General features: G+C 45.2%; 1 protein-coding gene and 1 long non-coding RNA gene across 2 annotated transcripts; both read left to right on the top strand.

The window, feature by feature from the left end:
* The first annotated feature begins 24434 nt into the window (after positions 1 to 24434).
* LOC140363035 (protein kinase C zeta type-like) lies at positions 24435 to 136223 on the top strand. The gene is made up of 13 exons (XM_072449349.1): positions 24435 to 24552; positions 42821 to 42902; positions 52687 to 52742; positions 54135 to 54449; positions 64247 to 64344; positions 73602 to 73688; positions 83711 to 83846; positions 94717 to 94804; positions 101828 to 101947; positions 104988 to 105067; positions 110405 to 110518; positions 130478 to 130593; positions 136037 to 136223. The coding sequence occupies exons 1-13, from the start codon at positions 24550 to 24552 to the stop codon at positions 136122 to 136124; spliced, it is 1383 nt and encodes a 460-aa protein (XP_072305450.1). The 5' UTR covers positions 24435 to 24549; the 3' UTR covers positions 136125 to 136223.
* On the top strand, positions 30935 to 37174 carry LOC140363042 (uncharacterized). Its single transcript, XR_011927130.1, has 4 exons — positions 30935 to 31234; positions 32327 to 32454; positions 36293 to 36454; positions 36565 to 37174. It is a non-coding gene; the product is annotated as an uncharacterized lncRNA (long non-coding RNA).
* Positions 136224 to 144179: the final 7956 nt, after the last annotated feature.

Here is a 144179-nt window from a genome sequence, read left to right as displayed (position 1 = left end):
AAGTTAAATATCATACAGATCTATTAACCACTGGAGGGCCACAGTGTATTTGTTAATACTAATAACTAATGTTCTTATTAGAAATTAAAGCAATAACCACTTAACATGAAGGTCAAGTACACAACATAACACAAGGTCAAGTACAAAGTGACCAAACATCAGCAGAACTACATATATGACAGTGATATAAGTTAACCTGTTACCACCCACCTGTCCGCCGGCGAACATTTTCTATATCTCAAATATTCTCTTACATCATCACTTTTATTTCCGTGGTCAATACCAGCAAGCCATACATCATTTTAAAGCTTATTTTCTCAACAAAACGAATATGTCATTGATTTACATTGAATAATATGCCCCAAGAAGCAATTGCCAATAGTTTGTGAGAAAGTCTCAACTTTTACAAACGCATGTCCTGTTTGCTGTTAATGACGGACGAAACGGCTTTAATTCTGTACATCCTTGTACTCAGTCTGTCCGTAAGGAATCATTGAAAAACAATATCCACTTGTATTTTTCCTGAAGTTATCCGATTTCGAGATATTGTCAAGTAAACAAACTTTTCTTCGTTTCTCGCCGGACGAGAATGCGCTTGTCCGGCGCATTTCTCCGTCCATAACAAATTACCTGTTTGACTTATACGATAGTGTTTGACATCGATCTCTTCCTTATACTGTTACCTACAGATTTTTCTGTCACCGGGTTTGTTTGCTACAGCCTCCGGAGGAAAAAAATTCGGCGCTCCCGAAGCGCGCGTCCATCTTTGTTTTTAGCCCTTAGCTTCTGCTAACAGGCACGCAGGAGACTTTGAGTGACATATTATTGTAGCCAATGAGGAGACCTTTCTCCTGGTAGGTGGGACAAAGGGCTTATTGACACAGAATCTTCTGTATTCTCGTGCGTAAGGCTCCGGGAAGGCTGTAAAGAGCCAGATTTCTCGGCAGGATTTTGCGCATAACGTTTTCTGAGTTTATTAGCCTTTTGGACGTGCATTTTGTTAGATATATGTATTATTATACCAATACAAAAATAAAATAAAAAAAATATATATATATTTTTTTTAACCTCTATATGGGAAATTCATGGGTAAACTCATATTTACACATTTTCACATATATTGTTTTTAGCAGTTATAATTGCTATTAGTGGCCTACAAAACATCAAAATGTATGTTTTATGATCATAGAGGAGCTAAAATAAAGCTAAAAATAAAACAGTTTGGCACAGTTGGCACATATTTGGATCACTTGTTCCGAATATACTTTTTGATACAAAAAGGTCAACAGCACTAAAATGCCTGTTCCTAGAGATCTGAAACTTTACACAGTTGTTGTCAACAAGATAAACATCATGTACAGTGAACAGCATATGCACACAATGAAGTATGTCATGCTCAGGACCATTACAAATTGACAATATTCAGGCGAGACTAAAAAAGGATGTTTTGTTTATGTTTGGGCCTCTGTAGTGTAAGTTCTGAAGCCCTGACAGTGTTCATGTGCACATCTGCAGAAACTAGAAGGCCTAAGCTTTCTAATGATGCATCACACTTGCATGTGGAACATAAGATCCTCTTTTAATAAGCAATGCCATTTGGGTATATCCAACCATTGTGCACAGGGCGAAAATAGGTGGGTGGTAACAGGCTAAAATGTACATTCTCTATTTAACTGAAAATGTAAAGGTAATAGTTATCCTTACTAATTTATCTTTTACTGCTCCCAACTGTTCCTTCTTGCCAAAGTGACAAAACAAGTTATATTAAATTAAACAAATGACATAAGCATTGCTTGATTAACAATTAACACTGATAAAACTACTCAGTGCAAAAATGTTATTCCCAGAGAATGAAGAGAACAAGAAGTGAAGATCCAAACCTAGCTGTAGTGAAGAGACTGCGTTTCTGCAACTTTGCCACTTTTATATAAAAATATATAGTGTTCTGCCCATTCTCAAGGTTTTAGTTGTTAAAAGGGTTGTACATTAGCCTACACCGCCCTCTTGTGTTCGCCCAGTGCTATTGTTTGTTTTCGTCTAAAAACCCAAGATGGCCGCACGCCATGCCGAGTTTGTCATGTGTTGAGCTCGTGTTTCCCACATACGTGTTGTTGCTTTGGACAATATTTGTCTGTAAGTATCGTGATGTAAAAGTATAAGTTTGTTATTGATTTTGGGTGATTTCTGCATTGTTTTGAGCAGGTTTGAACCAAAATTAATGTGTTAGCCTAGCATTTCATTTGCATGTCAGCAGCTAATTACATATTTTGTATTCCAGTTTTACGGTTGGTCTAAGAGGACAACAGCTGTATGCTGTTCTTCAATAAATGAACAAAACACCAAGACGTCTGTTTATTGGAGCGCCGTCATCTGGCAGTCTAGACTTGCAAAGAGAGTAACTTGGGGTGAGGACAGCATATATAGTATTATCCTATAACAGACATAATTATAATAATGTCTGGTTATTTTTCAGTATCAATTTATTATAATTTATAACAAATAGTCTAATGATGCTTTTTAAATAAATTGCTATGTTTCATTGCTCTAGTAAAAGTTAATTACAATACAAATGTTTGTTCTGATCAGAACATCACACACTGGACTCCTGCATGAAACAATGCTGCGATGTGATTGGCTGATGGACCTTACACGCATAAACCTTTACGTTCCTCTCATTGCACTTATTTCTTAAGAAGTCAAAGTAAAACAGACATCATGAGTCACGATTGATCTCACACATGTTGATGTACGGGCAGCGTGTGAGAGAGGGACGCAAACTCAAACCTGCTCATCTCTGTTGTTGATGATGGATCGATGATGGACTCAGGATGGGCGGCTACGTCTCCAGCATGGATCTATTATATTATCTGGAGAGGGTATGGCTTGCTGCAGCATGTCGCAACCGCAGAGGGAAAGAAACTGTTCTTGTGGTGGGAGGTTCTGGTCCGTATGGACTGTAGCCTCCTGCCTGAGGGGAGTGGCCTCCTACCTGAGGGGAGTGGCCTGATGGACTTTTTTTCATCCATAACCTGTTACCATCCACCTATTTCGCCCTGTGCACAATGGTTGGACATACCCAAATTACATTGCTTATTAAAAGAGGATCTTACAGCCCACATGCAAGTGTGATGCATCATTAGAACGCTTAGGCCTTCTAGTTTCTGCAGATGTGCACATGAACACTGTCAGGGCTTCAGAACTCACACTACAGAGGCCCAAACATAAACAAATCATCCTTTTTTTAGTCTCGCCTGAATATTGTCAATTTGTAAATGCTGTTCACTCTACATGCTGTTTATCTTGTTGACAACAACTGTGTAAAGTTTCAGATCTCTAGGAACAGGCATTTTGGGGTGCGCGTAAAATCGCCGCAATGACAGCGCAAATATTTTTTACGGAGGCTGTAGGAATTGATGGATTGGTGGATGGTCTCATTCTGCAGCTAACAGTGTGAGGAAAACATCGATATCAAACACTATCTTACACCCTAACTCAACTCTAAATCAAGCAGGTCATTTGTTATGGACAGAGAAATGCACCGGACGAGCGTTAGTTGTGAATTTTTTCACAGAAGAAAATGCTATTTACTGGACAATTTTGTCAAAGTGGATTACTTTGTGTTTTATTCAATCAATGACATATTCGTTTTGTTGAGAATATAATATTTTAAATGATGTATTGCTTGCTGTGATTTCTAATGAAAATTAATGATTATGCAATAGAACTTCTAAAGTCCTGTTTTCGCCCGTGCGCGTGCAGGTGGGCGTGAACAAGATAAATCCTAAAAACTGTAATTACTATCAATTGTCTGAATGCAAATGGATCACTGTAAAGTATTTTGTGACTATATGTCTGGCATGGGCAGAGCCAGGCTTGAGCCCCGGATCTTTTTCCAAAAGCCCCTTTTTCCAAGATCTTTTAAAAATATGTCACAACATTACAGAGTGGTTAGCGTAACAGGTGGAGCGTTGGGTTGGGATGCAGGTGTCGAGGGTTCGAATCCAGCATCGGCTGCAATTCTCTTCACCCGTTTCATGGGCTATTTTCGTTGAACTGATGTATGATTGGCTGCATGTAGAAAGTGGGCGGGAGCGTAGAAAGTGCGCGGTGTTTACAGCATGTCATGCAATCTGACCAATTTGGCCTTTTCTACATCATTTAACTGAGGTTTTGCAAAAAGTGAAGGACACAAGAGCAGATCGACTGGAAAAAAGAGACATTCAGAACATGTGCTGAAAAACAAAGTTTATCTAACGTAGAATAGACAACAACAGCACATGATCGTTCAAACCATGAATTCATTGTAGTTGTCGGTGTAGCAGTGGCTCAGGTTTTATTCATCTACAAAGCTAAAGCAGAGAAACTACAGGACAAACAGCTCACTGAGGCAGGTGTCTGCTAAATAAAAGGTAAGACTGACTTTTACTTTCTACAAAAATGAGAATAATTCTAAAACAGTTATTCGAATGAATAACTAGCCCAGTCAGCAGAGCATTAGACCATTGACTATACGGGTGTGAGTTCAAGCCCGGACAGGAGTATTTGTTTTGTCACTGATTGTTTTGAATCAGAACACCACGATGTACAATTTCTTGAAAAAGTAAATGCAACTAAATGTCACCTCTGCTGTTCTGTTCAACGTTTTTTTGGAGGGAGGAGCTCTCTCAGAAGGCAAAAAGTCTGTCTTTGCCTTTGGCGGGTTACTGTCTGTAACTGCACTAAAACCACATCCTATTGGCCCGAATGAACCCCTCCCTTTCTTTTTGGGCTAAGCCCCGGATGTTTAGAATGTCTGGCTCCGCCTCTGATGTCTGGGTTTAATTAAGTAAATAGGTCTGGGGCAGTGGCAGAGGTTAAGTGACACTATGTGCCCAAAGAATGAGATCAGCTGACTATCTGAACATCCCCGGAATATTTTAGGTTTACAATTACTACAAAATTCAGCAGCAAGTGCCCTGACAAAGACCAGGGGCCACATTACACCAGTTCACATTACTAATGTCAAAAGGCCTCTCCTTGTCATGTCTACAGTTCTAAACAGGACGTCAGTGGACTTGTTTATATTAGTACGCCATTTTGGATGAATATTGCAGTTTACAATTAAGAAACTATATAATGATATCTACTTATTTTATAGTTCCTGGAAAAAGCCATACCATACTTTTTGGACTTTAAGCCGCTACTTTTTCTGCACACTTTGAACCTTGTGGTCATTTCAACGGTAAGTATAATTTATAGATTTTACTGGCTAAAGTCCACCGGGGGGCACTCTAGCAAGAAATACAAGCGTTTAACACACTGTAGAAGAAGACATCAGTGGACAGTGCTCACTGTCCAGGGGAAACATTGTGTTCTCTATAGTTTAAGCTTCAAAGCACTGTGTTTTCCAATAAGACTCATATTCACAGAAAAATGAGTCTAATGAGGAAGTGAATCTAGACGTGGCAGAATACAAAGACACACGGAGCATATGTGATATATGGTGGTCTGCACTTTAGAACCTGCTGCATTCAAATGAGAGTTTCTTGGCCCGACCTGTCTCACGGGTCAAAAGACACATATGCATCACCACATGGACCAAATTCTGTGCTAATATCTCATGTTACAATGCAACACTCACAAGCTCAGGAGCAGATGAACCAGATGTGAAGACACAGACACAGGTAAAGCTCACAGAGTCATCAATGACAGAGGGGACAGTAGAGACAGAGGGGACAGTAGAGACAGAGGGGACAGTAGCGACAGAGGGGACAGTAGAGACAGAGGGGACAGTAGAAACAGAGGGGACAGTAGAGACAGAGGGGACAGTAGAGACAGAGGGGACAGTAGAGACAAAGGGGACAGTAGAAACAGAGGGGACAGTAGAGACAGAGGGGACAGTAGAGACAAAGGGGACAGTAGAGACAAAGGGGACAGTAGAGACAGAGGGGACAGTAGAGACAAAGGGGACAGTAGAGACAGAGGGAACAGTAGAGACAAAGGGGACAGTAGAGACAAAGGGGACAGTAGAGACTAGATTCCCGATCAGGTTTTTTTGGCCCCGATCCAATAATGTGCTTTTCAGAACTGCACTCTTAAAACTCTTCTGGTGACAAATAATAAAATGTATGTTTTTCTTGATGAAATCCATCTGAATGTCTTTGAGTCGAGAGTAAGTCAGGGACGAGTGTTCTTATCCTCGCGGTCGCCACGGTGTCTACCACGCCGCACAGCCCGCACTCCGCACCCCCGTGTCCGTGCTCCGCCCAAACCACACCCCCGTGTCTGTGCTCTGCCCAAACCACACCCCCGTGTCTGTGCTCCGCCCAAACCACACCCCCGTGTCTGTGCTCCGCCCAAACCACACCCCCGTGTCTGTGCTCCGGAATGGTGACGACGCCCTCGCCCAAACCGCACGTTGTCTCATCCATGGCTTTCCTCATATTAGTAGCGTTTGTCGCGCAAAATTACATCAACCCGTTGCTTGTCAATGTTATTGAGCATTTTTCCTTAATCTGTGTGACGTGCTCTGCTGTGTGGGATCCGCGAAATTCCCTGGACCTGCAGGATCGCACGGCGTAAAACAAAACTAGAGTTAACTGCCGTAAAGTGTGGGCTTTACGGCAGTAAAATGTCGTGATCTATTCATGCGTTATACAGAGGTGAGAGACTAATAATAATCTAGAAATGTATAGCGCTGATCAAACTAATAAGATGTATATCCGATCACTGATCGGGGGCGACGTCCGATTTCAATCAAGTCTGAAACCACGTGATCGGATCGGCACAGCCCTAGTAAGGACAGAGAGGACAGTTGTCATTTGTTTGTTAAGCTTCAAAATGCTGTGTGTTTTATTACAATCCAACTCATATTCCCTGAGAAAGTAGACTAATTAGACGCCCGGTTCAAAAGACAACCGGCGTAAATATCTCATGTTACAACATGGGCACCTGCGGTTTATTGACAGGTATGTTGAGGTACGCTGAGGGGATTCATTTTTTAATTTTCTTTGTAAATTTTGTGTGCATGGCTTTTATTCAGAAGCGCTGTATAGCCCGAAATGTACGGTAATATGTCTCCTTTAAATTACAAAAAACAATGGCAAACTTATCCAAATGCATAACCTTAACTGTTGCTTCAAGTACAGAACAGCTTTGTGTAAATAAAAGTTCAATCATGGGACATTTTGAGCCAATATCAGCCAGTAATTAGTCTTATTACAACAATTAAATTAAATTATATTTTTGTAACGCCCAACATCACAACAGCAGTTGTCTTGGAGGGCGACAATCAATATAAGTGTTATGACCCAAATCAAGCCAAACATAATTAAAAGAACACAAGAGACCAGAAGTTTTTTTTTAAAACATTTTTTATTCAATCTTTTAGTTATTAAAGGGAAGGAAGAACTCAAAAAGAAAGAAATATCAACTTAAAGATAGACCTGGTCCTTAACAGGGCCATAGAAGGTGCAGAATATCACCAGTAATCCGTATTCTGGTATTTGTTATATCTTTTATTTGTGTCATGAGCCATCTTCCCCTTCACCACCAGGCACCAGCTCTGCTAGGCCCCTCCTCCACCCCCTCTCTCCTCCACCCTCCTCCCACCACCCTCCTCCCTCATCTGTGTCTCTCCAGGGTGGAGCCTGCTCTGCTCAGCTGCATCAGGCACGGCGCTGCTCCTCTCAATACAGCTTTTTGTGTTTGCTTTAGAATAAAAAAATGTGAGCAGGCTTCATGAGACAGCCATGGCAGACGGGCCTTGAGAGAACGGGCTGTGACTGAGCAAAGAAAGGGCTAAAGTGGGGAGCGCTAGCTAGCTACGACCTACTAAATAAAAGCGGGATCAGGCGTCAGAGAGGAGGAGGCTGAGCGAGGGGCAGAGGAGGGATGTAGCACTCGCACCGGCTCCACGTCCACATCTACAGTCCGCTGCGAGCCCGGATCATGTGCTTAGGGAGGAGGACCAGAGCCTGCAGCCTGCACTGGTGAGCCCCACACGCCCCTCATCCACCCATCCTCCATCCCCTGTCCGCTTGCACCGTCTCCTGTCTGTCAGGAGGCGTGTGGGTGCCGCGTCACCCTCTGCAGGGCTGCTAGCATGGAGGTGTGCAGTGAAGCTGCCTATAGGCCAGACTCCGGGCATGAGCGCAGTGCTGGAGACTGTCTGGTGGTGCTGCTGTCAGTTGGGCAGGCTAACTCTGTCTGGGGCTGTGTGGAGCCGTGCAGTGATACAATGATGACAGGTTGACCTTCAGTACCTGAAATACAGATGAGATGGAAGACAGCGGTAATGACAAGCTCCACAGTCACTGACATTGATATTGTCAATAAGAGCAATGTCCGATTAGAATGTTTACAGGGGAGCCATGTTTAAGAGATCCATTTGAATGGTTGGGAATCTGAAGCACCTAGAGGAAACCTAGCAACAAGAAGGTCTCAGGTTGGAGTTCCACATTGAATGGGATTCAGGAGTTTGTATATGTAAGTTTCTTGTGGGTGCTCCAGTTTCTCCTGTGTCCAGAACAAGCAGCTCAGCTTGGTCCATATTGGCGCTGTGGACGGTCACACTTTTGTTTTTATTTATTCAATATTTCTGTCCCAAAGGTTAGCTCATGTTAGCTGAAAAGTGATGAGGGGTTAAAGAAATTAAGCAAGTGGTCCAAAACACCACACGCACAGTGTTGTTCTAAAAATATTATTACTATTTGAATCTTTTAAGATTATTAAGACAGGCCATGATCAGAAAGAAATCTCATGAGACTGTGTCAAATATGGCCGCTTGAACTGAGAAGTTTTGAATCATTAAGATGCATCATTTGACTTTTCAAACAGGTTTCAATTTATTACTTTATCACTTTGAAAATTGTCTTTAGTCTTATTGAAACCTTATGGATCATACCTGGATGATATAGATTAAACAGTCACTTCTTTACAGAAAATGTGTCTGCCAGAAATATCTGATATCAGGGTAAATGCAACGAGCTGGTAGAGGACTTCCAGGAGGACGGGTGCATGTCGTGTCTGTTGGGCTGCGATTGAACCTGTTGGTTTTATCCATCTATATGTTACGACAGTGGTCCCCAAAGTACGGCCCGCGGGCCACATCCGGCCCGTTGGGCCTTTCAAGCCGGCCCGCCAAGCTTGTCCAACTTATATTTAAAAAAATTAAAAAATAAATGTTTTTTTTTTTTTGCCGTAGGCTTTATTAGACAGTAGATGGAATGAGAAAGAAAGGAAGGGGAATGATGAGAGGGAAAGGAGGACATGCAGCAAATGTCGGAGTCGGGATTCAAACTCTCAATACTGTGGCTGGCCGTTCATTTTACCTTTCACCTGTAATGCCCACATTTCCCCAAGAGATGGCACTGTTCCCTCTAAGCTGAGCCTGCGCAGCTGCGCACTGCTCGCACATAGTGCGCGCACACAAAAATCTATGGCGCGCAGAAAATAAAATTTACCACAAATGGCCACCGGGCAAATCAAGCAGGAAGCGCAAGTGTTTGACACTGAAGAAGACTCTTGTGGACAGTCGAAGACTTGTGGACAGAAGAAGACTCTTGTGGACTGTAGAAGACTTGTGGACAGAAGAAGACTCTTGTGGACAGTCGAAGACTTGTGGACAGAAGAAGACTCTTGTGGACTGTAGAAGACTTGTGGACAGAAGAAGACTCTTGTGGACAGTCGAAGACTTGTGGACAGAAGAAGACTCTTGTGGACTGTAGAAGACTTGTGGACAGAAGAAGACTCTTGTGGACAGTAGAAGACTTGTGGACAGAAGAAGACTCTTGTGGACAGTAGAAGACTTGTGGACAGAAGAAGACTCTTGTGGACAGTAAAAGACTCTTGTGGACAGTAGAAGACTTTTGTGGACAGTAGAAGACTTGTGGACAGTAGAAGACAGTAGATAATTAATCATTATTTAATGCATTTGGAAAATAATTTGTACATTGAGCCTTGTATTTGTTGCTTTGTTACAAGTTACAGGTCAAATCTTGTGTGTAATTTATAGTAATTCATTAGTACACAAAAAACACACCATATTTTCCTGGCCCGGCCCCTCGGCCAAATTTAGGACCCAATGTGTCCCTCGAGTCAAAAAGTTTGGGGACCACTGTGTTACAAATTCGGGAACATGTCTAAGAATCCTACGAAGAGCAATGGCACTGAGAACTTGGCTAGCCATGCTACACCTAAGCTAGCTAGCGCAGAGCTGCCCCCCAGATCGTCTCGCTCCAGCTTTGGGCCGGGCTCAGCTTCAGAGGGGACCAGGAGCCAGAAAGACCCGGTGATTATGGCGGATTTGCAGGAAATAACTGATAAGATTACAAAGGTACAAGATGCAAAGATCAGAATCAGAAAAGGTTTTTTGCCATTGCCAATGAGCAAAATTATTAACATAGGAATTTGCTTTGGTGATTCGGTGCAACATAAAACAATGAACAATGATAAAGCAACATATATCAAATCAAAAAGTGCTTGAATTAAAGAAAAACTATCCAGCCGTGTCACCTCCCTCCTATAGATCAATCAATCAACCTTTGTATAGAGCCTTTTACAACACTCCTCGTGACCAAAGAGCTTCACAATGAAAATCAAGGCAGTACAAAACATAAAACTAAGTAAAAACAAAAAATAAAGAGTCATTATATCACAGTGTTAAAGTCAGTCTGAATAAATAAGTTTCATGCCTGGATTTAAAAAGGCTAAAGTCTGTGATGGGGCTCATGTCGGGGGGGCTCATGTCGGGGGGGCTCATGTCGGGGGGGGCTCATGTCGGGGGGGGCTCATGTCGGGTGGTTCATGTCGGGGGGGCTCATGTCGGGGGGCTCATTTCGGGGGGGCTCATGTCAGGGGGGTTCATGTCAGGGGGGCTCATGTCGGGGGGCTCATGTCGGGGGGCTCATTTCGGGGGGGCTCATGTCAGGGGGCTCATGTCGGGGGCTCATGTCGGGTGCTCATGTCGGGGGGGTTCATGTCGGGGGCTCATGTCGGGTGCTCATGTCGGGGGGCTCATGTCGTGGGCTCATGTCGGGGGCTCATGTCGGGGGGGCTCATGTCGGAGGGCTCATGTCGGGGGGCTCATGTCGGGGGCTCATGTCAGGGGGGTTCATGTCAGGGGGGCTCATGTCGGGGGGCTCATGTCGGGGGGCTCATTTCGGGGGGGCTCATGTCGGGGGGCTCATGTCGGGGGCTCATGTCGGGTGCTCATGTCGGGGGGGTTCATGTCGGGGGCTCATGTCGGGTGCTCATGTCGGGGGGCTCATGTCGTGGGCTCATGTCGGGGGCTCATGTCGGGTGGTTCATGTCGGGGGGCTCATGTCGGGGGGGCTCATGTCGGGGGGCTCATGTCGGGGGGGCTCATGTCGGGGGGCTCATGTCGGGGGGCGCATGTCGGGGGGCTCATGTCGGGGCTCATGTCTGGGGGTTCATGTCGGGTGGTTCATGTCGGAGGGGCTCATGTCGGGGAGCTCATGTTGGGGGGCTCATGTCGGGGGGCTCATTTTGGGGGGGCTCATGTCGGGGGCTCATGTCGGGGGGGCTCATGTCGTGGGCTCATGTCGGGACATTTTAAAACCAATTCTATAAGAAACATGAAGCCAGTGAAAAGTAAAAGGAACCGGGTGATGTGCTGACGTCTGGTGTGTTGGTTAGAAAAGGCGCCGCAGCGTTCTGTACGAGCTGAAGGACCCTGAAGGTGACTGAGGGCGACTGAAGGTGACTGAAGGCGACTGAGGGCGGCTGAGGGCGACTGAGGGTGGCTGAAGGCGACTGAGGGCGACTGAGGGCGACTGAAGGTGACTGAAGGCGACTGAGGGCGACTGAAGGCGACTGAAGGCGACTGAAGGCGACTGAGGGCGACTGAGGGTGACTGAAGGTGACTGAAGGCGGCTGAGGGCGACTGAGGGCGATTGAGGGCGGCTGAAGGCGACTGAGGGCGACTGAAGGCGACTGAGGGTGACTGAGGGCGACTGAAGGTGACTGAGGGCGACTGAAGGCAACTGAAGGCGACTGAAGGGCGATTGAGGGCAGCTGAAGGCGACTCAGTGAAATTCGTTTTATGCCTGGATTCAAAAAGGCTAAAGTCTGTGATGGGGTTCATGTCAGGGGGGCTCATGTCAGGGGCTTATGTCGGGGGGCTCATGTCGGGGGGGCTCATGTTGGGGGCTCATGTCGGGGGCTCATTTCGGGTGGTTCATGTCGGGGGGCTCATGTCAGGGGCTCATGTCGGGGGGCTCATGTCGGGGGGGCTCATGTTGGGGGCTCATGTCGGGGGCTCATTTCGGGTGGTTCATGTCGGGGGGCTCATGTCGGGGGGCTCATGTCGGAGGGCTCATGTCGGGGGGCTCATGTCGGGGGAGCTCATGTCGGGGGGCTCATGTCGGGGGGCGCATGTCAGGGGGCTCATGTCGGGGCTCATGTCTGGGGGTTCATGTCGGGGGCTCACGTCGGGGGCTCATGTCGGGGGGGCTCATGTCGGGGGCTCATGTCGGGGGGCTCATGTCGGGGGCTCATGTCGGGTGGTTCATGTCGGGGGGCTCATGCCGGGGGGCTCATGTCGGGGGCTCATGTCGGGTGTGGCTCATGTCGGGGGCTCATGTCGGGGGGGCAGTTTGTTGCAGAGTCTGGGACCAGCAACAGAGAAGGCTCGATCCCCCAGTGTTCAAATCAGACTCTGGGAACGTCCAGCAGAAGCTGACTTGTCGACCTTAGAGCCCGGCTTGGGTTTCTGGCAGACAGAAGCTCAGCCCAATAAGGAGGTGCCAGGCCATTTAGAGCTTTAAAAACAAAAACTAACATTTTAAAACCAATTCTATAAGAAACATGAAGCCAGTGAAGAGTAAAAAGAACCGGGTGATGTGCTGACGTCTGGTGTGTTGGTTAGAAAAGGCGCCGCAGCGTTCTGTACGAGCTGAAGGACGTTGAAGGTGACTGAAGGCGACTGAGGGCGGCTGAGGGTGACTGAGGGCGACTGAGGGCGGCTGAAGGCGACTGAGGGCGACTGAAGGTGACTGAAGGCGACTGAGGGCGGCTGAGGGCGACTGAGGGCGGCTGAAGGCGACTGAGGGCGACTGAAGGTGACTGAAGGCGACTGAGGGCGACTGAAGGCGACTGAAGGCGACTGAGGGCGACTGAGGGCGGCTGAGGGCAACTGAGGGCGACTGAGGGCGACTGAGGGCGACTGAGGGCGACAGAGGGCGACTGAGGGCGCCTGAGGGCGACTGAAGGCGACTGAAGGCGACTGAGGGTGACTGAGGGCGACTGAAGGCGACTGAAGGCGACTGAGGGCGACTGAGGGCGACTAGGAGACACAGATAAAAAGTGCAATAGTCTATTCTTGAGCTGATGAAAGCATGAATAGTCCTTTCAAGGTCGGTGCGATTTAAACAAGGCTTGACTTTAGCTAAAACAAATAAACAACCCCAAGATTATTTACAGTCGGTTTCATCATGTACGACAAGTTATCGAAATTAGACGGCACAGAATCACCAAATAAAATGTACTCTTCTTTTCATTTAAATAAAGGAAATTCTTCCCTAACCTCGTCTTTATGTCTGTAATACAATCAGTCAAAGATTGAGCATCTCTTTTGTCAGGAAACACTGGTGAGTTAATCTGCAGATCGTCTGAAGTGAAATGCTAAACGACCTGGCTATAATTGACCCCAGTTGCAACATTTACAGAGAAAACAACATGGGACTCTGGGGCACTCCACAGAGCAGCGAGGCAGCAGAGGAGGACAGGTCCCCAATCATGACAGAAAATCTTCAGTTGGTCCAATAAGACTTAAACCATGTTAGTGCATTGCTACAGATACAACAGAGTTTTTAAGGTGAGACGACAGAATTGAATGGTCGTTTGAATTAAAAGCCGCCGTTAGATCTAACAGAACTAGGACAACAGGGCTCTTGGCATCCAAAGACCGGGCAAAGTCATGATGCATTTTCAGCAGTGCAGATTCGTGATCTGAACCCGGACTGGAATTTTTCTAAAATAAAGTTGTTTTCTAAAAACTGTTGCAATTGCATAAAAAAACACTTTCTCAAGAACTTTAGAAACAAAAGACAAGTTAGAAACAGGTCTAAAATTTGACATGACATTAATATCAAGTTGTGGTTTCTTAAGAAGATGTCTCACATCAGCATGTTCAAGAGGATCAGGGACACATCCTGAGCTGAGACAAGTGTTAATTCAAACCATGAGGACCTACTGTGGTGAGCACCTCCTTAAGCAACTTTGTGGGGAAAGTTCCAAAGGACAGTTTGTTGCTCTCATTTGTGTAACTATTTGTGTGAGGGCGGAGAGTGAGACAGGTTCATATTGGTTGAACACTGCAGTATGTACAGCAGTATGTACAGCAGTAGCGGTAAGACTGGACACATGATGGAACTGCTCCATTGTCTCACAGACAGAACATTGTCAACAAAAAAGCGTAAAAAGTCCTCACATGTGGAAACAGAAGCATCAATCATCGATATGTGTTGGATTCACAACAGAATTTAAGGTTTTTGAACAACATACGGGGGCAGTGTCCATTACTGCAAATAATATCAGACAGATATTTAAATTGTTCCTCTTTCATAGCCCTTTGGTAGAGAGTAAAGCTGACACGTGTAATTTGTCCTTTTTCCACCGCCTGTCTCCAGCGCTGTCTGAGGGCCCGGGTAGAGTCATTTATACAGGGATCGGGCCTAGGCTTGGAGGACCTGGGCCTAAAAGGAGCAATAGAGCAGAGGAGAAAGTACACAGCCCTGTGGAGCTCCTGTGCTGATAGTCCAAGTCTCTGAGACATTCTTCCCCACTGCCTCCGATCTGCAGGAAGTCAGTGCTCCCCCTGCAGGTGGAGTCAGTGCTCCCCCTGCAGGTGGAGTCAGTGCACCCCCTGCAGGTGGAGTCAGTGGGAGTCAGTGCTCCCCCTGCAGGTGGAGTCAGTGCTCCCCCTGCAGGTGGAGTCAGGCCTGTTGAGTTGGGAGAGCTTGTCCTGGAGCAGAGCAGGAGGATGGTGTCGAATGCAGAGCTGAAGTCCACAAACAGGATCCTGGCATAGGTTCCCGGGGAGTCCAGATGCTGCAAGATGAAGTGGAGAGCCAGGTTGATGGCGTTGTCTACAGACCTGTTGGCTCTGTAGGGGAACTGCAGGGGGTCCAACAGGGGGTCCATCAGGGGGTCCAGCAGGGGGGAGGTGAAGGACTTGTGGGGCAAGACCAGGCGCTCAAACTTTATGACTTCATAACTTCATGACTACAGACATCAGTCCACATTAAACAATGTCCGTGGGGATGAGGGACGATATTCCAGAGTCCCCTGTCCTTAGACCCTCCTCGGCCAGGAAGAACTACAAAAAGTAGAAACCTGGAGGAGTTCCACAGTGAAGGAGAGATCTGACTCTCACAGAAGGACACGAGAGAGACAGTTGAGCTGGCGCCACTCAGGAGGAGAACCAGTTCTTCAGGAGGAGAACCAGTTCTTCAGGAGGAGAACCAGTTCTTCAGGAGGAGAACCAGTTCTTCCAGTCAGATGAAGATTGTTCATATGGAGTAGAGACCCACTCCCCCCGGAGTGGCAGGGAGTGGAAAAAGAAAAAGAAAAGGCAACGAGCAGATTGCAAGTGAAATTAAATATGAAATATTTAGATAGAATAAGTAGTCTTTATCAGAGGATAGTGCTCTAGCTGCCATACTTCCCCCATAGTTGCTCCTAGGGCAGCGTAGCTGAAACTGTAGCTTTATATTTCTGTTCCTAACTGGTCTGACCATAAGCGATTTCAAAGAGGAACGTTTTAAGCTTGGTCTTAAATGAAGAGACTGTGTCAGCCTCTTTAACATGGACAGGAGCTGATTCCATAACACAGGAGCTCTACCTCCTACTGTGCTTTTAGAGACTCTTGGGACCACCAGAAGGCTCTACCTCCTATTGTGCTTTTAGAGACTCTTGGGAAAAAAACTGTTTTTGTGAACTTTCAGGGGATCAAAACAATAGTTTGTGAAAAAAAAAAAAAAGTAAGGCCCTCGTCCCCATTGCGACTGCAGGGTAAGAGCACACCTCTAATCCCCCCGCCTACATCACCCCTCCCCCACAAACAGTACCAACTTTATACTAATCAATTCAACACTTTCACGACCGCACGGTTCGAGACAGAGTTATGTCCGTATTGGCTTTTATGTTCAGTGTGATGTGGAGAATAAGTGTGCCTAATTTTAACTGTTAATGGCAAAGTACATGTTTTAATCCCATTAAAAATGCCTATAAATCAAAACGCATGGAAGTCTATGGCAGTATTTGCCCTCGTAACATGCTTGCAGCTAGAGGTATGCAGTAATTTTTTGTTTAGAATTGCAAGAAATGGAGATAAGTTTGTTATCATAAGTTTAGGAGAAGGACCACACCCTTTTCATGCCCCTTCCGGCAGCTACACTATTTAGTTATCCAGGTCATACACATCTGCATTTGTGACTTCGTGCATCGCCCTCCGACCTTCTTCCCATTATTATTCTAATGTATCTCCTAGATGGGGGTATCGAGGCCCGGGAGCCTTCAGCCCTCATCGCCAGAAGCCCCAAAACTGCATCAATTTCTGTAGAATCGTGTTGTTCATGTCAATAAACACTGCATCTTAGCTGGGGTTGTGGTCCTTGCTAGTGAAGGATGTCTGTGCCAAATTTGTCTACGTCAAAGTATTTTTTTTTTACTTAATTCAAATGTTCACTAGCAAGGACCACGCCACAACAATGAAATACAAAAGAATGTTTATTGATAAGTCATGATGGGCCGATGAGAGATCGATGAGAGATCGATGAGAGATCGATATGAGAGGGATCGATATGAGAGAGATCGATATGAGAGAGATCGATACGAGGGAGATCGATACGAGGGAGATCGATACGAGGGAGATCGATGCGGGAGATCGATACGAGGGAGATCGATACGAGGGAGATCGATGAGGGAGATCGATGAGGGAGATCGATGAGAGAGCTCGATGAGATGAGAGAGAGATCGATGAGATGAGAGAGAGATCGATGAGATGAGAGAGAGATCGATGAGATGAGAGAGAGATCGATGAGATGAGAGAGAGATCGATGAGATGAGAGAGAGAGAGATCGATGAGATGGCTGGGTAGAGACTCAGGATGGGGGCTCTGTCTCGGGTAATCAGCCCAGCCGATTCAGAACCCCCCCTCCATGGATGATTATGTGTTAAGGTGACGATGATAGAGACATGGGGTGGGAGGGCGGGGTCGAGAGAGCAGAGACAACAAGAGATGCTGGGATTGGCCTTTGCATATATAGGCCTTCTGGGTAATAAGAGGCGTGGTTAAAGAGTGGAGGTGTGGTTGCTGGGGAGGTAAGAGGTTGAGGCGTGGTCCTGCTCCCGAATCCAAGTTAGCGATTACATCTCCAACTACACTTCACTAGCAAGGACCACGCCACAACAATGAAATACGAAAGAATGTTTATTGATAAGTCATGATGGGTCGATGAGAGATCGATGAGAGATCGATGAGAGATCGATATGAGAGATCGATATGAGAGAGATCGATATGAGAGAGATCGATATGAGAGAGATCGATACGAGGGAGATCGATACGAGGGAGATCGATACGAGGGAGATCGATACGAGGGAGATCGATCAGGGAGATCGATACGAGGGAGTTCGATACGAGGGAGATCGATGAGGGAGATCGATGAGGGAGATCGATGAGGGAGATGAGAGAGCTCGATGAGAGAGCTTGATGAGAGAGCTCGACGAGATGAGAGAGAGATCGATGAGATGAGAGAGAGATCGATGAGATGAGAGAGATCGATGAGATGAGAGAGAGATCGATGAGATGAGAGAGAGATCGATGAGATGAGAGAGAGATCGATGAGATGGCTGGGTAGAAACTCAGGATGGAGGCTCTGTCTCGGGTAATCAGCCCAGCCGATTCAGAACCCCCAAAATGATTTAAAATAAAGGAAGTTGATCTGGATCTTAACGTAAGCCTGGCTGAAAATAATGTTACGAGTGGCACGGGGGAAGAGGAGCTGGAAAGCCAAGCACTCTTGAAGAGTAGCTGGATGAAATCGAAAGCAGTCCGTCCGTTACTGAGACGAGGGTTAATTCTGGTACATTTGAATAGTGTTTTAGCGTTTGTGGTCGTCGACGGAAGTAGATGGAGAATAAGATGCAAGAGTGATAGGATTGGACAAGCAGTCGATAGAACTGGATTTATGGTGGAGTCTCCTTGCTCTGGAGTGGAGAACGAAATGTTTGCATGGATTTAGGAGTTAACGAGCTGCGGGTAGCAAAGAAGTCAATGTGAGCGATGAATGAGGGAATTTAGTTGAGCTGAATGAGATTGAGAATGAGAGGAATGAAAGATATGAGGGTAGTAGTATTGAGGAGTAGGAATTGAAGCGATCGTAGAGCGTCGGATTTGGGACGGTGAATCGAGAGTAGGAGTTGGTCAATTACGGTGACTTGAGTATGAGCAATGCAGGAGACGGATTGATAGAGGGGAATAGACTGAGTATTATGAGTTGCGCATAGTAAGATATCCCTTATTGATCTACTAGAGAGGTGTTGAATAAGCCTTCCGACTGATCAAACCCCCAAAATGTCCAGAACGATAGTGGGGTATAATTCTGGGATTATGTGAATGCCTGGTAGAGGAGACTAAGCGCCTGAGGACTGTCCAGTGCGCACGGCAGCTGGAATGGGTTGGAAGGGGCCGGAGAGCTCCGAGCGGTCTCCGATGCACCAACCGATGCGCGGTGGATGAGGTGCACGTTGAGAGATGTTTCTTCTGAAAAGAAGGAGGGAATGTGAGATGGATGAGCATCCCGGTGCCCGGTGACTGTTTCGGAGAGAGACTGCATCCCGGTGCCCGATGAGACCCTGGTGAGGACGCAGAAAAGCTTGAGTGGGATGTGGGATGAATGGGGAAGGGGTCGAATGGTTTGGATGAATGGGGAAGGGGAGGGGGGGGGAATAGAGCGGGATGGGTGATTAAGGGAGGGATGAATGAAGAGTCGAAAGATCGAGTGGAGAACGGACTCTGTGCGAGAAGAGGGTCGAATGAGAGACTGTTGAGAACCAGAGGGGCGTATCCCGGTGGCTCTGTGGTAAACGTCCCTGTGCCTGGTGGCTCAGAGAGAGGCTCTGGGAAATGAATACGTGGATTGGGGGCAAGCGCGTGGGCACGGCTGCTGGTCAGATTCGTGCTTGGAGTGAACATGTTACCGGCGGGGCTCTGAGAGAGCGTGTGGCTGCCGCGGGGCTCCGTGCGAGCGTGTGGCTGTGGGCGGGGCTCTGAGCGAGCGTGTGGCTGCAGGCGGGGCTCTGAGCGAGCGTGTGGCTGCGGGCGGGGCTTTGAGGACGCGGAAAAGCTTGAGTGGGATGTGGGATAAATGGGGAAGGGGTCGAATGGTTTGGATGAATGGGGAAGGGGAGGGGGGGAATAGAGTGGGATGAGTGATGAAGGGAGGGATGAATGGCTGCTCTGGGGCGAGCGAGGCTGCTCTGGGGCAAACGTGGATGCTCTGGGGTGAGCGTGGCTGCTCTGGGGCGAGCGTGGCTGCTCTGGGGCGAGCGTGGCTGCTCTGGGGCAAGCGTGGCTGCCGGCGGGTTATGAGTGAGCTGTAGTTGTAACTGAGCTGTAAGTTATGACATGTGGGTTGGCTGAGGGCTGTAGCTGAGAGTAGTAGCTCAGAGCTGTGACTGAGCTGTGAGCCGTAGCTGTAAGTTGAGCTGTGAGCCGTAGCTGTAAGTTGAGCTGTGAGCCGTAGCTGTAATTTGAGCTGTGAGCCGTAGCTGTAAGTTGAGCTATTGAGTCGTAGCTGTAAGTTGAGCTATTGAGCTGTAGCTGTGAGTTGAGCTTATCGAGCTGTAGCTGTGAGTTGAGTTTATTGAGCTGTGAGCTGTAGCTGTGAGTCAAGCTATTGAGCTGTGAACTGTAGCTGTAAGTTGAGCTATTGAGCTGTGAGCTGTAAGTTGAGCTGTTGAGCTGTGAGCTGTAAGTTGAGCTACTGAGCTGTAGCTGTGAGTTGAGCTATTGAGCTTTGAGCTGTAACTGAGTTGAGCTATTGAGCTGTGAGCTGTAACTGAGTTAAGCTATTGAGCTGTGAGTTGAGCTATTGAGCTGTAAGCTGAGCTATTGAGATGTGAGCTGTAGCTGTGCGTTGAGCTGAGGATGCGAGTTGCATTGAGCTGTGCGTTGAACTGCGCAACGCGTTGAGCTGCGCGTTGAGCTGCAAGGCAAACATGGTAATATGAGGTAGCGTGAAAAGCAAGAGCTGGGAAAATTAGACTTACGGTAATATGCGGATGAGAAGATGAAAACCTGCTGGAATGCTAGAAACAGAATCTTAGAAGATACCTGTGGCTAACATGTGGCGACGAAGCCAGACAGCTGAATGTGACATGAAAGTAATTTAGTGGAAGCATGAATTGTGAGCCTACGAGGTGTGAAGGTTGCATGAGAAAAGAAAAGGAAGATTGAGAGTTCACGTAAGAAGAGTAGGAACGATGAACAGCATGAACAGAGGGCTAAAGAAAGGTTAGCTTAAGCCAGAATGATAGTGGATGGTAAAGAGCCAGCGCGTAGAAGATGGTACGTTGATGGTACGTTGATGGTACGTTGATGGTACGTTGATGGTACATGCAGTAGAATGTAGGTACAGAGGAGGGATAGAGGAAAGCATGTTGAGGGAGTCGAGTGCAGCTGCAGCAAAGGTGATGAGAATTGATGAAAGATTGAGAAAAGAGGGAGCGTTTGAACTCAACATTGTTAAGACAAGCTGGGACATTGCCGAGTCCCTATGAACGTTGTTTAATCTTGCTTTAAATTGAGTTGTGCAACCTGGCTCCCGCCACCAGGGGGAGCTGAGAGGTCGAGCTGCGGCCCGTGGAGCAATGGTGACGTCATCGACTGCGCGCCTCCGGACGGACGTGGAACCAGGAAGTGAGGCTGACGAAAACATGGATATTTATTGACGTAGCGTCTGAAAGAAATGTCTGCCGGCTTCGGCCCGGTGCGCCCGCTGCGGTACGGTCTCTGGTGTCCACCTGAGTGGAGACGCGCGCTAGGGCGCAGTACACGGAGCGACGCACGGAGCGACGCACGGAGCGCGCCGGCCGGCGCGGGAGCCGTGCCCCGCTCCGGAAGCTCGGATAGCGCTCGGTTAAAATGAGGGGCAGAGAGCGAGAAGGAGAGCGCGTGGGTCCAGGCCGTTGCTGTGGAGTGGAGGTCGGTGTTCTGTGTGTGTGGACGCCCGGAGGTGACATGGAGTGTCCCGGAGGTGGGGTCCTTGAGAGACGCAGGTGCGGAGGAGCTGATGATGTTTGGAGCTGTGGAATCACGCTGGGTGAGTCCTGGGGAACTGACCGACTGAATGTTTCAGACTGAATTGTTCGGATTGGGAACGGATCAGAATCTGAGGAAATGGCTCATGGTTGGTTTGAATGAACGCGCTGTACTGAGTGTCTCTCTGTCGAGAGAGCAGAGACAACAAGAGATGCTGGGATTGGCCTTTGCATATATAGGCCTTCTGGGTAATAAGAGGCGTGGTTAAAGAGTGGAGGTGTGGTTGCTGGGGAGGTAACAGGTTGAGGCGTGGTCCTGCTCCCGAATCCAAGTTAGCGATTACATCTCCAACTACACTTCAAGGGGGCGCTGTAGAGCCTTTGTAAAATAAAGGTATATACAGAGGGGGGGGAAGTATTTAGTCAGTCACCAATTATGCAAGTTCTCCCACTTAAAACGATGAGAGAGGCCTGTAATTGACATCAGAGGTACTCTTCAACTATGAGAGAAAAAAAGAGAGAAAAAAAAATCTGAAAACCACATTATCTGATTTTTAAAGAATTTATTTGCAAATATGGTGGAAAATAAGTATTTGGTCAATAGCAAAAGTTCATCTCAATACTTTGTTATATATCCTTTGTTGGCAATGACAGAGGTCAAAGGTTTTCTGTCTCCACGAGGTTGGCACACACCGTTGCTGGTATGTTGGCCCATTCCTCTGGCAGATCTCCTCTAGAGCTATGATGTTTTGGGGCTGTCGCTGGGCAACACGGACTTTCAACTCCCCCCAAAGGTTTTCTATGGGGTTGAAATCTGGAGACTGGCTAGGCCACTCCAGGACCTTGAACTGGTTCTTACAAAGTCACGTCTTTGTTGCCGTGGCAGTGTGTTTGTGATCATCGTCATGCTGAAAGACCCAGCCATGTTTTATCTTCGAGGCCCTCGCTGATGGAAGGAGGTTTTCCCTCAAAATCTCACAATACCAGGCCCCATTCATTCTTTATGTACACGGACCAGGTCCTGGTCCCTTTGCAGAGAAACAGCCCCAAAGCATGATGTTGCCATGCCCATGCTTCACAGTTGCTATGGTGTTCTTTGGATGCAACTCAGCATTCATTCTCCTCCAAACACCACGAGTTCTACTTTGGTTTCATCTGACCATATGACATTCTCCCAATACTCCTCGGGAACATCCAAATGCTCTCTAGCAAACTTCAGACGCGCCTGGATATGTCCTGGCTGAAGCAGGGGGACAAGTCTGGCACTGCAAGATCTGAGTCCCTGTGGGCGTAGTGTGTTACTGACCATAGCCTTTGTAACGTTGGTCCCAGCTTTCTGCAGGTCATGCACTAGGTCCCTCCATGTGGTCCTCACCGTTCTTGTGATCATATTGACCCCACGGCTGAGATCTTGCGTGGAGCCCCTGATTGAGGGAGATTGGCAGTGGTCTTATAAGTCTTCCATTTTCTTGTTATTGCTCCCACAGTAGATTTCTTCACACAAGCTGCTTGCCTATTGCAGATTCAGTCTTCCCAGCCTGGTGCAGGTCTACAATTTTGTTTCTGGTGTCCTTGGACAGCTCTTTGGTCTTCACCATAGAGGAGTTTGGAGTGTGACAGTTTGAGGTTGTGGAGAGGTGTCTTTTATACTGTTAAAGAGTTCAAACAGGTTCCATTAATACAGGGAATGAGTGAAGGACAGAGGAGCCTCTTAAAGAAGAAGTTACAGGTCTATGACAGCCAGAAATCGTGCTTGTTTGCAGGAGACTAAATACTTATTTCCCACCATTATTTGTAAATAAATTATTTAAAAATCAGACAAAATGAGAAAAAAACATCTGAAAATCACATTGTCTCTCATAGTTGAGGTCTACCTCTGATGTCCATTACAGGCCTCTCATCTTTGGTGGGAGAACTTGCACAATTAGGGACTGACTAAATACTTGTTTTCCCCACTGTATACTGTATATCATTGCGTTCAACTCATTATTTTGCACAAAACATATATTTGTGCCGGGAAATAGGACATCTCATACCAGAGATACGCAGGTTTTAACACTTAAAATGGCAATTTTTGTTAACAAGCTTACCACGCCCACATTTGGAATTGTATCAAAAACAAAATAATTACTAATAATTATGAATTACTAATCGCACATGGGTGTAGTTCATTTTGACACATTTTCAAGCCTTTTGACTGAAAATCCAAGGTGGAACAAAATAAAGTATGAGGTGTAAAAAAAAAAAAAAATTGGGTTCCACCCATAATTTTTTACTTGTCCTAACATGAGGTACAATTCTACCACTTTTCATAAGTCTAAGGTATTTTGACATTTTAGGTGGCGCTAGTGAGTCATTTTACACCATACAGTTTTTATAAAAACAAAAAAACTAAATTTTCACCAATCCTACATTTTGGGTCGAATTTTTTTGTTTATGATGATAAGAATGGAAACTCTAGAGTCACATGATTTTGTCATATTGTGCCTGGTCAGAAATTAACCCGTTTTAAATATTTTCAGTTGTCTATGACATAATGATAATTTATTGAATATCAAGGTTGGAATGGGCGCTTAAGAGACATTTTAATAGCTAGCCACTACATTTGCATATCATTGCGTTCAGTTTGGAAATCTTCACAAACGCTCCATTAACATTTTCAAGAAAAGTTTTTTTAAAGGGTTTTCTGTCTTATGGCCAAATTTTGTGTTTCCAATGAAAACTGTAGAAGAAGATGCCAAATGTACAACGCGGTGCACTTTTGTCTGTGGCGTGTTTGATCCAATACGGATGCCTTGTCTAAAAAATACATCTTTTATTATCTTTGCAGTATCAAAATTGGTATTGAGTCTCCAGTCTTTTACTTCATATCAAATTTTATCTTGAAATGTTTGTATGGTGACAACACGCAAGACCCAAGCTCCTGCCCTCTGTGCCCTTTGTGCCCTCTATGACCTCTGTGTCCTCTGTGACCTTTGTGCCCTCTATGACCTCTGTGTCCTCTGTGCCCTTTGTGCCCTCTATGACCTCTATGACCTCTGTGTCCTCTGTCCTCTGTGCCCTTTGTGCCCTCTATGACCTCTATGACCTCTGTGTCCTCTGTGCCCTTTGTGCCCTCTATGACCTCTATGACCTCTGTGTCCTCTGTGTGCTTCCAGAAGGCTGTGTGCCCATTGCGCTAAGAGGATATGGAGTCTGACCAATCAGGGCTACAAGTGTATCAGCTGCAGACTGCTGCTGCATAAACGCTGCCACCAACTCTACTCCCAGACCTGCCCCGGGCGCATGGTGAGTACCCGCCTTGAGGAGTGCACTGCTGGAAGCCCTGTGAGCATTGCACTGACCAGAATGCCAGAATGAGAATCCTATAACAAAGGGTGCCCTGGAGCCCGATTTCAGTCCTAATCAGAATCTTTTTTTTTTTCCATGAGCACTTAGAGCCTCTGACTGAAACACACATGCAGAATATTTTGGAGCCCATGCAATAAAGTGATTAACACATTTGTACATAGACAATTATACATGAATATGCTGTATTAATGTTAGAATGTCATGTAAACACTTAAGGTGTGTAAAGCAGACTGATGTATTGAAGAGAGTACATAAATGAATATGAATAAATGCATAGGCGGTTTTGCACATCACATCACATCACAGCACCAACAACCAAGTCCCTATTTCCCCCTTTTCCCTATTTAGCCCTCTTTGATCACGGTCACGTGACATTTGGTCACAATTGACAGTGACTGAACGAAGGTCTAACTGACCATAACATTAGAACATTTAGGATTTCCAAAGTATTTTTTTACATTCATTTGTCTCCTTTTGGGTACTGTAAACCTGTGTGTAAAACAATAATGCACAAATTCATAGTCAAAGAGAAATTAGTCTAATAAGGAAGTGAATGTAGACGCAGCTGAACGCAACAACACACGTGGAGCGCAGACATGCGATATACTGCGGTCTGTACTTTAGAACCTGCTGCATTGAAATGAGACTTTCTTGGCCTAAACCAGGTCCAAACCAGGTCTAAACCAGGTCCAAACCAGTTCTAAAGCAGGACTAAAGCAGGACTAAAACAGGACTAAAGCAGGACTAAAGCAGGTCTAAAGCAGGTCTAAAGCAGGACTAAAGCAGGACTAAAACAGGACTAAAGCAGGACTAAAGCAGGTCTAAAGCAGGTCTAAAGCAGGACTAAAGCATGTCTAAAGCAGGTCTAAAGCAGGTCTAAAGCAGGTCTAAACCAGGTCTAAAGCAGGTCTAAATCAGGTCTAAAGCAGGACTAAAGCAGGACTAAAGCAGGTCTAAAGCAGGTCCAAACCAGGTCTAAAGCAGGACTAAAGCAGGTCTAAACCAGGTCTAAAGCAGGTCTAAAGCAGGACTAAAGCAGGACTAAAGCAGGACTAAAGCAGGTCTAAACCAGGTCTAAAGCAGGTCTAAAGCAGGTCCAAACCAGTTCTAAAGCAGGACTAAAGCAAGACTAAAGCAGGAGCGTGAGGACGCTGCCGTGGATCGGGGCGAGCGTGAGGACGCTGCTGTGGATCGGGGCGAGCGTGAGGCCGCTGCCGTGGATCTGGAAGAGCGTGAGGCCGCTGCCGTGGATCGGGGCAAGCGTGAGGCCGCTGCTGTGGATCTGGGAGAGCGTGAGGCCGCTGCCGAATTTCGTGCTCAGAGCGAACGCGGCGTTGGTAAGTTCGTGCTCGGAGCGAGCGTGTGGCCACTGCCGGGGGTCAGGGCGAGCGCGTGGACGCTGCAGTGGGTTGGGACGAGCGCGTGGACGCTGCCGTGGGGTTGGGCAAGGTTCTTGCTTGGAGCAAACGTGGCTGCCGGCGGGGCTCTGAGTGAGCGAGTGGAGTGGAGCAGCGGGGCGTGGCATGGGTCAGAGTAATGGCAAGGCAAGGCAAGTTTATTTGTAGAGCACATTTCATACACAAGGCAATTCAAAGTGCTTCACACAACAGGAAAAATGCATTCAAATAACAAAGAAATTACAGAAACAGAAATACAATAAAATTAACTAAATAAAAATAAAAAAACAACTAGCCACAGAGTGTAACGTGTTTTCGGCGTCCAACTCCTTTTTAAATCAGTCCAGCTGATTGTCTAAACTAATGAAATCGCAAAACAATTTAAGACATAAAAGAGAAGAGTGCAAAAAAATATATTTTCAGTCACATGCACAGCTAAACAAAACAGTTTTATCTTAGATTTTAACATTGTCTGAGTAGAACCTGTCTCACATCTTCAGGAAGAATGTTCCAGATTTTAGCTGCATAAAACTGAAACACACCAGCAGGAGGTCGGTCCATGTTTAGTCCTGACTCTGGCACCAGCAGGAGGCCGGTCCATGTTTAGTCCTCACTCTGGCACCAGCAGGAGGCTGGTCCATGTTTAGTCCTGACTCTGGCACCAGCAGGAGGCCGGTCCATGTTTAGTCCTGACTCTGGCACCAGCAGGAGGCCGGTCCATGTTTAGTCCTGACTCTGGCACCAGCAGGAGGCCGGTCCATGTTTGGTTCTGACTCTGGCACCAGCAGGAGGCCGGTCCATGTTTAGTCCTGACTCTGGCACCAGCAGGAGGACGGTCCCTGAGGCCCTCAGAGTCTGAGATGGTTCATATGGCACTATCATTTCGGAGATGTACTTTGGTGCTAGGCCATGGAGAGACTTGTGCACAAGCAAAGCTGCTTTAAAGTCTCTTCTCTGAGCCACAGGAGCCAGTGCAGAGACCTGAGAACAGGACTAATATAATGGTACTTCCTGGTTCTAGTCAGGACCCGAGCAGCAGCGTTCTGGATGTACTGCAGCTGTTTTACAGCTCGTTTGGAGAGGCCAGTGAGCAGGCCGTTACAGTAGTCTAATCTACTGGAGACAAACGCATGGATAAGTCTCTCTAAATCTGGTTTTGACACTACATTTTTTAGATGGTAAAAAGCTGCTGATGTTATTGATTTTATGTGGCTGTTAAAGTTCAAGTCTGAGTCCATTTTTACCCCCAGATTTCTAACTTGATTTGTAGGTTTTAGAGAGAGACTCTGGAGGTGACGCCAACACTTTCTCTTTGTTTCTGTGACAAAGACGATGATTTCAGTCTTGTCTGAGTTCAGCTGGAGAAAGTTGTTTTGCCTCCACACACTGACACATTTTTGCTGCATATCAACTGACCTAACGGCAGCATGTAGAGGTTGAACAGAAGGGGTCCCATGTGGTCTGAGACACAAAGTCCTTCCTGTCTTCCAGATAGGACCTTAACCAGTTTAGGGCGGGGCCAGTGATGCCCACCCAGTCCTCTAGTCTCTGTAAGAGGGTCCCATGATCGACAGTGTCAAACGCAGCACTCAGATCTAACAGAATTAAGACTGAGGCTTTGCCCGTGTCAGTGTTCAGGCAAATGTCATTTGTCACCTTGACAAGAGCAGTCTCAGTGCTGTGATGAGGTCTAAAACCTGACTGAAAAACATCAAATGAGTTGTTTATTAAGAGGAAATCTGTGAGCTGTTGGTAAACAACCTTTTCAAGGACTTCGGCCCAAAATGTCAGATTAGAGATGTTGTTGTTGTTGTTGTTGTTGTTGTTGTTGTTGTTTTATGGCGGTTGGCATCCAATTGTTGCATTACCGCCAGACTTTATTCCTCAGACTTTTCGTAGTCCTCAGACTGTCGTACTCAACTTGAGTTGAAATGGGCCGGTCATGACTCAGTACTGCAGCATCAAGACTGCTCTTCTTTAGGCTTTATGACCACTCCCCCTGACCCCTCCCCTTGCTCTTCTTAAGGAGAGGCTTTATGACCGCAGTTTTCAAAGACATTGGGAATGTTCCAGATTGAAGCGACATGTTAACTATGTGAGTGATGGTGCTAACAAACTGTTCAGCACAGACTTGTCTGAGGAATAAAGTCTGGCGGTAATGCAACACTCGGATGCCAACCGCCATAAAACAACAACAACAGACTTTAGAAATCTGGAGGGTCACACATGGAGGCAGCTGTAGATGAACTCAGACTGGTGACGATCTGGACAGTTTTGTCAGTTACAGGTGCAAAGTGAGTCAACTCTAAGTGTTTAAGTGTTTAGGTGGTTTTAGGGTAATATTTTGGATTGTGGGATTTATATAATTTTTAATGCCCTGAACTTTGTCATTGAAGAATAATGCAAACTCATTACACTTGGATGTGGAAATGAGTTCTAACGGCAGCTGAGCTGGAGGGTTTGTTCATCTGTTACTGTGGCAACAGGACACGCCAGTTGTTACTGCAGCTTCCAATTATTTCAGAGAAAAATCTTTCACTAGTTCTACATAAAATGAGGTTATACATGTTCAGCTTCTCTTTGTAAATCTCTTTTTGAACCTGGAGCTTTGACTTGCGCCATTTCCGTTCGGCACGGCGGCACTCCCTTTTCTGTGCCCTGAGCGAATCATCATTTCTCCTGGCAACTTCTGCTTATTTTTAACCATTTTAGCCTTCAGAGGGGCAATGGTGTCCAGAACATTCAAATCACTCGATGTAACAGAGTTCAACAAATCATTTACATTAGAACATGAGACATTTTCAAAGTTTATCATTTCCATAAACAGTGCACCTGTGCCATCATTTATGTGTCTCCTCTGAACAACTGCAGGACCAGCCTCTGAACAGCTGCAGAAACAGCCTCTGAACAACTGCAGGACCAGCCTCTGAACAGCTGCAGGACCAGCCGGTGGTTTGGGAAAAACAGACAGGTCAAAGAAGACACAGAAATGATCAGACAGAGCAGCATCGACCACATTGACATTTGAAATATTTACCCCCTTTGTAATTATGAGATCTTGAGTGTGCCCTCTACTGTGGGTGGGGCCACTCTGCTGTGGGTGGGGCCTCTCACATGCTGAGTAAGACGGAAGGTTTCAAGGACAGCTTCAAGCTCTTTAGCGTTTCTTTCACAAAAATTCTCCACATGCACATTGAAATCACCTGTAATGACCAAACTATCAAAGTCTGTGCATACGACTGAAACATCTCAGTAAAATCATCAATAAAACGTTGGCAGTGCTGGGGAGGCTTGTATAAAACATGAAGAGAATGGATGGAGACTGTTTTAGCTCCATTTTAAAGGATACATACTCAAAAAGACAACCTGCGGGTAATTATTTCATCCCTAAAGATAGCACAGACTCCACCCCCTTTTTTGTTTTCTCATGTTTCAGATTCAAACTTAAAGTTGGGTGAAGCAGATTCTATCAGAACTACATTTCCTGTGTTTTTGTCAAGCCATGTTTAAGTTAAAAACATAAAATCCAGATTATAAGAAGAAATAAAAATATAGCCGCAAGCGGCAATGATCGGCCCTCGCCACGCCGCCACCGCCACGCCGCAAGAGGAGGGGGCGCTAACGCGCCCCAATTGTCCTTTTAGTACGCCTACTGCTGAATCTGTGACGCTGCATCTTTTCATGCGTCACGTGACTTATCGCGCCGTCTCCAATCAGCAAAGACTGTGTGAACTTCAGGAATGGCTGCTGCATTTTGGCCACGTCATGTATTACATTTTTCCTTTGTTCATTTAATTCCGTCTCTGAAAGTGGTTTGTAAGCTGTATTTTAGGTGACTTTACGTTATCTTTGTATCGTTTAGGCTTTGCACCGAGTTTGTTCCACGAAACAGCCTGGTCTTTCTGGTTTTTAGACAGTTTTGGAAACGACACAGAGTCACTGCGGTTTAGGTTGAAAGTAGCAGTTTTTCTTGTAAAAAGTGTTGACTTCTTTCCACAGGATGAAACGGGAATTGTATCTTGGAGTCCTTTTTCAGATTCCAAAACAACTATCCGTGTTTTCAACTCATTCATTTCTTGTTGATATTTCCGACAGCCTTCACAGGAGTCTGTTCTCCCGGACATGTTGCTGGCGTCAGATATGTCGTTAAAATTGTAAAAAAAATCTTAAAATTCTTGGTTTACTTGAAAAAGTCATAAGCAAAACAGTTTGGAAGACAAAAACTGATTAAAAAGCAAAATAAACTACATAATGTGTCTGCATTCTTGCGTAAAAGTACTACCACACGTTATACTTGTGTAAAACCTACATTCATGTATAATGTGTACATACATTTAGCTCATTTCTAAGAATACACGCTTTTGTTCATTATACAATTATATCATTTGAGTATATACATCGCATCAATGTATGCAAAACATAAGATAAATGTCTGAGTATGAACATGAAGAAGAGGAATAATAGGAATATTATTCCTATTATTCCAATTTTCTAAATTTTGAGTCATTTTTGTATCTTCTTTCATGGTACTTTTCCTGTACGTCCTTCTATGTTCAGGTCACTCTTCTTCGGTTTGTTCTTTTCCGCTTTTGCAAAACAGACTCTGAACGTTTAAACCTTCGTTGATATTTCTTCCTTTTAGGCCATACGCCAGACTCTGTAGAGTGAATTACCGCTACAACAGGATGGGGGATAGAAAATTTCTCCACTATAAAAAACGTTATGAACTAATAAATCTAACCTCGAGTTTCCACACGGGAAATTCCTGCAGTTTTCGCGTACTTTCTAATCGAAGGTGGAACTATTTTTCGTCTGTCGCGGACGAGTGAAGAGGTGCTGAGCAAATCTGAACCAATCAGAACAGCGCTTCTTGGATATAAACTCAGTGATCCGGTCTGTTTATCAACAAACATGGCGTCGAAAGCGGCGCCGTGGATCTTCAAAAAACCTGCCTGTTGTATGCATATTTTGGAAAATTGCACCGAACAGACATGCGTTATGACGAAGGTCAGATGGGACACGTTTCGGATGATTGTGAAAGAGTGTTTATCGCTCGACAGGACTGAAGCGAGCGCTGTACAACCCGTGCTGTTTGGATCTGCGATACACGGAGCTCGAAACTTTGCAGAGTTTCCGCTCCTTGTGTTACAAACGGTTTACAGAAAAACGCCAACTGTACTGTGCCAAAGAACACCAGAAAAAGTCACTCGAAAATCTTGAAGGTAAGCAACTTTGATCATTTTTGTAGGAATAATTATTTTTGGAGAAATGTTGTAGTCCTGGTTTTGTCCTTGTGTAGTCCTTGTTTAGTCCTGATTTAGACCTGGTTTAGACCTGGTTTAGACCTGGTTTAGACCTGGTTTAGTCCTGGTTTAGACCTGGTTTAGTCCTGGTTTAGACCTGGTTTAGTCCTGGTTTAGACCTGGTTTAGTCCTTGTGTAGTCCTTGTGTAGTCCTTGTGTAGTCCTTGTGTAGTCCTTGTGTAGTCCTGGTTTAGTCCTGGTGTAGTCCTGGTTTAGTCCTGGTGTAGTCCTGGTGTAGTCCAGGCTTAGTCCAGGCTTAGTCCTGGTGTAGTCCAGGTGTAGTCCAGGTGTAGTCCAGGTGTAGCCCTGGTGTAGCCCTGCTTTAGTCCTGGTGTAGTCCTGGTGTAGTTCTGGTGTAGACCACGTGTAGTCCTGGTTTAGTCCTGGTTTAGTCCTGGTGTAGTTCTGGTGTAGACCGGTGTTGTGGGAAAAAACACACAAAGTCACACCCTGACACAATCCCTCCTTGCCTGGAAATTTACATGTCCAAGGCCAGGCTCGTTTGGTTTCACATTAGGACAAAGACAGCAAGACTTGTGAATTGAATTAATGCAAATGTTATCCACTGTCTCCTTCCTGGAACCCCTGCTCCTTTTGTATCTGAGCCGTTGTTCTGGTGTAGTCCGGGTTCAGAACGGTTTCAGGCCTTTTTTATCATGTTCCTATGCTCAGTAGTTGTTGTATCATCCCTGAAAAGACTCTGGTCAAAGACAGGAGAGAGAGACACCAGGCTGCTCCCCTCCCACAAGTCTGCTTGATATGCAAGAAGAAAGACCTCTACATTACAGTTAACCAAAAAAGAGTGAAGAATAAATTGGCAAAGGCTGAAACAGAATCATGTGGTATGTATAGGCTTAAATTATAGTTCACAATCCCCCTTTAATACCACATATATATATAGAACAGCCTTTGGTATATAATAATTCAATTTCACTCTTTCTGTATAATAAAAATGCACCTTACATCTATCATTTGTCTCGCTAATTGATTGTGGTTGTGATTTTCCTTCAGGACGACTACGAGAGGCACATCCGGGATAAGTACTGTGTGGCAATAGAGGCAAGATACCATCACAGCTGCTCTAACAAGTACACACGGTTCCTGTTCACCAAAAAAACAACGCAAGATGAGAGCGCAAGGTAAATTAATATATGATATTAATAGAAAATATATCTCTTGTTAGGCCTAGAAATGGTTGAAACGGAATAAAGTTACTCTACCCTTTGGATCCGAGATGGAGCCTGTGTTCGGCCACGCCACTGCTCGACTCCTGTTATGCCGCTTATTTGTGACGATCGTTACATCGTATGCGGTTTTATCAGCCCAGACATTAGTCTGTTGTGTGTCTGCTGTGCGGGTTTATGACCGTGGCGCACTTTTCCGCATCAAAGCGACGATGGAGTCGCTTTTCGACACATGGGACAGGTACAAACAAGCCTTTCCGCCACCCCTTGTTTGTCCACCCAACTCACCTGACGTTTTGCTGCTGTCCCGAGGCTCGTGGAAAAGAAGGAAGCAGAGGAGACGAGGCACAAGGTCTGGTGTGCAAGTCAAGCGCAGACGAGCCTTGTGTTCGGAGCACACGAGCCTGGGCTTTGGGAGACGTGCTTGCGCCTGGTCCCGCTCCTCGATGTTTGCGGCTGTTCGCCGTCTTCGCCGCCTGCCCGTGTCATCGCAGCTGCTTTCCAGGAGCCTGCACGGGTCATTGCGGCTGTTTTCCCGGAGCCTGTCTGTGTCATCGCGGCTGTTTTCTCGCCGCCTGCACGGGCAATCGGGGCCGCACCGGTCCTGGAGCCTGCGCGGGATGTGGCGGCTGTTTTCCTGGAGCCCGCGCACCGCTGGAATTATGAGCGCTGGGGTCCACCGCCACCGTCCGCTTCCTTGTTTTCGTCGGCTTACCAGCGAAACAGATGGGAATCACGTGACCGTAACGCGTGCCTTCGACAGGTCCCGCTGCGCTCAGCTGAACCGATGGACGTGAAGTCATCCACGGTCCGGCTCGGCTTGTTGCATGCCCGTTCAATTGCCAACAAAGCCTTTTCCTTGAATGAACTTTTTACAAGACAAAACGTTGATTTCATGTGTCTTACGGAGACATGGCAGAGAGAGGGTGAGTTTATTCATCTAAATGAACTCTGCCCACCTGGCTGCTCCGTTTCTGCGATGCCTCGCCCTGGTCGACGTGGAAGAGGTCTGGCAGTTGTGTCCCAGGACCGTCACATGTGTAAAGTCATCGACTCACACACTTTCACTTCCTTTGAATCACAGATGATTAAGGTTGGTTCTTCAAGTCCTTTTTACTGTGTGTTTTAGTCTACCGGCCCCCTGGTCCTGCTGCTGTCTTTTTAAAGGACTTTAGTGACTATTTATCTTCTATTATAAAGCTGGAAAATGTTTTAATTCTTGGGGATTTTAACATTTGGGTCGATGGCTCATCATGCCCTGCAAAGGATCTTTTAACCTTGACTGAAACATTTAACTTTGAGCAGCATGTCTCAGGTCCCACTCACCAAAAGGGACACACTTTAGACCTGGTGTTTTCACTTGGCCTGAGTGTTGCTAACCTCTGTGTGGAGGATGTCCATATGAGCGATCATAGCTGTGTTTTATTTGAATTGAACTTTTTTCCTGAGCCTGTGCCCTCAAACATCAGGTCTCAGAGGGGCATTATCACTGCAAATACAGCCGTCCAATTTTCTGCTATATTTGATCCTCATTTGTTTATGAATTGTCTTGATGTGGACAGTTTAATTAATTCCTTTAACAGCCAATGTTTATCCATTTTAGATCAGGTGGCACCTGTAAAATCCACTGTGTCATCACAGAAAAAAGCTTGTCCTTGGATAAATGAAGATATCCTAAACCTAAAGAGACTATGTCGGAAAACTGAGCGTCTGTGGAAAACCTCCAGTCTTGAGGTCCATAGGTTACACCTCAGAGATCTTGTGTCATCTTACAATGAAATGATGGAAAGTTCCAGATCTGATTACTTCCGCCAGCTAATAACATCCAACAAGAAAAACCCCAAAGTGTTGTTTGACACTATAAATTCTATTGTTTGTCCTTCAGCTGCAGTGACTCCTGTTTCCTGCAAAGCTGACAGCAATGAATTCCTCAGGTTCTTTATCGATTAGATCAAGATGATCAAAGACCAAATCCCACTCCCATTGTCTGATAAACCTGTTTCCCAAAACTGGTCTTCTCTTAAGCCTGTCACTCTAGAAGACATCTCAGCTCTGGTGACCAAGATGAAACCCTCCTCTTGTACATCAGATGCCCTTCCCTGCAGGCTCTTCCTCAAAGTGTTTGATGTTATTGGCCCCTGGGTTACCAAAATGGTAAATCTCTCTCTTTCTACTGGTGTGTTTCCTGGTCCATTTAAACATGCCATAGTTGAGCCTTTACTGAAAAAAACAAACTTGGACCCGACTGACCCCAAAAGTTTCAGACCTATTTCAAAGCTCCCGTTCATGTCCAAGATCCTAGAGAAGGTGGTCTCTGAACAATTGTTCGATTTCCTTGATCAGTCAAACATTCACGACTCTTTTCAATCTGGTTTCCGCAAACATCATTCTACGGAAACCGCATTGTTGAAAGTGTCCAGTGACATTATGATGTCTGCTGATTCTGGAAAATGCACTGTTCTAGTTCTGTTGGATTTGTCTGCAGCCTTTGACACTGTCGACCATCATATCCTGTTGAACAGACTGAGGGATCTGATTGGACTATCGGGGTCAGTTCTTCATTGGTTTTCCTCATATTTATCCGGTCAGAGCTTTAGTGTTGCTGCAAACCAAATAATGTCCGACTCAGCTGATCTGTTGTGTGGAGTTCCTCAGGGCTCCGTCTTGGGTCCCGTCCTATTTCTGCTTTATATAATCCCCCTGGGAATGATCATTAAAGAGTTTAGTGATGTGTCCTATCACCTGTTCGCTGACGATATTCAGCTCTATTGCTCTTTTAAACCTTCTGAGATCCAGAAGCTGAACTCCTTGGTCAGTTGTTTAGTGCAAATAAAACAATGGCTGAGTCAAAACTCCTTGCAGCTAAATGCAGACAAAACAGAAACTCTGATTATTGCCCCTGATGATGCCATTCCAGGGATAAACCAGTACTTGGGTGTTTAAGGCCAGACTGCTAAACCAAGTCTTAGAAACTTGGGTGTTGTCTTTGACAAAGACATGTCTTTAGCGCACCACTCCAAGCTGTTGACGAGGAACTGTTTCTTTCAGTTGAGGAAAATCTCTAAGCTCAGGAAAATGGTGTCTCAAAATGACCAGGAACTTATAATTCATGCATTTGTGTCTTCACGTTTAGACTATTGTAATAGCTTGTTTTCCTGTCTTAACAAGAAGGAACTCTCTCGTCTGCAGCTGATCCAGAACTCTGCAGCGAGGATCTTAACCCGCACAAATAGAAGGGCCCACATTTCACCCATTCTTAAAGACCTTCATTGGCTGCCGGTCTCCTACCGGATACAGTTTAAAATTCTTGTTCTGACTTTTAGAGCTTTAAATGGTCAGGTCCCATCGTACATTATCGATCTGATTAAACCGTACGCTCCCTCTCGCTCACTAAGGTCCTTGGACCAGAAACTGTTGTTGGTTCCTCGCACCCGTTTTCGGACCAGAGGAGACAGATCCTTCCAGGCTGTTGCCCCCAGACTCTGGAACGATCTTCCGTTCTCCCTGCGGTCACTGGACTCAGTTACTGCTTTTAAGGGTCAGCTTAAAACCTTTTTATTTAGTCAAGCCTTTTAAATGCACTTGTTTTACGGACTGATTTTACTGTAGATTGTTGTATATGTATTGTTCACTAAGTTTTTTGTGTTTTTATTGTTTTATTCTGTGTTTTGTGAAGCACTTTGTGACGTCTGTCTGTGAAAGGTGCTATATAAATAAAATGTACTTACTTACTCTAGAAATGATTTTCATTTACCATATAATTTGTAATGAAAAATGTCTTTTTTTTTTTCAGTGAAAGCAGACATCCCTTTGGACATACGTACAAGCTCTTTTGTGATAGTGTGATCACAAAAAATATTCTGGAAGAGCAAGAAGTCATGCGTATGACAAAGCTATTGAGGATATATAAAAAAATGGTCGCAACACACAAAGCTTTGGATGCATCATCATACGGGTATGTATTTATGACTACCTCATTTCAAACACAATATTTGTATCAACTGATAATCTGTATTCACTAACGTAACAATTTTCGAGATGTTTAATTAATTATTTCTTTTCCAGGAGCTATCAATTGAAGAGAAAACTACAAGCTGACTTCCCTCAGAAATCATTTCATCGACCAAGTCAACAAAATGCGAGCGACTTTGTGTATGTCAAAATTCTTCAGGCTGGTGATGTGTTTGAGCAGCTTCATTCTGACAGTGAGATGTTGTCATCTTCAGAGACTGATGTTGGTAGTATTAGTAGTCCTGAATATGCAACAATTGGACAATCCAGTAAAGACAATTATGAGTTAAACACTAAAGCAGCACATACTATGAGCAAACTACCAAGCTGCAATTCATCGTAGGGCTCTACATCAACACATATCTGCATCGTCACCATCACTAAATGGTTGGAACATAAAGGACAATGAACTGTTCATAAATTGGATGTCTGGTAGTCCAGCCCCAAGAGATGTTCTGAAAGTCATAAACTGCAAGTGTCGCACAAACAAATGCGAGTCAAATTGGTGTTCTTGTAGGTCTTCTCAACTTGTCTGCACTGACCTTTGTCAATGTAATAACTGTTCTAACGAACCTCAGGATAATGATGCAGCTGTCATGTCAGAAGATAGTGAAACTGATGAATGTAAATATATTATTGCTCTAAATTGAATGTTGCCCTCAGACCTGTGTGTAATCGTATCAAGTGCAATGTCATTATATTTCATTATTAAAAGTTTTATATATTTAATTCATCATTAGTTTTTCATTTGTATTGTTGGTGTTGGTATTGTTAATGGATTTGTGAAAAGTTTTTCAGGTTTGATGAAAATGGTCAAAATCGTTTCTATTTGGCAAATTTTTCACTTTTTACACTTACTGGTGTAAGCTTAATATTAATCCGATCAGTCTGAGGTTTTATATATCCAAACTTCAGTGGCCCCTTGATGCAAACAAAAAATGGTATCTCTATCTTGCCTGCATCTGCAGTTTTAATGCCAGTAAAAATGCCACAGGTGCCAATTTTTGCTAATTTTCGCTATTTCTCAAAAACTGCAGGGATTTGGTTTGTGGAACTTTTTTCATGTTACCTCAAGTATTTAGCTTTAAGAAAACACCAAAAGAAAGTATCCCCCATAATGTTGCTACGCAATCCACTTTCCAGCCACTTTTCTGTCTTCGGCAAATGGCCTATTTTATGTTTTGAGACCTTTTTCCCAGTTTGGAGTAAATCAGGTTGATGACCCAAAGTGTTCTTATTTACTTTAGAAACAGCACATTTGTTATTTTGGCAGTATTTTCAGAACCACGTTTTCTGTTAGATGTTAGATGTTCATTAGGTTGATTCAGACGAATGCAAAGAAAACCGTCTGTGCTTCTCAGACAGATTCAGTCAGATTCTTTGTACAATTACTCACAGCTTTCACTGGCTCCTCCTCCTCACAGCTTTCATTGGCTCCTCCTCCTCACAGCTTTCACTGGCTCCTCCTCCTCACAGCTTTCACTGGCTCCTTGTGTAAACATTATTGGCCCTGATCTGTTCTCTGTGCTCAAATCTATGACAGAATTCAGATTAGAACCAAAATGAGTTGTTGTTGTTGTTGTTGTTTTAAGGCGGTTGTATTGAGTCCAAGCGGGTTAATTCCAGGGCTGACTCTTCTTCATCTTCCTCTCCTTTGATGTTCGGTGCTTCCGCCGTACAGCTTTATCCTTTAGGCTTCATTCTTTAGGCTTTGATATTTCCAGCACTGGCACTTAAAGCAACACAGGGGTGGTGGAACATATGGCCTGACGCCATAGCTCACGTATCCAAGGAATACGTGATGGCCGAGGAGAGTGGATCGGTGGTCGAAGACGTTCTGGACGGCGTGGAGGAGCAGCCTTTTCTGGCTGCACGTGCCCGGAAACGTAAAAAGTCCCTTAGCTCGTCCGAGGGTTCTGGGAATGAGCAGCAGGATGAGGCTGAAGCTATTGATATCCGGGGTGAGAGCAGAGACTGTAAGGTGATCATAAAGCTTGCACAGGATAGTGCATCCTTTAAGGAGTGGAATTCAGTGGCATTGTCAAAGAGCCTAACTGTAGCTGTGGGAGTGATCAAGAGTGCGAGTGTCCTTAGAGATGGCTCGCTGCTGGTCGTGTGCAAGGACGCGGCTCAGCAACGGAAGGCGATTGGAACTAAACGTCTGGGTGGAAAGGACATTCTTGTGTCTGATGCTGAAAGAAACACGGTCAGAGGAGTTATCGTAGGTGTCCCTACGGCGACATCTGTGGATGAAGTTAAGGAGAATTTGACTGGCGCTAAGGTGGTGGACGCTAGGCGGTTGAAGGTGACCCGGTCTGGGGTAAGATGTGACAGCTTGTCGGTAATGGTAACACTTGAAGGGAGGTGCCTGCCTAGTAAGGTGTTCATTGGGTTCATGTGCCATGACGTTAGGCCATATGTTCCACCGCCCCTGCGTTGCTTTAAGTGCCAGCGCTTTGGGCATATTGCAGCGGTCTGTAGAGGGAGGCAAAGATGTGGTAAATGTGCAGGAGATCACGAGTATGGGAAGTGTGACGTGGGAGCAAAACTGAAGTGCTGTAACTGTGGGGAAGAACATAGCTCTGCCTACGGGGGATGCAGGTTTAGCTAAAGAGCTGCTGAGGTGCAGAAAATAAAGGTCTCTCAAGGTATATCCTATGCAGATGCAGTCAAGAAAGTTTCAAGTAACGAGTTTAGAGTAAATACAGAGAGCGGAGCCAGCGCTGCTCCCAGCCAGGGCGAAATGAGAAAGGCCAGCGTGGCTCCCAAGAAGTGTGAAGGTTTCAAGAGTGGAGGTCCCAAGTGTGCAGGTTCCAGAATTAATGAGAATACCCTGGTTGTGGATAGAGAGGATTTTGTACTCTTTATGGTGGATGTTGTAAACTGTGCTGCTCAGGCTCAAAGCAGAACTGAAAGGATCAGGATCATTGCTAAAGCTGCAGGGAGATTCCTTGGAACAAAGGAGCTTGATTGGGCAGATATAGAAAACGGGCTAAAGGCGCTAAATGGGAGTCGGAGTGATGGGGGTCTGCTTTTGGGGAGTCAGGGTGATCAGAGTGACGAGATGGGGGTGGGGGTGGTCTCCTGTCCTCGTCCAGTCTCGTAGACGCACGGCTACCAAGCAGCGACATCAGTGGACATATTAAAGCCTATAGAATGAAGCCTGAAGAATAAAGCTGTACGGTGGAAGCACCGAACGTCAAAGAAGGAGAGGAAGATGAAGAAGAGTCTCCCTGGAATAAAGCCGGTTGGTCTCTGAAACAACAACAACTATTCTAGTCACAAAGACATATCATGACCTCATGGGCTTTGTAACACCAAAGCAATGGAAGGAGTACTTTTACGGACTACGACAGTCTGAGGACTACGAAAAGTCTGAGGAATAAAGTCTGGAGGTAATGCAACAATTGGATGCCAACCGCCATAAAACAACAACAACAACAACAACAACAACAACAACAACAACAACAACAACAACAACAACAACAACAACAACAACAACAACAACAACAACAACAACAACAACAACAACAACAACAACAACAACAACAACAACAACAACAACAACAACAACAACAACAACAACAACAACAACAACAACAACAACAACAACAACAACAACAACAACAACAACAACAACAACAACAACAACAACAACAACAACAACAACAACAACAACAACAACAACAACAACAACAACAACAACAACAACAACAACAACAACAACAACAACAACAACAACAACAACAACAACAACAACAACAACAACAACAACAACAACGCACTGGAAGTCAAGGCACTGGAAGAAGAACTTTTAGGACTACGACAAAGTCTAAGGAATAAAGTCTGGCGGTAATGCAACACTCGGATGTCAACCGCCATAAAACAACAACTACGAAAAGTCTGAGGAATAAAGTCTGGCGGTAATGCAACAATTGGATGCCAACTGCCATAAAACAACAACAACTACGAAAAGTCTGAGGAATAAAGTCTGGCGGTAATGCAACATTTGGATGCCAACCGCCATAAAACAAGAACAACAACAACAACATAGGCAGGAATTAGCATTAGCGTTAGCATTAGCGTTAGCAATTAACTTTTGCAAATACTGACAAATATTCTGGTATGTAAAAATGTGAAATGCAATAGCACCCCTAAGACGGTGAAAGCGATCGTAAGGAGGTATAGCTTGTTGAAATCAGTGAAAATGTCAACGAGTGGAAACGTGTCAAAGCTCCTACAATCCTAAAATATAATAACATAATAGTGTCTGCTTTATGACATCATAAGCAGACACTCAATAAGGAAAGCAGCGATAGCAAGCTGGAGCGAGCAAGAAAGTGTTGTTGTTGTTGTTGTTGTTTTATGGCGGTTGGCATCCAATTGTTGCATTACCGTCGTAGTCCGTAAAAGTGTCTGTTGGTAATGAATGGGATGAGGGGTGAGAGAGCATGGAATATAGCAGAATAAGGCCATGCGGTCTTATAAAGTACAAAATAGGCATTTCATCAATAAAGTTTTTACATTTATGAGGAGAATAGAAGTTAAAGAGGTTTGTGTCTTGAAAGTAGAAATAATAAAGTAATCTATGTGCATTTTATGTCTGTTGTGGACCATCGAGGGGTGATGAATGTGACTTTTTTATACAAACCTTTCCCCCGTATAATGACAAAATATGCAGTATATATTGCAGTATATATATGTATATAAAGTCAGCACATGTATGTGTAGAATAGAAGTAGATGAAGAGATCTGATGGGTTAACCCTAACCCGTTTTTTTACGGGAAAAATATATGAATCTTTGCAGATTGAAAGGCTGTTTAACTATGTGAGTTCGGAAGGTGAACCTTTAGTTCAAGCACTCAAATTCAATATGTGAGATTAAAAAAACATGGTGGCATTTACAAATATGACTCAGTTCATAATACTGCGGGGAATTCTATGGGGCTGACGTCAACACAGCGAGAAAGTTGCTCAAAATGACCCTCAAGGGACCTGAGGTGAGCAGAGGGGTTAGAAAAATTAAAATATTCTGTATTTATTATGGCATTGTTTCTTTCAACCATGCAAATTGGTAAACTAAACAAAGATGTGCACGAAGGGAAGGCTGGCACAATATGCCTTTATTTTGAGTTAATTATGAGCCCTGGGTGGATCGATGATGGATCGATGATTGATAGATGATCGATCGATGATGGATCCATGATGGATCGATGATTGATCGATGATCGATCAATGATGGATCCATCATCGATCGATGATTGATCGATCGATCAATGATGGATCCATGATGGCTCGATGATTGATCGATGATCGATCCATGATGGATCCATGATTGATGGATCCATGATGGATCGATGATGGATCGATGATGGATCGATTAAAGTTGGCTGGGATGAGACTCGGCCCAGCTGATTCTGAACCCTCTGAAGTACAAACTATTGGCTGGAGCCTTTGTGAAGATGAGACTTTGTAGTTTTGGACTCTGATGTCTGTTTTACTCTAATCATACGTAGGTACAAGCTCTGCACAGAGGAAAACAGATTTTAAATTCCGCCCCAGTTTTCTTTCTTAAAAATATGAATGAGTAAAGCTGGTGTCTGGAGGGATCGGCTGATTGAAACTAAAAGGAGCAGCTGTTGGGTTTTGTCATTACGGACTTGTAATAAAGCACAAATGTCCAGGCAGAATCCATATAAAATAAGCGTAAGAAAAGAAATAGGAAAATAAATCCCATTATTGGTCCAGCTCTTTATTTTTTTCTCTGAAATGTTGCCAAATACAGATGAAGCTAGTCAAACTTTCAGTGCAAACACGTGCACTCTCAATGGAAACTCCAGTCATTCACCCACAGGACTGTGTGAAGGTGTGGGTGGGACTAAACCAGTGCACTGCTGCTAATTTCAGCCTGTCAATCAACTGTGAAGGGAGTGTCTGATTGGTCAGTGCTAATGCCAGAGCCTTTCACTTGGTGTCTGAAGTCCAAGTGAATGAGTGACCAGTTCTGAACATGTAACCCCACAACAATACACAATCTGATGGATCTCTGTAGTTTTCTGTAATCAGGACATAACTCTTCATTATTTACAACATGTTTGATTGAATTATATTAAATGTATGATTTTAATCATTTCCAATCCAACTTAACTTATAAAGCACATTTTTTTTCAACACAAAGTGCTGATTTGTTATATACAATATAATAATTATTATAATATTACATTTAACATTGAATTGATCCCAGGCACTCAGTAGAATCCTCTGTGACTATGTGGAGCGCTGAGAGGTTTGTTCTATGCGTTTCTCCAGGATCCAGGCATGCCCTCTCCTGCAGACTTCAGGGGCGAGGCGCCGGATGCTCCAGTGGACCACATCGACAGCAGAGATGGAAGTAAGGCACAATCATGTCATTCTGTGTATGGTATACGGCCCCATGATGTTAGCTCCCATTAACCTGTATCAGATAAGTCTAGCAAACCAATGTGAAGATTTACAAAATCACTTTTACAGCAACAACCTGTAAATCTACCATGTGCCAGAGGGAAGACAAAAGATAACTCATTACAGTAGTGCCATCGAGCCCTCGGGCTAAAGACCTGCCCTGCGCCATCATCTCCAATTCTATGGACTACACTGTGTAAGACTTGGTTCTGCATGAGGGCTCAAGGGCGAGTGTGTGGTGTGATTAAACACCAAGAAAAAGGAATCCAGGCCAGATGCTGCTTCCCAGGGCAAATCAATCTGGCAAGTGCACAACTCATCAAGGCAATACCACCACTTCAGGAGAAGGGCATCTAAGTCCAAGTCACTGAGAGAGAGAAGACAGACTGGGTGTTTTCCAGTGACCTAAGATAGTGGTGTGAACACAAGAAGAGCCCGGGAGCGACGGTAAAGGTAGATGCAGACTGCATGTCCTCCCTTCTCTCTCATTCTCTTTCACGCTCAGCTGTCCTGTCCAACAAAGTCTACATGCCAAAAAATCCTGCTTTAGGCTCCTGATAATAGCTTTACACTCCTCCAAATCACAGTGTAATCTCCTCATGATAATAGCTTTACACTCCTCCAAATCAAAGTTTAGTCTCCTCATGATAATAGCGTTACACTCCTCCAAATCACAGTTTAGTCTCCTCATGATAATAGCTTTACGCTCCTCCAAATCACAGTTTAGTCTCCTCATGATAATAGCTTCACACTCCTCCAAATCACAGTTTAGTCTCCTCATGATAATAGCTTTACACTCCTCCAAATCAAAGTTTAGTCCTCCTCATGATAATAGCTTTACACTCCTCCAAATCAAAGTTTAGTCTCCTCATGATAATAGCTTTACACTCCTCCAAATCACAGTTTAGTCTCCTCATGATAATAGCTTTACACTCCTCCAAATCACAGTTTAGTCTCCTCATGATAATAGCTTCACACTCCTCCAAATCACAGTTTAGTCTCCTCATGATAATAGCTTTACACTCCTCCAAATCAAAGTTTAGTCCTCCTCATGATAATAGCTTTACACTCCTCCAAATCAAAGTTTAGTCTCCTCATGATAATAGCTTTACACTCCTCCAAATCACAGTTTAGTCTCCTCATGATAATAGCTTTACACTCCTCCAAATCACAGTTTAGTCTCCTCATGATAATAGCTTCACACTCCTCCAAATCACAGTGTAGTCTCCTCATGATAATAGCTTTACACTCCTCCAAATCAAAGTTTAGTCTCCTCATGATAATAGCTTTACACTCCTCCAAATCACAGTTTAGTCTCCTCATGATAATAGCTTTACACTCCTCCAAATCACAGTTTAGTCTCCTCATGATAATAGCTTTACACTCCTCCAAATCACAGTGTAGTCTCCTCATGATAATAGCTTTACACTCCTCCAAATCAAAGTTTAGTCTCCTCATGATAATAGCTTTACACTCCTCCAAATCACAGTTTAGTCTCCTCATGATAATAGCTTTACACTCCTCCAAATCACAGTTTAGTCTCCTCATGATAATAGCTTTACACTCCTCCAAATCAAAGTTTAGTCTCCTCATGATAATAGCTTTACACTCCTCCAAATCAAAGTTTAGTCTCCTCATGATAATAGCTTTACACTCCTCCAAATCAAAGTTTAGTCTCCTCATGATAATAGCTTTACACTCCTCCAAATCAAAGTTTAGTCTCCTCATGATAATAGCTTTACACTCCTCCAAATCAAAGTTTAGTCTCCTCATGATAATAGCTTTACACTCCTCCAAATCAAAGTTTAGTCTCCTCATGATAATAGCTTTACACTCCTCCAAATCACAGTTTAGTCTCCTCATGATAATAGCTTTACACTCCTCCAAATCACAGTGTAGTCTCCTCATGATAATAGCTTTACACTCCTCCAAATCACAGTTTAGTCTCCTCATGATAATAGCTTTAACCTCCTCCAAATCACAGTTTAGTCTCCTCATGATAATAGCTTTACACTCCTCCAAATCAAAGTTTAGTCTCCTCATGATAATAGCTTTACACTCCTCCAAATCAAAGTTTAGTCTCCTCATGATAATAGCTTTACACTCCTCCAAATCAAAGTTTAGTCTCCTCATGATAATAGCTTTACACTCCTCCAAATCACAGTTTAGTCTCCTCATGATAATAGCTTTACACTCCTCCAAATCACAGTGTAGTCTCCTCATGATAATAGCTTTACACTCCTCCAAATCACAGTTTAGTCTCCTCATGATAATAGCTTTAACCTCCTCCAAATCACAGTTTAGTCTCCTCATGATAATAGCTTTACACTCCTCCAAATCACAGTTTAGTCTCCTCATGATAATAGCTTTACACTCCCCCAAATCACAGTTTAGTCCCCTCATGATAATAGCTTTACACTCCCCCAAATCAAAGTTTAGTCTCCTCATGATAATAGCTTTACACTCCTCCAAATCACAGTGTAGTCTCCTCATGATAATAGCTTTACACTCCTCCAAATCACAGTTTAGTCCCCTCATGATAATAGCTTTACACTCCCCCAAATCAAAGTTTAGTCTCCTCATGATAATAGCTTTACACTCCTCCAAATCACAGTGTAGTCTCCTCATGATAATAGCTTCACACTCCTCCAAATCAAAGTTTAGTCTCCTCATGATAATAGCTTTACACTCCTCCAAATCAAAGTTTAGTCTCCTCATGATAATAGCTTTACACTCCCCCAAATCAAAGTTTAGTCTCCTCATGATAATAGCTTTACACTCCTCCAAATCACAGTGTAGTCTCCTCATGATAATAGCTTTACACTCCCCCAAATCAAAGTTTAGTCTCCTCATGATAATAGCTTTACACTCCTCCAAATCACAGTGTAGTCTCCTCATGATAATAGCTTCACACTCCTCCAAATCAAAGTTTAGTCTCCTCATGATAATAGCTTTACACTCCCCCAAATCAAAGTTTAGTCTCCTCATGATAATAGCTTTACACTCCTCCAAATCAAAGTTTAGTCTCCTCATGATAATAGCTTTACACTCCCCCAAATCAAAGTTTAGTCTCCTCATGATAATAGCTTTACACTCCTCCAAATCACAGTGTAGTCTCCTCATGATAATAGCTTCACACTCCTCCAAATCACAGTGTAGTCCCCTCATGATAATAGCTTTACACTTACTTCACCCAAGATAATTCATCAGCCAAGTTTTGCCACATCTGTTAAGTCACAAGATAGTAACAATGTGTGTGTGTGTGTGTGTGTGTGTGCGTGCGTGCGTGTGTGTGTGTGTGTAGGTGTGTGCGTGTGTGCGTGTGTGTAGGTGTGTGTGCGTGTGTGTCTGTGCGTGTGTGTGTGTGTTTGCGTGCGTGTAGGTGTGTAGGTGTGTGTGTAGGTGTGTAGGTGTGTGTGTAGGTGTGTAGGTGTGTGTGTAGGTGTGTGTGTAGGTGTGTAGGTGTGTGTGTGTGTGTGTGTAGGTGTGTGTGTGTAGGGGTGTGTGTGTGGGTCCTCCCAGAGGCAGAGCAGGTGCTGCCTCCTCCTTGGATTTTGTTGAAATGAGCGAGGAGTCTTGCTCAGAGTTTAACTCGTGTTTAATCACACATTAGTTATTAGCAGAACTACTTTCTAAGCGCGTGCCGTAAGGTGGAGCATGCGCACTGTCTAACAAGTACGGAATCTGGCAGTGAACATATAGCGAACATATAATCATGCAATGATCTACATCCTCTGCTTTTAGTTATTGCCTTCTGTATAAAATAAAACTTAAGTCTGACATAACAAACTGTATCAAACAGCTTAGTGAAAATATAAACAACTTGTTCATAACTTTGTAAATGAGTGACATTCGTAAAATTAATTGTAATTCTAATTAGAAAGTAAATGTATCATGTCATTGGGCTTCAAGACATAACCAAAAAAATACATTCAAGTGCCATATTAATCAGTTTTGAAATTTGTACCAAAACATTAATTCTAGGTATACAAATATACATTGTCAGGCATAAAAATATACATTGTCACATTCCTTTTTCTTTTTTCTCACATAAACATTTAGTCCTTGTACTTGATTTGGCTTACAAAGTCGACCTGAGCGTGTCACATAAGAGGTAACGCTTTTTGACACTTTGGTGGGAGAGCGAGCTCTCGAGTGCTCACTGGTGGACTGTCGAGTAACCGGTTGAGAAGGGCGAGACGCCTGCTGGGTCTGCGGTGAGGGCGGAAGAGTGTCCGGCTTAACCGCATCCGGCGATTGTGGGCAAGAGTCAGTGGGGTCGACGTATTGAGGTGGTGGTGGCTCGGCGACAGGGAGGATGTGGCGGCGATTTCTGCGGTAGAACCTTCCATTTGATTCAACGAAGTATGAACGTGGCTCTTTACACACCTCCTTCACCGTGCCAAGGCGGTCGTGTCCTTTTTTAGTCCGAAGCCTAATGACTTGTCCTTCTGTGAGTGGCATTAGTGGGCGACTGGTTGCGTCATAGTATTGTTTTTGAATGAGTCTTTTCTTTTGGAGTTGTGTAGAGACTCGCGCTGAGCTCCTTGGCGCAGGTGCCAATAGTTTGGTGTTGAGAGGAAATGCAGAACGTGTTTGTCGAGACATAAGACGTTCCGCAGGTGAGCCCAGTGTGACGTCGCGAGAGATATTTCTGATGTTTAGCAGGTTGAGAAACACATCTGATCCATCTCTATGAGACTTTTCCATTAGCTGTTTGGCGCTGCGAACTGCACGTTCAGCTAGTCCGGTCCAGTGTGACTAGTCCAAGGCGCATACATGAGCGAAATCCAAGCAGTGGTTGTACATCACGCTCTACTAGGAAGAAAGTTAGCGTGTGTAGCTGTCCATCAAAATGACATGGCAGTGTGACAAAACCGGCAGTTTCTATTTTGCTGCCTCCATACGCAACAAGGTTGGTGTTTGTGCCACATTTTATAATTTCACGTCCAGAAAGTGTTTGGAAAGTGTCTTTTGCCATTACGTTGCATTTAGCACCTGTGTCAATTTTCATTTCAATGGCTTTGTGATTGACCTGCAGAGTCACAAAAACCTTCATCACGATTGTCCATTTGTGTATTCACAGTGTCCACAGACACACCATCCACGTAGAAAGTGTCATTAGTGTCGGTGAATTCTGGTTGCTCTATATCCAAGTTGTGCACATGTTTCCTGTTGTAGCTTTTTGTGAAATATTTATTTTCATATCGTTGACTGGATGATTTGAATTTGCAGCACTTTTTGTAGTGATTCATCTTATTGCATTTGTGGCATTGTTGGCCAAATGCTGGACATTTGTCTCTTTGTGCTGGGTGGCTGCCTCCACAATTGTTACAGTTTGAGATAAACTTTGCATCTTGTTTGTTTCCATGTCTAAACCCTGCTTTTTGGCTCCCCCCAGTGGAGCTTTGTTGTAGTGCATCCACGGAGGTGATTGCCTGTTTAGCCAAGGCTTTCGTATTCTCCTCAGTCACTTCATAAAAACAGCAGATGGAAAAAGCTTTGGCAAGTGTTAAGTCACTTTTCTAACAGGGCTTTTCTGATACTGTCATTGTTGATACCACGCACGATTTTATCACAAACAAGTTCATCTGTTAGCTCTCCAAAGTGACAACTTTTGGCTTTTATTTTCAAATCACTGATGAAGGACTCGATTGTCTCACCTTGTTTTTGATTTTGTGTGTGAAACTTGTGCCTTTCCATTGTTTTGTTGTGTTGCGGGTTGCACATTTCCTTCAATTTCCATTTGAGACACTCCGGGTCTTCTCTGGACTCGGCCGGGGCGAGGATGGCTCCATCATCACCTGGTGCTCTAACTTCTGCGGCGTAGACAAATGAACGCTCCCGGTCAACGGCTTCAGCTCCTGCGAGATTGAGGAGAATGTATGCCTTTGTCTTCGCAGCGTTGTCCGAGTGTGCCGCCTTGTTGAAAATGTCATATTCCCATTCAAAAACACTCCAGTTTTCGGCTATATCGCCTTCAAAAACGGGCGGGTCGGGTCTGCAAAATCCCTCCGCCATCACGTTAGCTAGTCGTAACTTTTATTTTCTTTGATGTCGGGACTTTCACAAAAATGACGACAAAAAACTCATAGGCGATAGCTCCGAGACATCTTCTGACACCATATTGAAATGAGTCTTGCTCAGAGTTTAACTCGTGTTTAATCACACATTAGTTCCAGCACATACAGCGTGACCGTGTATCAGAGCAGAACTACTTTCTAAGCGCGTGCCGTAAGGTGGAGCATGCGCACTGTCTAACAAGTACGGAATCTGGCAGTGAACATATAGCGAACATATAATCATGCAATGATCTACAGATCTGAACAGCAAACATCTGAACAATTTGACATTCTTATTTGACAAAATATTGTTCGATATTGGATTCAAACGGAAAGTGGGTTTATAATACATACCTGTTGACAATACTATTTATTTTTTATAACTTACTTTACTTTTTTAATTTATTTTTCCCCAAGATTGACAGGTGAGGTACTGCCTCCCCTGAATGCACGTCACTGGTGGTGTAGGAGGCTCACAAATAATACATAAAGTTGGGGGATGATTGAAATGTGTGAAGAGTGGAAGATGGAGGAAGAAGAGAAGGGAATCAGAGGGCGTTGGGTGGGGGAGGTCAGAGGTGTAAAAGGTCAGAGGGTGTTGGGTGGGGGAGGTCAGAGGTGTAAAAGGTCAGAGGGCGTTGGGTGGGGGAGGTCAGTTTCAGATGAGTGATTATTGGGGGAGATGTATATTCCATTCTAATGAAGTCAGAAGAGAGAGGGGGATTATGGGATGTGGCAGCCCCTAGCAGACAGAGAGAGGGGGATTATGGGATGTGGCAGCCCCTAGCAGGCAGAGAGAGGGGGATTATGGGATGTGGCAGCCCCAAGCAGACAGAGAGAGGGGGATCATGGGATGTGGCAGCCCCTTGCAGGCAGAGAGAGGGGATTATGGGATGTGGCAGCCCCTCGCAGGCAGAGAGAGGTGGATTATGGGATGTGGCAGCTCCTGGCAAACAGAGAGAGGGGGATTATGGGATGTGGCAGCCCCTAGCAGAGAGAGAGAGGGGGATTATGGGATGTGGCAGCCCTCTATAGTGGACAGTGACTGTGTGACCTCTTTCCAAATGGGTTTGACTGGGGTGCAGTGACAGGTTGCGTGGATATATGCGTCCACATCTTTCTGAGTGCCATCCATCTTCTTCCGGTTATCCGGGGCTGGGTCGGAGGGACAGCAGTTTAAGCAGGGACTCCCGGACTTCCCGCTCCCCAGACACTTCCTCCAACTCCTTCGGGGGGATCCTGAGGCGTTCCCAGGCCAGCCGAGAGACATAGTCCTTCTAGCGTGCTCTGGACCTCCAGCGGGGCCTCCTCACCCTATCTCTAAGGGAGTGCCCAGCCACCCGGCGGAGGAAACTCATTTCGACTGCTTGTATCCACGATCTTGTCCTTTCGGTCATTACCCAAAGCTCATGACCATAGGTGAGGGTAGGAACGTAGAGTGACCGGTAAATCGACTCAGCTCCTTCTTTACCACAATGGTCCGATGCAGCAACTGCATCACTGCAGCCGCTGCACCGATCCGCCTGTCAATCTCACGCTCCATCCTTCACTCACTCGTGAACAAGACCCCGAGATACTTCTCCACTTGGGGCAAGGACTCCCCACCCACCTGGAGAGGGCAATGTGTGCAAATCTCTGATGTGAACCCCATGTTAGCTCATCTGTTACCGACGTAATGTGTTCTGTGAAGTGTTTTGTATTGTATTAATTGTAAGTTGGCATTTTTGGACATAAGATAGATATTTTTACAGATTTGTGTCCAGAAGTTGGAAGATCATTTTCACATTTTATTGTTGGTGGCATATGGTGTGAGATGGCTTTGAAATTATTTTGTATATTTTGGAGAGAAGTTTCTTTGGAGAAGAGATATGAATCAAGTCTGATATTGTAGGTGGGAGTTCTAGATTTGTGGGTCAAAGGTTTATTTTCTCCATAACTGATGATTAGATTTGTAGGTATTTAAGAAAATATTGGTCCTGACGCCAAACTCCTGGACCAAGTGTGGAAATGTTGTTAAAATGTTGTTTTTAACAATATGTTTCATGTAAGTGATACACTTTTCAGCCCATGTGGGGAAGTTGAGTGTTTTTATTGTTTAAGAAGTCAGGGTTGTTCCAAAGTGGGTAAAGTTTGATGGAGTAAGTTTGGAATGTCTTACTTGGTGACATTTCCACCAGGCTGTGAGAGGTTATGGTTAATGCATTAAAGCATGTGTGTCGTTTTATTGATTTGGTGAGAAATTGGAGCTATTTTTAGTTCTTTGCATAATGATTCTTCTATTTCTAGCCATATTTGACTCGTAAATGTATTGTAGTTTGTCAGCCAATGAGTTGAAAGTTTGGTGCTTCTACTCCTCCTTGAGCTTTGTTTTTTTGTAGTGTACTAAATTTAATCCTTGGAGTTTTATTTTTCCAATAGAAGTGAGTGATAATGGAATCTAGAGATTTAAACCAGGTGAGTGTGGGGTGGGATCATTGAGAATAAATAGTTTATTTTTGGTAAAGTTGTCATCTTTATTGCTGCTATCCTGCCAAATATGGAGAGGGGAAGGTTGAGACATCGAAGTAAGTCTTCTATTGTCTTTAGCCGTGGTGTGAAGTGGAGTGTTATCAACAGCCTGGAGGAAATCTTGATGCCTGGGTACGTGATGTGATCATGGCGTAGAGGTTTGGGTGATTGGTGGGAGGCCACATCGCATTTGGTTTTATGTAGCGGGAGGATGGATGATTTATTTCAAAAAAGACGTAATTGTTTGGATTATTTCTTGAATAGATGTTTGACGAGTATATAGTCTACATAGAGTGAGATTTTAAGGGCTGGTTTTGTTTCAATACCTTTTATTGATTGGTTCTGGTGTTCAACTGCTGCTAGTGGTTCAATAAAACTAGTGAATAGAATGAGACAGAGACAGTGGACGTCCTTGCCCTGTCCCCCTATGTAGTGTGAATAGAGACGGAGACAGTGGACGTCCTTGCCTTGTCCCCCTGTGTAGTGTGAATAGAGACGAAGACAGTGGACGTCCTTGCCTTGTCCCCCTGTGTAGTGTGAATAGAGACGGAGACAGTGGACGTCCTTGCCTTGTCCCCCTGTGTAGTGTGAATAGAGACGGAGACAGTGGACGTCCTTGCCTTGTCCCCCTGTGTAGTGTGAATAGAGACGGAGACAGTGGACGTCCTTGCCTTGTCCCCCTGTGTAGTGTGAATAGAGACGGAGACAGTGGACGTCCTTGCCTTGTCCCCCTGTGCAGTGTGAAGCTCTGTGATGTGAGTCCATTGGTTGTGACTGTGACAGATGGAGATGTTCTAGAATCTTTATCCAGGTCATAAATGACTCTGGTGTGTTTGTAGCAGAGCCACAGAAGGAGCGAGAAACTGTGTGTAACGTGCTGCTTCTCTGTTGATTCTACCCTGTATTGCTTTTATGAATGAGAGGCGTGTCCAAGGCAGGTGGACTCCAGCGTCTATGAGGGTTACTACAGGTGGGGGAATGAGCTTCATTTTGGTATATTTGGTACCGTATATATATATATATATATATATATATATATATGGGCATTACAATAACAATGACACAACCTCTGCAGGTTCTGCTACTGCTACTTCACCTATTTTATTTGGATATAAATGATGGAATAATCAGTGACATTGTTGTTGTGTTGTTGTTTTTCCCCAGTATCGTTTCTTCCACACAAATGCACAGTGGATAAAACGGATGATGAACACACTCAGGTGAGAACTCTTTTACAGGTTGTGTTTGTGTGACAACATTTCAGAATCTATATGTTTCAAAGTGATCAGAGACACATCAGAATTCTCTAGTAGAATTTGCAGATTTGTTGATCTGTTTTAACCAAATCCATTATAAACAGAAGGGTTTAAGATAAGATAAGATATTCCTTTATTGTCCCACATGGGGAAATTTCATTGGCGCAACGCAGATAGATACAGCGGTAGATACAGAAGAACAGATCACTTATAGGAAGTCTGAAAAACACTTTCAGTAGAAGATATCCTATAAATAAATAAAAACTCCCATAGACAAATAAATACATAAATACCATTGCATGTGATCACGACAGTAATTGCACATGAATATGTGTCACGACAGCACATAGATTGCACATGAATTTCACAGTAATTGCACATGAATTGCACATGAATTCCAACAGCAATTGCACATATGACAGAATTGCACATCAGTATTAGGTTAGGTCAGTATTGTGAGTGTTCAGTACTAACAGTTTTTGTTATAAAGTCTGACAGCAGCAGGAAGGAAAGACCTACGGAACCTCTCCTTCACACAGCGAGGGTGGATCAGTCTCTCACTGAAGCTGCTCTCCAGAGCGGAGAGAGTGTCCTGCAGGGGGTGACACTCATGGTCCAGCATAGATGTGAATCTAGCCAGGACCCTCCTGTCCCCCACCTCCTGCACCGAGTCCAGAGCACAGCCCAGGACGGAGCTGGACTTCTTGATGACTCTGTCCAGCCTCTTCCTCTCCCTCTCTGTGATGCTGCTGCTCCAGCAGGCCACACCGTACAGGAGGGCTGATGCCACCACAGAGTCGTAGGTGGTCTTCAGGAGTGGCCCTGTCATTCCAAAAGACCTGAGTCTCCTCAGGAGGTAGAGCCGACTCTGGCTCTTCCTGTACAGTGCGTCTGTGTTATGAGTCCAGTCCAGTTTGTGTCATTATAAGACACAAAAGGCTTAACCTGGTGCTGTGGTCGGGTCGTCCCCCCCTGTGTCTGTGTTTGTTACCTGTTATTGACCCGTGCACTTTGAGGGTCGCACAAGGAAGTGCACAATGTGCTCACACCAGTCCTAAAAATAACAACAGACACAGAAACTTAAAGAAGAGCTAAATAAAAAAAAAACACCAAACAACAATAAATAAGTGAGACTTTAGTGTAAATAATGGTTTATGGCTCATATCTCTGTAAGTCTCTGTCAGAATGAATAAACAATAGATTAGAATGTTGTGATATCTCGTGAATACAACCTATTGATACTTTCAAGTGATGTCATCAACTTTCCCTTAGGGCGTGAAGCTCATTGGAGGCCCTGTTGTGTCTGCTGCCTCAGTCTCGTCCTGACCATGTTCATTTTGCCCTTTGACCCTGCAGGAGCTCTCAGCCGTGGTGGATGGCATCGATAGCATTAAGCTGTCCCCCGCTCTGTCCCCCGCCCTGTCCCCTGCCATGTCCCCCGCCATGTCCCCCGCCCTGTCCCCTGCCCTGTCCCCTGCCCTGTCCCCTGGGCTCTCCCCAGGACTGTCCCAGAGCCTGACTCCGGGGGTGTCTCTGGGGTTAGTGGATTTTGAGCTGGTGCGGGTGATTGGGCGAGGAAGCTATGCCAAAGTCCTGCTGGTTCGGCTGAAGAAGAGCAAGACGCTGTACGCTATGAAGGTGGTGAAGAAGGAGCTAGTGCATGACGATGAGGTCAGTTCACAGGGACACACACTTACACAGGGGTTTCCAACCTTTTCAGGCCGAGTTCCCCAAAATAGCAACCGACCTTTGGCACCCAACTTGTAAAACAGGACCTGATTTTGCTAAAATATACAGTTTTAAATTTAAAATAATTACCTGGAGATGTTGATGTTACAATTATGTAACATCCAACATCTAACATCTTCCAAGACATTTCAAAACCCTTAGTCATGCCTCACAACCCAAGAGGGATCCCGACCCCCACTTTGGGAACCACTGCATTAGAGGACGGAGAAACATCCAAACATGGATATTATTACAGTTATTTTGGAGGTATGCAAAATTAGAATAATGAGTATATTGCTATGGCAAGTTGTCTTTTTTTCAAAAACAACTTATCAAAACTAAAACACAGAACACGAGACTGAAAACACACGACACAGAGAGCAAAACAAAACAAAGACATCCATTGAATAAAACTACAATTACGATACAACAAATTAATCCCATCTAGTCCAGAATCTTTCAAAAGGGTAATTTTTCAAATTTAGTTTAAACGTTTTCCATTTTTTGAAAGTCAGTTCTAATTTGTGTCCCGTCCTTGATTGTCAGAGCATTTTGAGTCATGGCCTTCTTTGAGCTCTGATTGGATGAGATGGTTCTATAGCATCTTGGGAGGGGGCATGTCATTATGGCTTTGTAAGTCAGGAGGAGGAGTTTAATGTTGTTGTTGTTGTTGTTGTTTTATGGCGGTTGGCATCCGAGTGTTGCATTACCGCCAAACTTTATTCCTCAGACGTTTCGTAGTCCTCAGACTCTGTCGTAGTCCGTAAAAGTACTCCTCCCATTGCTTTGGCGTTACAAAGCCCATGAGGTCATGATGTGTTTTTGTGACTAGAATAGTTGTTGTGTCAGAGACCAACCGGCTTTATTCCAGGGAGACTCTTCTTCACCTTCCTCGCCCTCTTTGACGTTCGGTGCTTTGGAAGTACAAAGCCCATGAGATCATGGGACGTCTTTGTTGTTTTACAAAGCCCATGAGGCCATGGGACGCCCCCGTCGCTCCATCCCCCAGAAGTCCCTCCTCCATCACCCCGGCGCCTCCAGGCCCATGAAGTCCAAGCGCGTTAGAACATCCTCTCTCCAACACCCCCCACCTCCACAAACGTTTACCCAGCCCTGCGCCACACAAGCAAGCAACCACAGCCCGACACAAACCCCGCGACTGGATCGCCAGAACGCTCCGCAGACCGAACCCCCGCCCACCACCCCGAAACCACAAGGCCAACCCGGCCCCTTCCCCATCATAAGCCTCACAGCAAATCAGCACATGCTCGACAGTCTCCGGCACCCGACAGCGACCACACAGACCGGTCGGATGCCCGCCCATCCCACTCAGTGACCAACCGAGTCCAGCACGGCCAATCCCCACGCGGGCGAAGGCCCCCTCCTCCCACGCGCTCCCGCCCACAGACCCGCAAGGACCCACACCACCCAGGAAATGCGAAGGCGCGGCTTGCGGGGGTTGGTGATCTGCGTGTGAGCCCGTCGGTGGCTTTGTCTGCTATAGCTCCGTGGAAGTTTGTCCCGGCTCCTGTTGATGTTAGCTTGCATGGCAAGCTTGGAGGAGTCGCTGGGAGGGCACCGCAGTTTGCCGTTCAAGCGCTCATCGATAAGCACTCAGGTGATGTGTTTATTTATACCGACGGGTCTAGGGATCCTGAGAGTGGGCGTACTGGCGCCGCTTATTTTGTGCCTGACCTGGGGCTAGCGGTCAAGAAGAGGTTGACAGATCGCCTTTCTGTTTTCACTTCGGAACTTATAGCGATACGGTTGGCGTTGGAATGGGCGGAATCTGCTTTGCAGTGTTGCGGCATTGTGGTGGCCTCTGACAGCCTTTCTGCATTGCAAAGCATTAAATCTGGGAAATCGGATTGCAGACAGGATGTGTTGAATGGCATCTTCTGTCTGATGCTCTCCCTGTCCAGGAAGGATGTGAGGGTTTCCTTCATTTGGGTCCCTGCGCATGTGGGGGTGGATGGTAACGAAATGGCTGATGCACTGGCTAAACGTTCCCTTCGGCGGCCATCAATTGATGTGGCGGTTGGGTTGGGCAGGTCTGGGATCGGACCCGTTGTCGGGAGTCATGTGGTCGGCCTTTGGCGGGAGTTTTGGAGCCACTGTGTTGCTGGACGGCGTCTCGACTGTGTCGTAGTCCCAACAGTTCTTCTTCCAGTGCTTTGACAAAGCCCAAGAGGTCATGAGATGTCTTTGTTATTGTATCCTATAGAAGTTCTTCTTCCCCTCAGACTTTGTCGTAGTCCTTAAAAGTTCTTATTCCATTGCTTTGGTGTTACAAAGCCCATGAGGTCAAGGGACGTCTTTGTTGTTGTTTCCTTCAGAAGTCCTTCTTCCATCACTTTGGCGTTTCTAGGCCCATGAGTTCAAAGTGCGTTAGAACACCCTCTTGCTCCTCATCCTCGGCTCAGTCTCCAACACCCCCCACCTCTATAAACGTTTACCCAGCCCTGTGCTACATAAGTAAGCAACCACAGCCTGACACAAACCCTGTGACTAGATCGCCAGAACGTTCCGCAGATTGAACTCCCGCCCATTATTCCGAAACCACAAGGCCAACCCGGCCCTTTCTCTATCATAAGCCTCACAGCAAATCAGCACATGCTCGACAGTCTCTGGCACCCGGCAGTGACCACACAGACCGGTCGGATGTTTGCCTATGTGATTCTAAAGAGACTCCAGCACCAGCATCGTAATGTGCTCTAGTCTTTTAGTTCCTGTTCGTAATCTTGCATGAATACGTTTTTCAGCATTGCTTTTAGTCAAGATTTTCTGATTTGAGTTGTACACCTAAAATAAGTAAGTTACTTTAGAAAAAGTTGAGGAGCTCTGGAGATCACCAGCAGATGGTGGTGTTGTTCAGACAAACTCTGAGGTTCAGAGGTTTCTTACTTCCAGTCTTCATTTGAGATTTTTGGCCTTTTGCAAAATAACTAATCCTAGCTGCTTTATTGAAGGTAAAATATCATGTCAATTGACCCAAACTAGCATAAGGCATTCATATTAAAATCATACTCTTGTCATATTTCCCCTTATTTATGCACAGCGCCTAAATCATATATTGTTGTAGTGTAGTGACTTGTTGTTGTTGTTGTTGTTGTTGTTGTTGTTGTTGTTGTTGTTTTATGGCGGTTGGCATCCAAGTGTTGCATTACCGCCAGACTAGTGACTTCAGACAGCATGTGTGAGTGCTTTAACGCTCATATCAGCTCATATTCTATTTACCACATTCTCATTGTGATATTTCCCCAAGATGAGTTTATAATGAGGGCTGGGGGCCGGTATGGGGCCCTGGTCTGAGGTATGTGAAGCCGCATGTGGACATGACTCGGTGGACATGACTCGGTGGACAGCTCTTTTGTTTCCACAGCAAATCTAAACAGAATGACTCTATAAAAGAGCATAAATCATGTGCCTTCAGGCTAAGTACTGGCAGGACTGGCAGGCTCCAGGACATGAAACATCCCGCACACTCCTGTATCCACCTGCTCCACACAGTCATGTGTGTCCAGTGTGTGGAGGGAGTAGGAACAGCATGAGGATTCTGTGGAAGTGATCAATTCCACATTTGTAAGACAAATAGAAAATGTGTAATAAGCTATAAGACATAAAGGATGAGACGACAACTGGTGGTTGCTTGGCGAGTAGTTTACTGACCATTATACACTGGTCACTGCTGTGAGGAGCACTCCTTGATCTCCATCTCCAGATCTTTAGCTAGCTTTGGGCAGGACAACCTTTGCTGGAGGATTTCGTTTTTGGTTTATGGCCGTTTTAAATGCTATCTTTAATTTGAAGCCGTTGCAGTCAACAGTCAGAACGTGATTTGATGGCAGAAATTTGTATTTTATTTATTTGAATTAGGACAGTGCATGTCAATCAATGTGTCAGCAACAGCTTCAACATAAACATGCTAGAGTTAACACAATAGCTTCATTTCATCCGTTGTCCCAAAGCAGGTCAAAATCATTCACACAACAGACTAGTTGACATTACAATACATTAAACATTAAATCTATCAGAAAACAGACACATATACTACGTCCACAACTGAGGTTTTACAGAAAAAATATATTCTTTACAGTAAGAGTATCAGTTTGAAGTTGATTTCAACTTTTCCTCCTTGTCATCTGGGTTAAGTGCTCAGAACTAGTCTGGCAATGATTTATCAACTTAACTTTTGTAAGGTTATACACAGGGTACAACCTTACATAGAAATGATGAAGGGGTTTGAAAGTTTCATCGCAGGTTGAGACAGAATCTAAAAAAGGAAAATCCAGAAATCACATTGTGTAGTTGGAGATGTAATCGCTAACTTAGATTCGGGAGCAGGACCACGCCTCAACCTCTTACCTCCCCAGCAACCACACCTCCACTCTTTAACCACGCCTCTTATTACCCAGAAGGCCTATATATGCAAAGGCCAATCCCAGCATCTCTTGTTGTCTCTGCTCTCTCGACAGAGAGACACTCAGTACAGCGCGTTCATTCAAACCAACCATGAGCCATTTCCTCAGATTCTGATCCGTTCCCAATCCGAACAATTCAGTCTGAAACATTCAGTCGGTCAGTTCCCCAGGACTCACCCAGCGTGATTCCACAGCTCCAAACATCATCAGCTCCTCCGCACCTGCGTCTCTCACGGACCCCACCTCCGGGACACTCCATGTCACCTCCGGGCGTCCACACACACAGAACACCGACCTCCACTCGAAAGGAACGGCCTGGACCAACGCCCTCTCCTTCTCGCTCTCTGCCCCTCATTTTAACCGAGCGTTATCCGAGCTTCCGGAGCGGGGCACGGCTCCCGCGCCGGCCGGCGCGCTCCGTGCGTCACTCCGCGTGCTGCGCCCAGGCGCGCGTCTCCACTCAGGTGGACACCAGAGACCGTACTGCAGCAGGCGCACCGGGCAGAAGCCGGCGGACATTTCTTTCAGACGCTACGTCAATAAATATCCATGTTTTCGTCAGCCTCACTTCCTGGTTCCACGTCCGTCCGGAGGCGCGCAGTCGATGACGTCACCATTGCTCCACGGGCGGCAGCTCGACCTCTCAGCTCCCCCTGGTGGCGGGAGCCAGGTTGTACAACTCAATTTAAAGCCAGATTAAACAACGTTCATAGGGACTCGGCAATGTCCCAGCTTGTCTTAACAATGTTGAGTTCAAACGCTCCCTCTTTTCTCAATCTTTCATCAATTCTCATCACCTTTGCTGCAGCTGCACTCGACTCCCTCAACATGCTTTCCTCTATCCCTCCTCTGTACCTACATTTTACTGCATGTACCATCAATGTACCATCTTCTCTGCGCTGGCTCTTTACCATCCACTATCATTCTGGCTTAAGCTAACCTTTCTTTAGCCCTCTGTTCATGCTGTTCATCGTTCCTACTCTTCTCACATGAACTCTCAAGCTTCCTTTTCTTTTCTCATGCAACCTTCACACCTCGTAGGCTCACAATTCATGCTTCCACTAAATTACTTTCATGTCACATTCAGCTGTCTGGCTTCGCCACCACATGTTAGCCACAGGTATCTTCTAAGATTCTGTTTCTAGCATTACGGCAGGTTCTCATCTTCTCATTCGCATATTACCTTAAGTAAACAAAGAAAAAAAAAATCCCCAGCTCTGGCTTTTCATGCTACCTCATCTTACCATGTTCGCCTTGCAGCTCAACGCGCAGCCTCAACGCGCAGCCTCAACGCGCAGCTCAACGCACAGCTCAACGCACAGCTCAACGCAACTCGCATCTCTCAGCTCAACGCACAGCTCACAGCTCAATAGCTCAACTCACAGCTCAATAGCTCAACTTACAGCTACAGCTCACAGCACAATAGCTCAACTTACAGCTACAGCTCACAGCTCAATAGCTCAACTTACAGCTACAGCTCACAGCTCAAAAGCTCAACTTACAGCTACAGCTCAATAGCTCAACTTACAGCTACAGCTCAATAGCTCAACAGCTCAACTTACAGCTACAGCTCAATAGCTCAACAGCTCAGTTACAGCTCCGAGCTACTACTCTCAGCTACAGCCCTCAGCCAACCCACATGCCACAACTTACAGCTCAGTTACAACTACAGCCCACTCAGAACCCGCCGGCAGCACGCTCGCCCCAGAGCATCCACGCTCTCCCCAGAGCATCCACGCTCTCCCCAGAGCATCCACGCTCGCCCCAGAGCATCCACGCTCGCCCCAGAGCATCCACGCTCGCCCCAGAGCATCCAGAGCATCCATGCTTGTCCCAGAGCATCCAGAGCATCCACGCTCGCCCCAGAGCATCCAGAGCATCCTCGCTCGCCCCAGAGGCATCCACGCTCGCCCCAGAGCATCCAGAGCATCCATGCTCGCCCCAGAGCATCCAGAGCATCCACGCTTGCCCCAGAGCATCCAGAGCATCCTCGCTCGCCCCAGAGGCATCCTCGCTCGACCCAGAGCATCCTCGCTCGCCCCAGAGCATCCTCGCTCGCCCTAGAGCAGAGCAGCCACGCTCGCCCCAGAGCAGCCATTCATCCCTCCCTTCATCACTCATCCCGCTCTATTCCCCCCCTCCCCTTCCACATTCATCCCACATCCCACTCAAGCTTTTCCGCATCCTCAGAGCCCCGCCCGCAGCCACACGCTCGCTCAGAGCCCCGCCCGCAGCCACATGCTCGCTAAGAGCCCCGCCGGCAACATGTTCACTCCAAGCACGAATCTCACCAGCAGCCGCGCCCACGCTCTCGCCCCGACCCACGGCAGCGTCCTCATGCTCGCCCCAATCCATGTATTCCTTTCGCAGAGCCTCTCTCTGAGCCACCGGGCACAGGGACGTCTACCACAGAGCCACCGGGATACGCCCCTCTGGTTCTCAACAGTCTCTCCTTCGACCCTTTGCTCGCACAGAGTCCGTTCTCCACTCGATCTTTCGATTCTTAATCCCTTAATCACTCATCCCGCACTATTCCCCCCCCCCTCCCCTTCCCCATTCATCCAAACCATTCGACCCCTTCCCCATTCATCCCACATCCCACTCAAGCTTTTCTGCGTCCTCACCAGGGTCTCATCGGGCACCGGGAAGCAGTCTCTCTCCGGAACAGTCACCAGTCACCGGGATGCTCATCCAGCTCACGTTCCCTCCTTCTTTTCAGAAGAAACATCTCAACGTGCACCATATCCACCGTGCATCGGTTGGTGCATTGGAGACCGCTCGGAGCGCTCCGGCCCCTTCCAACCCATTCCAGCTGCCGTGCGTACTACACGGTCCTCAGGCGCTTAGTCTCCTCTACCAAGCATTCACATAATCCCAGAATTATACCCCACAATCGTTCTGGACATTTTGGGGGTTTGATCAGTCGGAAGGCTTATTCAACACCTCTCGTAGATCAATAAGGGATATCTTACTATGCGCAACTCATAATACTCAGTCTATTCCCCTCTATCAATCCGTCTCCTGCATTGCTCTACGATCGCTTCAATTCCTACTCCTCAATACTACTACCCTCATATCTTTCATTCCTCTCATTCTCAATCTCATTCATCTCAATTAAGTTCCCTCATTCATCGCTCATATTGACTTCTTTGCTACCCGCAGCTCGTCAACTCCTAAATCCATGCAAACATTTCGCTCTCCACTCCGGAGCATGGAGACTCCACCATAAATCCAGTTCTATCGACTGTCCGTTCAATCCTATCACTCTTGCATCTTATTCTCCATCTGCTTCCGTCAACGACCACAAACGCTAAAACACTATTCAAATGTACCAGAATTAACCTTTGTCTCAGTAACGGACGGACTGGTTACGATTTCATCCAGCTACTCTTCAAGAGTGCTTGGCTTTCCAGCTCCTCTTCCCCCGTGCCACTCGTAACATTATTTTCAGCCAGGCTTACGTCAAGATCCAGATCAACTTCCTTCATTTAAATCATTTTGGGGGCTCTGAATCGGCTGGGCTGATTACCCGAGACAGAGCCCCCACCCTGAGTCTCTACCCAGCCATCTCATCGATCTCTCTCTCATCTCATTGATCTCTCTCTCATCTCATCGATCTCTCTCTCATCTCATTGATCTCTCTCATCTCATCGATCTCTCTCTCATCTCATCGATCTCTCTCTCATCTCTTCGAGCTCTCTCATCGAGCTCTCTCATCGAGCTCTCTCATCGATCCCCCTCATATCGACCTCCCTCATATCGACCTCCCTCATATCGTCCTACCTCATATCGATCTCTCTCATATCAATCTCTCTTATATCGATCTCTCATCGATCTCTCATCGACCCATCATGACTTATCAATAAACATTCTTTCGTATTTCATTGTTGTGGCGTGGTCCTTGCTAGTGAAGTATGATTTTTGGATCATTTATATGTATTAGACATTGTTATTGCTGCAAATACTATTTGGTGTTAACATTTGGTACAGAAGCCTTTGTTGGCAGTTACAGAGGTCAAACGTTTCCTGTAGTTCTTGACCAGGTTTGCACACACTGCAGCAGGATTTTGGCCACTCCTCCTCAGATCTTCTCTAGATCTGTCAGGTTCAGGGCTGTTGCTGAAAAACAGAGTTTCAGCTCCAAAGATTTTCCATTGGATTTAGGTCTGGATACTGGCTCGGCCACTCAAGAACCTTGATATGCTTCTTAAGGAGCTACTCCTTGGTTCTCCTGGCTGGGTGCTTCAGGTCATTGTCACGTTGGGACACCCAGCCACGCCCCATCTTCAATGTTCTGACAGAGGGAAGGAGGTGGTTGCTGGAGTTTATATAAAAAGTTAGATGTTGGTCTCATCTGACCACATGACTTTCTCCCATGATCCTCTGTATCATCCAGATGGTCATGGTCAAACTTCAGTCAGGTCTGGACATGTGCTGACTTAAACAGGGGAACATTCTGTGCGATGCATGATTTTAAACCATGACAGCGTAGTGTGTTACCATAGTAACCTTTGAAACTGTGGTCCCAGCTCTTCAGGTTATTGACCTGCTCCTCCCATAGTTCTGGGCTGATTCTTCACCTTTCTTATCATCATTGAGACCCCACGGGGTGAGATCTTACATGGAGCCCCAGCCTGAGGGAGAGTGACATCATCTTTAGCCTCTTCCATTTTTTAACAGTTACTGTAGAAAACAGTTGTCGTCTTCTGGTCTCTGTTTTGAGTCAAAAAGTGTTGACTCCCATCCAAGAGTCATTCTCAATCGGCTTAAAGGATAAATATCTGAGTTTCCAGACCCAATTCACAGATTGAGAATGACAGCCGAAATGTTTAGTTTTGTCTAAAAACAGAGTCCAGATGACTAAAACTGAATCTTTTTCTACAATGGACCACTCCTGGACGAATGAGGGATCATTACATCGAGAAGTTGCTCCAACAGTTAATATTTTTTCACCAAACTGTGTGCCAATTGCCCTGTAGTCCAGCCTTGTGGAGGTCTACAACTTTATCTCTGGTGTCTTTTGCCAGCTCTTTTGCCTTGCCCATGGCAGTAGTTGGAGTGATTGTGGAGCGGACGGGGGTCTTTCTGCAGATGCTACTAAGTGGAGCAGAGGTGGGCTTTAAAGGCAGACTAACATGTCTTTTAGACAGGGAATTCTTGCTTATTGACTAGTGTTCAAATTCTTATTTGCAGCGATAACATACACTTACATTACTTAAGTGTTCAAATACTTATGTTTTTATCGACATGTTTCAGGTGCCAGTGGTGCCTGTAAAGAGGGGAATGAATGAATTTGACTGTCCTCTGCTGTCTGTGCAGGACATTGACTGGGTGCAGACAGAGAAGCATGTGTTTGAGCAGGCCTCCACAAACCCATTCCTGGTGGGACTGCACTCCTGCTTCCAGACGCCGAGCAGGTAAGCTTCACCTCTGACCTCCATTCATTCATTCATTCATTCATTCATTCATTGAATGATAAAACATCAAAAAGTCTACACGCTCAACAACTAATTTTAATGAGGCTTTGACCTAATGTGGTTAAATGGTCTAAATGTTATAGGTCAAATCTTTCTGGACTAACAGATCATCAATAGCATGAGCATCAAACACCACATCCATTTTTATATGTATTTAAGGTAAACCTCATCTCTGCTCTCTACTCCTCCTCTGTGCACTCAACTCTAATCCTCTTCTGCACTCTGACCTCTGCTCTTTCCCTGCGATCTGACCTCTGCTCGTTCTCTGGGCTCGGACCTCTCTCTCTCTCTCTATATATATATATATATATATAGATATATATATATCCTTTCGGTCATTACCCAAAGTTCCTGACCATAAGTGAAGGTAGAACGTAGATTGACCGGTAAATCGAGAGCTTTGCCTTTCGACTCAGCTCCTTCTTTACCACAACAGTCGATGCAGCGACTGCATCACTGCAGCCGCACCTTCCGACCTCTGACTGCACCTAGAAATTCTGTCCATAAAAACTATGAACAGAACCGGTGACAAAGCGCAGCCCTGAGGAGTCCAACATGCACTGGGAACAGGTCTGACTTACTGCTGGCTATGAACACAGCTCCTGCTCCGGTTATACAGGGACCGGACAGCCCTGAGCAAAGGGCCCCGGACCCCGTACTCCCGGAGCACCGCCCAAAGGACACCCCTTGGGACACGGTCGAAAGCCTTCTCTCGATCCACAAAGCACATGTGGACTGGTTGGGTAAACTCCCATGAACCCTCGAGCACCCGATGGAGAGTCTAGAGCTGGTCCAGTGTTCCACGACCAGGACCAAAACCACTCTGCTCCTCCTGAAGCCGAGGTTCGACTATCGGTCGGATTCTCCTCTCCAGGACCTGGAATAGACCCTATGGGAGGCTGAGGAGTGTGATCCCTCTGTAGTTGGAACACACCCTCCGGTCCCCCTTCTTGAATAGAGGGACCACCACCCCGGTCTGCCAGTCCAGAGGCACTGTCCCCGACCGCCACGTGATGTTGCAGAGACGTGTCAGCCAAGACAGTCCTACAAGATCCAGAGACTTTAGGTACTCAGGGCGGATCTCGTCCACCCCCGGAGCACCGAGGAGTTTGAGAACAACCTCAGTGACTTCAGCTTGGGTGATGGACGATCCAGTCCAGACCAGAACCTCCTGCAATAGTTTCTTTCCCTCTGCAGTTGGACTCATGAACACTTCCTAACACTTATCACTTTAACTATAATTTAATCACTTACTGCACTGTTCACTTTCTGCACAACATCTGTAAATTTAACTGTAAATGTTGTGTACATAGTAAGCCTATTTTTATTTTCACCCTATAATAGATTTAAACAGTTTTTCTTTAATGCATGTGCATAATTGTCTGTCACGCAGACACTATATGTTCTACAATTTATCATATTTTCCATGATTTTCCATTTTGCCAGTTTCAACTCCTTAACGCTCCTTAACGCTATCGATTTCAACAAGTTACACCTCATTACGATCGCTTTCACAGTATTACGTGTGCTATTACTTTTGACATTCGAACAACTTGTACTTTTTGCCGAATTTTCAAAAGTACAGTGATCCCTCGTCTATCGCGGGGGTTGCGTTCCAAGAAGAACCCGAACCCGCGGGAGTCGAAATCCGCGAAGTAGAAACCTTTATTTTTTTACAGTTATTATACAATGAAATACTCCATAAAACATTGAAAGCAAGGAACAAAACCTTTTTACAGGCCCAAGCATTTGTTTAACAAATAAAAGTACTGCATAAACGTTTGTACTGTACTCTCACCGCCGTCTCCCGCAGCTCACACGCGCACTCTCACCAGCCTCTCACGCGCGCGCTCTCACCGGCCTCGCAAACTTCAATTTGGCAAGCGGTGTCACCCTGGTGAGTCCGCGAAAAGTGAACCGCGTTATAGCGAGATCACTGTATAAGTAAGTACTTTTTCCTCAGTGAAATAAATGGGGCATTATGTCTGCGTAATTCTTTAGGCTTTATTCTTAAGGGTTTATTCTTTAGACTGAGTGACTGAGCCAGTCGAGCGAGCGAGAGAGAGAGAGAGAGAGAGAGAGAGAGAGAGAGAGAGAGAGAGAGAGAGAGAGAGAGAGAGAGAGAGAGAGAGAGAGAGAGAGAGAGAGAGAGAGAGAGAGAGAGAGAGAGAGAGAGAGAGAGAGAGAGAGAGAGAGAGAGAGAGAGAGAGAGAGAGAGAGAGAGAGAGAGAGAGAGAGAGAGAGAGAGAGAGAGAGAGAGAGAGAGAGAGAGAGAGAGAGAGAGAGAGAGAGAGAGAGAGAGAGAGGCGCTCTAGCAATGGCTTCAGCCATTGCAAATGATCTAGTTGTTTTATGTTGCACTGAATCACCAGAGGTGTAGCTCAGTGGGAGACTGCTCGTCTTCTGATCCGAATGTCGGCGGTTTGAATACAGTTCTGGTGGAGTGGTCAGATCCACTGGCACACGATGCAATCGATAAAATTGAGGTTTTATATTATGATGAGTTCAATCCAAGTATTCTCCAGCCCCTCCAAATGACCCAACTGTCTGTCATCTGTCAGTAAGGCCTGTACAGGAACCTCTGGCACAACTCTCAAAATGTTTCCATTGAGCTTCATATTCTGCCTTACATCACGCTCAGATTTCAGATGAAAAGAAGTAATAAGAGTCAAATTTTCAAGGTCAAAGGGAGTTGCCAGAATGGGATTATTCCAATTGTATCCAGACATTGGACCAATTTTTGTTATGGACATTTCTGGTTTGGTCAAATATAATAGAACATAATCTGCATTGATGGCAATTTTATGTCCCATTATTGTAACGCCATAGATTGTTTTTGATTGTCTGATCCTGGGCCAGTGGCTCCAAATACAAAGCAAATAGGATAGGGGACCAGGCACAGCCCTGCCACACCCCTCTTTCAAGAGTCAGTGAATCTGTTAGGGGACCATTGATTTTAAGTCTTGATTTTGGGCCATTGTAAAGAGCCCCAATATTATATTGAAAATTTCATTATAATTTCATTCCAAACTAATTATGGAGCCATGAACATTACCAGGGCAGTCTTTATTTACACTTTCACACATTTAAAAAATATCAGCCGCCTCTGTCACGGCCAATAAGAAAATAAATGTTGTTCTTTGAGGTTCACTTGACCCTGGTCTCAGGGCAGAGTTATGTGGGTCCACAGGGGCCACAGGGGGGCAGGGGCCACAGGGGGGCAGTCATAGGACTCACAACTCACAGACAATTCTTCAGACCAACACAATCAAACAATTTTTGGTCATGTTTCTATCTTATTATAATGTTTTAGTCAAAATATGTTTATGAATAACTTTAATGCACTAAAAACATTTTTTAGCTCAAGTGTTTATTTTCTTTTTTTAGCTCCTCTTTGTATTTGTATATAGTTTACATGGTGTGCATTTAAAGCAACATGGCCTTATAAAATATTCATATTATATGCAAAGTGTATACATGTATGCATAGAATAGAAGTAGATGAAGAGATCTCAGTTTTGAAAGTTAAAAAATATATGCATCTATGTAGATTTCATGGCCATTTAAAAATGGAGACTCTCGATGGGCGACAGACTTTTGCTCAAGCTCTTGAACTGAACATGCAAGATTAAAAAAGATAAGATATTCCTTTATTATAATAATATACTATATTAAAAGGCTGTGGCTACAGCGCCGCGGCGCGGTCTAATAGTCCAGCAGTCTAATAACCCTAACCTTAACCCTAACCTTAACCCTAACCTTAACCCTAACCCTAACCTTAACCCTAACCTTAACCTTAACCCTAACCCTAACCTTAACCCTAACCCTAACCCGGCGCGGTCAAATAGCGCAGCAGTTTCAGGAGTTGCGGCCCAAAATAAGATGGTAGTTTCGCGGCTCTGTAGACACTTCCATATTAAAAACATGCCGGCATTTTAAGATTTGACTCGAATCATAAAATTTATGGACGTTTTATTGAACTGACCACAACACAGCCAGAGAAAAAAAGAAAATAATAAAAAATATAGCCGCAAGCGGCAATGATCGGCCCTCGCCACGCCGCCGCCACGCCGCAAGAGGAGGGGGCGCTAACGCGCCCCAATTGTCCTTTTATTACGCCTACTGCTGAATCTGTGACGCTGTCACATCTTCTCCCCTTTGTTTTACCATCAAAAAGCTATTTTATTTTGAATTCTTGGCAAAATGTGCAGCTTTGCCGCACAGACACCGTGACTCTTTGAATGAAAATGTGGATAACTTTTGATGGTCCTGAAGATGAGTCTCACCAAATTTCAGGTTAATAGGGCTGACGCCCTGGGAGGAGTTTGTGAAAGTCTAAAGTGTAAACATGTTCTGGCGATTTCTCCATTGGAATAACATGAAAGGTTTCGGTCATCGTTACGGCAACACCATAACAATTATGACATGGGTCTCATTGACTTTTTTGATGGGGATGCTAAAATTGAGTTGTGTGTCAAATTTCATATAATTTCGCAAAACTAAACATTTAACCTCCATATAAAATCTGTAGGGGGCGCTGTGGCGCCAAATGAATTTATTTCACTTCAAGTAGGTTTAGGGCAAAGAGTTTAACAACTGATTGTAATTTGACGCAATTCGGACTTTATCTGCGCAAACGGCAGAAATGTTAAATTTGGGAGATTTCTGAAATTCTAGCTACAGTTTGCGGCTTCGCCGCTCAGAGACCGTGAGAGGTATCAATGTCATTTGAATAACTTTTGATGTCCCACTCCTCAGTAGCATTTTCACCAAATTTCAGCTTTTTAGAGCCTACGCCCTGGGAGGAGTTCATAAAAGTACGATGTTTGGAAAAACTCCCGAGTCATGCTTAGCCATTTTTGAACCAATATGGCCGACATCAAATCAAATCAAATCAAATCAATTTATTTTTGTAAGGCCCAAAATCACAACAACAGTTGCCTCTGAGGGCCACAGGGAGAAATGAATCAACAATGTCTGTGGTGGCGAGGGAGTCAGACAATGTCTGTGGTGGCGAGGGACGATGTCCCAGGGTCCTCTGTCCTTAGACTCTCCTTCTCGGCCAGGAAAAACTACAAAAAAAACCTCTTTGGGAAAAAAGCGTAGAAACCTGGAGGAGTTCCAGTGAAGGGGAGATCCGACTCTCACAGACGGACAGACGGACACAAGGAGACTGGAGCTGGACCCACTCTTCAGGCAGAAGAGGGACCGTCTGAGTCGAGCTGGACCCACTCTTCAGGCAGAAGAGGGACCGTCGGAGGCGAGCTGGACCCACTCTTCAGGCAGAAGAGGGACCGTCTGAGTCGAGCTGGACCCACTCTTCAGGCAGAAGAGGGACCGTCTAGAGGCGAGCTGGACCCACTCTTCAGGCCGAAGAGGGACCGTTGGAGGCGAGCTGGACCCACTCTTCAGGCAGATGAGGGACCGTCGGAGGCGAGCTGGAGCCACTCTTCAGGCAGATGAGGGACCGTCCACACAGGGCAGGGACCACTTCACCAGGGGAGGGGCATCTGGGTCCACAGGTCCTCAGGAGTGAGAGAAAGAAAAGAAGGCGGTGAACAGTTTGCAAGTGGAATCAAAAAATAAATATTGTTTGATAGCATAAGTAGTCAGAAGAAGAAGAGGATAGTGCTCAAGCTGTCATACTTCCCCCAGCACAGGTACTCCTAGGGCAGCGTAGCTGAAGCTGTGGGTTTATGTTTCTGTTCCTAACTAGTCTGACCATAAGCAATTTCGAAGAGGAACGTTTTAAGCCTGGACTTAAATGAAGAGACTGTGTCAGCATATTTAACATGAGTCTGGAGCTGATTCCATAACACAGGAGCTTGGTAGCTAAACGCTCTACCTCCTACAGTACTTTTAGAGACTCTTGGCACCACCAGAAGGCCAGCATTCTGAGAGCGAAGAGCTCTGTTTGGATGATATGGTTCTATAGCATCTTTGAGGTAGGATGGGGCCATGTCATTTATGGCTTTGTAGGTCAAGAGTAGAATTTTGAATTTGATTCTAGACTCGACGGGGAGCCAGTGAAGAGACTTCAGCACTGGCGTAATGTGCTCTCTTCTTTTTGTTCCTGTTAGTAATCTTGCTGCTGCATTTTGAACCAGTTGAAAGCTTTTTATGGAGCTTTAAGGACACGCTGCAAGCAGGGAGTTACAGTAGTCTAATCTAGTCGTTACAAATGCATGGATAAGTTTTTCGGCATCACTTTTAGGCAGGATTCTTCAGGATTTTGGCGATGTTGCGCAAATGGAAATAGGCTGTTTTACAAGCTTGATTTATATGAGCTTTAAATGAGAGCTCCTGGTCAAATAAGACTCCAAGGTTTCTTACAGTAGAACTAGAGGCTACACTAACATTGTCCAGTGTGACTATCTGCTCAGATAGAGAGTCTCGTAGATGTTTAGGGCCAAGCACAATGACCTCGGTTTTTTCAGGGTTAAGAAGCATTTGGTTGGGTGGACGGCGTTGCCGTAATATTATTTTTTAATGGGTCATTTCCTATCTCAATGCATTTTTGGTTCCTTTTTTGGGCGCAATGTAAAGTGCTCGTTTAGTGCGCACTTTTGCACGGGCTTCGCCCGTTTACAACGGTAATGTTCCATTTTCCTACTACTAATTAGTATGCACGGGGCGTGCATGAGTGAAGGAGTGCGTTAGTGAGTGTTTGGAAGTGGGCGAGCGCTTCGCGCTCGATTTCGTGCGCACTGCGTGCGCACCTTTGCAGCCGTGCTTCGCACGGCCTTACGAGATTAATAGGCCTCTCGCCAGCTTGTGGCGCTCGGGCCTAATTACCCTAAATTGTCCCGAGGTGTGCAGAAGGTTAAATGTGTTTCTTGTAAATATATAGTGTCATTTTTTTGTTTTCTCATTTTAGTTAATATTTCAATTGTTTGATTGGGTTCAGCAGCCATTTACATTATTGGATTCAATCTTTTCCGATGACATTGGGTTGATGGAGCAGTCTTGATGCCGCAGTCCTGAGTCATGACCGGCCCATCTCTAATCTGACATTTTGGGCCAAAGTCCTTGAAAAGATTGTTTACAACAGCTCACAGATTTCCACTTAATAAACAACTCATTTGATGTTTTTCAGTCAGGTTTTAGACCTCATCACAGCACTGAGACTGCTGTTGTCATGGTGACAAATGACATCCGCCTGAACACTGACACGGGCAAAGCCTCTGTCTTAAAGGAATTATGGAGGATTTTTTTGCGCCAAGTCTGAGTCTCATTTCCTCGTGACGTGGCCAGCCGATAAATCCTCCCACATATCAATCATCCCTTTTGTCCTACTGCACACCTGCAGCCTCGTTCTGGCTCGTTCCCATCATAGCAGCACATTACCCTGGCTACGCATTCATGGTTGATATGTCGGTGTGTGTTTAACGAGTTCCTTCAGTGTACAGGCTGAAGGACGGCAGAGGAAGACTGTGTTCGAGCTCAAAAGAAACGGAATTCTGCGGAGATGAGAGATGTGATGCGATCAGTCGCGCTGATAAACAAACGCATGTGTAGCAGTGAGGCTGTTGTGTTCTTTTGCACAGGGGCGAGTGTGCGCATGCACACTTTTCAAAAAGTGACTAACAGTCGCTTGAGTTCTCAAATCGGCGAAAAATCCTCTATTATTCCTTCAATTCTGTTAGATCTGAGTGCTGCTTTTGACACTGTCGATCATGGAACCCTCTTACAGAGACTAGAGGACTGAGTGGGCATCACTGGCCCCGCCCTAAACTGGTTAATGTCCTATCTGGAAGACAGGAAGGACTTTGCTGAAATTGGCAGCTGTGTCTCAGACCACATGACCTTGACCTGTGGGGTGCCCCAAGGGTCAGTCCTGGGTCCCCTTCTGTTCAACCTCTACATGCTGCCGTTAGGTCAGTTGATACGCAGTGAAAATGTGTCCTATCACAATTATGCAGACGAGTCAGATCTATGTTTCACTCTCGCAGGTGAATATGGACCAGTGGATTCACTCTGTCACTGCATCCAACAGATCAGTGTGTGGAGGCAAAACAACTTTCTCCAGCTGAACTCAGACAAGACTGAAATCATCGTCTTTGTTCCACAGAAACAAAGAAGTGTTAGCGTCGCCTCCAGAGTCTTGCTCTAAAACCTACAAACCAAGTTTAAAATCTGGGGGTAATAATGGACCTTCCTGACCAGAACCAGGAAGTTTGAGTTATTTATTAAGAGGAAATCTGTGAGCTGTTGTAAACAACCTTTTCAAGGACTTTGGCCCAAAATGTCAGAGTAGAGATGGGCCGGTCATGACTCAGGACTGCAGCATCAAGACTCTTCTTCTTTGGCAGAGGTTTTAGGACCGCAGTTTTTTTATATAAATAAAACATAAACCCTACAACAAACACAGAACATGACCAGAGAGGACAATTCTAAATAAATACAAATAGACATCAACTAGACAATTAAAAGAAGAAATCCTCCTCTGTGCACTGACCTCTCCTCCTCCGTTCTCTGACCTCTCCTCCCATGTGCTCTGACCTCTCCTCCTCTGTTCTCTGACCTCTCCTCTTCTGTGCACTGACCTCTCCTCCTCTGTGCTCTGACCTCTCCTCCTCTGTGCTCTGACCTCTCCTCCACTGTTCTCTGACCTCTCCTCTTCTGTGCACTGACCTCTCCTCCTCTGTGCTCTGACCTCTCCTCTGTTCTCTGACCTCTCCTCTTCTGTGCTCTGACCTGTCCTCTTCTGTGCTCTAACCTCTCCTCCTCTGTCCTCTGACCTCTCCTCTGTTCTCTGACCTCTCGTCCTCTGTACTCTGACCTCTCCTCCTCTGTGCTCTGACCTCTCCTCCTCTGTCCTCTGACCTCTCCTCTGTTCTCTGACCTCTCCTCTTCTGTGCTCTGACCTCTCCTCTTCTGTGCACTCACCTCTCCTCTTCTGTGCTCTGACCTTTCCTCTTCTGTGCACTGACCTTTCCTCCTCTGTGCACTGACCTCTCCTCTTCTGTGCTCTGACCTCTCCTCCTCCGTTCTCTGACCTCTCCTCCTCTGTGCTCTGACCTCTCCTCCTCCGTGCTCTGACCTCTCCTCCTCCGTGCTCTGACCTCTCCTCCCATGTGCTCTGACCTCTCCTCCTCCATGCTCTGACCTCTCCTCCTCCGTGCTCTGACCTCTCCTCCCATGTGCTCTGATCTCTCCTCCTCCGTGCTCTGACCTCTCCTCCCATGTGCTCTGCAGGTTGTTTTTGGTGATCGAATATGTAAATGGAGGAGATCTGATGTTCCATATGCAACGACAAAGGAAACTCCCGGAGGAACATGCCAGGTATGAGCACAAGGTCTACACGGGGTCTCCAGAAAGTTCCACAAAGAGGTCCACATACGGTCCAAACATGGTCCCCACAAAGGTCTACACGGGGTCTCCAGAAAGTTCCACAAAGAGGTCCACATACGGTCCAAACATGGTCCCCACAAAGGTCTACACGGGGTCTCCAGAAAGTTCCACAAAGAGGTCCACATACGGTCCAAACATGGTCCCCACAAAGGTCTACACGGGGTCTCCAGAAAGTTCCACAAAGAGGTCCACATACGGTCCAAACAGAGGTCCAAACATGGTACCCACAGAAGTCCACACGGGGTCCGCAGAGATGTCTACAGAGGGTTCACTGAGAGGTCCACACAAGGCCAACATGGGGTCCACCCAAGGGATGTATGATCAATAACAATTCTAGTGTTACAGTTATTGTCAGAAATAAACTTAATTAAAATATTTAACATTTATTCACAATTCGTTGCACTAAAACAAAAAAATCTAGGAAATTCTTAATTTTCTTTAATTCCCATTGTCCGACACTTTATTCCTTAGGTATGAGTCCAGCTTTATGAAATGTAACTTTCTAAATTACAGAATCACATTAATGTAAGGCATTTAGAGTTTTTTTCGACCGTACATTTAATTTAAAAGACATTTTCAGTTCTTACAATTATTCTGAAATGTCGCGATTATTGATTCATCTAATAATCTTTACGTTCCTAGTCCACAGATGTTTGCGTGTGGGCAGAACAGGGCTGGATCATGGTGCTGATCAACACACAATTGATAATAGAGACTTTCACGTTTGATATAGAGCTCTTTTCTTCATCAAAATCACATTGAACTGTTTCATTATTTTTGTTGCAAAGACTACGTAACCACGAAGACATGCAAATAACAACTGTTTATGGATGTGTCAGCTTGAACTTAGAGACTCAATGGTGGGGGCTCGGTCACAGTGATCTGCCCAGCCGGTTTGGGACCCCCAAAGAAGGCAAGGCAAGGCAGGGTTATTTGTAGAGCACATTTCATACACAAGGCAATCCAAAGTGCTTCACACAACAGGAAAAATGCATTAAAATCACAAAGAAATTACAGACCACACACATAACATTCCAGACACTCTTTCCCTATTTATTTGACATTGCCATTGTGACAGGAATCTGTGGGATGGACACATCACTTTTAGATTGATTATTTCCGACATCAGCGTGCTATCTGCCTCTGCACACGTCTGTGCTGAGCATATGTATCTTTTACCACGACTCTCTGGTCAGCGCCTCCATCTTATGTGTTGTGCTTTGTATCTTTAACCACAGACCCAGTCTCGTCTGCCCCGCCCTAGATTTAGCTTTAGCTAAACTAATTGTCCCAGACAAAACTCGACAAAAGCTTTTAGTATTAAAACTGGCTCTTGACCAGTGGGCAGGTGCGCCAGGCACTTCTGGACTTTACAGGGGCCTTAGTGCCGACTGACCATCTGACCAGCGTGTGTTCTGAGCCTCTGCCCAGGTTCCTGCTCTGAGGCTCTTGGACATGGCACAATGGGCTATTGTGTCCAGCAGAATTATTTACATGTTCAATTGTAATCACGTTTAAATAGTAATACATTTAAAGGTGCTATTTTGAGGATGCAATTTAAAGGTGCAGGGTACTATCTCAAAATAGTCCCAGACCCGTATTGTAGTGTTTAAAATGTCTGTCTGCCAGTTAACAATAAAATCACAAAACAGTTTAAGACATAAAGGAGAAGAGTGCAAGGAAGAATCCTTTCAGTCAAACACAGTTAAACAAAACAGTTTTTATCTTAGATTTGAACATTGACGGACAGGTGTTGAAAATTAGCATATTCTGCTGCAAACACTTAAAACATTGTATCTAGTTCGTCCAAGCTATGTCCTTAAAAAAAACAAAAAACTCTGGCACCAGCAGGAGGCCGGTCCATGTTTAGTCCTGACTCTGGCACCAGCAGGAGGCCGGTCCATGTTTAGTCCTGACTCTGGCACTAGCAGGAGGCCGGTCCATGTTTAGTCCTGACTCTGGCACCAGCAGGAGGCCGGTCCATGTTTAGTCCTGACTCTGGGCACCAGCAGGAGGCCGGTCCCTGAGGTCCTTAGAGTCCGAGATGGTTCATATGGCACTAACATGTCTGAGATGTACTTTGGTGATAGGCCACGGAGAGACTTGTACACAAGCAGAGCTGCTTTAAAGTCTCTTCTCTGAGCCACAGGGGGCAGTGCAGAGACCTAAGAACAGGACTAATGTGATGGTACTTCCTGGTTCTAGTCAGGACCCGAGCAGCAGCGTTCTGGATGTACTGCAGCTGTTTTACAGCTCGTTTGGAGAGGCCTTATCTTATCTTAATAGAGGAAAACCTTCCATTAACCAGTACATGTATGGCGTCTTTGTCTTCAAATTCAAAACTTTGTTTATTAGCATTTCTGTTTGAAATCACTGTTGCAAAAAAGATAGGTAGATACTCATTTAACATTTCCAATGCCATTGGGTTGATTGTATTGATTTTGCTTCTGTTAATTTTCGAATGTTATAAAACTTTTCAAAAGTCCCCAAAAAACAGATGGGAACAAAAACCCATGCTATAGTTGTCTCCTCTTGAATATCTCACAGATGTAACAAAACTTAACAGAAAGACGCGTAATGGTAATTGTGGTGACTGCAACTCCAGTCCCACAAATGAGCTCTGGGATCAACTTCTTGAAACTTTCCATGATGTCCCCCTACTCTCCTTCCGGAACCAGTCTGAGATTCTTTCTGTGGGACCTGGACTTCATATTCTTGTTCGTAGTATCACTACCTTGGCTCTCAGCTCATGTAACTCATTCATAATGTCTGAAATATGCTGCTCCTCTCACCAGCGCATGCTCTGCCACCTACCCTTGCCTTGAGCCCCATTATGTCGGCTTCCATGCATTAGTTCCTAGTTTTGCTGTTCTCAGCTCTCACCTCAGCTCTCAATGACACGCTGCACTTTATGCAATCTGTTGAAAAGTCATGTCCTCTCCACCTTCCGATAGGGATGGGCCTGGAGACTCCAGGTCCAGTGCTAGGTTTGTCGGCGGAGTGCGGGAGTGTTAGCCATGTTGGCTTGTGAGTCTGTTTTCCAATAAGGCCATGGTCCATCAGCTTTGTTTAGCTCACGTTGGGTTATCTTTCCTGTGTTGTGTAACAAAAGAAGACATTTAAAATTACAAAACATCAAACATTTAATTCATCTGCCTCAAAGAACTGGTTCTCCTCCTGAAGAACTGGCTCTCCTCCTGAAGAACTGGCTCTCCTCCTGAAGAACTGGTTTTCCTCCTGAAGAACTGGCTCTCCTCCTGAAGAAATGGTTCTCCTCCTGAAGAAATGGTTCTCCTCCTGAAGAACTGGTTCTCCTCCTGAAGAACTGGTTCTCCTCCTGAGTGGGTCCAATTGCCAAGTCCCTATGGACATTGTTTAATCTGTTTTTCACTGTCGCCTCTTGAGGCAACTGCTGTTGTTACCAAAATAAATTGAATGAATTAATACATTAAAATGGAATACCTGGTTTAGATGCATACCTTACATGACAGTACGTGACAAAAACACTTTCCAAACAAGTCAAGAGGCCTGCAGCTGTTTTACAGCTCGTTTGGAGAGGCCTGTGAGCAGGCCGTTACAGTCTAATCTACTGGAGACAAACGCATGGATAAGTCTCTCCAAATCTGGTTTGGACACTATATTTTCTTATTTTGGAAATGTTTTTTCGATGGTAAAAAGCTGCTGATGTTATTGATTTGATGTGGCTGTTAAAGTTCAAGTCTGAGTCCATTATTACCCCCAGATTTATAACTTGATTTGTAGATTTTAGAGCAAGACTCTGGAGGTGACACTAACACTTTCTCTTTGTTTCTGTGGCCAAAGACAATAATTTGAGTCTTGTCTGAGTTCAGCTGGAGAAAGTTGTTTTGCCTCCACACACTGATCTGTTGGATGCAGTGACAGAGTGAATCCACTGGTCCATATTCACCTGCCAACAGTGAAACATAGATCTGACTCGTCTGCATAATTGTGATGGACACATTTTCACTGCGTATCAGCTGACCTAACGGCAGCATCAAATCAAATCATCAAATCAATTTATTTTTGTAAGGCCCAAAATCACAACAACAGTTGCCTCTGAGGGCCACAGGGAGAAATGAATCAACAATGTCTGTGGTGGCGATGAAGTCAGACAATGTCTGTGGTGGCGATGAAGTCAGACAGCAATGAAGTCAGACAATGTCTGTGGTGGCGAGGGAGTCAGACAATGTCTGTGGTGGCGAGGGTCGATGTCCCAGGATCCTCTGTCCTTAGACTCTCCTTCTCGGCCAGGAAAAACTACAAAAAAAAACCTCTTTGGGAAAAAAGCGTAGAAACCTGGAGGAGTTCCAGTGAAGGAGAGATCCGACTCTCACAGACGGACAGACTGACACGAGGGAGACTGGAGCTGGACCCACTCTTCAGGCAGAAGAGGGACCGTCTGAGTCGAGCTGGACCCACTCTTCAGGCAGATGAGGGACCGACTGAGGCAAACTGGACCCACTCTTCAGGCAGATGAGGGACCGACTGAGGCGAACTGGACCCACTCTTCAGGCAGGTGAGGGACCGGCTGAGGCGAACTGGACCCACTCTTCAGGCAGATGAGGGACCGTCGGAGTCGAGCTGGACCCACTCTTCAGGCAGATGAGGGACCGTCGGAGGCGAACTGGACCCACTCCTCAGGCAGATGAGGGACCGACTGAGGCGAGCTGGACCCACTCTTCAGGCAGATGAGGGACCGTCGGAGTCGAGCTGGACCCACTCTTCAGGCAGATGAGGGACCGTCGGAGGCGAGCTGGACCTACTCCTCAGGCAGATGAGGGACCGTCCACACAGGGCAGGGACCACTTCACCAGGAGAGGGACATCTGGGTCTACAGGTCCTCAGGAGTGAGAGAAAGAAAAAGAAGGCGGTGAACAGTTTGCAAGTGGAATCAAAAAATAAATGTTGTTTGATAGCATAAGTAGTCAGAAGAAGAGGATAGTGCTCAAGCTGTCATACTTCCCCCAGCATAGTTACTCCTAGGGCAGCGTAGCTGAAGCTGTGGGTTTATGTTTCTGTTCCTAACTAGTCTGACCATAAGCGATTTCGAAGAGGAACGTTTTAAGCCTGGACTTAAATGAAGAGACTGTGTCAGCATATTTAACATGAGTCGGGAGCTAATTCCATATCACAGGAGCTTGGTAGCTAAACGCTCTATCTCCTACAGTACTTTTAGAGACTCTTGGGACCACCAGAAGGCCAGCATTCTGAGAGCGAAGAGCTCTGTTTAGATGATATGGTTCTATAGCATCTTTGAGGTAGGATGGGGCCATGTCATTTATGGCTTTGTAGGTCAAGAGTAGAATTTTAAATTTGATTCTAAACTCGACGGGGAGCCAGTGAAGAGACTCCAGCACTGGCGTAATGTGCTCTCTTCTTTTTGTTCCTGTTAGTAATCTTGCTGCTGCATTTTGAACCAGTTGAAAGCTTTTTATGGAGCTTTTAGAACACGCTGCAAGCAGGGAGTTACAGTAGTCTAATCTAGTCGTTACAAATGCATGGATAAGTTTTTCAGCTTCGCTTTCAGGCAGGATTCTTCTGATTTTGGCTATGTTGCGCAAATGGAAATAGGCTGTTTTACAAGCTTGATTAATATGAGCTTTAAATGAGAGCTCCTGGTCAAATAAGACTCCAAGATTTCTTACAGTAGAACTAGAGGCTACACTAACATTGTCCAGTGTGACTATCTGCTCAGATAGACCGTCTCGTAGATGCTCAGGGCCAAGCACAATGACCTCGGTTTTTTCAGGGTTAAGAAGCAGGTAGTTAAGTGTCATCCAGGTTTTTATTTCCTTCACACAAGCACTAAGTCTGTCTACTTGATCGCTCTGATCAGGTTTCATTGATAAATACAGCTGAGTGTCATCTGCATAGCAGTGGAAGTTAATGCCATGCTTTCTGATAATGTTGCCTAATGGCAGCATATAAAGAGTAAACAGAATTGGACCGAGTACCGAACCCTGTGGCACACCGTAAATTACTTTAGAGCAAGGTGAGGAGCTCTTGTTTACATTAACAAATTGGTACCTATCAGATAAATAGGATTTAAACTAGCTGAGGGCTGTTCCTCCAACACCTACATCACATTCTAACCTCTGCAGTAGAATGTTGTGGTCATTGGTGTCAAACGCTGCGCTCAGGTCCAACAGAACCAGGATTGAGACCAGTCCATCATCAGCAGCTAATAACAAATCATTTGTGACTTTAACTAGTGCAGTTTCAGTGGTGTGGTGGGCTCTGAACCCTGACTGGAAAACTTCAAATAAGTTATTGTCCTGCAGGTGGCGACAAAACTGTTTTACTACAACTTTTTCAAGGATTTTAGAGACGAAGGGAAGATTTGAAATAGGTCTGTAGTTTACAAATAGGTCGGGATCTAGATTAGGCTTTTTCAGAAGAGGTTTAATGACCTCATGTTTGAAGGACTGTGGAACATAGCCACTTTCGAGTGAAGTATTTATTATATTAAGAATAGGGTCTATAATTAGGGGGAGAATGTCTTTGAGGAGTCTGCTTGGAATGGGGTCTAGGACACAAGTTGAGCTTTTAGAGGACATAATGGCTGAAGTTATCTCTGCTTGATCAACAGCTGTGAACCTTTCTAAGTTTACAGGTGGATTTATATGGGACGTTAGATTTACAGCTTGGGCTAGTTCAGGGCTAATAGTGGGAGTCATTTCATCTAATTTTTCTCTGATTGTTTTTATTTTATTGTTAAAAAATAGGAGGAAATCATCAGAGCTGAGTGTAGCTGGGATTGAGGGCTCTACTGCGCTGTGACAGTTTGTTAGCCTAGCTACAGTGCTGAAAAGGAATTTAGTGTTACTTTTGTTGACTTCTATTAGATTTGAATAATATCTGGTTTGGGCCTTACGCAGAGCCTGCTTATAGGACAGCAGGCAACTTTTCCATGCTTTTAGGGATTCTTCTGTGTGAGAGCGACGAAATAATCCCTCTAACTTTCTAACTCTTTGTTTATGTGAACGCAGTTCTTGGTTGTACCATGGGGAGGCGTGCTTTGGCCTAATGACCTTCTGTTTTAACGGCGCTACAACATCAAGAGGAGACTTCAGAGAATTCATGGTCAAGTCGACAAATTGATCATTTATACTGGGACTAAAACTATTCTCAGCAGGATCACATGACATGAGCATGTAGAGGTTGAACAGAAGGGGACCCAGGACTGACCCTTGGGGCACCCCACAGGTCAGGGGGCATGTGGTCTGAGACACAGCTACCAATTTCAACTGTATTGCAAAAACATTTTTAACCAGATTGTAAAAGATAATCACATGAAAAGCTTTGATGTGTAAAAGGAATAGGACTTTCAAATAAAGAGTGATTGTAATCAAGAAATTAAACAAAGTAATGACCATTATCACCCTCTGACTGAAATGTTTATCAAGGCTTATAAAGCAGAACTTTCAAGGGGAATGAAATCTAAATTATATTAGATCTTAAATATTCTGGATAGTCCGGGTAAGAAGGTAACTTTGCATTGACAGATGAAGGGTGGGACAGTATATCTACATTTCAGTGGAAGACCACAAAATCACATGTTTGGAGCGAGTTCTGCTAGAAAAATGTAACGTTCAGAAATACTGGACTGAGATTAATAAAGCCCATCGTCATCCTCGAGGATTTCAAAAATATGTACTTGGACCTAAGAACTTGACACAATAAACAGCAACCTCTGGAACATTCTCCTGGCAATGGCTAAAAAGACCCTCAAAAAAAACAAAGACACAATTTATTACACTGGACAGTTGCAAAATGGAAAAAATTACCTTCGGGCTTTCTTTTCTTTTTTTGTTGGATTTCTACTGGTCTTGTTTTGTTCTATTGTGTTTATTTTATACTGTTTATTTTTCTTCTTCTTTTTTATTACACATTCTACTTATTTAAAAAAAACAAATAGAAAGACATGATGGAGGGTTCTGAAATGGTCATAATAGGTGAATATCCACTGTGAGAGACAGAATCGGAAGAGAAAAATTAGATGTCATTCTCCCTCAGGCTGGGGCTCCATGTAAGATCTCACCCCGTGGGGTCTCAATGATGATAAGAAAGGTGAAGAATCAGCCCAGAACTATGGGAGGAGCAGGTCAATGACCTGAAGAGAGCTGGGACCACAGTTTCAAAGGTTACTATGGTAACACACTACACTGTCATGGTTTAAAATCATGCATCGCACAGAAGGTTCCCCTGTTTCAGTCAGCACATGTCCAGACCTGTCTGAAGTTTGACCATGACCATCTGGATGATCCAAAGGATCATGGGAGAAAGTCATGTGATCAGATGAGACGAAAAATGAAACAGCAACATCCTTCCCTCAGTCAGAGCATTGAAGATGGGTCATGGCTGGGTCTCCCAACATGACAATGACCCAAATCCAGAAATCCAAAAGAAAGTCTTTGGAGGGAGCTGAAACTCTGTGTTGCTCAGTGGCAGTCCAGAAACCTGACAAACATTTGACCTCTGTAATTGTTAACAAAGGCTTCTGTACCAAATATCAATATTTATTTTTTCCAGGTATATAACCTTTAAATAAATGATTTTAAAAATCCTTAAGTTTGACTTTTTCAGACCTCTCTATAATTTCTATTTGGGAGAACTTGCAAAATTGCAGGGTGTTCAAATACTTTTATTCCTCACTGTGCATCCACCGGCTCTATCCTCTGTTGCAGCAAGTGGCTGCACACACATGGCGTGCACTGCTCAGTATCATCACTCGGAAGTGGCCGCTTAGCTATGCACAGGCCACTGCTATTTAGCATTTTTTACTGTAAGAAATCCCATCCAAAACAGATCTTGTGTCAGGGCCCACACAGCCAAGGCAGGGGCACATGGCGGCCATGGATCAGCCCACACCGATCCACTTACCCACCGGCTTTACCTTTGTCACAATGCATTTGGGTCAAGCGCTCTGATATTTTACATATTACTACCCTATAACTATTTAGACAATAAATACTTGGACCTTTCTTTGCTCTTCTTCTATAGACCTGCTTTTGACTGACCGTGTTTACACCATGTCCTGTGAAAACAACTTAGAGGAAATCAAACTCCAAATGTTAATTATTGGCCTGTATTTGAACTTACAGGCTAATATTAACCTGTGGATGCTATATGGATAAATTATTAAGTGTGTCTGCTTTGGGGTAAATGTTGATTCCGTCCCTCGTCATGCTCTGGCGTGAACGTGCACTGCCTCTGACATGAGAGAGCGGATTGATGCGTATATTCCCCAGTATCTGAGCCGCTCTGAGAGAGCCTAAAGCTGAGTTCCGCAGTGTAGAAAACTTGATCTGTCTGGGTCTTATTCTGGTGACTTTCTACATGCACTATGCTCTTTATAAAGACATTTTTTGTTGTTCAGGAGTAAACGCTGCATCTTGTACACAGGGTGCATATCCTCCTATTCTGTGAACAATTATACATGGTGTACCACCGTAGAGTGGTATAATAAAGAGATAATTAATTGTTTTTACACTGTCTGTGTAATCCCTAATTTTTTTCTGAAGTGTCCAGGAGTGTTCCATTGTAGAAAAAGATTCAGTTGTAGTCATCTCGACTCTTTTTTAATTATTTTTTTTTTGACACAGTTTGACTCTCATCCAAGAGTCATTCTCAATCTGCGAATCAGGACCGGTAACTCAGATATTTATCCTACTCTAGGTAGGCCCTGCCCACTGGGCGGGAACTCCTGATGAAAAGGTGTTATTGGTTTCACCGGAAACTAAACCATTTATCAAACTATTTGTTTTCTATCAAACTAGCCTCTTTGTTTCCTATCAGTTCTTTAATGGGCTATCGGCCTCCTATTGTCCCTGGCTCACTCTCTCTCTCCTTAAAGTGTGTATCAGTGGGGGATCTCCATTAAATGCAAATGATCCAATATCAATTTACCCCCTCTTTATCTCTGTGTGCAGGTTCTATGCGGCTGAGATCTGTATAGCACTGAACTTCCTGCACGAGAAGGGCATCATCTACCGTGACCTGAAGCTGGACAATGTCCTGCTGGACCACCACGGCCACATCAAACTGACCGACTACGGCATGTGCAAGGTCCAGCACACTCTAGCCTCTCAATGCTTCTGTGTCAGTGTTAGGGTTAGGTACATCTCCAGACTACATGTTTATGAATAAATATTCATCTATCTGTATCTATCTATCTATATAATTAACTTCTCATCCTCCGAGGGCGGTTTCGTCCCTTTTTCTAAGCTTGGATCCTCTACCTCTACCAGAGGCCAGGGTTCTGCACAGTATCTTTGCTGTTCCTTGCGCTGCACTTTTCTGGACTGAGATGTCTTTACACCGTCTCTAGCTCCTCTCTAGCTCCTCTCTGAGGCCTTAGTATTTCTCCAGTTTCTCGTGTTCTTTTTCCTGATGTTGCCAACTGCTTTCCTGTGCTGTTTATCCACCACTACAATGTCCGGTTGGATCGCCACTACCATTCTGTCAGTCTGTATCTGCAAGTCCCACAGGATCTTGGCTCGATCATTGTCTACCATCGTTGGGGGCATATCCCACTTTGTCCTTGGGGTCTCCAGCCAGTACTCTGCACAGATGTTTCTGTACTCTATGCCAGCCACTTGGTTATGGCCCTCCATGTATGCTGTCCCTGCCAGTATCTTACACCCTGCAGTTATGTGTGGGATTGTCTCAGGGCTCCCTTTGCTCAGCCTACACCTTGGGTCTTGTCTGGTGTGGTAGATCTGGGCCTCTATTGATCTGGTCTTCAGGGCCTGCTCCTGCGCTGCCATGATCAGGGCCTCTGTCCTTCAGACCGGCTCTTTCTAGCCATTGGCAGGATTTCGTGATATCAGCCTCTTCAGTTATGTTCCTGTAGGGGCGTGTCCTCCCATGTAGGGGCGTGTCCTCCCATGATGGTCCCTCCAGTACCTCATTATCCTCTGGTCCCCATTGTCTGAGAAATTCACTGAGCACGTCATCTGTAGGAGCCTTGTCCTTGATGTACTTGTGGATCTTGGATAGTAGCTTGGATAGTGGCTCTCACGCTCAGTATTCCATGGTCTCCTTCCTTACGGTTAGTGTACAGTCTGTGTTGTCTGTATCTCTGTCTGAATAACATCCCAATATCAGAGCTGTAGATCCTGGTGTGGATCAGTGAGTCGATGTTTTGCTTGTTCTTAGCGTACAGCTTGATGTCATCCATGTAGAGGAGGTGATTGATCGTGGCCCCATTTCTGACTTAGTATCCATTATTTGGCTGGGGGGTTCAGACCTATGAAGAATAGCCGTGGGGAAAGAGCGTGATTGGGAATGAAGTGAAGAAAAAAATATTTTGCAAATATTCATGGAATTAAAAAGGCTTACCGATCAAAAAAGTCAATGACATCTATGATATATTTCTTTTGGTGTAGCGTTAGCACTGTCAGAAACACCCAATGTTATTATGTCTATGGGAAAGTGGCAAAATCTCAGAACTTTGCAGGTAATTAACAATTTTTATTTTTAAAAACTTCTCCTTGGGGACTTCTGGTGTGATGTAAGCGTAGACGCATGTTTGCTTCGCTGCTGCCAAAATACATCTTTAAAAAAAAATCGTACCCTCAAAATCCCAAGAAACGAGGAGTAAGAGATGAGCAAATGCGGAGGAAATAAGACTGGTAACACCACGGGAACCAAACAAACAAAGCTGACAGTCCACAACTCCGGTGAAAAACAGCCTAAAGGAACTAAAAGAGACCGGAGCAGATGAAACATGCATGGATGAAGCTGAACAGTATATTTCAGACAATACAGATGAGCTGCAGACTATGAAGGCCGAGATGAAGGCGCTGCCGGCCAGGGTGATGAAGCCGCAGACGGAGAACAATAATATGAAAAATAAGATCCTTGATTTGGAGTTCAGATCACGTGGCCCTAACCTCAGGTTTGTGGGGTCTCGGAGGGAGAGGAGGGAGCAGATACTGAACGTTTTCTGGAGAAGATCATCCCAGAGCTTCTTATAGGCTCTGGAGTTGATCATATCAGAAAGAGAACATCTCCCTGGCAAACCAAGACCAGCATCTGGGTCTGATAATGAGGTTTCTAAATGATCGTTGAAAGGAACGTGTCATGAAGGCTGCGAAAGCTAAAGGAGACTTCAAGAACAAAGATAAGCGTGTCTTCTTTGCCCCAGATATCCCATATGAGGTTCATCAACGGCGAAGAAAGTTTCACCACATCTGTGAGAAGCTCAGGAGGACAAAACCTAGACATGGTTTCTCATTCCGGGCGACTCTTCTGATGACATGCGGAGGTAAAAAGCACATGCTGAAAACACCGGGAGAGGTAGAGGTGCTCCTAAGGAAGCTACAAAACACAGAACTAAACAGCAATGAGAGATGGAGCCACCAGCGTGGGGCATGTGAGTTTGTGTTGTGGTCACAGTTGAAGAAACTGATGATAGTGGCATGAATTATTTGTTTTAACATCAGACTTTATGCTCCTTATTGGCTGTCTGCTTTAGCACATAAAAACTGTGTCTAATTGCATCCACACATCTGAGTGCCAAAATACATGCAGAGGACAGCAGGGGGGCGTGGTGATGGCAAGGAAGGGAGTACTCAAATACTAGGAAATTAAAAAGACTCACAGGAAATAGTTCATTTACGAAAATCTGCAAAAAACTTTTCTCAGAAATTCCAGGAGATAAAGCAGATGATATGAATGCCTTTCAGGACCCTCAATGTGCCTGTTATGCCAGAAGAACAAAATAAAAAAATAGGAGCAGAAATAACAGTTTTGGAAATACAAGGTAAATTCAAAAAATTAAAGATCAATAAACCTCCATGGAGCCATGGTTCACTTCAGAGTGGTATTAATAAGCTATAATATCACTAATACCTAAAGAAGGGAAGGACCAACTTGAGTATCCCTCATTTAGACTCATTTCTATTCTGAATGTGGACTGTCATATATACACCTCAATTATGTCCAAAAGAATGGAATAAATACTCCCAAATTTACTTCAAAATATTCAAACAGGATGTATTAACAGATACGATAGCATAAGACAGGCATGTCCAAAGTCCGGCGTTGGCCCGTGGTCAGATTTCATATGGCCCGCAGCTTCGGTCTAATAATGTGTTAGTTATGGCTCGCTATTCTTTCAAAATAAATAATACAAATGTAAAGATGTAATTCTTCCTTTCACCACACGGTGGCAGCACCAATCTATCTGGCTCTGCATCTGTGCTGCAAACCCTTCTCAAATCATTCCTGCCATGGCGACCGCAGAATAAAAGAGTAAAATTTACAGTGTGGGGCGCTTTCAGGAACGGTGGGAATTCCAATACTTCTTCACTGAAAATCGAGGCAATTGTGTTTGTCTAATTGTCTAATTTGTAAAGGGTACAGCTGGCAGCCCGGTGTAAACGCTCTCTCTTTTTTCTCACACTTATTGTGCTTTATCTCCTATATTTTGTAAATATAGTTAGTATATTTTTTCTTTTTTACTGTACGATAGGGACACGCGCTGGAATAGTTTTTTAATTCAACTGTTTTTGACTTTTTTTGGCTGGATTTGAGCGTTTTTCGTCGTGTTGTTGTGACGTGAGCTAGCTCCGAGCGAGCCCACCAGCCCCCCCCGCGCCCTCCGGCCGCGCTAAAGTACGGCGTGTCGTCGGTACACGTTTATATACACGTTTACATGAAAGAGGAACTTCACGAACGATCGGGACACGCACTGGAATCGCTTTAAATTAACTTGTTTTGACTTTATTCGGCTGGATTGAGTGTTTTCGTCGTGTCGTTGCGATGTGTCTTGGCTCCGGCCCCGCCCCCCGGCTCCGGCCCCGCCCCCCGGCTCCGGCCCCGCCCCCCGGCCGGCGCCGTACCGCGTTTCCACAAAGGAGGAACTCATGAAACTGCGGAGAACAGTCGTCTTACCCGGAGATCGTCACGTTATCCCGGCGCAATACTGACCTAACCTAATACTGATGTGCAATTCTGTCATATGTGCAATTACTGTGAAATTCATGTGCAGTCTATGTGCTGTCGTGACACATATTCATGTGCAATTACTGTCAGGATCACATGCAATGGTATTTATTTATTTGTCTATGGTAGTTTTTATTTATTTATAGGAGATCTTCTACTGAAAGTGTTTTTCAGACTTCCTATAAGTGATCTGTTCTTGTGGATCTACCTCTGTATCTTCCTGCGTTGCACCAATGAAATTTCCCCATGTGGGACAATAAAGGAATATCTTATCTTATCTTATCTTATCTTTGTTTAAGGTTTTCAACGTAAAGAGACACTACGAGACTAAACACGCTACAACGTACGATAAGCTAACAGGGAGCGGCCTCGCTAAACAACTCCAAGCTGCTCACACCAGCGATTCTTCCTGCGGGCCTCTGAGTCCAAGGACAACAACAAAAGCCAGCTATGAAGTGGCCATGTTAATAGCTAAACGTAGCAAACCTTTTACTGAAGGTGCGTTCATAAGATAAGATAAGATATTCCTTTATTGTCCCACATGGGGAAATTTCATTGGTGCAACGCAGGTAGATACAGAGGTAGATACAGAAGAACAGATCACTTATAGGAAGTCTGAAAAACATCAGACTTCCTATAAGTTCATCAAAGACTGTGTCCTGAAAATGGTGGAGAACATTTGCCCCGAGAAGAAGCAATAATGTATTAATGTTTGCCTGGCACACAACACTGTGGCACGGAGAGTTGAGGACATATGGTCAGATATTCAGAGACAACTGGGGGACAGGGGAAGGGCTTTTTATTATTTCTCATTAGCCTGCGATGAAAGCACCGATGCATCTAACACTGCACAACTACTTCTTTTGTAAGAGGAGTTGATGAACACATGAACGTGACAGAGGAGCGGCTTGACCTCAAAAGCCTTAAAGGGCAAACCAGAGGAACAGATTTATTCATTTCTGTTTGTGAAGCTGTTGATGATATGAAACTACAGTGGAGTAAAGTTTGCCATGGCTGTTGAGCCAAGTGGGTTGTCCACAGTGATCTGCAATAAAGTCAGCGAAGAAGCAGTTGACACCATCAAACTTCAGCGTATCATTCATCAGCAAGCTCTATGCACCAAACATCTCAAATTTGATTATGAAACCAGTTGCAAAGGCAATCGATTTAATTCGCTCTAAAGCTCTAACCCACCGACAGTTTCAGCAGTTTTGCGTGAGATCCTGGCTGAATACGTAATATATCACAACAATGTGAGATGGCTAAGTTGGGGGTCCGATCTGCAGCAATTTTTCTCTCTCAAAGAAGAAATTGGACAATTTTTGAGTGAGAAGAGACAACCAATGGAAGAACTGTCCGACGCTGGATGAGACAGATGCAGTGGTGTGCCAGCTATACGCTCACATCAAGGCTTTTGGAACCAAACTGCAACTTTTCCAAAGACACTTGTCTCAAACCGAGCCATGCACCGTGCACTTCCCGTGCACTTCCCAGCTTTGAAAGGGTCATTGAGAGTTTTCCACAGGACAACATTGGTGTGCAAATGAAGACTTACCCAACAACTGTCATATACCTTTCTGTGGAATTTAGCAAATGCTTTCGGGACTTTGCAGTTATTGAAAAGGACATGTTGCTGTTCTCCTGTCCCTTCTCCGTGGACCACGATGATGCTCCTCCACAGCTGCAGCTGGAGCTCATTCAGCTGCATTGTGATGACGAGTGCCACAGAAAACACCAGCAGTGTTCTCTAGTTGACTTGTACCGACAGCTGGACAAAAGCAGGTTTCCGGAAATGCGGTCATTCGCTCAGAAAAAGCTGAGCTTATTTGGCTCCACATATTTGTGTGAGCAAACGTTCTCAGTCATGAACTTTAACAAGAACCGATTGAGGTCAAGGATGAGTGACTCTCACTTGCGAGACATTTTACGCATTTCAACCACTGCTCTCGAGCCAGACCTGGCCTCTTTACTTAAATCTAGATCTCAGTATTCTTCCCATTAGTGTCAACACCTTATCTGTTCCTGTATCAATCTAAAATTTAGTGTTTTGAATGGTAATATCTGTCATTATTAACAGTGAAAAGCTAAAGCACACTAATGCACTTATGTTAACTCTTGAATAAGATATATGTTATAGCTGTTGATGTTATGAACCTGTAGATGTGACACAATCTATTGCTTTCTGAAAGATATTGTAAAAGATAAAGGCAAAATTCACTTGTTTTTAAGTTCAATAACATACAACTTTGCATTACGTATAACTCCTATTTAAAATGTTCATGAGGCAAAGATAATTAACTCATTAAATTGAATGTATTCTATACATTTTGTTCAATGTTATCTGACTGAATGAAAGGCAGAATAATGTTTTTAGAGTTGTTCATGTTTGCCTTTGTGCCTTATATTTGGTTACATTGTCATTTGAAAAATAAAGTTAACTGTGACAATGAAAATAGTTTCATAACAGTGTGTATTTCCATGCAACTTTTGTGGTTAAAACTAACCACTATTGGCCCCCGGGCATCTTCACTTTATCAAATGTGGCCCTATTGTTGAACAGACTGAGGGACCTGATTGGACTATCGGGGTCAGTTCTTCATTGGTTTTCCTCATATTTATCCGGTCGGAGCTTTAGTGTTGCTTCAAACCAAATAATGTCCGACTCAGCTGATCTGTTGTGTGGAGTTCCTCAGGGCTCCGTCTTGGGTCCCGTCCTATTTCTGCTTTATATAATTCCCCTGGGAATGATCATTAAAGAGTTTAGTGATGTGTCCTATCACCTGTTCGCTGACGATATTCAGCTCTATTGCTCTTTTAAACCTTCTGAGATCCAGAAGCTGAACTCCTTGGTCAGTTGTTTAGTGCAAATAAAACAATGGCTGAGTCAAAACTCCTTGCAGCTAAATGCAGACAAAACAGAAACTCTGATTATTGCCCCTGATGATGCCATTCCAGGGATAAACCAGTACTTGGGTGTTTTAGGCCAGACTGCTAAACCAAGTCTTAGAAACTTGTGTGTTGTCTTTGACAAAGACATGTCATTAGAGCACCACTCCAAGCTGTTGACGAGGAACTGTTTCTTTCAGTTGAGGAAAATCTCTAAGCTCAGGAAAATGGTGTCTCAAAATGACCAGGAACTTATAATTCATGCATTTGTGTCTTCACGTTTAGACTATTGTAATAGCTTGTTTTCCTGTCTTAACAAGAAGGAGCTTTCTCGTCTGCAGCTGGTCCAGAACTCTGCAGCGAGGATCTTAACCCGCACAAATAGAAGGGCCCACATTTCACCCATTCTTAAAGCCCTTCACTGGCTGCCGGTCTCCTACCGGATACAGTTTAAAATTCTTGTTTTAACTTTTAGAGCTTTAAATGGTCAGGTCCCTCTGTACATTATCGATCTGATTAAACCATACGCTCCCTCTCGCTCACTAAGGTCCTTGGACCAGAAACTGTTGTTGGTTCCTCGCACCCGTTTTCGGACCAGAGGAGACAGATCCTTCCAGGCTGTTGCCCCCAGACTCTGGAACGATCTTCCGTTCATGCACTTGTTTTACGGTCTGATTTTACTGTATATTGTTGTATATGTATTGCTCACTGTAAGTTTTTTGTGTTTTTATTGTTTTATTCTGTGTTTTGTGAAGCACTTTGTGACCGCTGTCTGTGAAAGGTGCTATATAAATAAAATTTACTTACTTATTTGCAAAAAGTCTGGACAAAGTCTGGCATAAGACTTTACACATAAGACAAAAAAAAAATAATAAGAAGTCTAAACAATGGAAAAGCTTCTGATTCTGTTAGCCGGCCTTATTTATACAAAGTGCTAACCAAATCTAAAATAGATGATTTGATAAAAACAAATATTGAGGCTCTTTGCAATGGCCCAACATCAAGAATTAAAATCAATGGTCATCTGACAGATCCACTGACTCTGGAAAGGGGAGTCAGGCAGGGGTGTGCTTGGTCCCCCCCTTGGTCCCCCCACGTTCACGTTTTACTTGGAACATTGGTCGAATATATTAGACAATCGGAAACAATTTATGATGTCTCAATTGATGGGACAGAGCATAAAATTGCCTGCTGTTTAGATTATGTCCTATTCTATCTGACAAAACCAGAAATGTCCATACCCAATGTGATCCGTGCAATGTCTGGATACAAACTGAATGTGCAAAGAAACAGAAATTCTGTCATACTGGTGCCCCACTCTGTTATTTAGAATGACCTATTTAAATGACAAAACGGAATCCTTAAATATTTAGGTGTGGTCTTCCATAAAGAATTATCAACAATCTTAGAGAAAATCTATTCTCTTTCTCTACTATTTATCCCCTACTTAAAGTTAAGCCAAAGGATTGAAACTATAAAAAAATAATGTTTTTTCCAAGATTTCTTTATCAATTCCAGATTGTTTTACTCCACTCATCAAACAGTCATTTGGGGAAGAAATTGATGTTCCTTCTTCAACCGGCTGTTTGATGAGTGGAGTCATCTCAAGGCAAAAGACCTCCAATATAAAAGTTTGCCTTGTCTGAAAAAGAGTTGCTGCACTGGTGTGATCCAGAAAATGAAGCTCAATGGAAACATATTGAGATTAATGAGGTCTTACTGGCAGATAGCAAATCATTAAGTCATTTGGAGGAAGTGAAGAATCCCTGGGTAAAATATGTAATAACAATATGAAAGAAGCTGATCGAAACATACAAACTAAACAAAGATGTTAAAATCTTAAACTGGTTTGCTTATGATCAAGGATTTGTATCAAATAGAAATGATTTGAGATTTAGGGGCTGGATTATAAAATTAAATGAAAAGCTTTGATATGTTGAAAGAATCCTTTGACTTGGAGAAACAGGACTTTTATAGGTTTTTACAATTAAGGAGTTTTTATAACCAAGAAATTAAAGAAAGTCATGACCAATGACCGCCTAAGGCCCAAAGTCACTGGGATAGGCTCCAGTCACCCGCGACCCCTAACGGGAACAAGCCGTAGAAAATGTATGAATGAGGGAAATTGTTGTCAAGGCTTATAAATCAGACATTTCAAGGGAAAAATATAAAAATTACATCAATGCATTAATAATCTAGATAACTACTCTACTAAATATATTAAAAACAAATGGGCAAAAGAAGGTAACCTTGTTTTGACATGACAAGTAGAAGAGTGTGTACATCCCAGTGGAAGATACTAAATCACATGACTGGAGGGAATTTTTTGGAAAAATGTGTCTTGTTTTTTCATAACCCCAGGTCAAAGTGCCCATTATTCACAAGGAAATGCAACTGTTGGAGAAACTGTGGCAGCAAACCATTATCATGTGTTCTAGGACTGTCCTGTTGCTCATTAGACTAAGGTTCACTAAGCACTGCAGACCGTCTTTGACACTGTCATCCCTCTGAACTTTAGAACTATATATTTGGCCCTCAAAACGCCTGCCATAGTCATAAAGAATGGATACCTTTGGAATGTCCTTATGGCGGTGGGAAAGAAGGCCACAAACTTCGAATTTGGTCAAAAACATGTATCAAAGTTTTTTGGACAGGCATTGCACAGGAGTACATTTGCCCGAAGTTTTTTTTTTAAACTTTCGGTCACCAATAATACCCCTATTTGTAAAGCAAAGGAGAGAAGGTGTGATTGTGCCATGGATTTGGCTGTAATAACAGGAGGAGGAACGGGGGCGCATGAGCGGGTGAGGGCTGATCATTGTTGCTTGCGGCTAGATATATATATATATTTTTTTTTTTTTTTGTATCATTGTTTATTGGTGGGGACCGTGCATGTTAATGTACTTACAGCACGTCATATTTCAGGATTCAGAATAAGCAGTATCGCATCGCAAAACACAATTTCTCTCAAATGCGATGCATTTGTTTGAAAAAAGTGTTTTTGTATCGCAGCTTTTGCGATACAAAAATGTGTGTTCAATTGTATAACCAAAGCGCCTAAAAGTACTGATCACTCGTCAATCGATCATCAATAACGGCATGACACATGTAGGACGCTGTGTTGACATGACGAGTCCCGCTGCTGCTCAGAGCGCGAGTCTGAAAGTGGGAGGAGCCACGTGCGGTAAAGTTAGCGTCACAGATTCGGACTTAGCTCAATAGATCCTAAACGCACTAGTCTTTGCAGATCATTCACATGCCAAAATATTCATATTTACACTGCCAAGTGACACAACCTCGTTTTTAACAATCAGATGCGTATTTTGGGCGCAGCGAATTACACTGCTCCGAATGGGCGGAGCCAAGACGAGTGCTTAGGGACCGTCATCAAATGTGCAGCCGGAGCAAAGACGAGAGTACTTAGGGACCGTCATCAAATAGCAAAACGAAAAATGGAAACGTTTTATAGCTGGAATGGAACGTCAAATAGAGCGGTACAATTTGAATAACACAATAAATACACCATGATGGACGCCACAGCAACCTTTATTTTTTCATCAGAAGCTTAATGCATATTGTTTGTGAGTGTAAAGACAATTAATATGTAAATGAGACTTCTGCAAATAGTCATCTGATTGATGATGATATGGAAGAAAGTTGTAAATAAATCTAATTTGGTGTTAATTAATTTATTCAACAACTAATTTTATTTGCAAGTTTTCTGTTTAAAAGTTAATTTGTTACGAGTTTTTTTTTTAAATAAAACGTTTACAAATACATTTAAAATAAATAATCTTGTTACATCAATGTAAAATATTGATTGTTAGTCACTTTCGTGTTTTGCTATGCAATTATCAAATTGCTATACAAATTTGAAAATATGAACAGATTGTTTAGCAGCACCGCTATACAAGTGAAAATCCTTAATCTGAACCCTGTATATGTTCCAGCCCTGTGCTAGTTTGACCTCTGCTCTTAGCTAAGCCCTGCTTTAGGCTGAACTCCGTGCACTGCTGACCCCTGACCTCTGCTCTCTGTTTTCTAGGCTGACCCTGCACGGGTAGGACCTGTCTGACAATTCCCCTCTCTCTCTCCTCAGGAAGGCATCAGGCCTGGGGACACCACCAGTACCTTCTGTGGAACTCCAAACTACATTGCCCCTGAGATCCTCCGAGGAGAGGACTATGGTGAGGCTGTGTGTGTGTGTGTGTGTGTGTGTGTGTGTGCGTGCATGCATGCGTGTGGGTGTGTGTGTGCGTGTGTTGTGTGTGTGTGTGTTGTGTGTGTGCGTGCGTGCGTGCGTGTGTGTGTGTGTGCGCCCCCCTGAACTGTTCCTGTTGTCTCCAGGGTCTTTTTTCTGGCTTTTGGGAGACTCTGCGCAAGATATTTCTATGAGGTCTTGTGTTGCCATTAAGCACATAACGCGCTGTGCGTAGGCATCAAGTGCTCAAGAGGCACCAGCCTGATCCGGCAGTTTGGATTGAACGTCATAATAGGCAATTTGTGCAGCAGCTGCACTGTTCCTTTTGCCATAAAACAGTAAGCCTACAGTAGGCCTACTCCTGCTTTAGTTCTTTATCAATTCAAAACTAACTTTAGGACTTGAGTCTCTCTCTCTCCATAGCGAGTTTGAGCACAGGTGCTCCACATGTCACAGTCTGAACAGTCGCAGACGGATCAGGGGCCCAGCTGGGAACCATTTTGATATGTATATGCATTCTTGCATATACGCATGAGGCCATATTATCTGTTCTCACATGTGATTTTGATGGCAGTCTATGTGGGCCCCGTCTGCGCATGCCGATAATGCTTGTGAAGCATTGCTCTCCTGCACTTGTGGGCTGCAGACACAGCACCCACAGGCTCTCTTCCTCGTCTCTAGTGACTTTAACCACGCTTCTCCCTCATCTGCTCTGCCTACATACACCCAGTATGTTACCTGCCCCACCAGAGACAATAGAACAATGGACTTGTTTTTTGCCAACACCAAAGAGGCTTATTCTTCTTCCCCCCTCCCTCCCCTGGGCAGCTCGGACCACAACCTTGTACATCTGAGGCCTGTGTATGAACCCATCGTGCGCAGGCAGCCTGTGGATGGAGGATGTGTTCTGCTGAGAGCGAGGAGGCTCTGAGGGACTGCTTCAGCACCACTGTCTGGACTGAGCTTTATGACCCACATGGGAAGGACATCAACACCATCACAGAGTGCATCACGGACTACATCAACTTCTGTTTTGAGAACATTGTTCCCTCCCGGACGGTGCGGTGTTTTCCAAACAATAAGCCGTGGATTATCCGTAAACTGAAGGCTCTGCTGAAGGAGAAGAAGAGAGCCTTCAGGTCAGGGAACAAGGAGGAGCTGAGGACTGTGCAGAAGGAGCTGAGGAGGAAGATCAGGCAGGAGGAAGCCGGCTACAAGAGGAGGATGGAGGAGCAGCTGCAGCAGAAGAACATTCAGGGAGTGGGAGGAGCCTGAAAACCATCTCGGGCTTCATAGTCCCCCCTGTCCAGACAGAGGGGGACCTACAGTGGGTGAACGATCTAAACGCTCTCTTCCTGAGATTTGATCAATCATCCACCCCTCCCCCTGCATAGACCCCTCCCCCTGCACAGCTGCATTCTCCCTCTTCCACAGCTGGACAATGCCCCGCATCCGTTCCTCTTCACATCTCTGCTTCGGCCCATCAGCTCCCCACTCACCCTGGACTCACCCATCCCCCCAGCACAGTCCTCCTGGACTCACCCATCCCCCCAGCACACAGTCCCCCTGGACTCACCCATCCCCCCAGCACACAGTCCCCTGCCATCCACTGACTGTCTCAGCAGCACAGGTGAGGAGTGAGCTGAAGAGGATTAAAGTGAGGAAGGCAGCAGGACCTGATGGCATCAGCCCCAGGCTCCTTAAATCCTGCAGATGAACTGTGTGGAGTTGTGGAGCATGTCTTCAACATGAGCCGGAAGCTGAGGGTGGTACCACAGGTCTGGAAGACCTCCTGTCTGGTACCTGTGCCCAAGACACCGCGCGCCAAAGACCTCAACAGCTTCAGGCCAGTGGCTCTCACGTCCCACCTGATGAAGACACTGGAGCGGCTGGTCCTGGACCACCTCCGCTCCACCGTGGGCTCAGCCATGGACCCGCTGCAGTTTGCTGTTGCTGTTTTTATTTTATTTTATCTTTATTTTTCCCCTCCATTCCTTATTAAGAAATGAGAGGTTTTGTCTATAGGAGTTTTTGTTTATAAAAGTTTTGTTTATAAGAGTTGTTCTATTAAGAGTGTTTTTTAAGTTATTTGTCCTTTTCCTCTGTATCTACTGCGTTACAACAATGAAATTTCCCCATGTGTGGACAATAAAGGAATATCTTATCTTATCTATGAACAACAAAATGCATAATAACTGTTCTTCATCTGCCATGCAGAACGGGTTCTCCTCCTGTCGCCCTTCGAGGAAACTGCTGCTGCGATTTCGGGCATTACAAAAACAAATTGAAAATGTGTAATGCGAACCGTGGAGCTGACAGCGTGCATGCAATGCCAAAGTGGTTCTTACAAATGTCTAAATCATGTCATAAATGCAAAATAATTTGTTAAAGTGTATTCAAGAGCCTCAATTCGTCCTGTCAGAAGAACAGGAAAATGTCTTCGGGAGACGTTGAAGTCGGGGCGGAGCATGGAAATTTAGGGCTGGTGGGGGCCCTCATAGTAAACTGTAATGAGTTGCTAATAATATTGTAGCTGTATTGTGGCCCCCAGATGCCACTAATGTTTTTGACATGGCATAAATCACAAAAATCACAATCCTAACTTCAGAAATAGTCACGTTGAGGTTGACATACAAACCCCTCTGTATCTTTTACACATTCAAAGTGGGTTGGGTCATGAGGGCACCACTAAGCATTTCTGCTTAGGACACTCACATGGCTAGCAGCGGCCCTGGCCTTGAGTTTTTCTTATTGCTTACATCATCCACATCAATGCAACTGTTTTTCACAAACATCTACAATATCATACTTTCTCCATCTACTTACACTTGGTCGCAGTAGACTCCCAGACCTGTCTCACTCCAGACACTTACTCCTGGTGTCCCAGGCCAGCCGAGAGACATTGTCCCTTCAGCTTGTTTTGGGTCTTCCCCGTTGGGCATGCCCGGGAGGCCCAGATACCCGAGCCACCTCTTGACATGGAGGAGCAGCGGCTCCTCACCCTATATTTAAGGAGCGCCCAGCCGCCTGCGAGGGAAACTTATTTCGACCGCTTGTATCCACGATTTTGTCCTTTCGTCATTACCCAAAGCTCTAGGATGTCTCCAAGTTATCATGAAAGAGCAAATGTTTTGAATTAATCATTTGAGCCTGCCAGGAGAGAAGATTAAAGGTTATTTAAATTTAAATCCAGGGAGGAATATAACATGTGCCTTTATGCCAACAATGGTCAAATCATTAAAAAAAAATCATAAAACACAGATCATGACACTTAACATTCATCCCAGTTGGAAATTGATGTCTAAATTAAATTTGTATTCTGTCCACATTCATTATTTAGGGTTTTTAATCTACAATCTACCCAAATACCTATCACAACTAGGGCTTTAATGATTAGGAATCTCAGCATTCGATCAGGATTCTTAAAATAATAAAAAATTGTCTTGTCAGATTAAGCAATGATGATTCAAATCCTTTTGCATTTGTTCTTTAGAATAATGAAGACGGAACATAAAATTGCTTCCTATGCAGATGATATTTTACTATTTTTGACCTAAAGAGGTCTATTCTCTTACCTAAAGAGGTGCATCTTTTTGATGATACTAGCCCAATGTCTGGATACAAACTGAACGAACAAAAAACTTGATCCTACTGGCAACCCCCATTGACATTTCAAATGTCTTACCCATTCAAATGGCAAACAGAATCCCTCAAGTATCAAAAATCTTGAGAAAAACTTTTCTCTCCTCTTCTCTTCTATAAAGAAAGGCCTTGAAAAATGGAACCTATACCATATTTTAGTCTAAGCCAAAGGATTGAATCAATCAAAATGAATGTCTTGCCCAGATTTCTCTACTTATTCCAGAACCTGCCAATTCCTATTCCCAATGGGCTATTTGATGAATGGAATAAAGCCATCTCCAGATTTATATGGCATGGATTTAAGACTCTACAACTACCAAAATAAAGAGGTGGTTGGGGCCTACCTTGCCTGAAAAATGACTTTATCCCAGCTTAGATCAGAGCACTGCTGGTGTGACCCAGAATACAAAGTGGAAACATATTGAATGCAACGTTGTGCCAGGGGTTCCTGTGCAGGCCTTATTGGCAAATGACAAGCGGCTCAATAACCTTGAGGAAGTTGAGAATCCATGGGTAAAATCTGCACTTATGACATGGAAGAAGCTAATCAAAACATGAAAATGTAACAAAAATATAAAAATATTGAGCTGGTTGGCGTATGATCAAAGCTTTAACCCAAACCGCACTAATCTAAGATTCAAGATTTGGATAACGAAAGGCATGAAATCTTTATCAAAGCATATAAATCTGAACTTTCAAGGGTAATAATATCCAAAGTATATGGATGTATCAATGACATGGACAGCCAATCCACTAAATATATTACAAGTAAATGGGAAAAGGAAAGTCATTTTGTTGTGAGGGATGAGGAATGGGAAGAAATATGTACATCACAGGGGCCGGATGCTGGAGAGACTGTGGTTGCCGGGAGGCAGATCATTACCATGTGTTTTGGGACTGTCCTGTTGTGCAGAAATACTGGACACAAATTAACAAAGCAAAACAGCCTATTTTTGACACTGCTATTCCATTCAAATTTGGAACAATGTATTTAGGTCTCAAAACTCCCGCCATGAACATAATGGATGGATATCTATGGAAGGCGATAACAAAAAAGTTGATGATGCAGGCTGTCTGATACTTCCTGCCAGAAGATGCCTTAACTCCTTTTTCCATTAGAGGCTCATTATCTGCTAACCTTATTCTTTATTTACTCTATGAGTTCCCTATAGTTTTATTTTCATTATTGTGTGTGTGTGTGTGTGTGTGTGTATTGTGTGTGTATAAAAAAACAACCTCTCACCTCACCCTCGTTTTAGAGCTATATATATATATATATATATATATATATATATATATATATATATATATATATATATATATATATATAAATGTTGATTGAAATATCTTAAAATCTGGAGATTTAGTCTCCCGATCGGGTTGAAACCTCACCCCTGGACTGTTGAAGTCTGACCCCTGGACTGTTGAAGTCTGACCCCTGGACTGTTGAAGCCTGACCCCTGGACTGTTGAAGCCCGACCCCTGGACTGTTGAAGCCCGACCCCTGGACTGTTGAAGCCCGACCCCTGGACTGTTGAAGCCCGACCCCTGGACTGTTGAAGCCTGACCCCTGGACTGTTGAAGCCCGACCCCTGGACTGTTGAAGCCTGACCCCTGGACTGTTCCCCTGGACTGTTGAAGCCCGACCCCTGGACTGTTGAAGCCTGACCCTTGGACTGTTGAAGCCCGACCCCGGAACTGTTGAAGCTTGATCTTTTTTTTTTGCCTTCAAAGTAAAAAAAATAAGAATTTACCTACCAACCGACTCACTTCAAAAACGTTGGGTATTTGGGGCAGCCTAATTATAATGATTATATTTATGTATTTATATTATAATTATATATATATTTGAATTTGTATTGTATTTTATCATACTTTATCATTTCTCGAGGCTGTTGGGGGACGAATCAATTTTTTATTTTCCAAGAGCTGCACACCATAAAAGTTTGAGAAGCCCAGGTGTTGGTAAAGGGCTCAACTTGAAAGCTGTGACCGTGTCATCCTCCACTATCCCTATCCTCTTTTCCCATGTCCTCTCCATCCTCACACGGCACTGTCCTACTCAATACAATGCTCACTGCATCCCTCCACTGCCCCCTCCCCTGTGCTCTCAGCCTCAGCGCTCTTTGATGGCGCAGGGCATTGTTTTTCAGTTTCTATAGTGTGTCCGAGGCCCGAGCTCTTGATCTGTCACCACCTGTCTCCAACTCGGACTCCTCGGTGCAGATTTTAGGGGCATGACATGGGCTTGTGCCCCAAGTCTCCACACTCAAAACACCTCAGACTCCCTGATGTCACATAGAGTGTAGGGTCTGTTTTCAAATTTCACTGCAAAAGACAACTCAATGCACCAGTGGAATCATTCAGATACATGAAACATTGACGTCTGAGCGACTGCACATGCTGTAGCCATGTGTCTTTACAGCCAAGACGCACCGGTTTTAGACCACTCGATATCTTGTCGAAATGAGCCAGCTCATAGAAGCAATGGAGACATGGCCCACCTTCTCTCCCAGGGCCAACAACACCTTTTCTACCGTAATCTGTGGGTTAGCCACTATTTTGACCTGTGTTTAAGAGTAGGGCACTTCAACATGCATGGGAACGGGTTGAAGCTGAGTGTGAAGCAGTTGGGATGAAGATCAGCACCTCCAAATTCATGGTTCTCAACAGGAAAAGGTAGCTTGCACCCACCAGGTTGATGGGGAGTCCTTGCCCCAAGTGGAAGAGTTCAAGTATCTTGGGGTCTTGTTCACGAGTGAGTGAAGGATGGAGCGTGAGATTGACAGTTGCATCGGACCGTTGTGGTAAAGAAGGAGCTGAGTCCAAAGGCAAAACTCTTGATTTACCTGTCACTCCACGTTCCTGCCCTCACCTATGGTCATGATCTTTGGGTAATGACCGAAAGGACAAGATCGCGGATACAAGCGGTCAAAATGAGTTTCCTCCGCAGGGTGGCCGGGTGTTCCTTTAGAGGGTGAGGAGCTCAGAGTAGAGCTACTGCTCCTCCAGCTTAGGTGGCTTAGGCATCTGTTCCGGATGCTTCCTAGACGCCTACAGGTGTGACCTGACACACTGGAAGGACTATGTCTCACGAGTGGCCTGGGAACGCCTCAGGATCCCCCCGAAGGAACTGGAGTGTCTGGGGTGAGGGAAATCTGGGTGTCCCTGCCTAGACTGCTGCCCCTGCGACCTGGCCACGGATAAGCGGAAGAAAATGGAAGGATGGACAATATGAGGATAAAAAAAAATAATTTATTAATGACTGAAATACAAGCTTCTAACATTAAAATGTTATTAATTATGTTAAATATGTTAAATATGCTATTCAATGTACTTTTTCCTTCTGACCTGTCACTGTGTCCAGGCTTCAGCGTGGATTGGTGGGCTCTGGGGGTCCTCATGTTTGAGATGATGGCCGGTCGCTCTCCATTTGACATCATCACAGACAACCCGGACATGAACACAGAAGAGTACCTCTTTCAGGGTATGTCTGCTTTCACATTTCACATTTCACACCATTCATAAAAAACACTCTTTCAGCTGCATCTGTAGATCTTGAACATGGACATCTGGAGTCATCGCTTCATTTGTAAATTCATGGTTACAAGAACACGTGTGGAATGGGTGAACAGGAGGGGATCAGGCCCAAAGAAGTTACAGGAACACACGAAAAGCAGCGCAAACATACCTACAACGTATTACATATTGTAAAATTACATCTTAATATTTGACAGAAACGACCCGCTATTGGCACTTCAAAGCATGGCGCAGACTGACTAGTCGCACTACTCCGCCCTGCTGCTGATATTTGCCTTTAAAATCTCCCTTATACCCACAAACCGAGGAGCAAGACGCTGAGAGAGAGGAGATAACACGAGGGGGGGGCCCTCGGGAGCTAAAAAAATCTAAGCTTAAGGACTCTAACCTTGATGTAAAACTGACTTCCCTACAAGCTAATTATGCTAATTCTAGCATAGCTTCTGAGGGGCCACCACACAGCCGAATCCCTTCCGTGGCAGGGACCCATTGGGCCCACATGGACGAAATAACATAACTTTACAACAGGTGGCCCTTGTATTACGTGAAATGCAACGTGACTTGGTGTGATTGAGTGTTGAGGTCAGAACAACAATCCCTGATTCGACAGAATGGAAGAATGGAAGACTGGTGGGGATGCACGCATTGCTGAGGCGTTGCAGCGTATCTCAAACAATACGGCTGAAAGGTCAGGTGGTTAAACTCCGGGTGGAGAACAAGACTATGAAAAGTAAGATCCTGGATTTAGACTCCAGGTCCCACAGAAATAATCATTTAAAGAAGGTCTTTCTTTTTTAACAAAAATAGCTTCCTAAACAGAAATGGAGGGCTAAGGTTTAATCTTCCTGTTATTTATAATGGGTTACTGAACCCCTGGAAAGGTAGAGGACCAGGACAAGGACATTCGGATGCTAATCAGGTACTCAGAGTGGTTGAGCCAGGGTCTCACAAAGACAAAGAGGATTCTTATAGCCCATTAAGATTCTGAATAGGCTAGCTCGGTAGATACAAGGGGGGAGTTTCTGTTGAAACAAACAACTCTTTCTACTTCAGGAAGGCTCCGCCCAATGGGTGGGTCTTACCACAGAACAGTATTAATATCGGAGTTCTCGATCTAAATTCTTTTATTGACAATGACTCTTGGATGAGAGTCGAAACGTCTATTTTTTCAAACTGAGTCCAGATGACTACAACTGAAGCTTTTTCTACTATGGAACACGCCTGGACGAATGAGGGATTACACCGACAAAGCAGACATAAGACATAAAAGAGAAGAGTGCGTTTCAGTCATAAGCTAAAGAAAAGCAGAGTAGAACCTGTCTCACATCCTCAGGATTGTTCCAGCTTTTAGCTGCATAAAACTGAAACGCAGATTCACATGATTGTATTCTTGTAATGTTCATGATTGTATTTTTGTCAAGTACATGCGCTTACATATTTTTACTTAGAACACATTGTAAATATTCTGTTTAAAATGTTTTCATATTGTCAAACTCAAGAGTTGGAGTCGCATGCCCCTCCCTATAAAGGACCTGTAGAGCTGTTTGCACCTGAGGAAGGCCACAAAGGGCTGAAACATGTTTTTAATTTTTAATTATTTTGTGTAAATTGTGTGTCTTGGTTTTTCTTGCCTTTGGGAATACTCATTCTATATCTTTGTAAATAGTTTTCTACAATTTATACCAGAATAGAAAAACTGTTTTTCACCCCGCTCTCCAATTGAGCATTTTTTAATGTTTTGTGGTTCGTAGGCTTTATTAGACAGGAGAGGACAGGGTGAAATGGGGAATGCAAGAGAGGGGAAGAAATGCAGTAAATCGTTGAAGTTGGGTTTCGAACTCCTCACAGCACTGAGCAGCTTTAAAGTCTTTTCTCTGAAACATCGGGGGCCAGTGCAGGGACCTTATTTTGGAGAGGCCAGTGAGCAGGCCGTTACAATTCACCCTGGAGAGACTCAGACAAATACAGAAAGGACCGTTCAGCAGCTTTATCACGTGGGTTATTTGGCGCTCAGACCCCGGCAGAAGACATTGCGATTATAGGTGCATTATAGGTGTATTAAATCTCTCCCCCCAAAAAACGGAGTCTGCGCCGCTAGGAGGCCCCGGTCATTACTGATGCTTGAAAAGACATGAGGGCAGCAAATGCTCGACAAAGAAGAACAGCAGAGGTGCAAGGCTGCCATTGATGACGTGGTGGCCTGAGAAGGGCGGATACTGGAATGCGTAGTGACGGGGCGAGTTGGAGGAGACTCCCTGAAAACGTGAAGCGTCTGGAATGGTTGCCTCTATTCACGGGGAGATGTGGTGAAGGATCAGGGACAAGAATATGAAGCACCTAGGAGTAGACACAAGGGGAGCTAAAGCATACCAGCAAGTGTGGCGATGTGCTGAGCAGAGACAGGCAGAGGTTGACTGTGAAACATGGGTCGCAGACGGAAGCAGGACGGAGGTGGACGGAGACAAGGGGACAGGTAATAAGGAAATCTAGGCCCACCACCAGTATTTGTTGAGTTGAGACTCTGCACTGGGGGTGCTGCCGAGATTGAAGGGAGGTCGGGATGGCATGTGGGGTGTGGGCAGAGGACCATGGAGGGCTGCAGAGGATATGCCCTGAGTGGCCGCGGATGTGGCAGCTCCTATTCTGAACGCCCAGTGTGTGAGTGCCCAGAGTAAAGACGAGGGGGCAGATTTCATCAGAACAGTGTTGCCCTCAGATGCCTTCAGGGGCTGGCCTTCTGAAGTTAGGAACGACAGGGAATGAGGTAGTTTGGGCGTAGTTTGACCTGATTGCGAATGAAACATAGCTGCTGCGCTTATCATAGTGAGAGGGCGGTGAAAGTATTGGACAGATGAGACAGCAGTAATAATCTTCCAGGTAGAAACCAGGTTTGTTTACAGTAGAAGTCTCAAGGACTAAATATTTATCCAATTCAGTAACAAAGATATGTTATTAACCATGATGCCCTGCTGTTTTTGTGCTCACAGTGATCCTGGAGAAACCCATTCGAATCCCAAGATCCCTGTCGGTGAAGGCGGCCAGTGTGCTCAAGGGATTCCTCAACAAGGTGAGATCACGGTGCAGCCACTACCTTAGACTCTTTTCTCCAGCCATTTCAGAGCCACCTCAACATATATATACACTGCAGAACTTATGTACGTATAGAATTGTTACCTGCCTATATATTATTTTTGCAGTGTATTGTTAGACAATATCCCAGCAAGGTCTCTTATTATTCTGTTTAGCTTATTAGTACTCACGTTTGTTTATAATGATTAGATGTCAATGAGAAATATAGCGATTTAATCAAACTAAGGATCCAGATGAATCAATGAAGACTAATAATGTTAGCAGAGGCATCTGCCTTTGCCGGGAGGTTTTGTGAAGCAACAACAGCGATAATGAAATAAAAGGAATTTGACAGAAAAGTGAGTCTGTGGCTGTTTGGCTCAGGGCTCATAAGACGTTTGTTCAGGAAAGACGACAACCTCATGTGACCCATCAAAAATCTCTCTTTTGGACCAGAGCGTGGCTAAAATCCGTCTTAAAATTCAAACATGTTTTAATGACTGCGACTGGAGTCAAGTCGAACCTTTCTACAGTCCACACGTTCAGTCCAGTTGTATTAGCTTCACAATACGAGATTGAAACAATTGCGACTTTCTTCAGCAAGAGATGACTGAGAGTGACCATGTTGTCATTTTGGAAAATCAGACTAAATCCTTTCAGTCTTATGCACAGCTAAATAAAGCTGTGTTTCTTTGCCTAGATTTGAACATTGTCAGCATAAAGGACTGTCTCACATCTTCTGGAAGAATGTTCCAAATTTTAACTGCATAAAACTGAAACACTGATTCGCCATGTTTAGTCCTGACTCTGGCACCAGCAGGAGGCCGGTCCATGTTTAGTCCTGACTCTGGCACCAGCAGGAGGCTGGTCCATGTTTAGTCCTGACTCTGGCACCAGCAGGAGGCCGGTCCACGTTTAGTCCTGACTCTGGCACCAGCAGGAGGCCGGTCCATGTTTAGTCCTGACTCTGGGCACCAGCAGGAGGCCGGTCCATGTTTAGTCCTGACTCTGGGCACCAGCAGGAGGCCGGTCCATGTTTAGTCCTGACTCTGGCACCAGCAGGAGGCCGGTCCACGTTTAGTCCTGACTCTGGCACCAGCAGGAGGCCGGTCCACGTTTAGTCCTGACTCTGGGCACCAGCAGGAGGCCAGTCCATGTTTAGACTCTGGGCACCAGCAGGAGGCCGGTCCCTGAGGTCCTCAGAGTCCGAAATGTACTTTGGTGCTAGGCCATGGAGAGACTTGTGTACAAGCAGAGCTGCTTTAAAGTCTCTTCTAGTAAGTAAATACATTTGATTTGTATAGCACCTTTCACAGACAGAAGTCACAAAGTGCTTCACAAAACACAGAATAAAACGATAAAAATACAAAAAACTTACAGTGAACAATACATATACAACAATGTACAGCCACATCGTCAAGACCTCATACTTCCACCTCCGCCGCATCGCCAAAATCCGACACTGCCTCACCCTCCCCGCTGCTGAATCCCTCATCCATGCCTTCATCTCCTCCCGCCTCGACTACTGCAACTCCCTCCTTACTGGCATCTCCTCCCATTCCCTCCACAGACTCCAAATGGTCCAAAACTCCGCTGCCCGCCTCCTCACCCACACCCGGTCCCGTGATCACATCACTCCCGTTCTCCGCTCTCGCCACTGGCTCCCCATCAAGCAGCGCATAAACTTTAAAATACTCCTCCTCACCTTCAAAGCTCTTCACCACCTTGCCCCCCCCTACCTGTCTGACCTCCTCATCCCCCACCGCCCCTCCCGATCTCTCCGCTCCTCCTCCTCTCTCACCCTGGCTGCACCAACATCCCGACTCAAAACCTTTGGTGACAGAGCGTTCTCCCGAACAGCACCCCGACTCTGGAACTCCCTCCCCCAACCTGTCCGCCACTCTCCCTCACTCACAACATTCAAATCCCGCCTAAAAACATACCTCTTCACCCAAGCCTATGGCCTCCCCTACCCCTAGCCTCCTCTACCCCATTGCCTACTCTTCTACCCCCTGTTACATCCCCATCTTTTTCTCTCTACTTCTTCTGTCTTGTTCATTTTATCTGTATATTAATGTGTATTGTACGTGTTGTCTGTAAATACCCCCCCCCCTTTTTTATTATGTTCAGCGTCTTTGGGTCACTGAAAAGCGCTATATAAATAAAAGTTATTATTATTATTATTATTATTACAGTAAAATCAGCCGCTAAAACAAATGCAATTAAACGGCTTGACTATATAAAAAGGTTTTGAGCTGACCCTTAAAAGCAATAACTGAGTCCAGTGACCGTAGGTCGTAGATCGTTCCAGAGTCTGGGGGCAACTGCCTGGAAGGATCTGTCTCCTCTGGTCCGAAAACGGGTGCGAGGAACCAATAACAGTTTCTGGTCCAAGGACCTTAGTGAGCGAGAGGGAGCGTACGGTTTAATCAGATCGATAATGTACAGTGGGACCTGACCATTTAAAGCTCTAAAAGTTAAAACAAGAATTTTAAATTGTATCCGGTAGGAGACCGGCAGCCAATGAAGGGCTTTTAGAATGGGTGAAATGTGGGCCCTTCTATTTGTGCGGGTCAAGATCCTCGCTGCAGAGTTCTGGATCAGCTGCAGACGAGAGAGTTCCTTCTTGTTAAGACAGGAAAACAAGCTATTACAATAGTCTAAACGTGAAGACACAAATGCATGAATTATAAGTTCCAGATAATTTTGAGACACCATTTTCCTGAGCTTAGAGATTTTCCTCAACTGAAAGAAACAGTTCCTCGTCAACAGCTTGGAGTGGTGCGCTAAAGACATGTCTTTGTCAACGACAACACCCAAGTTTCTAAGTTTTGGTTTTGTAGTCTGTAGTCCTAAATCACCCAAGTACTGGTTTATCCCTGGAATGGCATCATCAGGGGCAATAATCAGAGTTTCTGTTTTGTCAGCATTTATCTGCAAGGAGTTTTTTGCTCAGCCATTGTTTTATTTGCACTAAAAAACTGACCAAGGAGTTCAGCGTCTGGATCTCAGAAGGTTTAAAAGAGCAATAGAGCTGAATATCGTCAGCGAACAGGTGATAGGACACATCACTAAACTCTTTAATGATCATTCCCAGGGGGACTATATAAAGCAGAAATAGGACGGGACCCAAAACGGAGCCCTGAGGAACTCCACACAACAGATCAGCTGAGTCAGACATTATTTGGTTTGCAGCGACACTAAAGCTCCGACCGGATAAATATGAGGAAAACCAATGAAGAACTGACCCCGATAGTCCAATCAGGTCCCTCAGTCTGTTCAACAGGATATGATGGTCGACAGTGTCAAAGGCTGCAGACAAATCCAACAGAACTAGAACAGTGCATTTTCCAGAATCAGCAGACATCATAATGTCACTGGACACTTTTAGCAATGCGGTTTCCGTAGAATGATGTTCCAGATTGAAAAGAGTCGTGAATGTTTGACTGATCAAGGAAATCTGACAATTGTTCAGAGACCACCTTCTCAAGGATTTTGGACATGAACGGGAGCTTTTAAATAGGTCTGAAACTTTTTGGGTCTGTCGGGTCCAAGATTGTTTTTTTCAGTAAAGGCTCAACTATGGCATGTTTAAATGGACCAGGAAACACCACGGTAGAAAGAGAGAGATTTACCATTTTGGTAACCCAGGGGCCAATAACATCAAACACTTTGAGGAAGAGCCTGCAGGGAAGGGCATCTGACGTACAAGAGGAGGGTTTCATCTTGGTCATCAGAGCTGAGATGTCTTCTAGAGTGACTTAAAAGAAGACCAGTTTTGGGAAACAGGCTCCACAGAAACAGGTTTATCACACAAAAGGAGTGGGATTTGGTCTTTGATCATCTTGATCTTATCGATAAAGAACCTGAGGAATTCATTGCTGTCAGCTTTGCAGGAAACAGGAGTCACTGCAGCTGTAGTCAGGAGTCAGGACTAAACATGGACCGGCTTCCTGCTGGTGCCCAGAGTCAGGATTAAACATGGACCGGCCTCCTGCTGGTGCCCAGAGTCAGGACTAAACATGGACCGGCCTCCTGCTGGTGCCCAGAGTCAGGACTAAACATGGACCGTCCTCCTGCTGGTGCCAGAGTCAGGACTAAACATGGACTGGCCTCCTGCTGGTGCCAGAGTCAGGACTAAACATGGACCAGCCTCCTGCTGGTGCCAGAGTCAGGACTACTTTTTGTCTTTGCTCTCTAGTCATGTTCTACATTATGTGTTCTTTAAAAAAAATATATATATGAAAAAATACTAATTTTGTCCGGAAGGAGAGGGTTAGCTTATAGCTGTGTTGTCAGCTCCTCATTAGCGCATGTGCCTGTCCTGGGGGAAGACAACCGCTGAGCATTCTGGGTATCCAGCCTACGCCATTCGGTTCATGTCCTGATTTGTTCAATTCTGGGTCAGTTAAGTCCGTGGAGGGGCCACTCTTTCACTCTAACAGGTTTCAGCAAGATCTGGACTCGACGTTCAAAAATTCATTCTTGATCAATTTTTCTGCCTAAACAAAAAGCTTCCTCCCGACCTGCTCGAGGACCTGATCCCAGGGACAAACAGGTCTGAGAGATGGAAGTCTCTTCTCAGCAGAGGCACCATGCGCTGTAGTCTTTGTTTGTCCCTGGCTGTGGCTCCGGTGTGCCACAGGGTGATGGAGGAGGTGATGGAGGAGGTGATGGAGGAGGTGAGGATGGACTCAATGACGGCCCAGTAAAACTCAAAAGTAAGGACACGCTAGAACTTGGTCCAAGCAAGAATCAAACCACCGGTGATTAATATTTCTTGCCATTGTTGGTTTAAAACATCAAATTAAATGAATAAATAAATGAATATGCAAACAAATATTGCATTTTTTTCATGTCAGACTTTCATTGGTTAAAAAAACAACACTATTTTGTGTCTCAAAACAGGATTCATCAAAGTGTAAATGAGACACAACTTTGAACCAGGTTCATGGTTCAAACTTGAAAAAAGAGTAATTTGATTCTGATTCTGAGTTGTGTTATCTGATTGTGACACAGAAACATATTTTCCTCACTAGAAACATAATAAAACGTGTCCTACCCACAAACCAGAGGATTCTTTTTCAGGAAAATGTCCAAGAAAATTCAGCAGATTTGTTTTTTCCACGTTCCGAAGTCACATGACTCCAGTTAAAATGTATAGGCAACATTTGGCAGTTTCACAGGTTTAAAGCTCTAACTTTGAGACTTAAACATTTGGACCAATTTTTCTTTTCCACAGTTTTCTGTGGGAACCAAATATCAAACTTCTGACTCCAAACTAGAAAAATAAAGAGTAACTGTGGAATAACTGTTGTTCGATTTATATACTCAGGATCCCAAGGAGCGACTGGGGTGCGATCCCAAGGAGCGACTGGGGTGCCAGGTTGTGACAGGCTACACAGACATCAAGTCACATACATTCTTCCGAAGTATAGACTGGGACCAGGTAAGTTCTACTCTTCACTTCTTCTTATTTGAGCTCTTTTTATGCTGAAACACAAGCAAATAGAGCATATATTTGTATATAAGAATATACAAACAAAAAACAAGACCAGAAAGCTAGACATTTTTAAATTTTATGTTTTATTAGAATATAAAAGAAAAACCCGATAATACCCCAATAATAACAGAGAAACTCACTAAGACTGAGCTGGACCAGGGAGAAGACAAGGACTAAAAGTAGAAAATAAGGGAGTGACAACAGAGCAAAAATAAGAAGAATTAGGAGTATATTAGGTTCTATATTAGTCTATTCTTAATTTGAGTCCTAAGGTTAATGTTTTCTATTGTGCGTATCTCGTCTGAACTTGGGAGCTAAGCCAGCTCGGACCTGGTTAGTACTTGGATGGAATACAAGTTGCTGTAAGCCTTTCCAAACTTTTTTACCTGTTATAAATGTGTTAATTATAGCTGTTAATAAGACATAAAACCAAAATGATTGGCCCATAATAATAGATCTTAAGCAGGCTTCATGCCAAAATGCATTGGCATTTACTTCTAAGTATATTTGTCCTCTTTTTTTTTTAAATGAAAATGCGCAACTCCTAAATACCTTTAATTTTAAAAAAAAATGTGTTGCCCAGATTTCTCTATCTGATCCAGACTGATTCCATCTCCAACTGACTATTTGATGTGTCAAATAAAACAATATCAAGATTTGTTTGGCAAGGCAAAAAAAAAAAACACATATCCTGTTCAAAACTCTACAACTATCAAGGGGAAAAGGAGGTTGGGGTTTGTCTTGTTACTTTATTTCAGCTCAAATCCGAGCATTACTGGTGTAACCGTGAATAGAGTAAAGTTGTGCAGGGAGTTCCGAAAATAAATGCTTTGGTCACTTGGAAGATGTGTAGAATATCCTGTTGCTCACAAATATTGAACTGAAATCAGAGAGATTGGCTAATTTTGACATTGCCGGACTTCCGGCCATGGTGGCGCATTGAGACGACGCAACTACACCTCTGCTGCAAAACATGGCTTCAAAATCATTTGACCCACCTAATCCCAAAGAAGAATAACAAGGGATGCATAAACAAGGAAGGCACAGGTCTGATTGCGCTACGGGACCACAACAAACAAAGCATACAGCCCACGGTCCCATTTGGCAAGCTAAAGAAGCTAACGAGGATAACATGGCAAGCCAGCCTGAGGTGAAGCATCGCAGTTCTTTCCCGCCGGAAAAACGGTCTCTCGTCGGTCTAGGCGGAAACTCTTGCGCCTTCTCTATATCGGAAGGGGGAGAGAATATAACTAGTCACCAGTTATTTCAGATGATGTCCGAAATAAGACGCAAAATGGAGCATGATATGGAATCTTTTAGAGCAAAAGTGATTGCGCTGAAGATAGGTGACATAACAGGAGCACACATGGACGAAGTCGAGCAGCGTGTTTCAGATAATATGGACGGTCTGCAGACAGTAAGGGCGGAGATGGAGGCGCTGTGGGCCAGAGGGAGGCGCGTGGGCCAGATGGAGGCTCTGTGGGCCAGATGGAGGCGCGCTGGGCCAGATGGAGGCGCTGTGGGCCAGATGGAGGAGCTGTGGGCCAGGTTGACGATGCTGGAATCAGAGAACAATAAAATGAAAAATAAGCTCCTGGATTTGAAGATCTGTGAAAGAAGAAGAAGAAGAAGAAGAAGAAGAAGAAGAAGAAGAAGAAGAAGAAGAAGAAGAAGAAGAAGAAGAAGAAGAAGAAGAAGAAGAAGAAGAAGAAGAAGAAGAAGAAGAAGAAGAAGAAGAAGAAGAAGAAGAAGAAGAAGAAGAAGAAGAAGAAGAAGAAGAAGAAGAAGAAGAAGAAGAAGAAGAAGAAGAAGAAGAAGAAGAAGAAGAAGAAGAAGAAGAAGAAGAAGAAGAAGAAGAAGAAGAAGAAGAAGAAGAAGAAGAAGAAGAAGAAGAAGAAGAAGAAGAAGAAGAAGAAGAAGAAGAAGAAGAAGAAGAAGAAGAAGAAGAAGAAGAAGAAGAAGAAGAAGAAGAAGAAGAAGAAGAAGAAGAAGAAGAAGAAGAAGAAGAAGAAGAAGAAGAAGAAGAAGAAGAAGAAGAAGAAGAAGAAGAAGAAGAAGAAGAAGAAGAAGAAGAAGAAGAAGAAGAAGAAGAAGAAGAAGAAGAAGAAGAAGAAGAAGAAGAAGAAGAAGAAGAAGAAGAAGAAGAAGAAGAAGAAGAAGAAGAAGAAGAAGAAGAAGAAGAAGAAGAAGAAGAAGAAGAAGAAGAAGAAGCTTCTTGGAGAGGATTATTCCTGAGCTCCTTGATGGCTCAGGAGTTGAAGTTCCTTCCATCATAATCGAAAGAGCACATCGCCATGGCAACCAAGACCAACAACTGGTAAACCACGAGGCCTGAAAATGAGGTTTCTTAATGATCGTGTGAAGGAACTTGTCATGAAGGCTGCAAGTGTTAAAGGAGACCTCCAGGGTTAAAGGAGACCTCCAGTGCAAAGGCAAGCGCGTCTTCTTTGCTCCAGATATTCCATACGAGGTTCGTCAACAACGACAAAAGTTCCACCACAGAACACCGGGAGAAGCAGAGGTAGTCTTAAGGAAGATGGAAAACACTGAACTGAAGAGTGCGGCTGCTCGGAGCTGGGGTCGCAAGGTCTCAGGTGCCTGTCGTGGGGGCAACCCCCAAACCCGGTGGTGGACACCGGAAGTAAGGGATGCTGTCAGGCTGAAGAAGGAGGCCTATAAGGCCTCTTTGGCTTATAGGACTCCTGAGGTTATTGACAGGTATCGGCAGGCCAAGTTGGTCGCAGCTTTTGCTGTTGCAGAGGCAAAAACCTGGGGCTGGGAGGAATTTGGTACATTTAGAGAAAACAGTCACAAATGACACAGAGATCACAATGAAAAAGAAATAAGTGACCTTTAGGATTCACCAGTCAAAATTTCACTTTTTTTGTGCGTTTGTCAAGAGAGGAAAGCAAAGTTTTTGCAAGAGATGAGTGGGACATAGGAAACAGAGATTGAGGACTCTGAGGCTGACTCGTCCATCACCCAAGCTGAAGTCACTGAGGTTGTTCGCAAACTCCTCAGTGGCTCCGGGGGAGGATGAGATCCGCCCTGAGTACCTAAAGTCTCTGGATGTTGTAGGACTGTCTTGGTTGACACGTCTCTGCAACATCGTGTGGCGGTCGGGGACAGTGCCTCTGGACAGGCAGACCGGGATGGTGGTCCCTCTATTCAAGAAGGGGGACCAGAGGGTGTGTTCCAACTACAGAGGGATCACACTCCTCAGCCTCCCGGGTAAGGTCTGTTCCAAGGTACTGGAGAGGAAAATCCGACTGATAGTCGAACCTCGGATTCAGGAGGAGCAGAGCGGTTTTGGACCTGGTCGTGGAACACTGGACCATCTCTAGACTCTCTATCGTGCTTGAGGGTTCATGGGAGTTTGCCCAACCAGTCCACATGTGTTTTGTGGATCTGGAGAAGGCTTTCGACCGTGTCCCTCCGGGTGTCCTTTGGGGGGTATTGGGGTCCGGGGCCCTTTGCTCAGGGCTGTCCGGTCCCTGTCTGACCGGAGCAGGAGCTGTGTTCGCATTGCCGGCAGTAAGTCAGACCTGTTCCCAGTGCAGGTCTGTTGTTCTGTTTTTATGGACAATATTTCTAGCAGTCAGGGGTTGGAGGGTGCGGTCAGGGGTCGGAGGGTGTCCGGTTTGGGGACCACAGGATCTCATCTCTGCTGTTTGCAGACGATGTTGTCCTGATGGCTCCATCATCACATGCACTGGGACAGTTTGCAGCCAATTGTGAGGACACGGACACTGTGACGTCATACATTAGATTCTGTGAGGACAGCATTATACCATCACACACCAAAGTCACTTTCAATAACGATAAACCCTGGTTCACACCCAAACTGGGGCAGTTGAGGCTAAATACATTCATATCTCATATTAGAATTCATATTTACACCCAAAGCACAATCCAGACATTTAACAAGCGGTCTTAATCAAACACATGAACCGGCACAAGCGGCAAAGCACGCAGCACATAACCAGATCAAATCAGCGATCAGCAAATCTTACCGGCTGCCGCTTCAATGTTCGCTTGTAGGTGCCCAGTTCCGCGCAGCTCAACAGGTACGAGGCTCTCCTGTCTCTCACAACTATTTTCGCCGGCTTCAACTTATGCCCCCGGGGAAGACACGTGCATTGCAAATTAGGGTCCGGTTACGCGCCCACGCTCAACAGTTCCGCTCAACAGTTCCGCCCCAAACACCGCAACGATCAGCCCAGCGCAACACCTACTGTGGGCACCTCTGCCAACCCAACCCCCATCCCCCCTCCCCACCCCTCTCACAGTTCAGGAACCGGATGTATGCAGACTATTTCGGAAATCTAACCCCCGAAAAGCTGCTGGGCCAGACGGTGTCACCCCGGCCACCTTAAGACACTGTGCAGGCAAGCTGGCCCCTGTCTTCACTGGCATTTTTAACACCTCCTGGAGTCATGCCATGTCCAAGCTTCAAGTCGTCCATCATTGTCCCTGTCCCCGAGAAGCCCCGGATCACTGGACTTAATGACTACAGACCTGTAGCGCTGACGTCTGTAGTCATTTGAGCGCCTGATTCTCCCCCACCTCAAGTCCTTCACCTCCCCCTGCTGGACCCCCTGTTGGACCCCCTGCTGGACCCCCTGCAGTTCACCTACAGAGCCAACAGGTCTGTGGATGACGCCATCAACCTGGCTCTCCACTTCACCCTGCAGCATCTGGGCTCCCGGGAACCTACGTCAGGATCCTGTTTGTGGACGTCAGCTCTGGATTCAACACCATCCTCCTGCTCTGCTCCAGGACAAGCTCTCCCAGCTCAACATGCCTGATGGGAGCACTGACTCCACCTGCAGGGGGAGCACTGACTCCACCTGTCGGGGGAGCACTGACTCCACCTGCAGGGGGAGCACCGACTCCACCTGCAGGGGGAGCACTGACTTCCTGACGGATCGGAGGCAGTGCACACGGTTGGGGAAAAATGTCTCCAACCGCGTTTCCAATCAGTACAGGGGCTCCACAGGGCAGTGTATTTTCTCCCCTGCTCTTCTACCTGTACACATACTGCTGCACCTCCAGCCATGATTCTGTAAAACTGATCAAGTTTGTGGACGACTCCACCCTCATCAGGCTCATCTCAGTCTGACTACAGGAGGGAGGTGGAGCTGCTGGTGTCCTGGTGCAGCAGTAACAACCTGGAGTTCAACGCCCAGAAGACAGTGGAGATGATCGTGGACTTCAGGAAAAGTCACAGCCCCCCCTCACTATCACAGACTCCCCCATCTCCACTGTGGACTCCCTCCACTTCCTCTGCACCACCATCACCAGGACCTCAAGCTGTGTAGAACTGCAGCATCAGCTCCTCATCAAGAAGGCCCAGCAGAGGATGTACTTCCTGCAGCAGCTGAGGAAAGTAAAGCTGACAGCGGAGCTGATGATGCAGTTCTACACGGCCATCATTGAGTCCATCCTCACCTCCTCACCCTGGACACGTACTCTTTGAGCCACTCCCCTCAGGCAGGAGGCTCCGGTCCATCTGGACCAGAACCTCTCTCCACAAGAACAGTTTCTTTCCCTCTGCTGTTGGACTCATGAACACTTCCTAAACACTGTCACTTTAACCATAATTGAATCACTCACTGTTCACTTTCTGCACCACATACGTATATCTGCACAATTGTAATTTGTGTACATATTAAGCCTATTTTGTATTCTTATTTTTATTCCTATTTTTTTATCTTATAGTTTATTGTTATTTTCATCCCATAGTAGATTTAGTTCCTTTGTTTGTGAATTTTGTTCATTGACAATAAACCTTTCTGATTCTGATGATGATAATAATTTAAACTCAGACTCTTCAAGTCAATTACAAATGAATGTAATGAACTTTACCGGATACAGACCTCAAGTCTGTATCCTCCTGCTCTTCTGCTGATGTTCTGCTCCATCCTCTTTTCCCTTCTGATTATGATAACCAAGTAAACTAACACTAACGTTCTCACCTAATCTGCCTGATTTAGTCATAATAAAGACTTAATCTTTTGATTGCACCATCCATGATTTTCCCTGGAAAACAAACAAAAATTACCTTTATGACACTTGAACACAATTTGCATAATCATTATTGAGTGTCTACATCATAAAGCAGACACTATATGTTCTTGTATTTCCATTTATTTTTCCATATCAGAGGCTCTCTCTCCCTTTCTCCCTGCTCAGGTCTGCATTCAGCACGATCTTGCAATTAGTCAGGACAAACAACTATTTTGAGTCGCAAACTTCATCAACTGTGAATTATTGACTGTCCCTGGTATGACGCAAAACGCAGCAGAAAACATGGACGGGCGGGAAGGCGAGAGCCATAAACTTGCAGTCAGTTAATCTGATGTATTTAATGTCATTAATCAGTTGAAATTTTAGCGCTATGTATTTGAATGATCCCTGAACAGATAGAGACAAAAGGAAAACTCCCTAAGAGATCAAAGTCTCTGTTTGGCACACAGGCTGTCGCTGCTTTTACCTCTGCCCTGCACAGTGACAGAAAACACAATGGTTGTTCAGCTCTGGCTACTATAAAACTCTGACAGTGCATTGCACGTTTGTGCCGCACATGTAACTTTGCGTTTAAAATCAGTTCTCTGTGTTTCTCTGTAAATTTCTGTCAGATAGTAATAAAACTGCAGCAGGAATTTGTGGCTGGAAAAGTGGGGGGGAAGATTGTTGTTGTCGTGTTACTTTTAATGGCGGTTTGCAGCCAACGGCTAATTTACCGCCACCTGCTGGATTGAGTGTGTAACCAATACCAAAAGGGGATTGTAGTGTAGCACTACAAAGACTCTTAATAATCTTCTAATAAATCCTGTGTTATTTAAGTAACTCCAGCCTCACATGATCCTTGTGTAAGAAGATTCAGCAGATTGAATTCCTGTTTATTATTTTGAAACCATAAAACTAATTCAGTTCTGTCTCTTTCATCTGCCGCACAGTGAATCAGCACATGCTCAACACTTTCTGGTTATTGGCAGTGATTACATAAACCAGTAGGATGTTTGCCTGTCCTACTCAGCGACAGGGGCTCTCTCCTGCCCTGTGTTCCTGCCGGATCTGCATGGACCAACACTACTTGTTTACACTTACTGTATCAAAGATTCCAATAATCCTTTATTTCCTTTATATGTGTTTGGAGGGCAGCACCTTTTATTTATTGTATTTTATTTATTTTTATTCCATTGATTTCAGTGTGTTTGTTTAATTTAATTTTCTATTTGATTTTGTTTTTATATCTTATTTTATTACTTTTATCCTATTTATGCCTCTGTAGTCTTTTACCTTGCTGTGAAGCACTTTGGAACCCTCTGGTTGTGTAAATCATGCTATATAAATAAAATGGATTGGATTGGATTAATCCTACCAAAGCTTATACACATGATTCTCAATAATAGGCTTGATTTCAGGTTTGCTTTTTTTAACTCTCACATCAATTGATGGCAGTTTTTAGCCAGAAAATCAACTATTTCATCACCCACCCCGACAGGAACCAAAATGAAGGAGACCCTCACATTCTTCGAGACAGAGAGAATATCAAATAGAAGATGCTATATCTAATATCTTACTCTACAATAAGATTTTCCAGATGTAATACTTTGCAGTGCAGAGATGTCCTTCTGATGACAGTCCCTGCTCCAGTCCTTAAAGTTAAAACTGTGTCAGATGCAGGTGAACCAAGGCACTGAGCGTGGCACTGAGCGTGGGCATGGCACTGAGCATGGCACTGAGCGTGGGCGTGGCACTGAGCATGACACTGAGCGTGGCACTGAGCGTGGGCGTGGCATTGTGGCACTGAGCGTGGGCGTGGCACTGAGCGTGGGCGTGGCACTGAGCGTGGCACTGAGCGTGGGCGTGGCACTGTGGCACTGAGCGTGGGAGTGGCACTGAGCGTGGGCGTGGCACTGAGCGTGGCACTGAGCGTGGGCGTGGCACTGAGCGTGGCACTGAGCGTGGCACGCACACAGGAGCTGCCTCTGGGTAAAGCTCAGACACAGGCCCCACTGAAGCTCTTTCATGGAACAAAGCAGAGGAACTACTGGCTACTTTACTGATATATACTTTACTGATATACACTTTACTGATATATACTTTACTGATATACACTTTACTGATATATACTTTACTGATATATACTTTACTGATATATACTTTACTGATATATACTTTACTGATACATACTTTACTGATATATACTTTACTGATACATACTTTACTGATATACTTTACTTATATACACTTTACTGATATACTTTACTGATATATACTTTACTGATACATACTTTACTGATATACTTTAATGATATATACTTTACTGATATACACTTTACTGACACATACTTTACTGATATATACTTTACTGATACATACTTTACTGATATACTTTACTGATATACACTTTGCTGATATACACTTTGCTGATATACATTTTACTGATATATACTTTACTGATATACACTTTATTGATATACACTTTACTGATATATATTTTACTGATATATACTTTACTGGTATACGGCCCTGCGACAAGTTGGCCACTGTCCAGGTTGTACCCCGCCTAAGGCCCGAAGTCACTGGGATAGGCTCCAGTCACCCGCGACCCCGAAAGGGAACAAGCGGTAGAAAATGGATGGATGGATATATACTTTACTGATACATACTTTACTGATACATACTTTGCTGATATATACTTCACTGATATACACTTTACTGATATACACTTTACTGATACACACTTTACTGATACACACTTTACTGATACACACTTTACTGATACACACTTTACTGATATACACTTTACTGATATATACTTTGCAGATATATATTTTACTGATGTACACTTTACTGAGTGATACTGTAGTGGCTCTGGTTGAAGGGCGGGGCTGTAGTGCAGGATGTCTATGACGCACCTGTACATTGTGTTGGAGCCGACAGCAGCAGAGTAAAGTAAATATCTGATCACAAGGAAAGAGCAGCCGTGTGGGTAATAGAGCTGGTCTGATGCACACTCACATTTGAAAAGTAGTTGAAAGCAAAATACAGGTCATTCAATATTCATGTACTACAGTGGAGTGTCTGTCTCCATGTGTCACAGACGCTTTGAACAGGATTCTGCTGTATGCCTCATCAGGACTTGTGCTCTCTTAATTCCAGCTCAGAGGAGAAAAGGGCCCAGCCAGCAAGGGCAGGCAACACTGTAAAACTGTAGTGTACTTTCAATTGCATTAAAAAAAAGAGATTTTTTAAAATGAGCTTTGTGTCTTTACGGACAGGACAGGACCCTGGTCACAAGATGTTGAATTCTAAAATGAGTTTCCTCTGTGGAGTCTTGAGCTTTTCCCTTGGCTGGGGAGAGCTCAGTTGTATTTGTGAGATTTACAAACAGAAAACACACAAATTAGCTTCTCAAACAGACTAAAAAACCTGAAAGTCACAAATGTCCACGTTAACGAGCACTTGACCAAAAAATGCAGACATTTCAAAAGACAAAGCTTCTAAAACATTAAATAAAATTGAAGCAAAGTGGGAATGGATAAGGGTCAAAGAAGGAACCAATGCTGTACAGGTCAGGGACTTATTGAATGCCTTAATGGTGAAACATTGATTCTTCCAAACAAACATGCTTCTGATGTAGACATGAATTAGATCATAAAATAATATACATTTTTAAACATATTTTTACAATTGGCTGTGAATATTACACTGAAGAACAATTTAATGATCTAAATAATATTTGTATAATTCACATTTGACAGTTGAGGTCTCTCCAGTAAAACGATCAGAAATAAAACAATACTTTCATTGCTTTAGGAAGAGGTTCAATATTATTGCAGTTACAGAAACATGTTTGAGGAATGACATCATAGATGAAGCACAGCTAGATGGATGTGAACGTTTTCAGCAAATAGGAAGATTAAAAGAGGAGGAGGGGTGGCATTATACATGAGTTCCAATTTGAATAGAAAAAGAGTAAATGCGTTAACACAGATTTGTAATGAAGGAATCAAATTGTGACAGTGGAAATTGCATCCACAACAGAAACAAAATTGTAATTCGCGGCATATATAGACCACCAAATTCTTGTGCTCATTAATTTACAGAAAGAATAATGGAATTGTTTGAGGACTAGGAATAAGAGGCAGTTTGTGTGCGGAGATTTTAACATTAACTTAGGAAACATGGATGACAAAACAGCAGCAGACTTTGTAAATTCAATCAATAGTCAAAGCTAGCTTCCATTAATACTCAAACCAACCACAATCACAGATCAAGACATTGTATTGAGTGGGATCCTATTTACAGATATTAATTAGCATTTGCTCATAACTGTATGGCATTACTGTAGCCAAACACAAGAATAAAACTAGATCATGTGCAATGGCTGAAGCCATTGCGAGTGTCTGTGTTCTTGCGTAAAAGTACTACATGTGTGTAAGTAGTACTGGTAGTACTACTTAAGATAAAAAGTCAGATTTAATTAACAACAAATTACATCAAAGCCGCGCTAGCGGCGATGATGGCTCTCGCCTTCCCACCCGTCCATGTTTTCTGCTGCGTTTTGCGTCATACCAACGACGCTCAATAATTCACAGTTGATGATTGCGTAGTTTGCGACTAAAAATAGTTGTTTGTCCTGACTAATTGCAAGATCGTGCTGAACGCAGACCTGAGCTCTAAAGCTCTAAAGACACACGTCAGAGTGGTATAAAGCTCTAAGACACACCTCAGAGTGGTATAAAGCTCTAAAGACACACCTCAGAGTGGTATAAAGCTCTAAAGACACACCTCAGAGTGGTATAAAGCTCTAAGACACACCTCAGAGTGGTATAAAGCTCTAAAGACACACCTCAGAGTGGTATAAAACTCTAAAGACACACCTCAGAGTGGTATAAAGCTCTAAAGACACACCTCAGAGTGGTATAAAGCTCTAAAGACACACCTCAGAGTGGTATGAAGCTCTTAAAGACACACCTCAGAGTGGTATAAAGCTCTAAAGACACACCTCAGAGTGGTATAAAGCTCTAAAGACAAACTTACTGCTTTTGACAACTTTTAACTAGGCACTTAAGAAAACTCCCAGTTGGAGGCTATCATATCCTTGATACCAAAAGAAGGGAATGACTGATTGGACTGTGCCTCATATAGACCTATTTCTATTCTGAATGTGGACTATGGTTTATACACCTCAATTATGTCCAAAATAATGGAACAAATCAGAATCAGAATAAGTTTTATTTCCATTGTCAATGAACAAAATTCACAAACACAGGAACTTGTCCTGGTGATCAATGCAACTCAAATGACAAAACATTGAACACTGAATAGTTACCAGATATATAAAAAGTAAGTAAGTAAAGTTAAGATGAGGTTAAAAATAGGCATGATATGTACATGAACAAAATATGTAGTGCAATAAGAAGTGACAGTGCAGTGAGTACAAAGTGCTTAGAAAGTGTTCATGAGTCCAACAGCAGAGGGAAAGAAACTGTTCTTGTGACGGGAGGTACTGGTCCGGATGGACCGTAGCTTCCTGCCTGAGGGGAGTGACCTCCTGCCTGAGGGGAGTGGCCTCCTGCTTGAGGGGAGTGGCCTCCTCCCTGAGGGGAGTGGCCTCCTGCTTGAGGGGAGTGGCCTCCTGCCTGAGAGGAGTGGCCTCCTGCCTGAGGGGAGTGGCCCTGTGTCCAGGGTGAGAAGGGTCGGCTGTGATCAGACCTGCTCGTCCGAGAGCCCTGGAGATGTACAGGTCCTGCAGAGATGGAAGTCTGCAGCCGATTACCTTCTCAGCAGAGGGCGCTGTAGTCTCTGTTTGTCCCTGGCTGTGGCTCCAGCGTACCACACAGTGATGGAGGAGGTGATGGAGGAGGTGATGATGGACTCAATGATGGCCGTGTAGAACTGCACCATCATCTCCGCTGTCAGCTTTACTTTCCTCAGCTGCTGCAGGAAGTACATCCTCTGCTGGGCCTTCTTGATGAGGAGCTGATGTTGGGCTCCCACTAGAGCTCCTGGTGATGGTGGTGCAGAGGAGGTGGAGGGAGTCCACAGTGGAGATGGGGGGGTCTGTGATAGTGAGGGGGGGGCTAGGGGGCTGGGACTTTCCTAAAGTCCACGATCATCTCCACTGTCTTCTGGGCGTTGAACTACAGGTTGTTACTGCTGTACCAGGACAACAGCAGCTGCACCTCCTGTAGACAGACTCATGCCCGACCCAGATGAGCCTGATGAGGGTGGTGTCGTCCACAAACTTGATTAGTTTTACGGAGTCGTCGCTGGAGGTGCAGCAGTTTGTGTACAGGGAGAAGAGCAGAGGAGAAAGTAGACAGCCCTGTGGAGCTCCTGTGCTGATAGTCCAAGTGTCTGAGACATTCTTCCCCAGCCGCACGTACTGCCTCCGATCCATCAGGAAGTGAGTGCTGAGGAAGTGAGGCACGTTGAGCTGGGAGAGCTTGTCCTGGAGCAGAGCAGGAGGATGGTGTTGAATGCAGAGCTGAAGTCCACAAACAGGCAGGGACGTGCATTCAGGGGAGGCAGTGCCTCACCTGTCAATCTTGAAAAAAATAATACTAATAAAATCATCTGGTATGTATTACAAACCCCCTTTCTGTTTGAACCCAATATCGAACAATATTTTGTCAAATAAGAATGTCAAAATGTTCAGATGTTTGCCATTCAGATACAAGGACGAGGCAGCACCTGCTCTGCCTCTGGGAGCACACACACACTGTATTCTCGATAATGTTTTAGACTCGCGTATTAATTATAAAACCGCAGTAAACGTTCACTCAGCGAGGCAACAGTACATGTGCCTCATGGAAGAGGGCGCTCCTGAGCCCGCCCGTGTGTGGACAGATGCTGACAGGTGCTCGTGTGTGGACAGGTGCTCTATCTACTTTGTTATTATTTTGTATGTAGAATCCGGACAATCTGGACGATTACATTTCCAAGTTAAAACGTTTCACAAATCTGGATTTTCCATCAAAGCAAGAGGTTATAACTAAAGGAGACCTACACCGGAGCTGAACAAGTCGCTTCAGACGGAGTGATATCTCTAAAAACGCAAGATGCATTTACACTACATTTAGCCTAGTGGTTAGAGACACGGCCTGGAGATTAAGCGATAGATGGATTGATTCCCACTTGCCCAATTTTTTTTTTTTTTTATGTTCAAACTTTTTAAACTTATAGATTGCTCAGTCTAATTGTTTTGGGATGAATTGTGTCAGAGATGAACGGAGGCAATGGTTCTTAAATTATTTTATAACATCAGTGTCAGATTAAAGTCAGGTTTGGTCGTTTTGCTGAGCGAGCTTTCATTGGTTTAAACTTTAGTGGATTGCACAATATTTTGTGAAATGTCTCAACATTTTGATGACACAAAACTGCAGAGCCTGTCAAAATATGCAAGGTTTTTTTACTTTGGGCGGAGCTAGTGGGACTGTATAGCAATGAATGAAGTCTCCTGCAGCTTCTTCTCTTTCTAGTCCAGAACGACATGTTTAAGGAGCTCTTTTGGGTTCATTCACGTTTGTAAATCTGACTCTGAAAGAGTCGGTGCCTCACTATCCCTGAATTTCACCGCACGTCACTGCAAACAGGATCCTGGAAAGTGTAATGAGTTTGCATTATTCTTTAATGACAAAGTTCAGGGCATTAAAAATGCTATAAATCCCACAATGCAAAAAATGACCCTAAAACCACCTAGACACTTAGAGCTGACTCACTTTGCACCTGTAACTGACAAAACTGTCCATGAGATTATCACCAGTCTGTGTTCATTTACATGCTGCCTCCATGTGTGACCCTCCAGATTTCTAAAGTCTGTGCTGAACAGTTTGTTAGCACCACTCACTCACATAGTTAACATGTCAGTTCAAACCCGTAGTGATCGGAGAAAAATAAATAAATATATATATATAAGATAAGATAAGATATTCCTTTATTGTCCCACATGGGGAAATTTCATTGAGGCAACGCCGGTAGATACAGAGGTAGATACAGAAGAAAAGAACAGATTTATAGGAAGTTTGAAAAACACTCTCAGTAGAAGATCTCCTATGAACAAAAACTCCCATAGACAAAACTTCCCATTACCCAACAAGGGATGGAGGGGGAAAATAATAAAGATAAAAATGAATAAATACATAAATACATAAATACCATTGCGTGTGATCGACAGTAATTGCACATGAATATGTGTCACAACGGCAAATGGATGGCACATGAATTTCACAGTAATTGCACATGAATCACGACAGTAATTGCACATATGACAGAATTGCACATGGTTAGGTCAGTATTGCGAGTGTTCAGGACTAACAGTATTTGTTATAAAGTCTGACAGCAGCAGGAAGGAAAGACCTGCGAAACCTTTCCTTCACACAGCGAGGGTGGATCAGTCTCTGAAGCCGCTCTCCGCTCTCTCTTCGGACAGAGTGTCCTGCTGGAGGTGACACTCATGGTCCAGCATAGATGTGAATCTAGCCAGGACCCTTCTGTCCCCCACCTCCTGCACCGAGTCCAGAGCGCAGCCCAGGACGGAGCTGGATTCTTGATGACTTTGTCCAGCCTCCTCCTCTCCCTCTCTATGATGCTGCTGCTCCAGCAGGCCACACCGTACAGGAGGGCTGATGCTACCACAGAGTCGTAGAAGGTCTTCAGGAGTGGCCCTGTCACTCCAAAAGACCTGAGTCTCCTCAGGAGGTAGAGCCGACTCTGGCTCTTCCTGTACAGTGCATCTGTGTTATGAGTCCAGTCCAGTTTGTGGTTCAGATGAACACCCAGGTACTTGTATGAGTCCACTCTCTCAATGTCCCTTCCCTCGATGTTCACTGGTGAGGGGGCAGTGGGGTGGCGTCTGCGGAAATCCACCACCATCTCCTTGGTCTTCCCCGCGTTTATGAGGAGGTGATTCCGCTGACACCAGTCCACAAAGTCCTGCGCCAGTCCCCTGTACTCCGCATCATCGTCGTCCGTGATGAGTCCGATAATGGCAGAGTCGTCAGAGAACTTCTGCAGGACACAGCTGTCCGTGTCATGTCTGAAGTCTGCAGTGTAAAGGGTGAAGAGAAAGGCCGCGAGGACAGTGCCCTGGGGCGCCCCCACACTACAGGTCCGAGTGTCAGACACACTGTCCCGTGCTCTCACAAACTGGGGTCGGTCTGTGAGGTAGTCCAGGATCCACTCTGCCAGGTCATACTCCACACCAGCCGTCTCCAGCTTGTCCCTCAGGAGCAGCGGCTGGATGGTGTTGAAGGCGCTGGAAAGATCAAAGAACAATCCTCACAGAGCTGCCAGGCTTTTCCAGGTGAGAGCGAAAGCAGTGCAGCAGGGAGATGACGGCGTCCTCCACTCCGATGCCAGGCTGGTATGCGAACTGCAGCGGGTCCATGGCTGAGCTCACAGTGGAGCGGAGGTGGTCCAGGACCAGCTGCTCCAGTGTCTTCATCAGGTGGGACGTGAGAGCCACCGGCCTGAAGCTGTTGAGGTCTTTGGCGCGCGGTGTCTTGGGCACAGGTACCAGACACAGGTACCACAGGTCTGGAAGACCTGTGGTACCACCCTCAGCTTCAGGCTCATGTTGAAGACATGCTCCATAACTCCACACAGTTCATCTGCGCAGGACTTAAGGAGCCTGGGGCTGATGCCGTCAGGTCCTGCTGCCTTCCTCACTTTAATCCTCTTCAGCTCACTCCTCACCTGTGCTGCTGTGACAGTCAGTGGTTGGCAGGGGGACTGTGTGCTGGGGGGATGGGTGAGTCCAGGCGAAGTGGGGAGCTGATGGTCCGGGGCGGAGAAATGAAGAGGAACGGATGCAGGGCATTGTCCAGCTGTGGAAGAGGGATTTTGAAGCCTGAGATGGTTTTCAGGCTTCTCCACACTCCCTGAATGTTCTTCTGATGCAGCCGCTCCTCCATCCTCCTCTTGTAGCCGGCTTCAGCCTGCCTGATCTTCCTCCTCAGCTCTTTCTGCACAGTCCTCAGCTCCTCCTTGTTCCCTGACCTGAAGGCTCTCTTCTTCTCCTTCAGCAGAGCCTTCAGCTCACGGTTAATCCACGGCTTGTTGTTTGGAAAACACCGCACCGTCCGGGAGGGAACAAACTGGTTTAGACTAATTTAGATATTATTTGCTAGAAAAGTTATGATGTATAAGCCTTAAAGGAATAATGGAGGATTTTTGTCTCATTTCCTCGTGGCGTGGACAGCCGAGTAGTTCATTCACATGTCAATCATAGGATGCACCTACTGCACACCTGCAGCCTCGTCCCCAGGAGAACAGCATGTTTCCCTGGCTGCGCATGCGTGGTTGATGTGCCGGTAAGTGTCTAAGCGCATGGATCTATTATAATATAGTTCCTTCAGTGACAGGACAAAATTAAGACGGAGAAAGACAGTTCGAGCTCAGAAGAGACGGAAATCTACGGAGACGAGAGATGATGCGATCCGTCACGCTAATAAACAAACGCATGTGTCGCAATGAGGATTTTGTGTGCTTCTGCACAGGGTGAGTGCGCATGCGCACTTCCGCTTGGGTTTTCTAATCGGCGAAAAATAATAACACAATAATAACAGCAACTCCCCTAACAGAGATTGGGTACAAACTCAATAACTGTCTGAAAAAGGCAGCGACTGACCTGAGAGATAAGATGATCGTAGACATACTTGGCTTGAATTTAAAAAAAGCGCGGAGAGAAGTGAGTCAATTGAGGCCAAGAGAGGTGCAATGAAAAGGCGAAGAGTGCTGCCCGTTGGTCGAGTGGTTAAGTCACAGCACACGAATGCCAGGCTCCAAGTGCAGCCGGCCACAGTGATGTGAGTTTGAATCCCGACTCCAACAATTTCTGTCTTCTGGTGTCTAATAAAGGCTATGGGCAACAAAGAAAAGAAAAAAATAAAAGGTACAACCAGTTGCCCATACCTGAAGCCAAACAATGGCCATCTGCCTAAAGAGGTACACAGAAGATATTGAAGCTGTTCGCAATTCCTTTAGGCCAATGTTAAACAACAAGTGACCATCAGATGTGGTATATACCAAGGAGATGCTCTGTCCCCACTGTTGTTCTGCATAGTTACAAACCCCCTCAGCCAAATAAGCAACATGGCTGGCTATGGAATGGAGCCATAATCAGTCACATGGATGACATCAAGCTGTATGCTAAGAGCGAGTACTGATCCACAAGACCAGGATCTACAGGATGTATTTCGGGCTTAAGAAGTGTAGCTGGAAAGTATCAAAGAGAGGGAAGGTAGTCCACACAGAAGAAACTATAGTAGACATTGAGGATGGTTAAAGGTACATTGGAATACTACAGGCAAATGGTAACATCAAAGAGGTAAAGGAAAGCAGCAACAGCCACATACCTACAAGTAAGGCAAGTCCTAAGAAGCCAGCTCAATGTCATGTCCCAGGCAATAAAAAGCTACGCCCTGCCAGTGATCCAATATCCTGCAGGAGTAATAAAGTGGCAACAAAGCCACAAAATCCAGCACCCTGAGAGTGAATACTAGCTGTCAGGAGGGAGGCCGTGAACTAATGATAATGAGAGCCACTATCCAGAATGAAACATCCAAGATTTACAAGTACATCAAGGACAAGGACCCTACAGATGATGTGCTCAGTGAATGTCTCAGGCGATTGGATTGGGAACAGTGGATGAGGTGCTGGAGGAGGGACCATCATGGGAAGACAAATCCCTACATGGGATGTACCACCGGATAGCACAGAGTACTCATCATGGATGCACAGGAACAGACTCTGAGCACCAGAGCAATAGAGGCCCAGATATGTAACACTTGAGACCCAAGGTGTGGAAAGAGGCCCCAGAGACAATCCAGAACATAACTGAAGGGTGTAAGATGCTGGCAGAGAAAGCATACATGGAGCGCCATAACCAAATGGCTAGCATAGTGTACAGGAACATCTGTGCTGAATATAGCCTGGAAATCCCAAGGTCAATGTGGGACTTCCAGATACAGACTGACAGAATGGTAATGGCAACCCAACCAGACATGGCAGAGAAACGCCATTGTGGTTGATGTGGCAATACCAAATTATGGCAACAGCAGGTAAAAGGAAAAGGAGAAACTGGGGGTATACCAAGGGCTCAAAGAAGAGCTGGACAGGGCCTGGAAGGTGAAAGGAAAAGTGGTGCCCATGGTTATCAAAGCACTCGGGGCTGTGACCCACAAACTGGAAGAGTGTCAGTTCACAATCATCCAGAGATGTTCAATTGGGTTCAAGTCTGGGCTCTAGCTAGGCCACTCAAGGACATTCACAGAGTTGTCCTGTTGCCACTCCTTAGTTTTGCTAGCTGTGTGCTTAGGGTCATCTTGTTGGAAGATGAACCTTGGCCCAGTCTGATGTCCAGAGTGCTCTGGTGCAGGCTGCATCTTTCCATTGATCCTGACTCCCAGTTTCTGCAGCTGAAAAAAAACGTGGACCACCATGCTTCACTGTAGGGATGGTGGTACTGGCCAGGTGATGAGACACTTGTTATTCAGGCCAAAGTGTTCAATCTTTTCTATTTTTGTTTCTCATGATCTGAGTGTCTTTCAGAGGCCTTTTTGCAAACTCCAGGCGGCTGCCATGTGTTTTTTACTGAGGAGTGGCGTTCGTCTGGCCACTTTACCACACAAGCCTGATTGGTGAAGTACTGCAGAGATGGTTGTTCTTCTGGAAAGTTCTCCTCTCTCCACAGAGACATGCCAAAGATCTGTCAGAGTGACCATAGGGTTATTGGTCACCTCACTGACTAAGGCCCTTCTCCCCTGATTGCTCAGTTTGGCCGGGCAGCCAGCTCTAGCTCTAGGTGATGAAGGCGACTGTGCTCCTAGGAACCTTCAATGCTGTAGATTTTTTTTCTTACCCTTTTCCTGATGTGTGCTTTGATACAATCCTGTCTCTGAGGTCTACAGACAGTTGCTTGGACTTCATGGCCTGGTTTGAGCTTTGGGACCATATAAACAGGTGCTTTTCCAGATCATGTCCAGTCAACTACATTTTGCCACAGGTGGACTCAAGTCAATTTGTAGAAGCATCTCAAGGATGATAAGAGGTAAAAGATGTACCTGAGCTCAATTTTGTCATGGAAATAATGTGCATACTTACGTACATATGATTTTTTTTGTCTTTTTTTTTCAGAATCAGAATGACTTAAAATAAATTTGCAAATAATTCTATCGACCTTCTTTCAAGTTGTTATTATGGGGTATTGTTTGGAGAATTGCAATAAGGCGGTTACATAACAAAATGTGGAAAAAGTGAAGCTCTGTGAATACATTACAGATGCACTGTACCTATCTTGCACTTGCTCAATTACAGATGATTAATTGCAAAGAAAAAAATCTGTGTTTCACTTTGTAGATTTCAGTGATTTTACTTGTATTATGCGGAGATGTGGACAAGTAACTGGGGTCTTTAGCTCAAGTTCACATTCAGAGTCATCACAGATCTGCTCTTTCACTTCAGACCTCATTATCAGCTCAAACCAAGCCTCCTTGTGACACCAATACATTACAGCGTACATTTGTACTTTTACTGTGCCCAATCAGTTAGAAGCTCAAGACTTAAGTAATACATAAGTATACAGTGCTTTTCAATAATATTGAAGTAAAATAAAATACACATATAGTGGAGGGGGGTCTTCAAATTCATTTAAAAATGTCTTATTTTCCCACATGTGGAACATTCCAGGTAAAGCAATGACATCTCCATTAAGATCAGCAGGTGGTGTGACATCCACCAGAAAAGTGACATGCACTTTTAGCAGTGGGTCCTGCCCCTCCTCTGACATATTACATAATTAAAGTTGACGGTGAAGTGACGGATCACACACTGAGCTGTACAAACTGAGCTGACGTGATGTTTGTGTGTGTGTTTGTGCTGTAGCTGGAAAAGAAACAGATGACCCCGCCCTTTGTGCCTCAGATCTCCGACGAGCTGGGCCTGGAGAACTTCGACACACAGTTCACGAATGAGCCTGTGCAGCTAACGCCCGACGACCAGTGAGTTCACTCTGTCCTGATCATGCCACAATATGTCAGGAACATATTATGATACAGTTGACATGTGACAAAGAAATACTACTGTAAAAATGTATGTGTCTTTCAATAGTGATATTTCGTAAGATGTATTTCTTAATGCGGTATCAACACATTTTAATATCACTGGTACTGGCAGCCATAACATGTATTGTATCCAATGGTGAAGGACTGTAATTCCCAGCCCCAGGCACACATTTTTCAAATTTAAGATAGGAAATAGTGAAATAAGGAAGTATGTATATAAAATAACATAAAAATCATAATCAAGTATATGAATAAATAATGTTGTCGTTAATAAGGATGATTTGCTTATCTCACAATGTGATATTATTTTGGCAAAAACCTTGCAGTAAAATCTTTTTTGAAATTAAAAAAAAAATATTAACATTTATTTAGCCAGGTAAAAAGAGAGCAAAATCTCTTTTTCAAGGGGGGCTTGGGAAAAAGTGGGAGACTTCCTGCACTTCCTTCCACTAATGACATTGGGCTAGAGACACGCATTCGCTTCACTGCTACAAACATTTGCCTTAAAAATCACTGTTTCACCCACATAATCCCAAGAAATGAGGAGCAATAGATGAGTAAAAACCAACAACGCAGGACAGGTAACGCAACGGGAGCTAAAAAAAAGCTGATGAACCGTGGGCTCGGTGGAAATCTGACTGCCTAGGTAACGAAGCTAGCATGGCTAACAAGAGTAGCACGGCTCCAAAAAACGCGCACCCCACCACTAAGCCAAGCTGAGGTGAGAGCGGGGAACAACAATACGAGGCTTGACCATATGGACGCCGAAATATTTTTTATTAAAACTATTTTTGCGGAATTCTCTCTTTGTTTTTTCAAATAGCAAAAACCCCTGAGTGAAATCAGCTCACGCAACCTCAATTCAGACCATGGAGAGTTCCAAGCTGTGGCAGCAGCATAGAAAAAGACAGATTCCCCCAATAATTCTATAATTCTGAACTGGAGGTACTGACAAGCAATAAATGTCTCGTGAGTGCAGGGCATAGTGAGCCTCTACCGTACTATGGCCATCGTACTGCCGCTTCTGTCCCAACGTCTTTGTTTTGTTTTGTTAGTCGTTTCCATTGTTTTCTTTTGTTCCCGCGTCTCTGTGTTGTCTTCTGTCTACATCCCTGTTCCTTAACTTCATCGGACATTACTGCACCGTCCATCGCTCATCTCCTCCCTCACTCCTGGACTATCTACTGCCCTAGCCGCCAGCTAACAGCTGGCTTAACACCTGCGGAGGTCCGTCATGGTATCGCGGGGCCTCCCTGCCGTGCAGACAAGGTCTGGGGCAACCAACGCCACTCACTCCACCAGCTTCAACACCCGGTCCACTGCTGCTTTTTCACAACTCTCTGCCCACCAGCTTCTAGTTAACCAGCCTCTAGCCACCGCCAACATTCTAACTGGATTACTCTCATCTGCTGCTACGTTCCATCTCCTCCTCGGACTATCACTCCCACGCCTCCAGGCCACCGCTCCACCAACTTCTCGCCTACTCACCTACACCGCTGCTCACCTTCACCTCCTCAACCATAACCACCGTCTGCCTCTGCAGCTAGCTCAGCTGGGATCCTTCACCGGCCCCGCTACATCCACAGGGGCTCTGGTCTCTCCCATAACCAACACTCCAACGACGGCTCACCTATCCCCTCATTCTGGACTAGTTTTCGCCCCCCTGTCACCCCCACCTGCCGCACTGCCAACCTCAGCAACCTCCGCCCCCCCACCCCTGCGCCCCCATCCATCTCCGCGCCCCCATCCATCTCCCTTGCACTGCTGAACTGCCGCTCCCTCGCCAACAAATCACCTGTTATATCTGAACTGCTACTGGACAATAACATTGATCTGCTTCTCCTCTGTGAAACATGGCAACAGCCCCTGGACTTCTATGCTCTCAACCAAGCCACTCCCTCCAACTACACTTACACTGCCAAACCCCGCCTCTCCGGGCGTGGGGGAGGTCTTGCTGTTATTCATAAAAAATCTACATCCATCACTGAACTGAACCTCAACCTTCCATCCATCTCATCATTTGAATACCTCGCCTTCTCCCTCCCCAACTCTATCACCGCTATCCTGATCTATCGTCCCCCAAAGCCCCACCCCTCTTTCCTCACTGAATTGTCTGAACTCCTCACCATCGCATCCTCTCTCTCTGCCCGCCTCCTACTCACTGGTGACTTCAACATCCACATTGACTGCCCCAACGCCCCACTGACATCCGACTTCCTCTCTCTCCTGGACTGCTTCCATCTCACCCAACATATTGACTTCCCCACCCATACCAAAGGCCACACTCTGGACTTAGTCTGTTCCTCTCTCCTACCCATATCTAAGCCCCACCCCCTCCCCTTCCCACTCTCTGATCATCTCTGCATCCTTTTCTCCGCCCCCCTACCCTCGCCCCACAACCCCAGAAAACGCACCATCACCTACCGCAATATCAAGTCAGTCAACCCCCTCACGCTCTCCCAGCTCATATCCTCTGCTTTCCCCCCTGACTCCCCCCCCTCTTCCCCCGACGACTATGCTGTCATGCTCAACACCACCCTCTCCGACTCCCTTGACTCCCTAGCCCCCTGGAAAACCTCCTCCGTCTCATACATCAACCCCGCCCCCTGGTACACCCCTGAACTCCGCACCATGAAGCAGACTGGCCGCCAACTCGAACGACTCCTCAAAAGAACCCGCCTCACCGTCCACGCCGAAGCTTTCAAATTACACATCTCCTCCTACCGTGACGCTCTCCAAGCCGCCAAATCTGCCCACCTCTCCACCCTCATCAACAGCTCCCACCGGAGCCCTCGCACCCTGTTCTCCACCGTCAACAAGCTGCTCCAGCCACCGGACATCACTCCACCCTCCTCCCCTGACCTCTGCAACTCTTTCCTCCTTGCCTTCAATGACAAAATTTCCAAAATCAACAGCTCCATGACTGCCGTCTCCATTAACTCCATCACCACCCCCACCCCTGCCCCCCCTCCGCTCCCTGACCACCCACCCTTCCCTGCCCTCACCACCTTCTCCTCTGTTAACTCCTCTCATATCATAGACCTCATCACCGCTTCCAAAACCACCACCTGCTCTCTCGACCCCCTCCCAATGAATCTAACCAAGGCCTGCCTCCCTGCTCTCATCCCCCATCTCACCACCCTCTTCAACCAGTCTTTATCCCTCGGCCATGTTCCTTCCATCTACAAACTGGCCTCCATCACCCCCATCCTCAAAAAACCCACCCTAGACTCCGCCAACCTCTCCAACTACCGCCCCATCTCCAACCTGCCGTTCCTCTCAAAAACGCTGGAACGCATCGTCGCCGCCCAACTTCACACCCACCTCCAGTCAAACAACCTCTATGAACCCCTCCAATCTGGCTTCCACCCACTTCACAGCACTGAAACAGCCCTGGTCAAAGTACTCAACGATCTCCTCACCTCTGCAGACTCCGGGGCCCTCAACATCCTGTTACTACTAGACCTCAGCGCAGCCTTTGACACTATAAACCATTCCATCCTCCTACAAAGGCTGCGCCAACTGGGTGTTGAGGGCTCTGCACTTGACTGGCTCACATCCTACCTCACCAACAGGCAAGAGTTCATTTCCCTCTCCGGTCACTCATCCACCCTCTCCCCAGTAACGCAGGGGTCCCCCAGGGCTCAGTCCTCGGCCCCCTCCTCTTCATCTGCTACATCTTCCCCCTTGGTCACATCCTCCGCCAACTCAACCTGGACTTTCACTGCTACGCTGACGACACCCAGATATACCTCACCACCAAATCCACCCAAAACCCTCCCCTCAGCCACATTGAAACCTGCATCTCTACAATAAAATCATGGCTCACTCTCAACTTCCTCAAACTGAACAGTGACAAAACAGAGCTCCTCCTCATTGGCACCAAATCCACTCTCAATAAAACTGGTCCCTTTTCACTCAGCATCGACACCTCGACCATCACCCCCTCTACCCTGGTACGCAATCTCGGTGTCATCATGGACCCCACCCTCTCCTTCACTCCCCATGTCAGCCACATTGTCAAGACCTCATACTTCCACCTCCGCCGCATCGCCTAAATCCGACACTGCCTCACCCTCCCCGCTGCTGAATCCCTCATCCATGCCTTCATCTCCTCCCGCCTTGACTACTGCAACTCCCTCCTCACTGGCATCTCCTCCCATTCCCTCCACAGACTCCAAATGGTCCAAAACTCCGCTGCCCGCCTCCTCACCCACACCCGGTCCCGTGATCACATCACTCCCGTTCTCCGCTCTCTCCACTGGCTCCCCATCAAGCAGCGCATAAACTTTAAAATACTCCTCCTCACCTTCAAAGCTCTTCACCACCTTGCCCCCCCCTACCTGTCTGACCTCCTCATCCCCCACCGCCCCACCCGAGCTCTCCGATCCTCCTCCTCTCTCACCCTGACTGCACCAACATCCCGACTCAAAACTTTTGGCGACAGAGCATTCTCCCGAACAGCACCCCGACTCTGGAACTCCCTCCCCCAACCTGTCCGCCACTCTCCCTCACTCACAACATTCAAATCCCGCCTAAAAACATACCTCTTCACCCAAGCCTATGACCTCCCCTACCCCTCGCCTCCTCTACCCCATTGCCTACACTTCTACCCCCTGTTACATCCCCATCTTTTTCTCTCTACTTCTTCTGTCTTGTTCATTTTATCTGTATATTAATGTGTTCTGTACGTGTTGTCCCCCCTGTCTGTAAATACCCCCCCCTTTTTTATTATGTTCAGCGTCTTTGGGTCACTGAAAAGCGCTATATAAATAAAAGTTATTATTATTATTATTATCGTACGGACCTGTGGACAGTCACGCAGGGCCATCGTACTGACTGTCACTGTACTGACCTGTGGGCAGGCAGGGCCACTGTACTGACCTGTGGACAGTCACAAAGGGTCACTGTACTGACCTGTGGACAGGCAGGGTCACTTTACTGACCTGTGGACAGGCAGGGCCACTGTACTGACCTTTGGACAGGCAGGGCCACTGTACTGACCTGTGGACAGTCACAAAGGGTCAATGTACAGACCTGTGGACAGGCAGGGTCATTGTACTGACCTGTGGACAGGCAGGGTCACTTTACTGACCTGTGGACAGGCAGGGTCACTGTACTGACCTGTGGACAGGCAGGGTCACTGTACTGAAATCCCGCCTTTGCAGTCAGATTACAATGGCAGTCTGACATCTTGAGGCTCAAAGTTTGTTGTCTCCTTGGCATAAAATGTTCCTGCGTTTTGGATGGAATCGTGTGCAGTTACATCACAGACAGAGGAATTCCTTTATAGAAATCAACACCATTTTTTCTACACAAAGTGCCACTTGTAAAATGTAAAATGATGATACATATTTACCTCTAAATCATGTTTCTCCAGGGATGTCATCAAGAGAATAGACCAGTCTGAGTTCGAGGGCTTCGACTACATCAACCCTCTGTTGATGTCCTCTGAAGAGACAGTCTAAGGACCCCATGTGCACATATGTCCACACCAGACTCTGCTGGTCTCTGCTGGTCTCTGCTGGTCTCTGCTGGACCTGGAGCACTCCATGCAGATGCCGTCCCCAGAGCGAGCCTTGGATCCTGGGGCTCAACACATCAGAATCTCCCAGACTTTGAAGGACAGAGTTGGACTCACACCCACGTCCTGAACATCTTCTGCACTTTTTTGAGTTAATTCCTTTTTAAATGTTGTCTTGGTACAGACAACAAGAATGTACTATACAAATATTTATAATGTGTAATTTAAATGATTATAAATTACGAGTGAACTGAATAATGCTTTTTCATCAATGCTCACACCTTCTGTTTTCTGTCTATTTTTTAGATTTTTGTTTAGTTATATATTTTGAGACCGATTTTCAAATTTCTGTGTATTTTTTAATTTAAGAGGTTCAAGTGTATTTGTTAGTAGGATATCTACGGAGGTTTGAGGAGCAGAGATCCAGAGGAGAGCCAGCCTCCACCAACCTCCACCACCCTCCACCCATCAGCACTGCTCCGGCCCCATGTCCAGGGAAAAGGACAAATGTCATCCACCTATCTCAGCAGAATGTACCCACACTAGCTTAGAGGCTATGCTAACAGGCTATGCTAACAGGCTACGCTAACAGGAGTTTAAAGGTCCCATGTTATGTGTTCTTTTGGTGTTTGATAACGACCTTTTTATTGCTTGAAATAATGTTTAGAGAATAAAGATATAACATACCCAGACACTTCTTCCAATTCCTCTGGGGGGATCAAGGCCAGCCGAGAGACATAGTCCCTCCAGCGTGTCCTGGGTCTTCCCCGGGGCCTCTTACCGGTGGGACATGCCCGAAACACCTCCCCGGGGAGGCGCCCAGGAGGCATCCGGAACAGATGCCCGAGCCACCTCAGCTGGAGGAGCAGCGGCTCTACCCCGAGCTCCTCCCGTGTAACTGAGCTCCTCATCCTATCTCTAAGGGAGCGCCCAGCCACCCGGCGGAGGAAACTCATTTTGACCGCTTGTATCCGCGATCTTGTCCTTTCGGTCATTACCCAAAGCTCATGACCATAGGTGAGGGCAGGAACGTAGATTGACCGGTAAATCGAGAGCTTTGTCTTTGGACTCAACTCCTTCTTTGCCACAACAGTTCAATGCAGCGACTGCATCACTGCAGCCGCTGCACCGATCCAACTGTCAATCTCACGCTCCATCCTTCCCTCACTCATGAACAAGACCCTGAGATACTTGAACCTTTTTCCGGTTGAGAACCATGGCCTCGGTTTTGGAGGTGCTGATTCTCATCCCAGGAGCTTCTCACTCAGCCGCAAACCGTCCCAGTGCATGCTGCAGGTCCGGGTTTGATGGAGCCATCAGGACAACATCGTCTGCAAACAGCAGAGATGAGATCCTGTGGTCCCCAAACCGGACACCCTCCAACCCCTGACCGCACCCTCCGACCCCTGACTGTGCCTAGAAATTCTGTCCATAAAAACTATGAACAGAACCGGTGACAAAGGGCAGCCCTGAGGAGTCCAACATGCTCTGGGAACAGGTCTGACTTACTGCCGGCAATGAACACAGCTCCTGCTGCGGTCATACAGGGACCGAACAGCCCTGAGCAAAGGACCCCGTACTCCCGGAGTACACCCCAAAGGACACCCCGAGGGACACGGTCGAAAGCCTTCTCCAGATCCACAAAGCACATGTGGACTAGTTGGGCAAACTCCCAGGAACCCTCGAGCACCCAATGGAGAGTCTAGAGCTGGTCCAGTGTTCCACAACCAGGACCAAAACCGCTCTGCTCCTCCTGAATCCGAGGTTTGACTATCTCCTCTCCAGTACCTGGAATAGACCTTACCGGGGAGGCTGAGGAGTGTGATCCCTCTGTAGTTGGAACACTCCCTCCGGTCCCCCTTCTTGAACAGAGGGACCACCACCCCGGTCTGCCCCCGGCACTGTCCCCGACCGCCACGCAATGTTGCAGAGACGTGTCAGCCAAGACAGTCCTACAACATCCAGAGACTTAAGGTACAACCTCAGTGACTTCAGCTTGGGTGATGGACGAGCCAGCCTCTGAGTCCCCGGTCTCTGCTTCCTCTTCGGAAGACGTGACGGTGAGATTAAGGAGATCCTCAAAGTATTCCTTCCACCGTCGGACGACATCCCCAGTCGAGGTCAGCAGTTCTCCACCCGCACCATAAACGGTGTTGGTGAAGCACTGCTTCCCCCTCCTGAGGCACCGGACGGTTTGCCAGAATTTCTTTGGGGCCTCCCCGAACTCCTCCCAGCCCCGGGTTTTTGCCTCTGCGACAGCACGAGCTCCGGCCCCCTTTGCCTGCCGATACCTGTCAATGACCTCAGGAGACCTACAAGCCTGAGTGGCCTGATAGGCGTCCTTCTTCAGCCTGACGACATCTCTTACTTCCGGTGTCCACCACTGGGTTCGGGGGTTGGCGCAACAACAGGCACCGGAGACCTTGCGACCACAGCTCCGAGCAGCCGCATCAACAATGGAGCCGGAGAACATGGTCCACTCGGACTCAATGTCCCCAGCCTCCCCCTGGACATGGGAGAAGCTCTCCCGGAGGTGCGAGTTGAATACCCTACTGACAGAGGGCTCCGCAAGACGTTCCCAATAGACCCTCACAATGCGCTTGGGTCTGCCAAGTCTGTCCGGCTTCCTCCTCCGCCAGCAGATCCAACTCACCACCAGGTGGTGCTCCTACAGCTCTGCCCCTCTCTTCACCTGAGTGTCCAAGACACGCAGCCCGAGGTCAGATGACATGACAACAAAATCGATCATTGACCTCCGGCCTAGGGTGTCCTGGTGCCACGTGCACTGATGGACACCCTTGTGCTTGAACATGGTGTTCGTTATGGACAATCCAATAACTGAACACCGCTCGGGTTCAGATCGGGGCTCCTCATCTCTCCAAGTGTCACTGTCATTGCCCCCGTGGGCGTTGAAGTCCCCCAGTAGAACAACGGAGTCCCCGGTCGGTGCACTGTACAGTACCACTCCCAAGGACTCCAAGAAGGCCGGGTACTCTGCACTGCTGTTCGACCGTAGGCCGACACAACAGTGAGAGACCTGTCCCCCACCCAAAGGCGTATGGACCCGACCCTCTCGTCCACCAGGGTGAACTCCAACACGTGGCCGCTGAGCTGAGGGGTTATAAGCAAGCCCACACCAGCCCCACCTCTCCCCGCAGGCAACACCAGAGAAGTGGAGCGTCCAGCCCCTCTCGAGGAGATAGTTCCAGAGCCCAAACTGTGCGTTGAGGTGAGGCCGACTATATCTAGTCGATACCGCTCAACCTCCCACACGAGCTCAGGCTCTTTCCCCCCCAGCGAGGTGACATTCCATGTCCCCAGAGTTAGCTTCTGTGTCCGGAGATCTGGTCGCCGAGGCCCCTGCCGTCGACTGCCGCCCAGATCACTCTGCACCATCCACTTATGGATCCTCCTGCGGGTGGTTGGCCCACGGGAGGGCGGCCCCATGTCGCTCTTTCGGGCTGTGCCCGCCACCAGGCGCTCGCCGTCGAGCACCCACCCCAGGCCTGGCTCCAGGATGGGGCCCCGGTGACGCCAATCCGGGCGACGTAACTGGCCTTGTTGTTTTACCTGTCATGAAGGGCTTCTGAACCGCTCTTTGTCTGACCCGTGGATTAGAGTGAATCCACTGGTCCATATTCACCTGCGACAGTGAAACATAGACATAAACTTGTCTGCATCATTGTGACAGAACACATTTTCGCAGCATATCAAATGACCTAACGGTCAGCAAGTAGAGATTGAACAGAAGGGGTACCCGGACTGACCCTTGGGGCACCCCACAGGTCAGGGGCATGTGGTCTGAGACACAAAGTACTTCCTTTCTTCCAGATAGGACATTAACCAGTTTAGGGCGGGGCCAGTGATACACATCCAGTCCTCTAGTCTCTGTAAGCGGGTCCCATGATCGACGGTGTCAAAAGCAGCATCAGATCTAATAATAATAACTTTTATTTATATAGCGCTCATCTAACAGAATTAAGACTGAGGCTTTGCCCGTGTTAGTGTTCAGGCGGATGTCATTTGTCACCTTGGCAACAGCAGTCTCAGTCAGAGGCAGACCCAGACATTATAAACATCAGGGGCTTAGCCCAAAAAGAAAGAGAGGAGATTCATTCAGGTCAATATTATGTGGTTTTAGTGCCCCCAATACTGTATTTCCTGTACATACAGTAACCCTCCAAAGGCAAAGAAAAAACATGGCCTTTTTGCCTTCTCAAAGCAGAGCTCATTCCTCCACAAAACGTGGAACAGATCAGCAGAGGTGGTAGCATTTAGTTACATTTACTTTTTCAAGAAATTGTACATCTTAACTTTCTGACGCTACACTTTTACTCTTCCTTGAGTATTTTTTTTATCTCTATGATTGATTAATGATTTAAACATTTGTTTTTTGCACTGCTCCTTCTGATATGGTTTAGTTTAATTTTTGTAGAAAGTTAAAGTATGTTTGTCCTGTAGCTGTAGTTTCTCTGCTTTAGCTTTGCAGATGAATTAAACCTCTCCTCTGCCACTGCTACACTGACAACCACAATAATTACTCGTTTGAACAATCATGTGCTGTTCTTGTCTATTATACATTAGATAAACTTTGTTTTTCAGCACATGCTCTGGATGTCTCTTTTTCTCCAGTCCATCTGCGGTTAAATGGTGTAGAAAAATACTTTTTGTTAGCTCCATGGTCAGATTGCATTGCGTGCTGTAAACATCGTGCACTTACTATGCTCCCACCCACTTTCTAAATGCAGCCAATCATACACCAGTTCAACAAAAATAACCAATGAGACAACGGGTAAAGAGAACCAGCATCCAATCAGAGATGGAGAAGCGTTTCAGACGGACAGCCAGAGAAGCCAATCAGTGCTCAGAGCAGGCAACGGCGCAGAGAAGAGGGTCAGCCTCAGCCCTGCACAAATTACACGTTTCAACATGAAACTTCTGCTGTTGAATAGAAAACTCTCTCCCAATAAGCAATTACCAATAATTAGTGATAAAAATCAACGTTTCATAACACATTTCTACGCTTATTGCCGTTTTGTCTGACTCAACAGGGTTCAATCCATCTGTAGCTGTAATCATTCTCTTTGTAATAATCCACAGAAAACCAATATCCACTTGTATTACTCCTGAAGTAATTTGGAGAAATAGTCCAGTAAACAGCATTTTCTTTTGTGAAAAAATTCACATCCGACAATTTTCTCTGTCCATAACAAAACACCTTCTCTTGATGTTTTCCTCACACTTTCAGTTACAGAATGAGACCGTCCAAAAAAATTCCATTCACAGGTTTGTCTAGCATCAACCCTTTACATTGACCAAGCATTCCTTTTCGAGACCTGCACTGTTGGTCTTTTAGCTGTGCTAGCGTGGTGAAGAAGTGATCTAGTACTTTTTGATTGTCATATTATTCTAACCAATGAGCCAAGCTTTCGAACGGTGGGTTTTAGGAATAAGCCAGACGGGGAGCTCACTATTCACATGTCTAAAACAGTAGAGCCAGTTTTTTTCGGTGCGTTCCAACAAGATTTTAATCACCACGTTTTCTGATCTTGTTAGCCATGTATTATTATAGCCCAAAAAAGTTAATTATTATTATATTTTTTTTTCACCTCATTACACTCATGTTTACACATTTTCACATACATTGTTTTTAGCAGTTATAATAGGTATTACAGGATGCAGAATAAGCTGTATCGCATCGCAAAATGCGACGCAATTTCTCTCAAATGCGATGCATTCGTCAGAAAAAAGTGTGCTTGTATCGCACCTTTTGCGATACAAAAATGTGTGTTCAATTGTATAACCAAATAGCCTAAAAGTACTGATAACTCGTCAATTGATCGTCAATAACGAAATGACACATGTAGGACGCTGTGTTGACATGACGAGTCCCGCTGCTGTCTCAGATCACGAGTCTGAAAGTGGGAGGAGCCACGTGCGGTAAAGTTAGCGTCACAGATACAGACTTCCGAGGTCAATAGCTCCTAAATGCAAAAGTCTTTGCAGATCATTCACATGCCAAAATATTCATATTTACACTGCCAAGCGACACAACCTCGTTTTTAACAATCACATGCGTATTTTGGGCGCAGCGAATTACACTGATCCGAATGTGCAGACAGAGCCGAGACGAATGCTTAGGGACCGTCATCAAATGTGCAGCCAGAACAGAGACGAGAGTACTTAGGGATCGTCATCAAATAGCAAATCGAAAAATGGAATGGAATGTCAAATAGAGCGGTACAATTTGAATAACACAATAAATAAACAATAAATACACCATGATGGATGCCACAGCAACCTTTATTTTTCCATCAGAAGCTTAATACATATTTTTTGTGTGTGTAAAGACAATTAATATGTAAATGAGACTCCTGCAAATAGTCTGATTGATGATGATATGGAAGAAAGTTGAAAATAAGACCATCCGGCTTTGTGTTGAATAATTTGTTCAACAACTAATTTTATTTGCAAGTTTTCTGTTTTATTTTTGAAAAAAAAAGTTTAAAAAGTGTTTAAAAGTTAATTTGTTAAGAGTTTTTTTTTAAAAAATAGAATGTATACAAATACATTTTGAATAAATAATCGTGTTATATCAATGGAAAATATTGATTGTTAGTCACTTTCATGTTTTGCTATGCAATTATGAAATTGCTATACAAATTTGAAAAAATTGACGGATTGTTTAGCAGCTGCTGCTATACAACTGAAAATTCTTAATCTGAGCCCTGTGTTTGTGGTCTACAAAACATCAAAATGCATGTTTCATGATCATAGAGGAGCTAAAATTGTAATAAAACAGTTTGGCACAGTTGGCACATATTTGGATCACTTGTTCCAAATATACTTTTTGATACAAAAAGGTCAACAGCACCAAAAGTGTAGTTGGAGATGTAATCGCTAACTTAGATTCGGGAGCAGGACCATGCCTCAACCTCTTACTTCCCCAGCAACCACACCTCCACTCTTTATGCAGAGCCCAATCCCAGCATCTCTTGTTGTCTTTGCTCTCTCGACAGAGAGACACTCAGTACAGCGCGTTCATTCAAACCAACTATGAGCCATTTCCTCAGATTCTGATCCGTTCCCAATCCGAACAATTCAGTCTGAAACATTCAGTCGGTCAGTTCCCCGAGGACTCACCCAGCGCGATTCCACAGCTCCAAACACCATCAGCTCCTCCGCACCTGCGTCTCTCACGGACCCCACCTCCGGGACACTCCATGTCACCTCCGGGCGTCCACACAGAACACCGACCTCCACTCCACAGCAACGGCCTGGACCCACGCGCTCTCCTTCTCGCTCTCTGCCCCTCATTTTAACCGAGCGCTATCCGAGCTTCCGGAGCGGGGCACGGCTCCCGCGCCGGCCGGCGCGCTCCATGCGTCGCTCCGTGTGCTGCGCCCAGGCGCGCGTCTCCACTCAGGTGGACACCAGAGACCGTACCGCAGCGGGCGCACCGGGCAGAAGCCGGTGGACATTTCTTTCAGACGCTACGTCAATAAATATCCATGTTTTCATCAGCCTCACTTCCTGGTTCCACGTCCGTCCGGAGGCGCGCAGTCGATGACGTCACCATTGCTCCACGGGCCGCAGCTCGACCTCTCAGCTCCCCCTGGTGGCAGGAGCCAGGTTGTACAAATCAATTTAAAGCAAGATTAAACAACGTTCATAGGGACTCGGCAATGTCCCAGCTTGTCTTAACAATGTTGAGTTCAAACGCTCCCTCTTTTCTCAAACTTTCTCATCAATTCTCATCACCTTTGCTGCAGCTGCACTCGACTCCCTCAACATGCTTTCCTCTATCCCTCCTCTGTACCTACATTCTACTGCATGTACCATCAATGTACCATCAACGTACCATCAACGTACCATCTTCTACGCGCTGGCTCTTTACCATCCACTATCATTCAGGTTTAAGCTAATCTTTCTTTCTCCCTCGGTTCATTCTGTTCATCGTTCCTACTCTTCTCACGTGAACTCTCAAGCTTTTCTTTAG

This window comes from Eucyclogobius newberryi, unplaced genomic scaffold, assembly GCF_026437365.1.
Source record: "Eucyclogobius newberryi isolate DKJ021-1_F unplaced genomic scaffold, fEucNew1.0.hap1 SCAF_17, whole genome shotgun sequence".
NCBI classification, from domain to species: Eukaryota; Metazoa; Chordata; class Actinopteri; order Gobiiformes; family Gobiidae; genus Eucyclogobius; species Eucyclogobius newberryi.
The sequence above is the reverse complement of the archived record's forward strand: the minus strand, read 5'-3'. Positions and strand labels throughout refer to the sequence as shown.

Excerpts from the sequence above, each read along its gene's own strand:
- LOC140363035 (XM_072449349.1), top strand. Across the intron at positions 73,689-83,710 it reads CTCCCGGAGGAACATGCCAG|GTTCTATGCGGCTGAGATCT; the intron begins GTATGAGCACAA and ends CTCTGTGTGCAG. Across the intron at positions 110,519-130,477 it reads GAAGTATAGACTGGGACCAG|CTGGAAAAGAAACAGATGAC; the intron begins GTAAGTTCTACT and ends TTTGTGCTGTAG.